The sequence below is a fragment of the Ranitomeya variabilis genome, chromosome 6, assembly GCF_051348905.1.
Source record: "Ranitomeya variabilis isolate aRanVar5 chromosome 6, aRanVar5.hap1, whole genome shotgun sequence".
NCBI lineage: Eukaryota > Metazoa > Chordata > Amphibia > Anura > Dendrobatidae > Ranitomeya > Ranitomeya variabilis.
The window spans coordinates 116,685,103-116,829,281 of NC_135237.1; positions in this window are offsets into that span (position 1 = coordinate 116,685,103).

Consider the following 144,179-nt stretch of genomic DNA (forward strand, 5'->3'; position numbering starts at 1 on the left):
TCGGCATGTCCCATGTGGTGGGTACATGTCGGCGCTGGTGTGTCCCGTGTGGCAGGTATTCATTGACCCCGTCATGTCCTGTGTGGCAGTACTTGTTGACCTCAGCGTGTCTGGTGTGGTGGGTACATGTATGCCCCTGTGTGGCGGTACTCATTGCCCCGGCGTGTCCTATGTGATGTAAACAGCATAAATAAAGGGAACCTGTCAGCAGGATTGTGCTGAGTAACCTACACACAGTGTCAGATCGGCGCCGGCAGTAGCCCCCACGCTGCAGCCTGATCGCATATGTGATGTGTAGTGTTGAGCATTCCGATACCGCAAGTATCGGGTATCGGCCGATACTTGCGGGTATCGGAATTCCGATACCGAGATCCGATACTTTTGTGGTATCGGGTATCGGTATCGAAACAACATTAATGTGTAAAATAAATAATTAAAATAAAAAATATTGCTATACTCACCTCTCCGACGCAGCCTGGACCTCACCGAGGGAACCGGCAGCGTTGTTTGCTTAAAATGTGCGCTTTTACTTCCTTCCGTGACGTCACGGCTTGTGATTGGTCGCGTGCCGCTCATGTGGCCGCGACGCGACCAATCACAGCAAGCCGTGACGTAATTTTCAGGTCCTCAATGCCTAATTCTAGGCATTCATGATTTTAAAATTACGTTCCGGCTTGTGATTGGTCGCGTCGCGGTCACATGGGCGACGCGACCAATCACAAGCCGTGACGTCACGGGAGGCAGGAGACGCGCGCATTTTTTAAATTACGTCACGGCTTGTGATTGGTTGCGTGCCGCCCATGTGACCGCGACGCGACCAATCACAGCAAGCCGTGACGTAATTTCAGGTCCTGATGCCTATTTCTGCATTCAGGACCTGAAATTACATCACGGCTTGCTGTGATTGGTCGCGTCGCGGTCACATGGGCGGCACGCAACCAATCACAAGCCGTGACGTAATTTAAAAAATGTGCGCGTCTCCTGCCTCCCGTGACGTCACGGCTTGTGATTGGTCGCGTCGCCCATGTGACCGCGACGCGACCAATCACAAGCCGGAACGTAATTTTAAAATCATGAATGCCTAGAATTAGGCATTGAGGACCTGAAAATTACGTCATGGCTTGCTGTGATTGGTTGCGTCGCGGCCACATGGGCGGCACGCGACCAATCACAAGCCGTGACGTCACGGAAGGAAGTAAAAGCGCGCATTTTAAGCAAACAACGCTGCCGGTTCCCTCGGTGAGGTCCAGGCTGCGTCGGAGAGGTGAGTATAGCAATATTTTTTATTTTAATTCTTTATTTTACACATTAATATGGATCCCAGGGCCTGAAGGAGAGTTTCCTCTCCTTCAGACCCTGGGAACCATCAGGAATACCGTCCGATACTTGAGTCCCATTGACTTGTATTGGTATCGGGTATCGGTATCGGATTAGATCCGATACTTTGCCAGTATCGGCCGATACTTTCCGATACCGATACTTTCAAGTATCGGACGGTATCGCTCAACACTAGTGATGTGTATATAATTAATTTCTTTAAGGGTATCCTGAAATTCCTACAAAAAAAATAAAAAATAAAAAACTGTTTGTTTTTTTTAATGAATTTCAGGATTACATCAAACAAATTAATTATATGCACATTATATATGTGACTATCCTGCAGCACAGGGGCTGGCATCTGACTGCAGAAGGGGATTTTTTTCCCCCAAGATATATCTACTATATAATTGTCTAAGGGTCACTTCCGTCTGTCTGTCCTTCTGTCTGTCTGTCTGTCACGGTTATTCATTCGCTGATTGGTCTCGCCAGCTGCCTGTCATGGCGACCAATCAGCGACAGGCACAGTCCGGAAGAAAATGGCCGCTCCTTCCTCCCCGCAGTCAGTGCCCACTCCGTACTCCCCTCCAGTCGGCGCTCACACAGGGTTAATGGCAGCGTTAACCGACCGCGCTATGCCACAGTCGGTTAACGCTGCTATTAACCCTGTGTGACCAACGTTTTACTATTGATGCTGCCTATGCGGCGTCAATAGTAAAAATATCTAATGTTAAAAATAATAATAAAAAAAAAAAATCGTTATATACTCACCGTCCGTCGGCCCCTCGGATCCACAACAGGCCTTCCCTGCTCGCGACGCTCCGGTAACCGGTCCATGTTGCGATCTTGCGAGATGATGACATGCGGTCTCACGAGACCACTACGTCATCATCTCGCAAGACCGTAATGCAATCTTCAGACCGGAACACGCGACGAGCATCGGTAACCGGCTGCTTCGATCCTGAGGCTCCGGAAGGTGAGTATATAACTATTTTTTATTTTAATTCTTTTTTTTTTAACAGGGATATGATGCATACTACGTGACTGGGCAGTATACTATGTGGCTGGGCACTATACTACGTGACTGGGCAGTATACTATGTGGCTGGCCAATATACTACGTGACTGGGCAGTATACTATGTAGCTGGGCACTATACTATGTGACTGGGCAGTATACTATGTGGCTGGGCAATATACTACATGGCTGGGCAATATACTACGTGACTGGGCAATATACTACGTGGCTGGGCAGTATACTATGTGGCTGGGCAATATACTATGTGGCTGTGCAATATACTACGTGGCTGGGCAGTATACTACATGGCTGGGCAGTATACTATGTGGCTGGGGAATATACTATGTGGCTGGCCAGTATACTATGTGACTGGGCAATATACTATGTGGCTGTGCTATATACTACATGGCTGGGTAATATACTACGTGGCTGGGCAATATACTACGTGGCTGGGCAATATACTACGTGGCTGGGCAATAGCATATTCTAGAATACCCGATGCGTTAGAATCGGGCCACCATCTAGTATATATATATATTCAATATTCATTATGTAAAATAGGGGGCTGTGAGGGATCAGTCACATGTCAGAAGCCATACAGATGAATATCGAATCAGATAGCCACATGAAGACCCCCCTTCAGGCCAGCAAAAGCATATCATTAACTCAAAACTGAAAATAAAAAATAAATAACAATTAGTGTTGAGCATTCCGATACCGCAAGTATCGGGTATCGGCCGATACTTGCGGTATCGGAATTCCGATACCGAGATCCGATACTTACTGCATATCAGATACCGGAATCGGAAGTTCACAGAATTCAGACAGCACGAATTCAGCCAATGAGGAATGATTACAAGTGTGGGCACATCCTGTTAAGCATGGTGGGCATGTAACTACTGGCAAGGTTGTGATTGGCTGCTGAAATGATGTCATGATGCACTATAAAAAACGCTGCCACCCTTTCTGGCTCACTCTGCTGTGAATTCAGTTAGGCATAGGACGCTGTGTTCTGACTGAGGGCCAGTTGAGATAGCGATTTGCTTCTTTGTGCTTTTCTCAGGCTAATTTAGCAACCGCTGTGTGTTCACCTTGCTTTTGCCTTGCAGTGCTGTTTTCACAGCAATCTGTAAGGTCTCTGTGTGTGTGTGTGTGAGTGCAGCCCACTCTCTAGTCTGTGTGCAGCGATAGCCGGTTGTATTCAGCTCAGGGTGGTTCACTGTCTCATACTGTTCTATCCATTCCATTGTCCTTTTTTGCAAATAGTGCAGCCCGCTGCACATTTTTTCAAATAATTCCTATTAGTGGCTTTCCACCCGTATCCAGCTAAATTGTGGAAAAACACTACATAGGATAACGTAGAGGAGGTTTTTTGGGCCTTGCAGCACCGTTTACAGCTGTCTGCACAGTCTCCGTGTGAGTGCAGCTCGCCCTGTAGTCTGTGTGCAGCCACAGCCGGCTGTATCCAGCTCAGGGTGCGTCACTGCCTCATTGTTATGATCTGGTGGCCTAGGAGCAGCATGAGACGTACTCTGGAGAAGGTGGTACCTGTACTGACCGCAGACCCTGAACCTAACACCGCAACTAGAAGTAGCCGTGGAATGTACCTAGCGCTACCTAGACATCTTGACACAGCCGGAGGACTAATTACCCCTAGAGATAGAAAAGGGAAAACTATCTTGCCTCAGAGAAAATCCCCAAAGGATAGGCAGCCCCCCACAAATATTGACTGTGAGAGGAGAGGGAAAAAACATACACAGACTGAAATGAGAATTTAGCAAAGGAGGCCACTTCTAGCTAAATAGAAAGGATAGGACAGAGTACTATGCGGTCAGTATAAAAACACTAGAAAATATCCACCACAGAAAATACAAAATCTCCACAGCTAACTAAAGATATGGAGGGTATATCTGCATCTCCAGAGATACGAGCTAGGCTAAAAAAAATCCTTATACAGACCAAGCTGGACAAGACAAAACATAGAAAAGAACTGAACTAAGACCACAGCATGTGGACAGCAAAATCAAGGCCAGAACTAATCTTTGAAGAAATGAACTGCAAAGCAGAAGAGACCAGGCAGGGATGTGAATCCTCCAGGAACAATGGACAACTGGCACTGACTAAAGGGTGAAGCAAGACTAAATAGCCCAGTCAAAATTGCACAAAATGAACACACCTGATAAATGCTGCGATTCAGAGACAGCAGCGCTACCTCTTACAACCACCGGAGGGAGCCCAAGAGCAGAATTCACAACAGTACCCCCCCTTGAGGAGGGGTCACCGAACCCTCACCAGAGCCCCCAGGCCGATCCGGACGAGCCAAATGAAAGGCACGAACCAAATCATCAGCATGAACATCAGAGGCAACAACCCAAGAATTATCCTCCTGGCCATAACCCTTCCATTTGACAAGATACTGAAGCCTCTGCCTCGAAAAACGAGAATCCAAAATCTTCTCAACCACATACTCCAACTCCCCATCAATCAACACCGGGGCAGGAGGATCAACAGAGGGAACAACAGGCACCACATATTTCCGCAACAAAGATCTATGAAAAACATTATGGATGGAAAAAGAGGCTGGAAGGACCAAACGAAAAGACACTGGATTGATAATCTCAGAAATCCTATAAGGGCCAATAAGCCGAGGCTTAAACTTAGAGGAAGAAACCTTCATAGGGACATGACGGGAAGACAACCAGACCAAATCCCCAACCCGAAGCCGGGAACCAATACACCGACGACGGTTAGCAAAACGCTGAGCCCCCTCCTGAGACAACACCAAATTGTCAACAACATGAGCCCAAATTTGCTGCAACCTGTCAACCACCGAGTCCACCCCAGAACAATCAGAAGGCTCAACCTGCCCTGAAGAAAAACGAGGATGAAAACCAGAGTTACAAAAGAAGGGTGAAACCAAGGTAGCAGAACTAGCCCGATTATTAAGGGCAAACTCGGCCAATGGCAAGAAAGCCACCCAATCATCCTGATCAGCAGACACAAAGCATCTCAAATAAGTTTCCAAAGTCTGATTAGTTCGCTCGGTTTGGCCATTTGTCTGAGGATGAAATGCGGAAGAAAAAGACAAATCAATGCCCAGCCTAGCACAAAAGGCCAGCCAAAACCTAGAAACAAACTGGGAACCTCTATCGAACACAATGTTCTCCGGAATGCCATGCAAACGAACCACATGCTGAAAAAACAACGGAACCAAATCAGAAGAGGAAGGCAACTTAGGCAAAGGTACCAAATGAACCATCTTAGAAAACCGGTCACAAACCACCCAGATAACTGACATCCTCTGGGAAACCAGAAGATCCGAAATAAAATCCATAGAAATATGCGTCCAAGGCCTCTCAGGGACCGGCAAGGGCAAAGCAACCCACTAGCGCGGGAACAGCGAGGCTTGGCCCGCGCACAAGTCCCACAGGACTGCACAAAAGAACGCACATCCCGTGACAAAGAAGGCCACCAAAAGGACCTAACAACCAAATCTCTGGTACCAAAAATCCCAGGATGACCGGCTAACACAGAACAATGAACCTCCAAAATCATTTTACTAGTCCATCTGTCAGGAACAAACAATTTCCCCACTGGCCAGCGGTCAGGTTTATCAGCCTGAAATTTCTGAAGAACCCGTCGTAAATCAGGGGAGATGGCAGAAAGAATCACCCCTTCCTTCAGAATACCGACCGGCTCAAGGACCCCAGGAGAATCAGGCAAAAAGCTCCTAGAGAGGGCATCAGCCTTAACATTCTTAGAACCCGGAAGATACGAGACCACAAAATCAAAACGGGAGAAAAACAGGGACCATCGGGCCTGTCTAGGATTCAGCCGTTTGGCAGACTCGAGATAAATCAGATTCTTATGATCAGTCAAGACCACAATACGGTGCTTGGCCCCCTCAAGCCAATGTCGCCACTCCTCAAATGCCCACTTCATAGTAGCCAACAACTCATGATTGCCGACATCATAATTGCGTTCCGCAGGCGAAAACTTTCGAGAAAAGAAGGCACACGGTTTCATCAAGGAACCATCAGAATTCCTCTGAGACAAAACGGCCCCTGCCCCAATCTCAGAAGCGTCAACCTCAACCTGAAAAGGAAGAGAAACATCCGGCTGATGCAACACAGGGGCAGAAGTAAATCGGCGTTTAAGCTCCTGAAAGGCAGAAACAGCCGCAGAGGGCCAATTCGTCACATCAGCGCCTTTCTTCGTCAAATCGGTCAGGGGTTTAACCACACTGGAGAAGTTGGCAATGAAACGGTGATAAAAATTAGCAAAGCCCAAAAATTTCTGAAGGCTCTTCACGGATGTGGGCTGGATCCAATCATGAATGGCCTGAACCTTAACCGGATCCATTTCTATAGATGAGGGAGAAAAAATGAAGCCCAAAAAAGAAATCTTCTGTACTCCAAAGAGGCACTTGGACCCCTTCACAAACAAGGCATTATCACGAAGGATCTGAAATACCATCCTGACTTGTTTCACATGAGACTCCCAATCATCTGAAAAAATCAAAATATCATCCAAATATACAATCATAAATTTATCAAGATAATTCCGAAATATATCATGCATGAAGGACTGAAACACAGATGGAGCATTAGAGAGTCCGAATGGCATCACAAGGTATTCAAAATGGCCTTCGGGTGTATTAAACGCAGTTTTCCATTCGTCACCCTGCTTAATACGAACAAGATTATCTGCCCCTCGAAGGTCAATCTTAGTAAACCAACTAGCCCCCTTAATCCTAGCAAACAGATCAGAAAGCAAAGGCAAAGGGTATTGGAATTTGACCGTGATCTTATTCAAGAGGCGATAATCAATACAGGGTCTCAAGGAGCCATTTTCTTTGGCAACAAAAAAAAAAAACCTGCTCCCAATGGTGAAGAAGATGGCCGAATATGCCCCTTCTCCAAGGACTCCTTAACATAGCTCCGCATGGCGGTATGTTCTGGCACAGACAGGTTGAAAAGTCGGCCCTTAGGGAACTTACAGCCTGGAATCAAGTCAATAGCACAATCACAGTCCCTATGCGGTGGAAGGGAACTGGACTTGGGCTCATTGAGTACATCCTGGAAATCTGACAAAAACTCAGGAATTTCAGAAGAGGGGGAGGAGACAATTGACATCACAGGAACGTCACCATGAACCCCCTGACAACCCCAACTAGTCACAGACATAGATTTCCAATCTAATACCGGATTATGCACCTCTAACCATGGGAAACCCAGCACAATAGCATCATGCAAATTATGCAACACCAGAAAACGACAATCTTCCTGATGGGCTGGCGCCATGCACATGGTCAGCTGTGTCCAAAACTGAGGTTTATTTTTAGCCAACAGTGTAGCATCAATGCCCCTCAAAGGAATAGGACTCTGCAAAGGCTGCAAGGGGAAACCACAACGTCTGGCAAATTCTAAGTCCATTAAGTTTAAAGCGGTGCCTGAATCCACAAATGCCATGACAGAAAATGACGATAATGAGCAGATCAGGGTCACAGATAACAGAAATTTAGGTTGTACGGTACTGATGGTAACAGAACTAGCGATTCTCTTGGTACGCTTAGGGCAATCAGAAATGACATGAGCAGAATCGCCGCAGTAAAAACACAACCTATTCTGACGTCTGAATCCTTGTCGTTCAGCTCTAGACACAATCCTATCACACTTCATAGGCTCAGGACTCCGCTTGGAATACAATGCCATAGTGTGCACAACTCTGCGCTCGTGCAAGCGCCGATCAATCTGAATGGCCAGAGACATAGAATCACTCAGACCAGCAGGCGTGGGGAACCCCACCATAACATATTTAACGGATTCAGAAAGACCCTTTCTGAAGATTGCCGCCAAGGCATCCTCATTCCATTTAGTCAGTACAGACCATTTTCTAAACTCCTGGCAATATGATTCTGCCGCTTCTTGACCCTGAGACAGGGCCAACAAGGTCTTCTCAGCATGATCCATTGAATTAGGTTCGTCATACAATAACCCAAGCGCCTGAAAAAAAGTTGTCTACATTAAACAACGCCGGATTCCCAGGTTCCAGGGCAAATGCGCAATCCTGGGGGTCACCACGCAGCAGAGATATAATAATTTTAACCTGCTGGATGGGATCACCAGAGGATCTGGGTTTCAGAGCAAAAAATAGTTTACAGTTATTTTTAAAGCTCAGAAATTTGGACCTATCCCCAAAAAACAAATCAGGAGTTGGAATTCTAGGCTCTAAAACTGGAGTCTGAACGATATAATCAGAAATACCCTGTACTCTAGCAGCAAGTTGATCCACACGAGAAGCCAATCCCTGAACATCCATACCAGCGCCGAACTCCTGAGCCACCCAGAGGTAAAGAGGGAAGAGAAAAAAAAACACAACAGACTACAGAAAAAAATGGCTCAGCACTTTCCTTCCCTTCTTCTGAGATGCGGTTAACTCATTGTTGGCCAGTTGTACTGTTATGATCTGGTGGCCTAGGAGCAGCATGAGATGTACTCTGGAGAAAGTGGTACCTGTACTGACCGCAGACCCTGAACCTAACACCGCAACTAGAAGTAGCCGTGGAATGTACCTAGCGCTACCTAGACATCTCGACACAGCCGGAGGACTAATTACCCCTAAAGATAGAAAAGGGAAAACTATCTTGCCTCAGAGAAAATCCCCAAAGGATAGGCAGCCCCCCATAAATATTGACCGTGAGAGGAGAGGGAAAAAACATACACAGACTGAAATGAGAATTTAGCAAAGGAGGCCACTTCTAGCTAAATAGAAAGGATAGGACAGAGTACTATGCGGTCAGTATAAAAACACTAGAAAATATCCACCACAGAAAATACAAAATCTCCACAGCTAACTAAAGATATGGAGGGTATATCTGCATCTCCAGAGATACCAGCTAGGCTAAAAAAATCCTTATACAGACCAAGCTGGACAAGACAAAACATAGAAAAGAACTGAACTAAGACCACAGCATGTGGACAGCAAAATCAAGGCCAGAACTTATCTTTGAAGAAATGAACTGCAAAGCAGAAGAGACCAGGCAGGGATGTGAATCCTCCAGGAACAATGGACAACTGGCACTGACTAAAGGGTGAAGCAAGACTAAATAGCCCAGTCAAAATTGCACAAAGTGAACACACCTGATAAATGCTGCGATTCAGAGACAGCAGCTCTACCACTTACAACCACCGGTTGGAGCCCAAGAGCAGAATTCACAACACCTCATACCGTAAAATACATTGTCCTTTTTTGCAAATAGTGCAGCCCGCTGCACATTTTTTCAAATAATTCCTATTAGTGGCTTTCCACCCGTATCCAGCTAAATTGTGGAAAAACACTACATAGGATAATGTAGAGGAGTTTTTTTGGGCCTTGCAGCGCCATTTACGGCTGTCTGCACGTTCTCCGTGTGAGTGCAGCTCGCCCTGTAGTCTGTGTGCAGCCACAGCCGGTTGTATCCAGCTCAGGGTGCGTCACTGCCTCATACCGTAAAATACATTGTCCTTTTTTGCAAATAGTGCAGCCCGCTGCACATTTTTTCAAATAATTCCTATTAGTGGCTTTCCACCCGTATCCAGCTAAATTGTGGAAAAACACTACATAGGATAACGTAGAGGAGTTTTTTTGGGCCTTGCAGCGCCGTTTACGGCTGTCTGCAGGTCTCCATGTGAGTGCAGCTCGCCCTGTAGTCTGTGTGCAGCCACAGCTGGTTGTATCCAGCTCAGGGTGCGTCACTGCCTCATACCGTAAAATACATTGTCCTTTTTTGCAAATAGTGCAGCCCGCTGCACATTTTTTCAAATAATTCCTATTAGTGGCTTTCCACCCATATCCAGCTAAATTGTGGAAAAACACTACATAGGATAACGTAGAGGAGGATTTTTGGGCCTTGCAGCGCCGTTTACGGCTGTCTGCACGGTCTCCGTGTGAGTGCAGCTCACCCTGTAGTCTGTGTGCAGCCACAGCCGGTTGTATCCAGCTCAGGGTGCGTCACTGCCTCATACCGTAAAATACAATGTCCTTTTTTGCAAATAGTGCAGCCCGCTGCACATTTTTTCAAATAATTCCTATTAGTGGCTTTCCACCCGTATCCAGCTAAATTGTGGAAAAACACTGCATAGGATAACGTAGAGGAGTTTTTTGGGCCTTGCAGCGCCATTTACGGCTGTCTGCACGGTCTCTGTGTGAGTGCAGCTCACCCTGTAGTCTGTGTGCAGCCACAGCTGGTTGTATCCAGCTCAGGGTGCGTCACTGCCTCATACCGTAAAATACATTGTCCTTTTTTGCAAATAGTGCAGCCCGCTGCACATTTTTTCAAATAATTCCTATTAGTGGCTTTCCACCCGTATCCAGCTAAATTGTGGAAAAACACTACATAGGATAACGTAGAGGAGTTTTTTGGGCCTTGCAGCGCCGTTTACGGCTGTCTGCACGGTCTCCGTGTGAGTGCAGCTTGCCCTGTAGTCAGTTCAGCCCCCAAAAAATAAATAAATAATAAAGTTCACCAAACACACCACTTTACAGTTGTGTAGGCCACATTAGGTCATATTAAAGTCTAGTCCACACTTTAGAAAATTAGTGTTTCTTATACCTGTTAGGAGCTGTTCAGGAATAAGCACACTAAGCCGTTAGTACTTTTCTGCTTATCTTTATCAGTCAACCAAGATGAAGAAGGCAGGGAGTAAGGCACGTGGGCGTGGGCGCAGAGCAGGGAGAGGACGTGGGGATTCTGTGCCTGCTGCGGGCACCGGTGACTCATCATCACTAGGGTTGAGCGACTTTCATTTTTTTAAGATCGAGTCAGGTTTTGTGAAACCCGACTTTGTCCAGAGTCGAGTCGAGTGCAGTCGGCCGATTATCGCTAAAAGTCGGGGATCGACCGAAACACGAAACCCAATGCAAGTCAATGGGGAAGCATAGTCGGCAGTGAGTGGAGGCCAGGAAAACACCTACAGTGCCCATTTTAATGCCAAAAACATCCATTCTTGTTTCTGAAGCTTTGGCATTGAACTTGGGGGTCATTTGGCAAAAGTTGTGGGGGGTAGGGCTGGTTCAAGGTTTTAGTGGGCCCAGGAAACGTGGACTACGTCACGGCGGTGGAGTAGGGAGAGGTAAGTATTTCAACGTTGCAAGTGCTGTGATCCTGAGCAAGCAGGGGGGGGCCCACTCGTTCGCATTGGCACTGGCACAGGGCCCCTCAAAGTACAGTGGTGTGTTTGCACGGCGGGGGCGCCTCCCACCAGCAGCGACACTTTTGCGTACTCTGAGGGGCCCTGTGCCAGTGACGTCGCCAACGAGTATGCCCCCCCCACCTGATGAAGGAACCTGCACTTTCATCTGCACCTTCCTCTTTGTCCCTGTGTAAGGTGGTATAACATGCGGGAAGGGGAACCTTACTTTCAGCAGGGTCAGATTCTGGCTGTGTAGAGTGCAAGGGGAATGTAGTGGTCTAGGTCAATGTACCAGCAGACTCATCTAGCAGTGGCTGGGCAATGGGCAGGATGAGGAGGAAACAGATATAGGGCCAAAGAATAAAGTAGGCTAAATGCAGTTCAAAATTGGTAACAGGACTAAACAGGCGGCATTGCTTTGTTCAGTGGAGTAGTAAACCCAGGAGCAGCAGACACTGTTTTAAGGGCCCAACCACACTAGTAGGCCAAATGCAGTTTAATATCTGCTACTGTAGGCCAAAAGCCAGAAGGTTGAAGCTCAGCTTTATTCAGTTGAGGAAAAACACCAGGGAGGGGCAGACACCGTTAGTAGGCCCTAGCCACCAATTTTTTAATAAACAGCACTTAATGAGAGCCAGAAGGTTGAAGCTCAGCTTTATTCAGTTGAGGGAAAACACCAGGGAGGGTCAGACACCGTTAGTAGGCCCTAACCACCAATTTTTTAATAAACAGCACTTAATGAGAGCCAGAAGGTTGAAGCTCAGCTTTATTCAGTTGAGGAAAAACACCAGGGAGGGGCAGACACCGTTAGTAGGCCGTAACCAAAGTTGAAGGCCAAATGCAGTTTAATATCTGATACTATAGGCCGAAAGCCAGAAGATTGAAGCTCAGCTTTATTCAGTTGAGGAAAAACACCAGGGAGGGGCAGACACCGTTAGTAGGCCCTAACCACCAATTTTTTAAAAAACAGCACTTAATGAGAGCCAGAAGGTTGAAGCTCAGCTTTATTCAGTTGAGGGAAAACACCAGGGAGGGGCAAACACTGTTAGTAGGCCCTAACCACCAATTTTTTAAAAAACAGCACTTAATGAGAGCCAGAAGGTTGAAGCTCAGCTTTATTCAGTTGAGGAATAACACCAGGGAGGGGCAGACACCGTTAGTAGGCTGTAACCAAAGTTGAAGGCCAAATGCAGTTTAATATCTGATACTATAGGCCGAAAGCCAGAAGGTTGAAGCTCAGCTTTATTCAGTTGAGGAAAAACACCAGGGAGGGGCAGACACTGTTAGTAGGCCCCAACCACCAATTTTTGGTTAAAAAAGCACTTAGTGAGAGCCTGAAGGTTGAAGCTCAGCTTTATTCAGTTGAGGGAAAACACCAGGGAGGGGCAGACACCGTTAGTAAGCCCTAACCACCAATTTTTGGTTAAAAAAGCTCTTAATGAGAGCCTGAAGGTTGAAGCTCAGATTTAGACAGTGGAGGACAATTTGAATTAGGGACTGCAGACAGACTTAGTAGGCTGTCCCCTGTGGACCATGCATCCACCACATTAACCCATTGCGCCGTAATGGACACGTAACCTTCCGTGGCCATGCCTACAGGTCCATGCGTCTGTTGTCAGGTGCACCTTTGTACTCACAGATTGCCAGAGTGCATGGACAATGCGGTCTTTTACATGCTGGTGGAGGGTTGGGATGGCTTTTCTAGAAAAGAAGTGCCGACTGGGTAGCTCGTAGCATGGTACAGCGTAGTCCATCATGGCTTTATTAATATTAAATAAAATATATAAATAGGCTCTATGAACTTTTAAATAGGTTCCAGGGGTACACGGGCAGCATTGGTGTGGTCAGTGGAGGAGTATTGCAAGGAGTGACCGCAGACAGGCTAACGAAGGCCTAAAATAACAAAAAATAGGATCATGGCATTTTTAAATAGGTTACATGGATACACGGGCAGCATTGTGGTCAGTGGAGGAGTATTGCAAGGAGGGACCGCAGACAGGCTAACGAAGGCCTAACATAACAAAAAATAGGCTCATGGCAGTTTTAAATCGGTAACATGGATACACAGGCAGCATTGTGGTCAGCGGAGGAGGATTGCAAGGAGTGACCACAGACAGGCTAACGAAAGCCTAAAATAACAAAAAATAGGATCATGGCATTTTTAAATAGGTTACATGGATACACAGGCAGCATTGTGGTCAGTGGAGGAGTATTGCAAGGAGTGAAGGCAGACAGGCTAACGAAGGCCTAAAATAACAAAAAATAGGATCATGGCATTTTTAAATAGGTTACATGGATACACAGGCAGCATTGTGGTCAGTGGAGGAGTATTGCAAGGAGGGACCGCAGACAGGCTAACGAAGGCCTAACATAACAAAAAATAGGCTCATGGCAGTTTTAAATCGGTAACATGGATACACAGGCAGCATTGTGGTCAGCGGAGGAGGATTGCAAGGAGTGACCGCAGACAGGCTTACGAAGGCCTAAAATAACAAAAAATAGGATCATGGCATTTTTAAATAGGCTACATGGATACACAGGCAGCATTGTGGTCAGCGGAGGAGTATTGCAAGGAGTGACCACAGACAGGCTAACGAACGCCTAACATAACAAAAAATAGGCTCATGGCAGTTTTAAATCGGTAACATGGATACACAGGCAGCATTGTGGTCAGCGGAGGAGGATTGCAAGGAGGGACCGCAGACAGACTTACTAGGCCTAAAATAAAAAAGCAGGCTCTATGCAGTTTTAAATAGGTTACATGGGTACACAGGCATCATTGGTGTGGTCAGCGGAGGACGATTGCAAGGAGGGACCGCAGACAGACTTACTAGGCCTAAAATAAAAAAGCAGGCTCTATGCAGTTTTAAATAGGTTACATGGGTACACAGGCAGCATTGGTGTGGTCAGCGGAGGACGATTGCAAGGAGGGACCGCAGACAGGCTTAGTAGGCCTAAAATAAATAAAAATAGGCTCAAGGCACTTAGCGTTATCTCGCTGGGGTACACAAGCAGCATTGGTGTGGTCAGCGGAGGACGATTGCAAGGAGTGTCTGACACAGTTAGTACTCACAAAAAATAAATAGATGTTAATGTCTCGCAAAACAACAACAAAAAAAAAAAAAAGGTGGCATACTTAGGTACAGGGGTGGGCTCATCTGCTGAGTTTCTGACAAAGTAATTTGGCAGTAACTTAGTATTTACTGGTGTCAATATAGGACACTGACCCAGACTACTTTAACTAGCATCATAGATGTCAACAAATTGGTATTGTCAGTGCCAGGCATTGAATGATGTCAGCGCATAGACTAAACATTGGTGGAGCTGTGAGAGATAATTTTGCACGTGGTAGAGCACAGTTTGAGCTGGGGGGGTGGGGGAACTCTCTTGTGGCCGGCGGTACCGTCCCAGGGCCCCTCATGTTACAACGGTGTGTCTGACGTTGGGTGCGCACCACCACCGCCAAAGACACTACATTGTACTATGAGGCAGTGGCAGTGGCAGTGCCGTCGACCAAAAGCGGGCAAACCCACCTCTTCAGACAAACAGCACTGTAACGGGTGCTTGCGACAAGTGGCGAGACCACGGCCCCGTGGGGGGAGTTTTCCCATTGGGGGAGGTGTAAACATGTCGTATGCTGGACAAACAGCTGCTGCAAATTAAGAGATTGGAACACTCAGTAAGACCAGTCCACAAGCAAGACCTTTTTATAGGAAAGCTAGGTGTCAGCCGGGAAAGGTGGGGCAAAATAATTTGAAATCCAGGAGTGGTTCATTTTAATGAAGGTGAGATCATCCACATTTTGGGTAGCCAGACGAGTCCTTTTTTCGGTTAATATTGAACCAGCAGCACTGAATACTCTTTCTGATAGCACACTAGCTGCTGGGCAAGCAAGCTCCTGCAATGCATATTCTGCCAATTCAGGCCAGGTGTCTAATTTGGATGCCCAGTAATCAAATGGGAATGACGGTTGAGGGAGAACATCGATAAGGGATGAAAAATAGTTAGTAACCATACTGGACAAATGTTGTCTCCTGTCACTTTGAATAGATGCTGCAGTACCTGTCCTGTCTGCGGTCATTGCGAAATCACTCCACAACCTGGTCAGAAAACCCCTCTGTCCAACGCCACTTCTGACCTGTGCACCTCTAACACCTCTGCCCTGTAGCCCCCTGCAGCTTGTGTGAGAACCATCACCGGCGCTGTGTGCTGGGAATGCCTGAATCAAACGGTCTACAAGAGTAGCTTGTTTGGTTGCTAATATTTGTTCGAGGTTCTCATGTGGCATAATATTTAGCAATTTGCCTTTATAGCGAGGGTCAAGGATGCAGGCCAACCAGTAATCGTCATCGCTCATCATTTTAATAAAGCTTGTGTCCTTTTTGAGGATACGTAAGGCATAATCCGCCATGTGGGCCAAAGCTCCAGTTGTGAAATCTGCGGTTGTGCTGGTTTGAGGGGCAATAACAGGCAAATCTACGTCACTTGTCTCCCTTAAAAAAACAGAACCCGGCCTTGCAACGCCACTAATTTCTGTTGGCCCAGGAGAAGCTTCCTCATTAAGAAAGTACTCATCATCCCCATCATCCTCCTCGTCCTCCTCCTCCTCTTCGCCCGCAACCGCGTCCTCTACATGGCCCTGAGCAGACAATGGCTGACTGTCATCAAGGCTTTCCTCTTCCTCGGCTGCAGACGCCTGCTCCTTTATGTGCGTCAAACTTTGCATCAGCAGACACATTAGGGGGATGCTCATGCTTATTATGGCGTTGTCTGCACTAACCAGCCGTGTGCATTCCTCAAAACACTGAAGGACTTGACACAGGTCTTGTAGCTTCGACCACTGCACACCTGACAACTCCATGTCTGCCATCCAACTGCCTGCCCGTGTATCCTCCCACAAATACATAACAGCACGCCTCTGTTCGCACACTCTTTGAAGCATGTGCAGTGTGGAGTTCCACCTTGTTGCAACGTCGATGATTAGGCGATGCTGAGGAAGGTTCAAAGAACGCTGATAGTTCTGCATACGGCTGGAGTGTACGGGCGAACGGCGGATATGCGAGCAAAGTCTGCGCACTTTGAGGAGCAGGTCGGGTAACCCCGGATAACTTTTCAGGAAGCACTGCACCACCAGGTTTAAGGTGTGAGCCAGGCAAGGAATGTGTTTCAGTTGGGAAAGGGCTATGGCAGCCATGAAATTCCTTCCATTATCACTCACTACGTTGCCTGCCTCAAGATGTACAGTGCCCAGCCATGACTGAGTTTCTTGGTTCAAGAACTCAGACAGAACTTCCGCGGTGTGTCTGTTGTCGCCCAAACACTTCATTGCCAATACAGCCTGCTGACGCTTGCCACTAGCTACTATGTAGGGGAGACCACGATGGAAGTTAAAGCGAGGATTTCAAAACATAAAAGTAGAGTTGAGCGACTTTCATTTTTTTAAGATCGAGTCGGGTTTTGTGAAACCCGACTTTGTCCAGAGTCGAGTCGAGTGCAGTCGGCCGATTATCGCTAAAAGTCGGGGATCGACCGAAACACGAAACCCAATGCAAGTCAATGGGGAAGCATAGTCGGCAGTGAGTGGAGGCCAGGAAAACACCTACAGTGCCCATTTTAATGCCAAAAACATCCATTCTTGTTTCTGAAGCTTGTCAATCTTAATTAACTTTATAATAATAGTAGGGCATAGGAAATTGGGGGTCATTTGGCAAAAGTTGTGGGGGGAGTAGGGCTGGCTCAAGTTTTTCGTGGGCCCAGGAAACGCGGACTACGTCACGGCGGTGGAGCAGGGAGAGGTAAGTATTTCAACGTTGCAAGTGCTGTGATCCTGAGCAAGAAGGGGGGGCCCACTAGTTCGCATTGGCACTGGCACAGGGCCCCTCAAAGTACGGCGGTGTGTTTGCATGGCGGGGGCGCCTCCCACCAGCAGCGACACTTTTGCGTACTCTGAGGGGCCCTGTGCCAGTGACGTCGCCAACGAGTATGCCCCCCCCCCACCTGATGAAGGAACCTGCACTTTCATCTGCACCTTCCTCTTTGTCCCTGTGTAAGATGGTATAACATGCGGGAAGGGGAACCTTACTTTCAGCAGGGTCAGATTCTGGCTGTGTAGAGTACAAGGGGAATGTAGTGGTCTAGGTCAATGTACCAGCAGACTCATCTAGCAGTGGCTGGGCAATGGGCAGGATGAGGAGGAAACAGATATAGGGCCAAAGAATAAAGTAGGCTAAATGCAGTTCAAAATTGGTAACAGGACTAAACAGGCGGCATTGCTTTGTTCAGTGGAGTAGCAAACCCAAGAGCAGCAGACACTGTTTCAAGGGCCTAACCACACTAGTAGGCCAAATGCAGTTTAATATCTGATAGTATAGGCCGAAAACCAGAATGTGGAAGCTCAGCTTTGTTCAGTTGAGGACAACACCAGGGAGGGGCAGACACCTTTAGTAGGCCGGAACAGCCAATTTCATTTTTAAAAATGGTAATTTGGAACAGAAGGTTGAAGCACAGCTTTATTCAGTTGAGGACAACAGCAGGCAGGGGCAGACACCTTTAGTAGGCCGGAACAGCCAATTTCATTTTTAAAAATGGTAATTTGGAACAGAAGGTTGAAGCACAGCTTTATTCAGTTGCAGCTTCTTGGCAATAATGTAAAGAAGACGCGACAGGACAACACTCGGTGGATGCCATATCTGTATTTTCAATGGAAAAAAACCTTTCAGTTAAGTACTTGTAGGAGAAAGTTTTTGTAGCTGGAGGCCAATTTTTTGTACTGTACCAGTTTGTTGTTGTATGTTTGGAACAGAAGGTTGAAGCTCAGCTTTATTCAGTTGAGGACAACACCAGGCAGGGGCAGACACCTTTAGTAGGCCGGAACAGCCAATTTCATTTTTAAAAATGGTAATTTGGAACAGAAGGTTGAAGCTCAGCTTTATTCAGTTGAGGACAACACCAGGCAGGGGCAGACACCTTTAGTAGGCCGGAACAGCCAATTTCATTTTTAAAAATGGTAATTTGGAACAGAAGGTTGAAGCTCAGCTTTATTCAGTTGAGGACAACACCAGGCAGGGGCAGACACCTTTAGTAGGCCGGAACAGCCAATTTCATTTTTAAAAATGGTAATTTGGCACAGAAGGTTGAAGCTCAGCTTTATTCAGTTGAGGACAACACCAGGCAGGGGCAGACACCTTTAGTAGGCCGGAACAGCCAATTTCATTTTTAAAAATGGTAATTTGGAACAGAAGGTTGAAGCTCAGCTTTATTCAGTTGAGGACAACACCAGGCAGGGGCAGACACCTTTAGTAGGCCGGAACAGCCAATTTCATTTTTAAAAATGGTAATTTGGCACAGAAGGTTGAAGCTCAGCTTTATTCAGTTGAGGACAACACCAGGCAGGGGCAGACACCTTTAGTAGGCCGGAACAGCCAATTTCATTTTTAAAAATGGTAATTTGGAACAGAAGGTTGAAGCTCAGCTTTATTCAGTTGCAGCTTCTTGGCAATAATGTAAAGAAGACGCGACAGGACAACACTCGGTGGATGCCATATCTGTGTTTTCAATGGAAAAAAACCTTTCAGTTAAGTACTTGTAGGAGAAAGTTTTTGTAGCTGGAGGCCAATTTTTTGTACTGTACCAGTTTGTTGTGGTATGTTTGGAACAGAAGGTTGAAGCTCAGCTTCATTCAGTTGAGGACAACACCAGGCAGGGGCAGACACCTTTAGTAGGCCGGAACAGCCAATTTCATTTTTAAAAATGGTAATTTGGAACAGAAGGTTGAAGCTCAGCTTTATTCAGTTGAGGACAACACCAGGCAGGGGCAGACACCTTTAGTAGGCCGGAACAGCCAATTTCATTTTTAAAAATGGTAATTTGGAACAGAAGGTTGAAGCTCAGCTTTATTCAGTTGAGGACAACACCAGGCAGGGGCAGACACCTTTAGTAGGCCGGAACAGCCAATTTCATTTTTAAAAATGGTAATTTGGCACAGAAGGTTGAAGCTCAGCTTTATTCAGTTGAGGACAACACCAGGCAGGGGCAGACACCTTTAGTAGGCCGGAACAGCCAATTTCATTTTTAAAAATGGTAATTTGGAACAGAAGGTTGAAGCACAGCTTTATTCAGTTGAGGACAACACCAGGCAGGGGCAGACACCTTTAGTAGGCCGGAACAGCCAATTTCATTTTTAAAAATGGTAATTTGGAACAGAAGGTTGAAGCTCAGCTTTATTCAGTTGAGGACAACACCAGGCAGGGGCAGACACCTTTAGTAGGCCGGAACAGCCAATTTCATTTTTAAAAATGGTAATTTGGAACAGAAGGTTGAAGCTCAGCTTTATTCAGTTGAGGACAACACCAGGCAGGGGCAGACACCTTTAGTAGGCCGGAACAGCCAATTTCATTTTTAAAAATGGTAATTTGGCACAGAAGGTTGAAGCTCAGCTTTATTCAGTTGAGGACAACACCAGGCAGGGGCAGACACCTTTAGTAGGCCGGAACAGCCAATTTCATTTTTAAAAATGGTAATTTGGAACAGAAGGTTGAAGCTCAGCTTTATTCAGTTGAGGACAACACCAGGCAGGGGCAGACACCTTTAGTAGGCTGGAACAGCCAATTTCATTTTTAAAAATGGTAATTTGGAACAGAAGGTTGAAGCTCAGCTTTATTCAGTTGAGGACAACACCAGGCAGGGGCAGACTCCTTTAGTAGGCCGGAACAGCCAATTTCATTTTTAAAAATGGTAATTTGGAACAGAAGGTTGAAGCTCAGCTTTATTCAGTTGAGGACAACACCAGGCAGGGGCAGACACCTTTAGTAGGCCGGAACAGCCAATTTCATTTTTAAAAATGGTAATTTGGCACAGAAGGTTGAAGCTCAGCTTTATTCAGTTGAGGACAACACCAGGCAGGGGCAGACACCTTTAGTAGGCCGGAACAGCCAATTTCATTTTTAAAAATGGTAATTTGGAACAGAAGGTTGAAGCTCAGCTTTATTCAGTTGCAGCTTCTTGGCAATAATGTAAAGAAGACGCGACAGGACAACACTCGGTGGATGCCATATCTGTGTTTTCAATGGAAAAAAACCTTTCAGTTAAGTACTTGTAGGAGAAAGTTTTTGTAGCTGGAGGCCAATTTTTTGTACTGTACCAGTTTGTTGTGGTATGTTTGGAACAGAAGGTTGAAGCTCAGCTTTATTCAGTTGAGGACAACACCAGGCAGGGGCAGACACCTTTAGTAGGCCGGAACAGCCAATTTCATTTTTAAAAATGGTAATTTGGAACAGAAGGTTGAAGCTCAGCTTTATTCAGTTGAGGACAACACCAGGCAGGGGCAGACACCTTTAGTAGGCCGGAACAGCCAATTTCATATTTAAAAATGGTAATTTGGAACAGAAGGTTGAAGCTCAGCTTTATTCAGTTGAGGACAACACCAGGCAGGGGCAGACACCTTTAGTAGGCCGGAACAGCCAATTTCATTTTTAAAAATGGTAATTTGGAACAGAAGGTTGAAGCTCAGCTTTATTCAGTTGAGGACAACACCAGGCAGGGGCAGACACCTTTAGTAGGCCGGAACAGCCAATTTCATTTTTAAAAATGGTAATTTGGCACAGAAGGTTGAAGCTCAGCTTTATTCAGTTGAGGACAACACCAGGCAGGGGCAGACACCTTTAGTAGGCCGGAACAGCCAATTTCATTTTTAAAAATGGTAATTTGGAACAGAAGGTTGAAGCACAGCTTTATTCAGTTGCAGCTTCTTGGCAATAATGTAAAGAAGACGCGACAGGACAACACTCGGTGGATGCCATATCTGTGTTTTCAATGGAAAAAAACCTTTCAGTTACAGTGCCTAAAAGTAGTATTCAACCCCCTGCAGATTTAGCAGGTTTAATAAGATGCAAATAAGTTAGAGCCTTCAATCTTCAAACAAGAGCAGGATTTATTTACAGATGCATAAATCTTACAAACCAAAAAGTTTTGTTGCTCATTTAAATTTTTATAAATTTTAAACATAAAAGTGTGGGTCAATTATTATTCAACCACTAGGTTTAATATTTTGTGGAATAACCTTTGTTTGCAATTACAGCTAATAATCGTCTTTTATAAGACCTGATCAGGCCGGCACAGGTCTCTGGAGTTATCTTGGCCCACTCCTCCATGCAGATCTTCTCCAAGTTATCTAGGTTCTTTGGGTGTCTCATGTGGACTTTAATCTTGAGCTCCTTCCACAAGTTTTCAATTGTGTTAAGGTCAGGAGACTGACTAGGCCACTGCAACACCTTGATTTTTTGCCTCTTGAACCAGGCCTTGGTTTTCTTGGCTGTGTGCTTTGGGTCGTTGTCTTGTTGGAAGATGAAATGACGACCCATCTTAAGATCCTTGATGGAGGAGCGGAGGTTCTTGGCCAAAATCTCCAGGTAGGCCGTGCTATCCATCTTCCCATGGATGTGGACCAGATGGCCAGGCCCCTTGGCTGAGAAACAGCCCACAGCATGATGCTGCCACCACCATGCTTGACTGTAGGGATGGTATTCTTGGGGTCGTATGCAATGCCATCCAGTCTCCAAACGTCACGTGTGTGGTTGGCACCAAAGATCTCGATCTTGGTCTCATCAGACCAGAGAACCTTGAACCAGTCAGTCTCAGAGTCCTCCAAGTGATCATGAGCAAACTGTAGACGAGCCTTGACATGACGCTTTGAAAGTAAAGGTACCTTACGGGCTCGTCTGGAACGGAGACCATTGCAGTGGAGTACGTTACTTATGGTATTGACTGAAACCAATGTCCCCACTGCCATGAGATCTTCCCGGAGCTCCTTCCTTGTTGTCCTTGGGTTAGCCTTGACTCTTCGGACAAGCCTGGCCTCGGCACGGGAGGAAACTTTCAAAGGCTGTGCAGGCCGTGGAAGGCTAACAGTAGTTCCATAAGCCTTCCACTTCCGGATGATGCTCCCAACAGTGGAGACAGGTAGGCCCAACTCCTTGGAAAGGGTTTTGCACCCCTTGCCAGCCTTGTGACCCTCCACGATCTTGTCTCTGATGGCCTTGGAATGCCCCTTTGTCTTTCCCATGTTGACCATGTTTGAGTGCTGTTCACAAGTTTGGGGAGGGTCTTAAATAGTCAGAAAAGGCTGGAAAAAGAGATAATTAATCCAAACATGTGAAGCTCATTGTTCTTTGTGCCTGAACTACTTTTTAATACTTTAGGGGAACCAAACAGAATTCTGGTGGGTTGAGGGGTTGAATAATAAATGACCGTCTGAAAAGACTTTTCACAATTTAAAAAATAAATAAACAAAGAAATAACATTGTTTTTTGCTGCAGTGCATTTCACACTTCCAGGCTGATCTACAGTCCAAATGTCACAATGCCAAGTTAATTCCAAATGTGTAAACCTGCTAAATCTGCAGGGGGTTGAATACTACTTGTAGGCACTGTAAGTACTTGTAGGAGAAAGTTTTTGTAGCTGGAGGCCAATTTTTTGTACTGTACCAGTTTGTTGTTGTATGTTTGGAACAGAAGGTTGAAGCTCAGCTTTATTCAGTTGAGGACAACACCAGGCAGGGGCAGACACCTTTAGTAGGCCGGAACAGCCAATTTCATTTTTAAAAATGGTAATTTGGAACAGAAGGTTGAAGCTCAGCTTTATTCAGTTGAGGACAACACCAGGCAGGGGCAGACACCTTTAGTAGGCCGGAACAGCCAATTTCATTTTTAAAAATGGTAATTTGGAACAGAAGGTTGAAGCTCAGCTTTATTCAGTTGAGGACAACACCAGGCAGGGGCAGACACCTTTAGTAGGCCGGAACAGCCAATTTCATTTTTAAAAATGATAATTTGGAACAGAAGGTTGAAGCTCAGCTTTATTCAGTTGAGGACAACACCAGGCAGGGGCAGACACCTTTAGTAGGCCGGAACAGCCAATTTCATTTTTAAAAATGGTAATTTGGCACAGAAGGTTGAAGCTCAGCTTTATTCAGTTGAGGACAACACCAGGCAGGGGCAGACACCTTTAGTAGGCCGGAACAGCCAATTTCATTTTTAAAAATGGTAATTTGGAACAGAAGGTTGAAGCTCAGCTTTATTCAGTTGAGGACAACACCAGGCAGGGGCAGACACCTTTAGTAGGCCGGAACACCCAATTTCATTTTTAAAAATGGTAATTTGGAACAGAAGGTTGAAGCTCAGCTTTATTCAGTTGCAGCTTCTTGGCAATAATGTAAAGAAGACGCGACAGGACAACACTCGGTGGATGCCATATCTGTGTTTTCAATGGAAAAAAACCTTTCAGTTAAGTACTTGTAGAAGAAAGTTTTTGTAGCTGGAGGCCAATTTTTTGTACTGTACCAGTTTGTTGTTGTATGTTTGGAACAGAAGGTTGAAGCTCAGCTTTATTCAGTTGAGGACAACACCAGGCAGGGGCAGACACCTTTAGTAGGCCGGAACAGCCAATTTCATTTTTAAAAATGGTAATTTGGAACAGAAGGTTGAAGCTCAGCTTTATTCAGTTGAGGACAACACCAGGCAGTGGCAGACACCTTTAGTAGGCCGGAACAGCCAATTTCATTTTTAAAAATGGTAATTTGGCACAGAAGGTTGAAGCTCAGCTTTATTCAGTTGAGGACAACACCAGGAAGGGGCAGACACCTTTAGTAGGCCGGAACAGCCAATTTCATTTTTAAAAATGGTAATTTGGAACAGAAGGTTGAAGCACAGCTTTATTCAGTTGAGGACAACACCAGGCAGGGGCAGACACCTTTAGTAGGCCGGAACAGCCAATTTCATTTTTAAAAATGGTAATTTGGAACAGAAGGTTGAAGCTCAGCTTTATTCAGTTGCAGCTTCTTGGCAATAATGTAAAGAAGACGCGACAGGACAACACTCGGTGGATGCCATATCTGTGTTTTCAATGGAAAAAAACCTTTCAGTTAAGTACTTGTAGGAGAAAGTTTTTGTAGCTGGAGGCCAATTTTTTGTACTGTACCAGTTTGTTGTTGTATGTTTGGAACAGAAGGTTGAAGCTCAGCTTTATTCAGTTGAGGACAACACCAGGCAGGGGCAGACACCTTTAGTAGGCCGGAACAGCCAATTTCATTTTTAAAAATGGTAATTTGGAACAGAAGGTTGAAGCTCAGCTTTATTCAGTTGAGGACAACACCAGGCAGGGGCAGACACCTTTAGTAGGCCGGAACAGCCAATTTCATTTTTAAAAATGGTAATTTGGAACAGAAGGTTGAAGCTCAGCTTTATTCAGTTGAGGACAACACCAGGCAGGGGCAGACACCTTTAGTAGGCTGGAACAGCCAATTTCATTTTTAAAAATGGTAATTTGGAACAGAAGGTTGAAGCATAGCTTTATTCAGTTGAGGACAACACCAGGCAGGGGCAGACACCTTTAGTAGGCCGGAACAGCCAATTTCATTTTTAAAAATGGTAATTTGGAACAGAAGGTTGAAGCTCAGCTTTATTCAGTTGCAGCTTCTTGGCAATAATGTAAAGAAGACGCGACAGGACAACACTCGGTGGATGCCATATCTGTGTTTTCAATGGAAAAAAACCTTTCAGTTAAGTACTTGTAGGAGAAAGTTTTTGTAGCTGGAGGCCAATTTTTTGTACTGTACCAGTTTGTTGTTGTATGTTTGGAACAGAAGGTTGAAGCTCAGCTTTATTCAGTTGAGGACAACACCAGGCAGGGGCAGACACCTTTAGTAGGCCGGAACAGCCAATTTCATTTTTAAAAATAGTAATTTGGAACAGAAGGTTGAAGCTCAGCTTTATTCAGTTGAGGACAACACCAGGCAGGGGCAGACACCTTTAGTAGGCCGGAACAGCCAATTTCATTTTTAAAAATGGTAATTTGGAACAGAAGGTTGAAGCTCAGCTTTATTCAGTTGAGGACAACACCAGGCAGGGGCAGACACCTTTAGTAGGCCGGAACAGCCAATTTCATTTTTAAAAATGGTAATTTGGAACAGAAGGTTGAAGCACAGCTTTATTCAGTTGCAGCTTCTTGGCAATAATGTAAAGAAGACGCGACAGGACAACACTCGGTGGATGCCATATCTGTGTTTTCAATGGAAAAAAACCTTTCAGTTAAGTACTTGTAGGAGAAAGTTTTTATAGCTGGAGGCCAATTTTTTGTACTGTACCAGTTTGTTGTTGTATGTTTGGAACAGAAGGTTGAAGCTCAGCTTTATTCAGTTGAGGACAACACCAGGCAGGGGCAGACACCTTTAGTAGGCCGGAACAGCCAATTTCATTTTTAAAAATGGTAATTTGGAACAGAAGGTTGAAGCTCAGCTTTATTCAGTTGAGGACAACACCAGGCAGGGGCAGACACCTTTAGTAGGCCGGAACAGCCAATTTCATATTTAAAAATGGTAATTTGGAACAGAAGGTTGAAGCTCAGCTTTATTCAGTTGAGGACAACACCAGGCAGGGGCAGACACCTTTAGTAGGCCGGAACAGCCAATTTCATTTTTAAAAATGGTAATTTGGAACAGAAGGTTGAAGCTCAGCTTTATTCAGTTGAGGACAACACCAGGCAGGGGCAGACACCTTTAGTAGGCCGGAACAGCCAATTTCATTTTTAAAAATGGTAATTTGGCACAGAAGGTTGAAGCTCAGCTTTATTCAGTTGAGGACAACACCAGGCAGGGGCAGACACCTTTAGTAGGCCGGAACAGCCAATTTCATTTTTAAAAATGGTAATTTGGAACAGAAGGTTGAAGCACAGCTTTATTCAGTTGCAGCTTCTTGGCAATAATGTAAAGAAGACGCGACAGGACAACACTCGGTGGATGCCATATCTGTGTTTTCAATGGAAAAAAACCTTTCAGTTACAGTGCCTAAAAGTAGTATTCAACCCCCTGCAGATTTAGCAGGTTTAATAAGATGCAAATAAGTTAGAGCCTTCAATCTTCAAACAAGAGCAGGATTTATTTACAGATGCATAAATCTTACAAACCAAAAAGTTTTGTTGCTCATTTAAATTTTTATAAATTTTAAACATAAAAGTGTGGGTCAATTATTATTCAACCACTAGGTTTAATATTTTGTGGAATAACCTTTGTTTGCAATTACAGCTAATAATCGTCTTTTATAAGACCTGATCAGGCCGGCACAGGTCTCTGGAGTTATCTTGGCCCACTCCTCCATGCAGATCTTCTCCAAGTTATCTAGGTTCTTTGGGTGTCTCATGTGGACTTTAATCTTGAGCTCCTTCCACAAGTTTTCAATTGTGTTAAGGTCAGGAGACTGACTAGGCCACTGCAACACCTTGATTTTTTGCCTCTTGAACCAGGCCTTGGTTTTCTTGGCTGTGTGCTTTGGGTCGTTGTCTTGTTGGAAGATGAAATGACGACCCATCTTAAGATCCTTGATGGAGGAGCGGAGGTTCTTGGCCAAAATCTCCAGGTAGGCCGTGCTATCCATCTTCCCATGGATGTGGACCAGATGGCCAGGCCCCTTGGCTGAGAAACAGCCCACAGCATGATGCTGCCACCACCATGCTTGACTGTAGGGATGGTATTCTTGGGGTCGTATGCAATGCCATCCAGTCTCCAAACGTCACGTGTGTGGTTGGCACCAAAGATCTCGATCTTGGTCTCATCAGACCAGAGAACCTTGAACCAGTCAGTCTCAGAGTCCTCCAAGTGATCATGAGCAAACTGTAGACGAGCCTTGACATGACGCTTTGAAAGTAAAGGTACCTTACGGGCTCGTCTGGAACGGAGACCATTGCAGTGGAGTACGTTACTTATGGTATTGACTGAAACCAATGTCCCCACTGCCATGAGATCTTCCCGGAGCTCCTTCCTTGTTGTCCTTGGGTTAGCCTTGACTCTTCGGACAAGCCTGGCCTCGGCACGGGAGGAAACTTTCAAAGGCTGTGCAGGCCGTGGAAGGCTAACAGTAGTTCCATAAGCCTTCCACTTCCGGATGATGCTCCCAACAGTGGAGACAGGTAGGCCCAACTCCTTGGAAAGGGTTTTGCACCCCTTGCCAGCCTTGTGACCCTCCACGATCTTGTCTCTGATGGCCTTGGAATGCCCCTTTGTCTTTCCCATGTTGACCATGTTTGAGTGCTGTTCACAAGTTTGGGGAGGGTCTTAAATAGTCAGAAAAGGCTGGAAAAAGAGATAATTAATCCAAACATGTGAAGCTCATTGTTCTTTGTGCCTGAACTACTTTTTAATACTTTAGGGGAACCAAACAGAATTCTGGTGGGTTGAGGGGTTGAATAATAAATGACCGTCTGAAAAGACTTTTCACAATTTAAAAAATAAATAAACAAAGAAATAACATTGTTTTTTGCTGCAGTGCATTTCACACTTCCAGGCTGATCTACAGTCCAAATGTCACAATGCCAAGTTAATTCCAAATGTGTAAACCTGCTAAATCTGCAGGGGGTTGAATACTACTTGTAGGCACTGTAAGTACTTGTAGGAGAAAGTTTTTGTAGCTGGAGGCCAATTTTTTGTACTGTACCAGTTTGTTGTTGTATGTTTGGAACAGAAGGTTGAAGCTCAGCTTTATTCAGTTGAGGACAACACCAGGCAGGGGCAGACACCTTTAGTAGGCCGGAACAGCCAATTTCATTTTTAAAAATGGTAATTTGGAACAGAAGGTTGAAGCTCAGCTTTATTCAGTTGAGGACAACACCAGGCAGGGGCAGACACCTTTAGTAGGCCGGAACAGCCAATTTCATTTTTAAAAATGGTAATTTGGAACAGAAGGTTGAAGCTCAGCTTTATTCAGTTGAGGACAACACCAGGCAGGGGCAGACACCTTTAGTAGGCCGGAACAGCCAATTTCATTTTTAAAAATGATAATTTGGAACAGAAGGTTGAAGCTCAGCTTTATTCAGTTGAGGACAACACCAGGCAGGGGCAGACACCTTTAGTAGGCCGGAACAGCCAATTTCATTTTTAAAAATGGTAATTTGGCACAGAAGGTTGAAGCTCAGCTTTATTCAGTTGAGGACAACACCAGGCAGGGGCAGACACCTTTAGTAGGCCGGAACAGCCAATTTCATTTTTAAAAATGGTAATTTGGAACAGAAGGTTGAAGCTCAGCTTTATTCAGTTGAGGACAACACCAGGCAGGGGCAGACACCTTTAGTAGGCCGGAACACCCAATTTCATTTTTAAAAATGGTAATTTGGAACAGAAGGTTGAAGCTCAGCTTTATTCAGTTGCAGCTTCTTGGCAATAATGTAAAGAAGACGCGACAGGACAACACTCGGTGGATGCCATATCTGTGTTTTCAATGGAAAAAAACCTTTCAGTTAAGTACTTGTAGAAGAAAGTTTTTGTAGCTGGAGGCCAATTTTTTGTACTGTACCAGTTTGTTGTTGTATGTTTGGAACAGAAGGTTGAAGCTCAGCTTTATTCAGTTGAGGACAACACCAGGCAGGGGCAGACACCTTTAGTAGGCCGGAACAGCCAATTTCATTTTTAAAAATGGTAATTTGGAACAGAAGGTTGAAGCTCAGCTTTATTCAGTTGAGGACAACACCAGGCAGTGGCAGACACCTTTAGTAGGCCGGAACAGCCAATTTCATTTTTAAAAATGGTAATTTGGCACAGAAGGTTGAAGCTCAGCTTTATTCAGTTGAGGACAACACCAGGAAGGGGCAGACACCTTTAGTAGGCCGGAACAGCCAATTTCATTTTTAAAAATGGTAATTTGGAACAGAAGGTTGAAGCACAGCTTTATTCAGTTGAGGACAACACCAGGCAGGGGCAGACACCTTTAGTAGGCCGGAACAGCCAATTTCATTTTTAAAAATGGTAATTTGGAACAGAAGGTTGAAGCTCAGCTTTATTCAGTTGCAGCTTCTTGGCAATAATGTAAAGAAGACGCGACAGGACAACACTCGGTGGATGCCATATCTGTGTTTTCAATGGAAAAAAACCTTTCAGTTAAGTACTTGTAGGAGAAAGTTTTTGTAGCTGGAGGCCAATTTTTTGTACTGTACCAGTTTGTTGTTGTATGTTTGGAACAGAAGGTTGAAGCTCAGCTTTATTCAGTTGAGGACAACACCAGGCAGGGGCAGACACCTTTAGTAGGCCGGAACAGCCAATTTCATTTTTAAAAATGGTAATTTGGAACAGAAGGTTGAAGCTCAGCTTTATTCAGTTGAGGACAACACCAGGCAGGGGCAGACACCTTTAGTAGGCCGGAACAGCCAATTTCATTTTTAAAAATGGTAATTTGGAACAGAAGGTTGAAGCTCAGCTTTATTCAGTTGAGGACAACACCAGGCAGGGGCAGACACCTTTAGTAGGCTGGAACAGCCAATTTCATTTTTAAAAATGGTAATTTGGAACAGAAGGTTGAAGCATAGCTTTATTCAGTTGAGGACAACACCAGGCAGGGGCAGACACCTTTAGTAGGCCGGAACAGCCAATTTCATTTTTAAAAATGGTAATTTGGAACAGAAGGTTGAAGCTCAGCTTTATTCAGTTGCAGCTTCTTGGCAATAATGTAAAGAAGACGCGACAGGACAACACTCGGTGGATGCCATATCTGTGTTTTCAATGGAAAAAAACCTTTCAGTTAAGTACTTGTAGGAGAAAGTTTTTGTAGCTGGAGGCCAATTTTTTGTACTGTACCAGTTTGTTGTTGTATGTTTGGAACAGAAGGTTGAAGCTCAGCTTTATTCAGTTGAGGACAACACCAGGCAGGGGCAGACACCTTTAGTAGGCCGGAACAGCCAATTTCATTTTTAAAAATAGTAATTTGGAACAGAAGGTTGAAGCTCAGCTTTATTCAGTTGAGGACAACACCAGGCAGGGGCAGACACCTTTAGTAGGCCGGAACAGCCAATTTCATTTTTAAAAATGGTAATTTGGAACAGAAGGTTGAAGCTCAGCTTTATTCAGTTGAGGACAACACCAGGCAGGGGCAGACACCTTTAGTAGGCCGGAACAGCCAATTTCATTTTTAAAAATGGTAATTTGGAACAGAAGGTTGAAGCACAGCTTTATTCAGTTGCAGCTTCTTGGCAATAATGTAAAGAAGACGCGACAGGACAACACTCGGTGGATGCCATATCTGTGTTTTCAATGGAAAAAAACCTTTCAGTTAAGTACTTGTAGGAGAAAGTTTTTATAGCTGGAGGCCAATTTTTTGTACTGTACCAGTTTGTTGTTGTATGTTTGGAACAGAAGGTTGAAGCTCAGCTTTATTCAGTTGAGGACAACACCAGGCAGGGGCAGACACCTTTAGTAGGCCGGAACAGCCAATTTCATTTTTAAAAATGGTAATTTGGAACAGAAGGTTGAAGCTCAGCTTTATTCAGTTGAGGACAACACCAGGCAGGGGCAGACACCTTTAGTAGGCCGGAACAGCCAATTTCATTTTTAAAAATGGTAATTTGGAACAGAAGGTTGAAGCTCAGCTTTATTCAGTTGCAGCTTCTTGGCAATAATGTAAAGAAGACGCGACAGGACAACACTCGGTGGATGCCATATCTGTGTTTTCAATGGAAAAAAACCTTTCAGTTACAGTGCCTAAAAGTAGTATTCAACCCCCTGCAGATTTAGCAGGTTTAATAAGATGCAAATAAGTTAGAACCTTCAATCTTCAAACAAGAGCAGGATTTATTTACAGATGCATAAATCTTACAAACCAAAAAGTTTTGTTGCTCATTTAAATTTTTATAAATTTTAACCCCTTCACCCCCAAGGGTGGTTTGCACGTTAATGACCGGGCCAATTTTTACAATTCTGACCACTGTCCCTTTATGAGGCTATAACTCTGGAACGCTTTGACGGATCTTGGCGATTCTGACATTGTTTTCTCGTGACATATTGTACTTCATGTTAGTGGTAAAATTTATTCGATATAACTTGCGTTTATTTGTGAAAAAAATGGAAATTTGGCGAAAATTTTGAAAATTTTGCAATTTTCCAACTTTGAATTTTTATGCCCTTAAATCACAGACATATGTCACGCAAAATACTTAATAAGTAACATTTCCCACATGTCTACTTTACATCAGTACAATTTTGGAACCAAAATTTTTTTTTGTGACGGAGTTATAAGGGTTAAAAGTTGACCAGCAATTTCTCATTTTTACAACACCATTTTTTTTTAGGGACCACATCTCATTTGAAGTCATTTTGAGGGGTCTATATGATAGAAAATACTCAAGTGTGACACCATTCTAAAAACTGCACCCCTCAAGGTGCTCAAAACCACATTCAAGAAGTTTATTAACCCTTCAGGTGTTTCACAGGAATTTTTGGAATGTTTAAATAAAAATGAACATTTAACTTTTTTTCACACAAAATTTATTTCAGCTCCAATTTGTTTTATTTTACCAAGGGTAACAGGAGAAAATGGACCCCCAAAGTTGTTGTACAATTTGTCCTGAGTACGCTGATACCCCATATGTGGGGGTAGACCACTGTTTGGGCGTATGGCAGAGCTCGGAAGGAAAGGAGCGCCATTTGACTTTTCAATGCAAAATTGACTGGAATTGAGATGGGACGCCATGTTGCGTTTGGAGAGCCCCTGATGTGCCTAAACACTGAAACCCCCTACAAGTGACACCATTTTGGAAAGTAGACCCCCTAAGGAACTTATCTTGATGTGTGGTGAGCACTTTGACCCACCAAGTGCTTCACAGAAGTTTATAATGCAGAGCCGTAAAAATAAAAAATCATATTTTTTCACAAAAATGATCTTTTCGCCCCCAATTTTTTATTTTCCCAAGGGTAAGAGAAGAAATTGGACCCCAAAAAATGTTGTGCAATTTGTCCTGAGTACGATGATACCCCATATGTGGGTGTAAACCATTGTTTGGGCGCATGGCAGAGCTTGGAAGGGAAGGAGCGCCATTTGACTTTTCAATGCAAAATTGACTGGAATTGAGATGGGACGCCATGTTGCGTTTGGAGAGCCCCTGATGTGCCTAAACACTGAAACCCCCTACAAGTGACACCATTTTGGAAAGTAGACCCCCTAAGGAACTTATCTTGATGTGTGGTGAGCACTTTGACCCACCAAGTGCTTCACAGAAGTTTATAATGCAGAGCCGTAAAAATAAAAAATCATATTTTTTCACAAAAATGATCTTTTCGCCCCCAATTTTTTATTTTCCCAAGGGTAAGAGAAGAAATTGGACCCCAAAAAATGTTGTGCAATTTGTCCTGAGTACGATGATACCCCATATGTGGGTGTAAACCATTGTTTGGGCGCATGGCAGAGCTTAGAAGGGAAGGAGCGCCATTTGACTTTTCAATGCAAAATTGACTGGAATTGAGATGGGACGCCATGTTGCGTTTGGAGAGCCCCTGATGTGCCTAAACACTGAAACCCCCTACAAGTGACACCATTTTGGAAAGTAGACCCCCTAAGGAACTTATCTTGATGTGTGGTGAGCACTTTGACCCACCAAGTGCTTCACAGAAGTTTATAATGCAGAGCCGTAAAAATAAAAAATCATATTTTTTCACAAAAATGATCTTTTCGCCCCCAATTTTTTATTTTCCCAAGGGTAAGAGAAGAAATTGGACCCCAAAAAATGTTGTGCAATTTGTCCTGAGTACGATGATACCCCATATGTGGGTGTAAACCATTGTTTGGGCGCATGGCAGAGCTTGGAAGGGAAGGAGCGCCATTTGACTTTTCAATGCAAAATTGACTGGAATTGAGATGGGACGCCATGTTGCGTTTGGAGAGCCCCTGATGTGCCTAAACACTGAAACCCCCTACAAGTGACACCATTTTGGAAAGTAGACCCCCTAAGGAACTTATCTTGATGTGTGGTGAGCACTTTGACCCACCAAGTGCTTCACAGAAGTTTATAATGCAGAGCCGTAAAAATAAAAAATCATATTTTTTCACAAAAATGATCTTTTCGCCCCCAATTTTTTATTTTCCCAAGGGTAAGAGAAGAAATTGGACCCCAAAAAATGTTGTGCAATTTGTCCTGAGTACGATGATACCCCATATGTGGGTGTAAACCATTGTTTGGGCGCATGGCAGAGCTTAGAAGGAAAGGAGCGCCATTTGACTTTTCAATGCAAAATTGACTGGAATTGAGATGGGACGCCATGTTGCGTTTGGAGAGCCCCTGATGTGCCTAAACACTGAAACCCCCTACAAGTGACACCATTTTGGAAAGTAGACCCCCTAAGGAACTTATCTTGATGTGTGGTGAGCACTTTGACCCACCAAGTGCTTCACAGAAGTTTATAATGCAGAGCCGTAAAAATAAAAAATCATATTTTTTCACAAAAATGATCTTTTCGCCCCCAATTTTTTATTTTCCCAAGGGTAAGAGAAGAAATTGGACCCCAAAAAATGTTGTGCAATTTGTCCTGAGTACGATGATACCCCATATGTGGGTGTAAACCATTGTTTGGGCGCATGGCAGAGCTTAGAAGGGAAGGAGCGCCATTTGACTTTTCAATGCAAAATTGACTGGAATTGAGATGGGACGCCATGTTGCGTTTGGAGAGCCCCTGATGTGCCTAAACACTGAAACCCCCTACAAGTGACACCATTTTGGAAAGTAGACCCCCTAAGGAACTTATCTTGATGTGTGGTGAGCACTTTGACCCACCAAGTGCTTCACAGAAGTTTATAATGCAGAGCCGTAAAAATAAAAAATCATATTTTTTCACAAAAATGATCTTTTCGCCCCCAATTTGTTATTTTCCCAAGGGTAAGAGAAGAAATTGGACCCAAAAAAATGTTGGCCAATTTGTCCTGAGTACGCTGATACCCCATATGTGGGTGTAAACCATTGTTTGGGCGCATGGCAGAGCTTGGAAGGGAAGGAGCGCCATTTGACTTTTCAATGCAAAATTGACTGGAATTGAGATGGGACGCCATGTTGCGTTTGGAGAGCCCCTGATGTGCCTAAACACTGAAACCCCCTACAAGTGACACCATTTTGGAAAGTAGACCCCCTAAGGAACTTATCTTGATGTGTGGTGAGCACTTTGACCCACCAAGTGCTTCACAGAAGTTTATAATGCAGAGCCGTAAAAATAAAAAATCATATTTTTTCACAAAAATGATCTTTTTGCCCCCAATTTGTTATTTTCCCAAGGGTAAGAGAAGAAATTGGACCCCAAAAAATGTTGGCCAATTTGTCCTGAGTACGCTGATACCCCATATGTGGGTGTAAACCATTGTTTGGGCGCATGGCAGAGCTTGGAAGGGAAGGAGCGCCATTTGACTTTTCAATGCAAAATTGACTGGAATTGAGATGGGACGCCATGTTGCGTTTGGAGAGCCCCTGATGTGCCTAAACATTGAAACTCCCTACAAGTGACACCATTTTGGAAAGTAGACCCCCTAAGGATCTTATCTAGATGTGTTTTGAGAGCTTTGAACCCCCAAGTGTTTCACTACAGATTATAACGCAGAGCCGTGAAAATAATTTTTATTTTTTTTCTCAAAAATGATTTTTTAGCACCCAGCTTTGTATTTTTACAAGGGTAACAGAATAAATTGGACCCCAAAATTTGTTTTCCAATTTGTCCTGAGTACGCTGATACCCCATATGTGGGGGGGATCCACTGTTTGGGCGCATGACAGAGCTCGGAAGGGAAGGAGCGCCATTTGGAATGCAGACTTAAATGGATTGGTCAGCAGCCGTCACGTTGCATTTGCAGAGCCCCTGATGTACCCAAACAGTACAAACCCCCCACAAGTGACCCCATATTGGAAACTAGACCTCCCAAGGAACTTATCTAGATGTGTTTTGAGAACTTTGAACCCCCAAGTGTTTCACTAAAGTTTATAGCGCAAAGCCGTGAAAATAAAAATTCTTTTTTTTTTTCACAAAAATGATTTTTTAGCCCCCAGTTTTGTATTTTTACAAGGGTAACAGGATAAATTAGACCCCAAAAGTTGTTGTCCAATTTGTCCTGAGTACGCTGATACCCCATATGTGGGGGGGAACCACTGTTTGGGTGCATGACAGAGCTCGGAAGGGAAGGAGCGCCATTTGGAATGCAGCCTTAAATGGATTGGTCTGCAGGCGTCACGTTGCATTTGCAGAGCCCCTGATGTACCCAAACAGTACAAACCCCCCACAAGTGACCCCATATTGGAAACTAAACCTCCCAAGGAACTTATCTAGATGTGTTGTGAGAACTTTGAACCCCCAAGTGTTTCACTACAGTTTATAACGCAGAGCCGTGAAAATAAAACATCTTTTTTTTCCCACAAAAATGATTTTTAGCCCCCCAAATTTTTATTTTCCTAAGGATAACAAGAGAACTTGGACCCCAGAAGTTGTTGTTCAATTTGTCCCGAGTACGCTGATAACACATATGTTGGGGTAAACCCCTTTTTGGGCGCACGGGAGAGCTCGGAAGGGAAGGAGCACTGTTTTACTTTTTCAACGCAGAATTGGCTGGAATTGAGATTGGACGCCATGTCGCGCTTGGAGAGCCCCTGATGTGCCTGGACAGTGGAAACTCCCCAATTCTACCTGAAACCCTAACCCAAACACACCCCTAACCCTAATCCCAACGGTAACCCTAACCACACCCCTAGCCCTGACACACCCATAATTCTAATCCCAACCCTAATCCAAACGTAAATGTAATCCAAACCCTAACCCTAACTTTACCTCCAACCCTAGCCCTAACCCTAACCCTACCCCTAACCCTAACCCTAAACGTGACTGAAATACGTGTCACTAAAATACGTGGCACTGAAATACGTGGCACTGAAATACGTGGCACTGAAATACGTGGCACTGAAATACGTGGCACTGAAATACGTGATACGTGGCACTTAAATACGTGGCACTGAAACACGTGGCACTGAAATACGTGATACGTGGCACTGAAATACGTGGCACTGAAATACGTGGCACTGAAATACGTGGCACTGAAATACGTGGCACTGAAATACGTGATACGTGGCACTTAAATACGTGGCACTGAAATACGTGATACGTGGCACTGAAATACGTGGCACTGAAATACGTGGCACTGAAATACGTGGCACTGAAATACGTGATACGTGGCACTTAAATACGTGGCACTGAAACACGTGGCACTGAAATACGTGATACGTGGCACTTAAATACGTGGCACTGAAATACGTGATACGTGGCACTGAAATACGTGGCACTGAAATACGTGGCACTGAAATACGTGATACGTGGCACTTAAATACGTGACACTGAAACATGTGGCACTGAAATACGTGATACGTGGCACTGAAATACGTGGCACTGAAATACGTGGCACTGAAATACGTGATACGTGGCACTTAAATACGTGGCACTGAAACACGTGGCACTGAAATACGTGATACGTGGCACTGAAATACGTGGCACTGAAATACGTGGCACTGAAATACGTGGCACTTAAATACGTGGCACTTAAATACGTGGCACTGAAATATGTGATACGTGGCACTGAAATACGTGGCACTGAAATACGTGGCACTGAAATACGTGGCACTGAAATACGTGGCACTGAAATACGTGGCACTGAAATACGTGGCACTGAAATATGTGGCACTGAAATACGTGATACGTGGCACTGAAATACGTGGCACTGAAACACGTGGCACTGAAATACGTGATACGTGGCACTGAAATACGTGGCACTGAAATACGTGGCACTGAAATACGTGGCACTGAAATACGTGGCACTGAAATACGTGGCACTATGACTGTCAGAAAATGTTCATTAAACGGTTAGGGATGAGTTTAGGGGTAGGGTTAGGGTTTGGATCCCTTTATCACCTTGATGGTGGTGGGTGGCTTTTCAGTGTGTTTTCTGTTTTTTTTCGATAAAAATGCATGCGTTTTTAACGCAAACAAACGCATGTGCTTAAAAACGCAAGAAAATACTGCAGGTTGTATTTCTGAAAATGAACGCATGCAGAAAAAAACCGCATGCCTTTGAAAACGCGACCAAACACGTACAAAAAAAACGCATGCGTTTTCAATGTCAAATATAGGGAAAAAACGCATGCATTTTTTTGTGCAAAAAACGCTGCAGACAAAAACGCAAGTGTGAAACCAGCGACGCTTTTTATAGCAAAAAAGTTTTTGCGTCTCCACATTTTGAGACCTATAATTTTTCCACATTTTGCTCCACAGAGTCATGTGAGGTCTTGTTTTTTGCGGGACGAGTTGACGTTTTTATTGGTAACATTTTCGGACACGTGACCATTTTTGATCGCTTTTTATTCCGATTTTTGTGAGGCAGAATGACCAAAAACCTGCTATTCATGAATTTCTTTTGGGAGAGGCGTTTATACCGTTCCGCGTTTGGTAAAATTGATAAAGCAGTTTTATTCGTCGGGTCAGTACGATTACAGCGATATCTCATTTATATCATTTTTTTATGTTTTGGCGCTTTTATACGATAAAAACTAAAATATAGAAAAAATAATTATTTTGGTATCGCTTTATTCTCAGGACTATAACTTTTTTATTTTTTTGCTGATGATGCTGTATGGCGGCTTGTTTTTTGCGGGACAAGATGACGTTTTCAGCGGTACCATGGATATTTATATCAGTCTTTTTGATCGTGTGTTATTCCACTTTTTGTTCGGCGGTATGGTAATAAAGCGTTGTTTTTTGCCTCGTTTTTTTTTTCTTTTTCTTACGGTGTTTACTGAAGGGGTTAACTAGTGGGGCAGTTTTATAGGTTGGGTCGTTATGGACGCGGCGATACTAAATATGTGTACTTTTATTGTTTTGTTTTTTTTATTTAGATAAAGAAATGTATTTATGGGAATAATATATTTTTTTTTATTATTATTTATTTAGGAATTTTTTTTTTTTTTTTTTTACACATGTGGAAAAAATTTTTTTTTACTTTTTTACTTTGTCCCAGGGGGGGACATCACAGATCATTGATCTGGCAGTGTGCACAGCACTCTGCCAGATCGACGATCTGCTGTGCAGGGCTGCAGGCTTTCCAAGTGTCTGCTCTGAGCAGGCGCTCAGTAAGCCACCTCCTTCCCTGCAGGACCCGGATGCCGCGGCCATCTTGGATCCGGGACCTGCGGCGAGGAGGGAGGTAGGAGACCCTCAGAGCAACGCGATCACATCGCGTTGCTCCGGGGGTCTCAGGGAAGCCCGCAGGGAGCCCCCTCCCTGCGCGATGCTTCCCTATACCGCCGGTACACTGCGATCATGTTTGATCGCGGTGTGCCGGGGGTTAATGTGCCGGGGGCGGTCCGTGACCGCTCCTGGCACATAGTGCCGGATGTCAGCTGCGATATGCAGCTGACACCCGGCCGCGATCGGCCGCGCTCCCCCCGTGAGCGCCGCTGATCGATGATGACGTACTATCCCGTCGGCGGTCATACGGGCCCACCCCACCTCGACGGGATAGTACGTCTGATGTCAGGAAGGGGTTAAACATAAAAGTGTGGGTCAATTATTATTCAACCACTAGGTTTAATATTTTGTGGAATAACCTTTGTTTGCAATTACAGCTAATAATCGTCTTTTATAAGACCTGATCAGGCCGGCACAGGTCTCTGGAGTTATCTTGGCCCACTCCTCCATGCAGATCTTCTCCAAGTTATCTAGGTTCTTTGGGTGTCTCATGTGGACTTTAATCTTGAGCTCCTTCCACAAGTTTTCAATTGTGTTAAGGTCAGGAGACTGACTAGGCCACTGCAACACCTTGATTTTTTGCCTCTTGAACCAGGCCTTGGTTTTCTTGGCTGTGTGCTTTGGGTCGTTGTCTTGTTGGAAGATGAAATGACGACCCATCTTAAGATCCTTGATGGAGGAGCGGAGGTTCTTGGCCAAAATCTCCAGGTAGGCCGTGCTATCCATCTTCCCATGGATGTGGACCAGATGGCCAGGCCCCTTGGCTGAGAAACAGCCCACAGCATGATGCTGCCACCACCATGCTTGACTGTAGGGATGGTATTCTTGGGGTCGTATGCAATGCCATCCAGTCTCCAAACGTCACGTGTGTGGTTGGCACCAAAGATCTCGATCTTGGTCTCATCAGACCAGAGAACCTTGAACCAGTCAGTCTCAGAGTCCTCCAAGTGATCATGAGCAAACTGTAGATGAGCCTTGACATGACGCTTTGAAAGTAAAGGTACCTTACGGGCTCGTCTGGAACGGAGACCATTGCAGTGGAGTACGTTACTTATGGTATTGACTGAAACCAATGTCCCCACTGCCATGAGATCTTCCCGGAGCTCCTTCCTTGTTGTCCTTGGGTTAGCCTTGACTCTTCGGACAAGCCTGGCCTCGGCACGGGAGGAAACTTTCAAAGGCTGTGCAGGCCGTGGAAGGCTAACAGTAGTTCCATAAGCCTTCCACTTCCGGATGATGCTCCCAACAGTGGAGACAGGTAGGCCCAACTCCTTGGAAAGGGTTTTGCACCCCTTGCCAGCCTTGTGACCCTCCACGATCTTGTCTCTGATGGCCTTGGAATGCCCCTTTGTCTTTCCCATGTTGACCATGTTTGAGTGCTGTTCACAAGTTTGGGGAGGGTCTTAAATAGTCAGAAAAGGCTGGAAAAAGAGATAATTAATCCAAACATGTGAAGCTCATTGTTCTTTGTGCCTGAACTACTTTTTAATACTTTAGGGGAACCAAACAGAATTCTGGTGGGTTGAGGGGTTGAATAATAAATGACCGTCTGAAAAGACTTTTCACAATTTAAAAAATAAATAAACAAAGAAATAACATTATTTTTTGCTGCAGTGCATTTCACACTTCCAGGCTGATCTACAGTCCAAATGTCACAATGCCAAGTTAATTCCAAATGTGTAAACCTGCTAAATCTGCAGGGGGTTGAATACTACTTGTAGGCACTGTAAGTACTTGTAGGAGAAAGTTTTTGTAGCTGGAGGCCAATTTTTTGTACTGTACCAGTTTGTTGTTGTATGTTTGGAACAGAAGGTTGAAGCTCAGCTTTATTCAGTTGAGGACAACACCAGGCAGGGGCAGACACCTTTAGTAGGCCGGAACAGCCAATTTCATTTTTAAAAATGGTAATTTGGAACAGAAGGTTGAAGCTCAGCTTTATTCAGTTGAGGACAACACCAGGCAGGGGCAGACACCTTTAGTAGGCCGGAACAGCCAATTTCATTTTTAAAAATGGTAATTTGGAACAGAAGGTTGAAGCTCAGCTTTATTCAGTTGCAGCTTCTTGGCAATAATGTAAAGAAGACGCGACAGGACAACACTCGGTGGATGCCATATCTGTGTTTTCAATGGAAAAAAACCTTTCAGTTAAGTACTTGTAGGAGAAAGTTTTTGTAGCTGGAGGCCAATTTTTTGTACTGTACCAGTTTGTTGTTGTATGTTTGGAACAGAAGGTTGAAGCTCAGCTTTATTCAGTTGAGGACAACACCAGGCAGGGGCAGACACCTTTAGTAGGCCGGAACAGCCAATTTCATTTTTAAAAATGGTAATTTGGAACAGAAGGTTGAAGCTCAGCTTTATTCAGTTGAGGACAACACCAGGCAGTGGCAGACACCTTTAGTAGGCCGGAACAGCCAATTTCATTTTTAAAAATGGTAATTTGGCACAGAAGGTTGAAGCTCAGCTTTATTCAGTTGAGGACAACACCAGGCAGGGGCAGACACCTTTAGTAGGCCGGAACAGCCAATTTCATTTTTAAAAATGGTAATTTGGAACAGAAGGTTGAAGCACAGCTTTATTCAGTTGAGGACAACACCAGGCAGGGGCAGACACCTTTAGTAGGCCGGAACAGCCGATTTCATTTTTAAAAATGGTAATTTGGAACAGAAGGTTGAAGCTCAGCTTTATTCAGTTGCAGCTTCTTGGCAATAATGTAAAGAAGACGCGACAGGACAACACTCGGTGGATGCCATATCTGTGTTTTCAATGGAAAAAAACCTTTCAGTTAAGTACTTGTAGGAGAAAGTTTTTGTAGCTGGAGGCCAATTTTTTGTACTGTACCAGTTTGTTGATGTATGTTTGGAACAGAAGGTTGAAGCTCAGCTTTATTCAGTTGAGGACAACACCAGGCAGGGGCAGACACCTTTAGTAGGCCGGAACAGCCAATTTCATTTTTAAAAATGGTAATTTGGAACAGAAGGTTGAAGCTCAGCTTTATTCAGTTGAGGACAACACCAGGCAGGGGCAGACACCTTTAGTAGGCCGGAACAGCCAATTTCATTTTTAAAAATGGTAATTTGGAACAGAAGGTTGAAGCTCAGCTTTATTCAGTTGAGGACAACACCAGGCAGGGGCAGACACCTTTAGTAGGCTGGAACAGCCAATTTCATTTTTAAAAATGGTAATTTGGAACAGAAGGTTGAAGCATAGCTTTATTCAGTTGAGGACAACACCAGGCAGGGGCAGACACCTTTAGTAGGCCGGAACAGCCAATTTCATTTTTAAAAATGGTAATTTGGAACAGAAGGTTGAAGCTCAGCTTTATTCAGTTGAGGACAACACCAGGCAGTGGCAGACACCTTTAGTAGGCCGGAACAGCCAATTTCATTTTTAAAAATGGTAATTTGGAACAGAAGGTTGAAGCTCAGCTTTATTCAGTTGCAGCTTCTTGGCAATAATGTAAAGAAGACGCGACAGGACAACACTCGGTGGATGCCATATCTGTGTTTTCAATGGAAAAAAACCTTTCAGTTAAGTACTTGTAGGAGAAAGTTTTTGTAGCTGGAGGCCAATTTTTTGTACTGTACCAGTTTGTTGATGTATGTTTGGAACAGAAGGTTGAAGCTCAGCTTTATTCAGTTGAGGACAACACCAGGCAGGGGCAGACACCTTTAGTAGGCCGGAACAGCCAATTTCATTTTTAAAAATGGTAATTTGGAACAGAAGGTTGAAGCTCAGCTTTATTCAGTTGAGGACAACACCAGGCAGGGGCAGACACCTTTAGTAGGCCGGAACAGCCAATTTCATTTTTAAAAATGGTAATTTGGAACAGAAGGTTGAAGCTCAGCTTTATTCAGTTGAGGACAACACCAGGCAGGGGCAGACACCTTTAGTAGGCTGGAACAGCCAATTTCATTTTTAAAAATGGTAATTTGGAACAGAAGGTTGAAGCATAGCTTTATTCAGTTGAGGACAACACCAGGCAGGGGCAGACACCTTTAGTAGGCCGGAACAGCCAATTTCATTTTTAAAAATGGTAATTTGGAACAGAAGGTTGAAGCTCAGCTTTATTCAGTTGAGGACAACACCAGGCAGTGGCAGACACCTTTAGTAGGCCGGAACAGCCAATTTCATTTTTAAAAATGGTAATTTGGCACAGAAGGTTGAAGCTCAGCTTTATTCAGTTGAGGACAACACCAGGCAGGGGCAGACACCTTTAGTAGGCCGGAACAGCCAATTTCATTTTTAAAAATGGTAATTTGGAACAGAAGGTTGAAGCTCAGCTTTATTCAGTTGCAGCTTCTTGGCAATAATGTAAAGAAGACGCGACAGGACAACACTCGGTGGATGCCATATCTGTGTTTTCAATGGAAAAAAACCTTTCAGTTAAGTACTTGTAGGAGAAAGTTTTTGTAGCTGGAGGCCAATTTTTTGTACTGTACCAGTTTGTTGTTGTATGTTTGGAACAGAAGGTTGAAGCTCAGCTTTATTCAGTTGAGGACAACACCAGGCAGGGGCAGACACCTTTAGTAGGCCGGAACAGCCAATTTCATTTTTAAAAATGGTAATTTGGAACAGAAGGTTGAAGCTCAGCTTTATTCAGTTGAGGACAACACCAGGCAGGGGCAGACACCTTTAGTAGGCCGGAACAGCTAATTTCATTTTTAAAAATGGTAATTTGGAACAGAAGGTTGAAGCTCAGCTTTATTCAGTTGCAGCTTCTTGGCAATAATGTAAAGAAGACGCGACAGGACAACACTCGGTGGATGCCATATCTGTGTTTTCAATGGAAAAAAACCTTTCAGTTAAGTACTTGTAGGAGAAAGTTTTTGTAGCTGGAGGCCAATTTTTTGTACTGTACCAGTTTGTTGTTGTATGTTTGGAACAGAAGGTTGAAGCTCAGCTTTATTCAGTTGAGGACAACACCAGGCAGGGGCAGACACCTTTAGTAGGCCGGAACAGCCAATTTCATTTTTAAAAATGGTAATTTGGAACAGAAGGTTGAAGCTCAGCTTTATTCAGTTGAGGACAACACCAGGCAGGGGCAGACACCTTTAGTAGGCCGGAACAGCCAATTTCATTTTTAAAAATGGTAATTTGGAACAGAAGGTTGAAGCTCAGCTTTATTCAGTTGCAGCTTCTTGGCAATAATGTAAAGAAGACGCGACAGGACAACACTCGGTGGATGCCATATCTGTGTTTTCAATGGAAAAAAACCTTTCAGTTAAGTACTTGTAGGAGAAAGTTTTTGTAGCTGGAGGCCAATTTTTTGTACTGTACCAGTTTGTTGTTGTATGTTTGGAACAGAAGGTTGAAGCTCAGCTTTATTCAGTTGAGGACAACACCAGGCAGGGGCAGACACCTTTAGTAGGCCGGAACAGCCAATTTCATTTTTAAAAATGGTAATTTGGAACAGAAGGTTGAAGCTCAGCTTTATTCAGTTGAGGACAACACCAGGCAGGGGCAGACACCTTTAGTAGGCCGGAACAGCCAATTTCATTTTTAAAAATGGTAATTTGGAACAGAAGGTTGAAGCTCAGCTTTATTCAGTTGCAGCTTCTTGGCAATAATGTAAAGAAGACGCGACAGGACAACACTCGGTGGATGCCATATCTGTGTTTTCAATGGAAAAAAACCTTTCCGTTAAGTACTTGTAGGAGAAAGTTTTTGTAGCTGGAGGCCAATTTTTTGTACTGTACCAGTTTGTTGTTGTATGTTTGGAACAGAAGGTTGAAGCTCAGCTTTATTCAGTTGAGGACAACACCAGGCAGGGGCAGACACCTTTAGTAGGCCGGAACAGCCAATTTCATTTTTAAAAATGGTAATTTGGAACAGAAGGTTGAAGCTCAGCTTTATTCAGTTGAGGACAACACCAGGCAGGGGCAGACACCTTTAGTAGGCCGGAACAGCCAATTTCATTTTTAAAAATGGTAATTTGGAACAGAAGGTTGAAGCTCAGCTTTATTCAGTTGCAGCTTCTTGGCAATAATGTAAAGAAGACGCGACAGGACAACACTCGGTGGATGCCATATCTGTGTTTTCAATGGAAAAAAACCTTTCAGTTAAGTACTTGTAGGAGAAAGTTTTTGTAGCTGGAGGCCAATTTTTTGTACTGTACCAGTTTGTTGTTGTATGTTTGGAACAGAAGGTTGAAGCTCAGCTTTATTCAGTTGAGGACAACACCAGGCAGGGGCAGACACCTTTAGTAGGCCGGAACAGCCAATTTCATTTTTAAAAATGGTAATTTGGAACAGAAGGTTGAAGCTCAGCTTTATTCAGTTGAGGACAACACCAGGCAGGGGCAGACACCTTTAGTAGGCCGGAACAGCCAATTTCATTTTTAAAAATGGTAATTTGGAACAGAAGGTTGAAGCTCAGCTTTATTCAGTTGCAGCTTCTTGGCAATAATGTAAAGAAGACGCGACAGGACAACACTCGGTGGATGCCATATCTGTGTTTTCAATGGAAAAAAACCTTTCAGTTAAGTACTTGTAGGAGAAAGTTTTTGTAGCTGGAGGCCAATTTTTTGTACTGTACCAGTTTGTTGTTGTATGTTTGGAACAGAAGGCTGAAGCTCAGCTTTATTCAGTTGAGGACAACACCAGGCAGGGGCAGACACCTTTAGTAGGCCGGAACAGCCAATTTCATTTTTAAAAATGGTAATTTGGAACAGAAGGTTGAAGCTCAGCTTTATTCAGTTGAGGACAACACCAGGCAGGGGCAGACACCTTTAGTAGGCCGGAACAGCCAATTTCATTTTTAAAAATGGTAATTTGGAACAGAAGGTTGAAGCTCAGCTTTATTCAGTTGCAGCTTCTTGGCAATAATGTAAAGAAGACGCGACAGGACAACACTCGGTGGATGCCATATCTGTGTTTTCAATGGAAAAAAACCTTTCAGTTAAGTACTTGTAGGAGAAAGTTTTTGTAGCTGGAGGCCAATTTTTTGTACTGTACCAGTTTGTTGTTGTATGTTTGGAACAGAAGGTTGAAGCTCAGCTTTATTCAGTTGAGGACAACACCAGGCAGGGGCAGACACCTTTAGTAGGCCGGAACAGCCAATTTCATTTTTAAAAATGGTAATTTGGAACAGAAGGTTGAAGCTCAGCTTTATTCAGTTGAGTACAACACCAGGCAGGGGCAGACACCTTTAGTAGGCCGGAACAGCCAATTTCATTTTTAAAAATGGTAATTTGGAACAGAAGGTTGAAGCTCAGCTTTATTCAGTTGAGGACAACACCAGGCAGGGGCAGACACCTTTAGTAGGCTGGAACAGCCAATTTCATTTTTAAAAATGGTAATTTGGAACAGAAGGTTGAAGCATAGCTTTATTCAGTTGAGGACAACACCAGGCAGGGGCAGACACCTTTAGTAGGCCGGAACAGCTAATTTCATTTTTAAAAATGGTAATTTGGAACAGAAGGTTGAAGCTCAGCTTTATTCAGTTGCAGCTTCTTGGCAATAATGTAAAGAAGACGCGACAGGACAACACTCGGTGGATGCCATATCTGTGTTTTCAATGGAAAAAAACCTTTCAGTTAAGTACTTGTAGGAGAAAGTTTTTGTAGCTGGAGGCCAATTTTTTGTACTGTACCAGTTTGTTGTTGTATGTTTGGAACAGAAGGTTGAAGCTCAGCTTTATTCAGTTGAGGACAACACCAGGCAGGGGCAGACACCTTTAGTAGGCCGGAACAGCCAATTTCATTTTTAAAAATGGTAATTTGGAACAGAAGGTTGAAGCTCAGCTTTATTCAGTTGAGGACAACACCAGGCAGGGGCAGACACCTTTAGTAGGCCGGAACAGCCAATTTCATTTTTAAAAATGGTAATTTGGAACAGAAGGTTGAAGCTCAGCTTTATTCAGTTGCAGCTTCTTGGCAATAATGTAAAGAAGACGCGACAGGACAACACTCGGTGGATGCCATATCTGTGTTTTCAATGGAAAAAAACCTTTCAGTTAAGTACTTGTAGGAGAAAGTTTTTGTAGCTGGAGGCCAATTTTTTGTACTGTACCAGTTTGTTGTTGTATGTTTGGAACAGAAGGTTGAAGCTCAGCTTTATTCAGTTGAGGACAACACCAGGCAGGGGCAGACACCTTTAGTAGGCCGGAACAGCCAATTTCATTTTTAAAAATGGTAATTTGGAACAGAAGGTTGAAGCTCAGCTTTATTCAGTTGAGGACAACACCAGGCAGGGGCAGACACCTTTAGTAGGCCGGAACAGCCAATTTCATTTTTAAAAATGATAATTTGGAACAGAAGGTTGAAGCTCAGCTTTATTCAGTTGCAGCTTCTTGGCAATAATGTAAAGAAGACGCGACAGGACAACACTCGGTGGATGCCATATCTGTGTTTTCAATGGAAAAAAACCTTTCAGTTAAGTACTTGTAGGAGAAAGTTTTTGTAGCTGGAGGCCAATTTTTTGTACTGTACCAGTTTGTTGTTGTATGTTTGGAACAGAAGGTTGAAGCTCAGCTTTATTCAGTTGAGGACAACACCAGGCAGGGGCAGACACCTTTAGTAGGCCGGAACAGCCAATTTCATTTTTAAAAATGGTAATTTGGAACAGAAGGTTGAAGCTCAGCTTTATTCAGTTGAGGACAACACCAGGCAGGGGCAGACACCTTTAGTAGGCCGGAACAGCCAATTTCATTTTTAAAAATGGTAATTTGGAACAGAAGGTTGAAGCTCAGCTTTATTCAGTTGCAGCTTCTTGGCAATAATGTAAAGAAGACGCGACAGGACAACACTCGGTGGATGCCATATCTGTGTTTTCAATGGAAAAAAACCTTTCAGTTAAGTACTTGTAGGAGAAAGTTTTTGTAGCTGGAGGCCAATTTTTTGTACTGTACCAGTTTGTTGTTGTATGTTTGGAACAGAAGGTTGAAGCTCAGCTTTATTCAGTTGAGGACAACACCAGGCAGGGGCAGACACCTTTAGTAGGCCGGAACAGCCAATTTCATTTTTAAAAATGGTAATTTGGAACAGAAGGTTGAAGCTCAGCTTTATTCAGTTGAGGACAACACCAGGCAGGGGCAGACACCTTTAGTAGGCCGGAACAGCCAATTTCATTTTTAAAAATGGTAATTTGGAACAGAAGGTTGAAGCTCAGCTTTATTCAGTTGCAGCTTCTTGGCAATAATGTAAAGAAGACGCGACAGGACAACACTCGGTGGATGCCATATCTGTGTTTTCAATGGAAAAAAACCTTTCAGTTAAGTACTTGTAGGAGAAAGTTTTTGTAGCTGGAGGCCAATTTTTTGTACTGTACCAGTTTGTTGTTGTATGTTTGGAACAGAAGGTTGAAGCTCAGCTTTATTCAGTTGAGGACAACACCAGGCAGGGGCAGACACCTTTAGTAGGCCGGAACAGCCAATTTCATTTTTAAAAATGGTAATTTGGAACAGAAGGTTGAAGCTCAGCTTTATTCAGTTGAGGACAACACCAGGCAGGGGCAGACACCTTTAGTAGGCCGGAACAGCCAATTTCATTTTTAAAAATGGTAATTTGGAACAGAAGGTTGAAGCTCAGCTTTATTCAGTTGCAGCTTCTTGGCAATAATGTAAAGAAGACGCGACAGGACAACACTCGGTGGATGCCATATCTGTGTTTTCAATGGAAAAAAACCTTTCAGTTAAGTACTTGTAGGAGAAAGTTTTTGTAGCTGGAGGCCAATTTTTTGTACTGTACCAGTTTGTTGTTGTATGTTTGGAACAGAAGGTTGAAGCTCAGCTTTATTCAGTTGAGGACAACACCAGGCAGGGGCAGACACCTTTAGTAGGCCGGAACAGCCAATTTCATTTTTAAAAATGGTAATTTGGAACAGAAGGTTGAAGCTCAGCTTTATTCAGTTGAGGACAACACCAGGCAGGGGCAGACACCTTTAGTAGGCCGGAACAGCCAATTTCATTTTTAAAAATGGTAATTTGGAACAGAAGGTTGAAGCTCAGCTTTATTCAGTTGCAGCTTCTTGGCAATAATGTAAAGAAGACGCGACAGGACAACACTCGGTGGATGCCATATCTGTGTTTTCAATGGAAAAAAACCTTTCAGTTAAGTACTTGTAGGAGAAAGTTTTTGTAGCTGGAGGCCAATTTTTTGTACTGTACCAGTTTGTTGTTGTATGTTTGGAACAGAAGGTTGAAGCTCAGCTTTATTCAGTTGAGGACAACACCAGGCAGGGGCAGACACCTTTAGTAGGCCGGAACAGCCAATTTCATTTTTAAAAATGGTAATTTGGAACAGAAGGTTGAAGCTCAGCTTTATTCAGTTGAGGACAACACCAGGCAGGGGCAGACACCTTTAGTAGGCCGGAACAGCCAATTTCATTTTTAAAAATGGTAATTTGGAACAGAAGGTTGAAGCTCAGCTTTATTCAGTTGCAGCTTCTTGGCAATAATGTAAAGAAGACGCGACAGGACAACACTCGGTGGATGCCATATCTGTGTTTTCAATGGAAAAAAACCTTTCAGTTAAGTACTTGTAGGAGAAAGTTTTTGTAGCTGGAGGCCAATTTTTTGTACTGTACCAGTTTGTTGTTGTATGTTTGGAACAGAAGGTTGAAGCTCAGCTTTATTCAGTTGAGGACAACACCAGGCAGGGGCAGACACCTTTAGTAGGCCGGAACAGCCAATTTCATTTTTAAAAATGGTAATTTGGAACAGAAGGTTGAAGCTCAGCTTTATTCAGTTGAGGACAACACCAGGCAGGGGCAGACACCTTTAGTAGGCCGGAACAGCCAATTTCATTTTTAAAAATGGTAATTTGGAACAGAAGGTTGAAGCTCAGCTTTATTCAGTTGAGGACAACACCAGGCAGGGGCAGACACCTTTAGTAGGCTGGAACAGCCAATTTCATTTTTAAAAATGGTAATTTGGAACAGAAGGTTGAAGCATAGCTTTATTCAGTTGAGGACAACACCAGGCAGGGGCAGACACCTTTAGTAGGCCGGAACAGCTAATTTCATTTTTAAAAATGGTAATTTGGAACAGAAGGTTGAAGCTCAGCTTTATTCAGTTGCAGCTTCTTGGCAATAATGTAAAGAAGACGCGACAGGACAACACTCGGTGGATGCCATATCTGTGTTTTCAATGGAAAAAAACCTTTCAGTTAAGTACTTGTAGGAGAAAGTTTTTGTAGCTGGAGGCCAATTTTTTGTACTGTACCAGTTTGTTGTTGTATGTTTGGAACAGAAGGTTGAAGCTCAGCTTTATTCAGTTGAGGACAACACCAGGCAGGGGCAGACACCTTTAGTAGGCCGGAACAGCCAATTTCATTTTTAAAAATGGTAATTTGGAACAGAAGGTTGAAGCTCAGCTTTATTCAGTTGAGGACAACACCAGGCAGGGGCAGACACCTTTAGTAGGCCGGAACAGCCAATTTCATTTTTAAAAATGGTAATTTGGAACAGAAGGTTGAAGCTCAGCTTTATTCAGTTGCAGCTTCTTGGCAATAATGTAAAGAAGACGCGACAGGACAACACTCGGTGGATGCCATATCTGTGTTTTCAATGGAAAAAAACCTTTCAGTTAAGTACTTGTAGGAGAAAGTTTTTGTAGCTGGAGGCCAATTTTTTGTACTGTACCAGTTTGTTGTTGTATGTTTGGAACAGAAGGTTGAAGCTCAGCTTTATTCAGTTGAGGACAACACCAGGCAGGGGCAGACACCTTTAGTAGGCCGGAACAGCCAATTTCATTTTTAAAAATGGTAATTTGGAACAGAAGGTTGAAGCTCAGCTTTATTCAGTTGAGGACAACACCAGGCAGGGGCAGACACCTTTAGTAGGCCGGAACAGCCAATTTCATTTTTAAAAATGGTAATTTGGAACAGAAGGTTGAAGCTCAGCTTTATTCAGTTGCAGCTTCTTGGCAATAATGTAAAGAAGACGCGACAGGACAACACTCGGTGGATGCCATATCTGTGTTTTCAATGGAAAAAAACCTTTCAGTTAAGTACTTGTAGGAGAAAGTTTTTGTAGCTGGAGGCCAATTTTTTGTACTGTACCAGTTTGTTGTTGTATGTTTGGAACAGAAGGTTGAAGCTCAGCTTTATTCAGTTGAGGACAACACCAGGCAGGGGCAGACACCTTTAGTAGGCCGGAACAGCCAATTTCATTTTTAAAAATGGTAATTTGGAACAGAAGGTTGAAGCTCAGCTTTATTCAGTTGAGGACAACACCAGGCAGGGGCAGACACCTTTAGTAGGCCGGAACAGCCAATTTCATTTTTAAAAATGGTAATTTGGAACAGAAGGTTGAAGCTCAGCTTTATTCAGTTGCAGCTTCTTGGCAATAATGTAAAGAAGACGCGACAGGACAACACTCGGTGGATGCCATATCTGTGTTTTCAATGGAAAAAAACCTTTCAGTTAAGTACTTGTAGGAGAAAGTTTTTGTAGCTGGAGGCCAATTTTTTGTACTGTACCAGTTTGTTGTTGTATGTTTGGAACAGAAGGTTGAAGCTCAGCTTTATTCAGTTGAGGACAACACCAGGCAGGGGCAGACACCTTTAGTAGGCCGGAACAGCCAATTTCATTTTTAAAAATGGTAATTTGGAACAGAAGGTTGAAGCTCAGCTTTATTCAGTTGAGGACAACACCAGGCAGGGGCAGACACCTTTAGTAGGCCGGAACAGCCAATTTCATTTTTAAAAATGGTAATTTGGAACAGAAGGTTGAAGCTCAGCTTTATTCAGTTGAGGACAACACCAGGCAGGGGCAGACACCTTTAGTAGGCCGGAACAGCCAATTTCATTTTTAAAAATGGTAATTTGGAACAGAAGGTTGAAGCACAGCTTTATTCAGTTGAGGACAACACCAGGCAGGGGCAGACACCTTTAGTAGGCCGGAACAGCCAATTTCATTTTTAAAAATGGTAATTTGGAACAGAAGGTTGAAGCTCAGCTTTATTCAGTTGCAGCTTCTTGGCAATAATGTAAAGAAGAAGTGACAGGACAACACTCGGTGGATGCCATATCTGTGTTTTCAATGGAAAAAAACCTTTCAGTTAAGTACTTGTAGGAGAAAGTTTTTGTAGCTGGAGGCCAATTTTTTGTACTGTACCAGTTTGTTGTTGTATGTTTGGAACAGAAGGTTGGAGCTCAGCTTTATTCAGTTGAGGACAACACCAGGCAGGGGCAGACACCTTTAGTAGGCCGGAACAGCCAATTTCATTTTTAAAAATGGTAATTTGGAACAGAAGGTTGAAGCTCAGCTTTATTCAGTTGAGGACAACACCAGGCAGGGGCAGACACCTTTAGTAGGCCGGAACAGCCAATTTCATTTTTAAAAATGGTAATTTGGAACAGAAGGTTGAAGCACAGCTTTATTCAGTTGAGGACAACACCAGGCAGGGGCAGACACCTTTAGTAGGCCGGAACAGCCAATTTCATTTTTAAAAATGGTAATTTGGAACAGAAGGTTGAAGCTCAGCTTTATTCAGTTGAGGACAACACCAGGCAGGGGCAGACACCTTTAGTAGGCCGGAACAGCCAATTTCATTTTTAAAAATGGTAATTTGGAACAGAAGGTTGAAGCACAGCTTTATTCAGTTGAGGACAACACCAGGCAGGGGCAGACACCTTTAGTAGGCCGGAACAGCCAATTTCATTTTTAAAAATGGTAATTTGGAACAGAAGGTTGAAGCTCAGCTTTATTCAGTTGAGGACAACACCAGGCAGGGGCAGACACCTTTAGTAGGCCGGAACAGCCAATTTCATTTTTAAAAATGGTAATTTGGAACAGAAGGTTGAAGCACAGCTTTATTCAGTTGAGGACAACACCAGGCAGGGGCAGACACCTTTAGTAGGCCGGAACAGCCAATTTCATTTTTAAAAATGGTAATTTGGAACAGAAGGTTTAAGCTCAGCTTTATTCAGTTGAGGACAACACCAGGCAGGGGCAGACACCTTTAGTAGGCTGGAACAGCTAATTTCATTTTTAAAAATGGTAATTTGGAACAGAAGGTTGAAGCATAGCTTTATTCAGTTGAGGACAACACCAGGCAGGGGCAGACACCTTTAGTAGGCCGGAACAGCTAATTTCATTTTTAAAAATGGTAATTTGGAACAGAAGGTTGAAGCTCAGCTTTATTCAGTTGCAGCTTCTTGGCAATAATGTAAAGAAGACGCGACAGGACAACACTCGGTGGATGCCATATCTGTGTTTTCAATGGAAAAAAACCTTTCAGTTAAGTACTTGTAGGAGAAAGTTTTTGTAGCTGGAGGCCAATTTTTTGTACTGTACCAGTTTGTTGTTGTATGTTTGGAACAGAAGGTTGAAGCTCAGCTTTATTCAGTTGAGGACAACACCAGGCAGGGGCAGACACCTTTAGTAGGCCGGAACAGCCAATTTCATTTTTAAAAATGGTAATTTGGAACAGAAGGTTGAAGCTCAGCTTTATTCAGTTGAGGACAACACCAGGCAGGGGCAGACACCTTTAGTAGGCCGGAACAGCCAATTTCATTTTTAAAAATGGTAATTTGGAACAGAAGGTTGAAGCACAGCTTTATTCAGTTGAGGACAACACCAGGCAGGGGCAGACACCTTTAGTAGGCCGGAACAGCCAATTTCATTTTTAAAAATGGTAATTTGGAACAGAAGGTTGAAGCTCAGCTTTATTCAGTTGCAGCTTCTTGGCAATAATGTAAAGAAGAAGTGACAGGACAACACTCGGTGGATGCCATATCTGTGTTTTCAATGGAAAAAAACCTTTCAGTTAAGTACTTGTAGGAGAAAGTTTTTGTAGCTGGAGGCCAATTTTTTGTACTGTACCAGTTTGTTGTTGTATGTTTGGAACAGAAGGTTGGAGCTCAGCTTTATTCAGTTGAGGACAACACCAGGCAGGGGCAGACACCTTTAGTAGGCCGGAACAGCCAATTTCATTTTTAAAAATGGTAATTTGGAACAGAAGGTTGAAGCATAGCTTTATTCAGTTGAGGACAACACCAGGCAGGGGCAGACACCTTTAGTAGGCCGGAACAGCTAATTTCATTTTTAAAAATGGTAATTTGGAACAGAAGGTTGAAGCTCAGCTTTATTCAGTTGCAGCTTCTTGGAAATAATGTAAAGAAGACGCGACAGGACAACACTCGGTGGATGCCATATCTGTGTTTTCAATGGAAAAAAACCTTTCAGTTAAGTACTTGTAGGAGAAAGTTTTTGTAGCTGGAGGCCAATTTTTTGTACTGTACCAGTTTGTTGTTGTATGTTTGGAACAGAAGGTTGATGCTCAGCTTTATTCAGTTGAGGACAACACCAGGCAGGGGCAGACACCTTTAGTAGGCCGGAACAGCCAATTTCATTTTTAAAAATGGTAATTTGGAACAGAAGGTTGAAGCTCAGCTTTATTCAGTTGAGGACAACACCAGGCAGGGGCAGACACCTTTAGTAGGCCGGAACAGCCAATTTCATTTTTAAAAATGGTAATTTGGAACAGAAGGTTGAAGCACAGCTTTATTCAGTTGAGGACAACACCAGGCAGGGGCAGACACCTTTAGTAGGCCGGAACAGCCAATTTCATTTTTAAAAATGGTAATTTGGAACAGAAGGTTGAAGCTCAGCTTTATTCAGTTGAGGACAACACCAGGCAGGGGCAGACACCTTTAGTAGGCCGGAACAGCCAATTTCATTTTTAAAAATGGTAATTTGGAACAGAAGGTTGAAGCACAGCTTTATTCAGTTGAGGACAACACCAGGCAGGGGCAGACACCTTTAGTAGGCCGGAACAGCCAATTTCATTTTTAAAAATGGTAATTTGGAACAGAAGGTTGAAGCTCAGCTTTATTCAGTTGAGGACAACACCAGGCAGGGGCAGACACCTTTAGTAGGCCGGAACAGCCAATTTCATTTTTAAAAATGGTAATTTGGAACAGAAGGTTGAAGCACAGCTTTATTCAGTTGAGGACAACACCAGGCAGGGGCAGCCACCTTTAGTAGGCCGGAACAGCCAATTTCATTTTTAAAAATGGTAATTTGGAACAGAAGGTTGAAGCTCAGCTTTATTCAGTTGAGGACAACACCAGGCAGGGGCAGACACCTTTAGTAGGCTGGAACAGCGAATTTCATTTTTAAAAATGGTAATTTGGAACAGAAGGTTGAAGCATAGCTTTATTCAGTTGAGGACAACACCAGGCAGGGGCAGACACCTTTAGTAGGCCGGAACAGCTAATTTCATTTTTAAAAATGGTAATTTGGAACAGAAGGTTGAAGCTCAGCTTTATTCAGTTGCAGCTTCTTGGCAATAATGTAAAGAAGACGCGACAGGACAACACTCGGTGGATGCCATATCTGTGTTTTCAATGGAAAAAAACCTTTCAGTTAAGTACTTGTAGGAGAAAGTTTTTGTAGCTGGAGGCCAATTTTTTGTACTGTACCAGTTTGTTGTTGTATGTTTGGAACAGAAGGTTGAAGCTCAGCTTTATTCAGTTGAGGACAACACCAGGCAGGGGCAGACACCTTTAGTAGGCCGGAACAGCCAATTTCATTTTTAAAAATGGTAATTTGGAACAGAAGGTTGAAGCTCAGCTTTATTCAGTTGAGGACAACACCAGGCAGGGGCAGACACCTTTAGTAGGCCGGAACAGCCAATTTCATTTTTTTAAAATGGTAATTTGGAACAGAAGGTTGAAGCACAGCTTTATTCAGTTGAGGACAACACCAGGCAGGGGCAGACACCTTTAGTAGGCCGGAACAGCCAATTTCATTTTTAAAAATGGTAATTTGGAACAGAAGGTTGAAGCTCAGCTTTATTCAGTTGCAGCTTCTTGGCAATAATGTAAAGAAGACGCCACAGGACAACACTCGGTGGATGCCATATCTGTGTTTTCAATGGAAAAAAACCTTTCAGTTAAGTACTTGTAGGAGAAAGTTTTTGTAGCTGGAGGCCAATTTTTTGTACTGTACCAGTTTGTTGTTGTATGTTTGGAACAGAAGGTTGAAGCTCAGCTTTATTCAGTTGAGGACAACACCAGGCAGGGGCAGACACCTTTAGTAGGCCGGAACAGCCAATTTCATTTTTAAAAATGGTAATTTGGAACAGAAGGTTGAAGCTCAGCTTTATTCAGTTGAGGACAACACCAGGCAGGGGCAGACACCTTTAGTAGGCCAGAACAGCCAATTTCATTTTTAAAAATGGTAATTTGGAACAGAAGGTTGAAGCTCAGCTTTATTCAGTTGAGGACAACACCAGGCAGGGGCAGACACCTTTAGTAGGCCGGAACAGCCAATTTCATTTTTAAAAATGGTAATTTGGAACAGAAGGTTGAAGCACAGCTTTATTCAGTTGAGGACAACACCAGGCAGGGGCAGACACCTTTAGTAGGCCGGAACAGCCAATTTCATTTTTAAAAATGGTAATTTGGAACAGAAGGTTGAAGCTCAGCTTTATTCAGTTGCAGCTTCTTGGCAATAATGTAAAGAAGACGCGACAGGACAACACTCGGTGGATGCCATATCTGTGTTTTCAATGGAAAAAAACCTTTCAGTTAAGTACTTGTAGGAGAAAGTTTTTGTAGCTGGAGGCCAATTTTTTGTACTGTACCAGTTTGTTGTTGTATGTTTGGAACAGAAGGTTGAAGCTCAGCTTTATTCAGTTGAGGACAACACCAGGCAGGGGCAGACACCTTTAGTAGGCCGGAACAGCCAATTTCATTTTTAAAAATGGTAATTTGGAACAGAAGGTTGAAGCTCAGCTTTATTCAGTTGAGGACAACACCAGGCAGGGGCAGACACCTTTAGTAGGCCGGAACAGCCAATTTCATTTTTAAAAATGGTAATTTGGAACAGAAGGTTGAAGCTCAGCTTTATTCAGTTGCAGCTTCTTGGCAATAATGTAAAGAAGACGCGACAGGACAACACTCGGTGGATGCCATATCTGTGTTTTCAATGGAAAAAAACCTTTCAGTTAAGTACTTGTAGGAGAAAGTTTTTGTAGCTGGAGGCCAATTTTTTGTACTGTACCAGTTTGTTGTTGTATGTTTGGAACAGAAGGTTGAAGCTCAGCTTTATTCAGTTGAGGACAACACCAGGCAGGGGCAGACACCTTTAGTAGGCCGGAACAGCCAATTTCATTTTTAAAAATGGTAATTTGGAACAGAAGGTTGAAGCTCAGCTTTATTCAGTTGAGGACAACACCAGGCAGGGGCAGACACCTTTAGTAGGCCGGAACAGCCAATTTCATTTTTAAAAATGGTAATTTGGAACAGAAGGTTGAAGCACAGCTTTATTCAGTTGAGGACAACACCAGGCAGGGGCAAACACCTTTAGTAGGCCGGAACAGCCAATTTCATTTTTAAAAATGGTAATTTGGAACAGAAGATTGAAGCACAGCTTTATTCAGTTGAGGACAACACCAGGCAGGGGCAGACACCTTTAGTAGGCCGGAACAGCCAATTTCATTTTTAAAAATGGTAATTTGGAACAGAAGGTTGAAGCTCAGCTTTATTCAGTTGCAGCTTCTTGGCAATAATGTAAAGAAGACGCGACAGGACAACACTCGGTGGATGCCATATCTGTGTTTTCAATGGAAAAAAACCTTTCAGTTAAGTACTTGTAGGAGAAAGTTTTTGTAGCTGGAGGCCAATTTTTTGTACTGTACCAGTTTGTTGTTGTATGTTTGGAACAGAAGGTTGAAGCTCAGCTTTATTCAGTTGAGGACAACACCAGGCAGGGGCAGACACCTTTAGTAGGCCGGAACAGCCAATTTCATTTTTAAAAATGGTAATTTGGAACAGAAGGTTGAAGCTCAGCTTTATTCAGTTGAGGACAACACCAGGCAGGGGCAGACACCTTTAGTAGGCCGGAACAGCCAATTTAATTTTTAAAAATGGTAATTTGGAACAGAAGGTTGAAGCACAGCTTTATTCAGTTGAGGACAACACCAGGCAGGGGCAGACACCTTTAGTAGGCCGGAACAGCCAATTTCATTTTTAAAAATGGTAATTTGGAACAGAAGATTGAAGCACAGCTTTATTCAGTTGAGGACAACACCAGGCAGGGGCAGACACCTTTAGTAGGCCGGAACAGCCAATTTCATTTTTAAAAATGGTAATTTGGAACAGAAGGTTGAAGCTCAGCTTTATTCAGTTGCAGCTTCTTGGCAATAATGTAAAGAAGACGCGACAGGACAACACTCGGTGGATGCCATATCTGTGTTTTCAATGGAAAAAAACCTTTCAGTTAAGTACTTGTAGGAGAAAGTTTTTGTAGCTGGAGGCCAATTTTTTGTACTGTACCAGTTTGTTGTTGTATGTTTGGAACAGAAGGTTGAAGCTCAGCTTTATTCAGTTGAGGACAACACCAGGCAGGGGCAGACACCTTTAGTAGGCCGGAACAGCCAATTTCATTTTTAAAAATGGTAATTTGGAACAGAAGGTTGAAGCTCAGCTTTATTCAGTTGAGGACAACACCAGGCAGGGGCAGACACCTTTAGTAGGCCGGAACAGCCAATTTCATTTTTAAAAATGGTAATTTGGAACAGAAGGTTGAAGCTCAGCTTTATTCAGTTGCAGCTTCTTGGCAATAATGTAAAGAAGACGCGACAGGACAACACTCGGTGGATGCCATATCTGTGTTTTCAATGGAAAAAAACCTTTCAGTTAAGTACTTGTAGGAGAAAGTTTTTGTAGCTGGAGGCCAATTTTTTGTACTGTACCAGTTTGTTGTTGTATGTTTGGAACAGAAGGTTGAAGCTCAGCTTGATACAGTTGAGGACAACACCAGGCAGGGGCAGACACCTTTAGTAGGCCGGAACAGCCAATTTCATTTTTAAAAATGGTAATTTGGAACAGAAGGTTGAAGCTCAGCTTTATTCAGTTGAGGACAACACCAGGCAGGGGCAGACACCTTTAGTAGGCCGGAACAGCCAATTTCATTTTTAAAAATGGTAATTTGGAACAGAAGGTTGAAGCTCAGCTTTATTCAGTTGAGGACAACACCAGGCAGGGGCAGACACCTTTAGTAGGCCGGAACAGCCAATTTCATTTTTAAAAATGGTAATTTGGAACAGAAGGTTGAAGCACAGCTTTATTCAGTTGAGGACAACACCAGGCAGGGGCAGACACCTTTAGTAGGCCGGAACAGCCAATTTCATTTTTAAAAATGGTAATTTGGAACAGAAGGTTGAAGCTCAGCTTTATTCAGTTGCAGCTTCTTGGCAATAATGTAAAGAAGACGCGACAGGACAACACTCGGTGGATGCCATATCTGTGTTTTCAATGGAAAAAAACCTTTCAGTTAAGTACTTGTAGGAGAAAGTTTTTGTAGCTGGAGGCCAATTTTTTGTACTGTACCAGTTTGTTGTTGTATGTTTGGAACAGAAGGTTGAAGCTCAGCTTTATTCAGTTGAGGACAACACCAGGCAGGGGCAGACACCTTTAGTAGGCCGGAACAGCCAATTTCATTTTTAAAAATGGTAATTTGGAACAGAAGGTTGAAGCTCAGCTTTATTCAGTTGAGGACAACACCAGGCAGGGGCAGACACCTTTAGTAGGCCGGAACAGCCAATTTCATTTTTAAAAATGGTAATTTGGAACAGAAGGTTGAAGCTCAGCTTTATTCAGTTGCAGCTTCTTGGCAATAATGTAAAGAAGACGCGACAGGACAACACTCGGTGGATGCCATATCTGTGTTTTCAATGGAAAAAAACCTTTCAGTTAAGTACTTGTAGGAGAAAGTTTTTGTAGCTGGAGGCCAATTTTTTGTACTGTACCAGTTTGTTGTTGTATGTTTGGAACAGAAGGTTGAAGCTCAGCTTTATTCAGTTGAGGACAACACCAGGCAGGTGCAGACACCTTTAGTAGGCCGGAACAGCCAATTTCATTTTTAAAAATGGTAATTTGGAACAGAAGGTTGAAGCTCAGCTTTATTCAGTTGAGGACAACACCAGGCAAGGGCAGACACCTTTAGTAGGCCGGAACAGCCAATTTCATTTTTAAAAATGGTAATTTGGAACAGAAGGTTGAAGCACAGCTTTATTCAGTTGAGGACAACACCAGGCAGGGGCAGACACCTTTAGTAGGCCGGAACAGCCAATTTCATTTTTAAAAATGGTAATTTGGAACAGAAGATTGAAGCACAGCTTTATTCAGTTGAGGACAACACCAGGCAGGGGCAGACACCTTTAGTAGGCCGGAACAGCCAATTTCATTTTTAAAAATGGTAATTTGGAACAGAAGGTTGAAGCTCAGCTTTATTCAGTTGCAGCTTCTTGGCAATAATGTAAAGAAGACGCGACAGGACAACACTCGGTGGATGCCATATCTGTGTTTTCAATGGAAAAAAACCTTTCAGTTAAGTACTTGTAGGAGAAAGTTTTTGTAGCTGGAGGCCAATTTTTTGTACTGTACCAGTTTGTTGTTGTATGTTTGGAACAGAAGGTTGAAGCTCAGCTTTATTCAGTTGAGGACAACACCAGGCAGGGGCAGACACCTTTAGTAGGCCGGAACAGCCAATTTCATTTTTAAAAATGGTAATTTGGAACAGAAGGTTGAAGCTCAGCTTTATTCAGTTGAGGACAACACCAGGCAGGGGCAGACACCTTTAGTAGGCCGGAACAGCCAATTTCATTTTTAAAAATGGTAATTTGGAACAGAAGGTTGAAGCTCAGCTTTATTCAGTTGCAGCTTCTTGGCAATAATGTAAAGAAGACGCGACAGGACAAAACTCGGTGGATGCCATATCTGTGTTTTCAATGGAAAAAAACCTTTCAGTTAAGTACTTGTAGGAGAAAGTTTTTGTAGCTGGAGGCCAATTTTTTGTACTGTACCAGTTTGTTGTTGTATGTTTGGAACAGAAGGTTGAAGCTCAGCTTTATTCAGTTGAGGACAACACCAGGCAGGGGCAGACACCTTTAGTAGGCCGGAACAGCCAATTTCATTTTTAAAAATGGTAATTTGGAACAGAAGGTTGAAGCTCAGCTTTATTCAGTTGAGGACAACACCAGGCAGGGGCAGACACCTTTAGTAGGCCGGAACAGCCAATTTCACTTTTAAAAATGGTAATTTGGAACAGAAGGTTGAAGCTCAGCTTTATTCAGTTGAGGACAACACCAGGCAGGGGCAGACACCTTTAGTAGGCCGGAACAGCCAATTTCATTTTTAAAAATGGTAATTTGGAACAGAAGGTTGAAGCACAGCTTTATTCAGTTGAGGACAACACCAGGCAGGGGCAGACACCTTTAGTAGGCCGGAACAGCCAATTTCATTTTTAAAAATGGTAATTTGGAACAGAAGGTTGAAGCTCAGCTTTATTCAGTTGCAGCTTCTTGGCAATAATGTAAAGAAGACGCGACAGGACAACACTCGGTGGATGCCATATCTGTGTTTTCAATGGAAAAAAACCTTTCAGTTAAGTACTTGTAGGAGAAAGTTTTTGTAGCTGGAGGCCAATTTTTTGTACTGTACCAGTTTGTTGTTGTATGTTTGGAACAGAAGGTTGAAGCTCAGCTTTATTCAGTTGAGGACAACACCAGGCAGGGGCAGACACCTTTAGTAGGCCGGAACAGCCAATTTCATTTTTAAAAATGGTAATTTGGAACAGAAGGTTGAAGCTCAGCTTTATTCAGTTGAGGACAACACCAGGCAGGGGCAGACACCTTTAGTAGGCCGGAACAGCCAATTTCATTTTTAAAAATGGTAATTTGGAACAGAAGGTTGAAGCTCAGCTTTATTCAGTTGCAGCTTCTTGGCAATAATGTAAAGAAGACGCGACAGGACAACACTCGGTGGATGCCATATCTGTGTTTTCAATGGAAAAAAACCTTTCAGTTAAGTACTTGTAGGAGAAAGTTTTTGTAGCTGGAGGCCAATTTTTTGTACTGTACCAGTTTGTTGTTGTATGTTTGGAACAGAAGGTTGAAGCTCAGCTTTATTCAGTTGAGGACAACACCAGGCAGGGGCAGACACCTTTAGTAGGCCGGAACAGCCAATTTCATTTTTAAAAATGGTAATTTGGAACAGAAGGTTGAAGCTCAGCTTTATTCAGTTGAGGACAACACCAGGCAAGGGCAGACACCTTTAGTAGGCCGGAACAGCCAATTTCATTTTTAAAAATGGTAATTTGGAACAGAAGGTTGAAGCACAGCTTTATTCAGTTGAGGACATCACCAGGCAGGGGCAGACACCTTTAGTAGGCCGGAACAGCCAATTTCATTTTTAAAAATGGTAATTTGGAACAGAAGATTGAAGCACAGCTTTATTCAGTTGAGGACAACACCAGGCAGGGGCAGACACCTTTAGTAGGCCGGAACAGCCAATTTCATTTTTAAAAATGGTAATTTGGAACAGAAGGTTGAAGCTCAGCTTTATTCAGTTGCAGCTTCTTGGCAATAATGTAAAGAAGACGCGACAGGACAACACTCGGTGGATGCCATATCTGTGTTTTCAATGGAAAAAAACCTTTCAGTTAAGTACTTGTAGGAGAAAGTTTTTGTAGCTGGAGGCCAATTTTTTGTACTGTACCAGTTTGTTGTTGTATGTTTGGAACAGAAGGTTGAAGCTCAGCTTTATTCAGTTGAGGACAACACCAGGCAGGGGCAGACACCTTTAGTAGGCCGGAACAGCCAATTTCATTTTTAAAAATGGTAATTTGGAACAGAAGGTTGAAGCTCAGCTTTATTCAGTTGAGGACAACACCAGGCAGGGGCAGACACCTTTAGTAGGCCGGAACAGCCAATTTCATTTTTAAAAATGGTAATTTGGAACAGAAGGTTGAAGCTCAGCTTTATTCAGTTGCAGCTTCTTGGCAATAATGTAAAGAAGACGCGACAGGACAACACTCGGTGGATGCCATATCTGTGTTTTCAATGGAAAAAAACCTTTCAGTTAAGTACTTGTAGGAGAAAGTTTTTGTAGCTGGAGGCCAATTTTTTGTACTGTATCAGTTTGTTGTTGTATGTTTGGAACAGAAGGTTGAAGCTCAGCTTTATTCAGTTGAGGACAACACCAGGCAGGGGCAGACACCTTTAGTAGGCCGGAACAGCCAATTTCATTTTTAAAAATGGTAATTTGGAACAGAAGGTTGAAGCTCAGCTTTATTCAGTTGAGGACAACACCAGGCAGGGGCAGACACCTTTAGTAGGCCGGAACAGCCAATTTCATTTTTAAAAATGGTAATTTGGAACAGAAGGTTGAAGCTCAGCTTTATTCAGTTGAGGACAACACCAGGCAGGGGCAGACACCTTTAGTAGGCCGGAACAGCCAATTTCATTTTTAAAAATGGTAATTTGGAACAGAAGGTTGAAGCTCAGCTTTATTCAGTTGAGGACAACACCAGGCAGGGGCAGACACCTTTAGTAGGCCGGAACAGCCAATTTCATTTTTAAAAATGGTAATTTGGAACAGAAGGTTGAAGCTCAGCTTTATTCAGTTGAGGACAACACCAGGCAGGGGCAGACACCTTTAGTAGGCCGGAACAGCCAATTTCATTTTTAAAAATGGTAATTTGGCACAGAAGGTTGAAGCTCAGCTTTATTCAGTTGAGGACAACACCAGGCAGGGGCAGACACCTTTAGTAGGCCGGAACAGCCAATTTCATTTTTAAAAATGGTAATTTGGAACAGAAGGTTGAAGCACAGCTTTATTCAGTTGAGGACAACACCAGGCAGGGGCAGACACCTTTAGTAGGCCGGAACAGCCAATTTCATTTTTAAAAATGGTAATTTGGAACAGAAGATTGAAGCTCAGCTTTATTCAGTTGAGGACAACACCAGGCAGGGGCAGACACCTTTAGTAGGCCGGAACAGCCAATTTCATTTTTAAAAATGGTAATTTGGAACAGAAGATTGAAGCTCAGCTTTATTCATTTGTGGACAACTTGAATTAGGGACTGCAGACAGACTTAGCAGGCTGTCCCCTGTGTGGACCATGCATCCAATACATTAACCCATTGAGCCACAAAGGACACGTAACCTTCCGTGGCCATGCCTACAGGTCCATGTGTCTGTTGTCAGGTGTACCTTTGGACTCACAGATTGACAGAATGCAAGGACAATGCGGTCTTTAACATGCTGGTGGAGGGATGGGATGGCTTTTCTCCCAAAAGAATTCTCAACTGGGTAGCTCATAGCTTGGTACAGCGTAGTCCATCATGGCTTTATTAATATAAAAAAAAAAAAATAGGCTCTATGCACTGTAAATTAGGTTCCAGGGGTACAGGGCAGCAGTGGTCTGGTCATTGGAGGCCTAGTGGAAGGAGGGACCACAGACAGGCTTCGAAGGCCTAACATTATTAAATGGGCTGGCTGTAGGCACTTTATAATTGGTTCCAGGGGTACAGGGCAGCAGTGGTCTGGTCAGTGGAGGCCTAGTGGAAGGAGGGACCGCAGACAGGCTTCGAAGGCCTAACATTATTAAATGGGCTGGCTGTAGGCACTTTATAATTGGTTCCAGGGGTACACGGGCAGCAGTGGTCTGGTCAGTGGAGGCCTAGTGGAAGGAGGGACCGCAGACAGGCTTCGAAGGCCTAACATTATCAAATGGGCTGGCTGTAGGCACTTTATAATTGGTTCCAGGGGTACAGGGCAGCAGTGGTCTGGTCAGTGGAGGCCTAGTGGAAGGAGGGACCGCAGACAGGCTTCGAAGGGCTAACATTATTAAATGGGCTGGCTGTAGGCACTTTATAATTGGTTCCAGGGGTACACGGGCAGCAGTGGTCTGGTCAGTGGAGGCCTAGTGGAAGGAGGGACCGCAGACAGGCTTCGAAGGCCTAACATTATTAAATGGGCTGGCTGTAGGCACTTTATAATTGGTTCCAGGGGTACACGGGCAGCAGTGGTCTGGTCAGTGGAGGCCTAGTGGAAGGAGGGACCGCAGACAGGCTTCGAAGGCCTAACATTATTAAATGGGCTGGCTGTAGGCACTTTATAATTGTTTCCAGGGGTACAGGGCAGCAGTGGTCTGGTCAGTGGAGGCCTAGTGGAAGGAGGGACCGCAGACAGGCTTCGAAGGGCTAACATTATAAAATGGGCTGGCTGTAGGCACTTTATAATTGGTTCCAGGGGTACACGGGCAGCAGTGGTCTGGTCAACGGAGGCCGATTGTAATGAGTGTCTGCCAGTTAGTAGTCCAAAACATCAAATAAATGTGAATGTCTCGCATTAAAACAAAACAAAAACACTAAAGGGTGCAATCATTAGGTTCATGGGTGGGATCCTCTGCGTTGTTTCAGACCTACTAATTTAGCGCAAAGTATTTACTGTGGTAAATAGAGGACACTGCCCCTGACTATGTTAAGTACCATCATACATGTCAACACAATGGTATTGTCAGTGGCAGGTATGGAAGGATGTCAGCGCATAGACTAAACATTGGTGGAAGTGTGAGAGATAACTGTGGAAGTGGTAGAGCAATGTTTGACCTGGGGGTGGGTGAACTCTCTTGTGGCCGGCGGTACAGGCCCAGGGCCCCTCATGTTACAACAGTGTGTCTGACGTTGGGTGCGCACCACCACCGCCAGAGACACTTTATTGTACTATGAGGGACCCAGTAGCAATGCCGTCGACCAAAAGCGAGCACACCCACCTCTTCAGACAAACAGCAGTCTCACGGGTGCTTGCGCCAAGTCGCGATACCACGGCCCCGTGTGGGGAGTTTTGCCATTTAGGGAGGTGTAAACATGTCGTATGCTGGACAATCAGCTGCAGAAAATTAGACATTAGAAAAATAATTCACAGTAGTCCACAGGCAAGAGCTTTTCATAGGAAAGCTAAGTGTCGGCCGGGCACGGTGGGGCAAAAGATTTCGAAATCCAGTTGTGGTTCATTTTAATGAATGTTAGATCGTCAACATTTTGGGTAGCCAGACGAGTCCTTTTTTCAGTTAATATTGAACCTGCAGCACTGAATACTCTTTCTGATAGGACACTTGCTGCCGGGCAAGCAAGCTCCTGCAATGCATATTCTGCCAATTCTGGCCAGGTGTCTAATTTTGATGCCCAGTAATCAAATGGGAATGACGGTTGAGGGAGAACATCGATAAGGGATGAAAAATAGTTAGTAACCATACTGGACAAATGTTGTCTCCTGTCACTTTCAATTGATGCAGCAGTACCTGTCCTGTCTGCGGTCATAGCAAAATCACTCCACAACCTGGTCAGAAAACCCCTCTGTCCAACGCCACTTCTGATGTGTGCACCCCTAACACTCCTAGTCTGCTGCCCCCTGGAGCTCGTGTGAGAACGATCACGTGCGCTGTGTGCTGGGAATGCCTGAAGCAAACGGTCAACAAGAGTTGATTGTTTGGTTGCTAATATTAGTTCCAAGTTCTCATGTGGCATAATATTTTGCAATTTGCCTTTATAGCGTGGATCAAGGAGGCAGGCCAACCAGTAATCGTCATCGTTCATCATTTTCGTAATGCGTGTGTCCCTTTTTAGGATACGTAAGGCATAATCCGCCATGTGGGCCAAAGTTCCAGTTGTCAAATCTCCGGTTGTGATTGGTTGAGGGGCAGTTTCAGGCAAATCTACGTCACTTGTGTCCCTCAAAAAACCAGAACCCGGCCTTGCCACGCAACCAATTTCCAGTGCCCCCGGGAAATCTTCCGCATTAAAAATATACTCATCCCCATCATCCTCCTCGTCCTCCACCTCCTCTTCGCCCGCTACCTCGTCCTGTACACTGCCCTGACCAGACAATGGCTGACTGTCATCCAGGCTTTCCTCTTCCTCTGGTGCAGATGTAGGGGACAGTGACCTGGTGAGCTGTGCAGACGGGTGGAACCATTGTTGCCGGGAGTCGGGGTTCCGGGGGACGGATTTGAGGGGTGCATGGGAAGCCAGGCTCATGTGACAGGAGGAAGAGTGACGCAGGGAGAGGAGAGGATAAAAAGCAAAACGCGCGAAAGCAGGGGCAGAGAAGCGCGGGAAATCTCTGAGGAGAGGAAACTGCAGCGCAGTTGTTGTGAGTGTGCAGGCCGCAGTGAGACTTGCTGGAAGCAGGGGGAAAACATGCAACAGACACTGCGGGCAACTACCAGAGCCCCCAAAAAGAGGCGCATTCGTCGTCAGCGACCCCCCAGGCAGAGGGGTAGTGCTGACCAGCTCAGGGACAGTATTACCGCGCTCCCTGAGAGCACCTTGCCAGAGAGTGCTACGGACTCGCATGGTTTCGTCTCAGCTGTGACTGATACTGATTATTCTCCTAATCCTCCTCAAAAAGACTCTTCTCTGGACTGGGAGGCTGTTACCTCGGATCAACGTCCGCCTGCAGGAGGGAACGCAGCACCGCAAAAGACATTCTGGACTCGACTCTACGCCTGGGCCCGTCGCCAGAAGACACCTCCTTCCTCCGCCATCAGGACTACGGCGTTGTCGGAGCCTCACCGTCAGGACTACATCGCTGAACCAGCACTGATAAGTGACCGTTGTTGACTTTATCTTAGTAGGGAGTCACTAGTGAGGCGCTGCCGCGTTCTACGGGTATAGTTCAGGGCGGTCATATAGTAATTAGGATTTACTGCGAGATTGTGTTCTTGTATATAAGTTCCCTGCGTGGAAAAACGTTTGTCATCTTTTTGGTTGAAAGTTAAAAAGAAAGTTAAAAACGCTATTTGCTTTCTGGCTCCTATTTGTCCCTGCATCCTTCTTTACCTGCGGTCCCTACATTTGGCGTAGTCGGCAGGATGCAGGATCCAAAGAAGGAGCCAGAAGATACGGAGGATGGGGCTGGGCCTAGAGCTTCTCTCTCATTGGGGGCCATGTTAAACAATTTGCCCAAGTTTAATGGGAGCAACATGTTGTTGTGGAGCTGGACTGAAAGGATGAGGGGGCTGTTGAGAATGCATCCTATGACCCCAGCCCTGGAAGCAGAGGTGGCCATTATGGCCTTAGACGGAGAGGCTCGGGATTCAGTGATGTTGAGACCCCCCACAGAGCGGAATACTTTTACTGGGGTGTTACATGTGTTAGAGGGGACGCACGGGGATCCCACCGACGTGGGAGAGCTGCGGGCCCGGTTGTTTGGACGGCGACAAAAAGAGGGCGAGACTGTCACTCAGTACATGAATGCTCTGCAAGAGCTAAACATTGCAATCGTGCGGAAAGATGGTATGGGGATGGGACATGTTGACGTGACCCTGCGTGACCAACTGGTGACGGGACTGCGGGATGAGTTGACCAAACAGGCTCTACGTGAACGAGTGCGGGTCGACCCGCGCCTGACTTTCTCCGACATAGGCAATGAGGCCCGCACCCGGGAGCAAGAGAGGGGGGTGACGGTCCTGACAGGAGAGGCTCGGGTTATCCAGACCGCTGCACCAGGAGGGGGTGAGCCGTCGTGGGTTCAGGAGATGCGGCAGGAGCTCAAACAAATCCGAGAGGAACTGGCCGAAGTTAAAAAAAATGCGCGAAGCCCAAGGGAGCTACCCCGGGGGCAAGGGTCTGGGAGTCCAGCTCGTGGCGCTCGTTCAGGATATTATCCGGTCCCCGGTGCTTGCTATGGTTGCGGGGAGGCAGGACATTTCGCACGGGAGTGCCCCCGGAGAGGGAGGGCCTCGTCACGGCGGCCGTTAAACTAGAGGACTCCGAGCTAAGGGGACGACGCTCGGAGTCAGAATCCCCGCGGATGGGTGGTGAAAGTCCCGAAAATTTGGTTGCCAGCTGCCCCCTGGTTTGGGCAGAGTTTGAAGGGCGGGCTGTACGTTGTCTGGTGGACACCGGATCTCAAGTCACGACGATGCCCGAGGCCTATTTTAGAAAACACTTCCCTGTGTCAGTCAGACCCCAATGGGGCCCCGTAATCCGGTTGCAGGCCGCCAATCAGCTGCCCATCTCAGTCGAAGGGGTCACCTGGATGCAAATATCTTTATGTGGGAAAGACCTGGGCCGCCGGGGGGTTGTGTTGACGCGGGGGGATCCCAGCCCACAACATATCGTGACTTTGGGGATGAATGTATTGAAGGACTTTGGCAGTTTGCTGTTAGGGGAGACCACACAAGAGACACTCAATCAGTGGGGGACCAGTACACCTCAAGGCTCCGTGTTCAGACAGTTAGTGAGGGAAGTCCGTGTGCAAGAGACCTTTCAGGAGGGAGACATACTAGGGAAAGTAATCACCTCCCCGACAGCAGAAGTGACGTTTCCCCCAGGACAGACTGTTATATCCCTGCCCATCCGAGCTCGCATCCCTCTGGAAGGAGTGCAAGTGCAGGTTGAGCCCACCTTTACGTCCCCTTTGCCCACAGGACTGCTGGTGGCCCGATCTCTGGCTACTGTTAAAAATGGGGCCGTACCAGTGCGATGTGTGAATGTGGACGAACACGATGTCGTGCTACGGGTCCGAAGTGAGATGGCCAAAGTGTTACGACCGTTAGAAGTGATGCCTCCTCCAGATACTTTACAGTTAAAGGTGGATTCCCCTGATCCCTGGATGGTCAGTGTCCGGTCTACACAGGATCCTGAGCTGATAGCGTTCCGAAAAGGTCAAACTATTCTGGAACATATGCGAGCAGAATTACCGGGTCTGGATCCATCACAAGTCTCGCGAGTGCAGCGGCTCCTTGGACACTATGCTGAAGTGTTTGCGCAACATGAAGATGATTTTGGCTGTACCACGGCCATCGAACATGGAATTCCGACCGGAGATACAGTGCCCATCAGGGAGCGGTACAGACAGATTCCCCCACAGATGTACCAGGAAGTAAAGACGTTGTTAGGCCAGATGCTACAAAAGGGAGTGATCCGCGAGAGTCAGAGCCCGTGGGCTGCCCCGATCGTGCTGGTGCGGAAAAAGGACGGCACGCTCCGGTTCTGTGTGGACTATCGTAAGCTAAATGCATGCACCGTCCGAGACTCTTATCCACTTCCCCGTATCGAGGAGTCTCTCTCCGTGCTGGGTCGGGCCAAATATTTTTCCACCTTAGACCTAGCCAGCGGATACTGGCAGGTCCCGATGACAGAAGCAGATCGTCCTAAGACAGCGTTCATCCTTCCCATGGGACTATTTGAGTTCAATCGAATGCCGTTTGGGCTGGCCAATGCTCCAGGCACCTTCCAACGATTAATGGAGCGGTGTCTGGGGGATTTGAACTTCGAGGCCACTCTCATTTATCTGGATGACATCATCATCTACGCCCCAACATTCGAGGAACATCTGTGCCGACTGGAACAGGTACTAGACCGGTTGCTGAAATACGGGCTTAAGGTGAAGCCCCAGAAGTGTCACTTGTTCCGGGAACAGATCGAGTACCTGGGGCATGTGGTGTCCGCCGAAGGAGTCCGGCCATCGCAGGAGAAGATTGCTGCAATCCAGGAGTGGCCCACACCGGAGACTGCTAAGGATGTACGGGCGTTCTTGGGCCTCGCTGGGTACTACCGGCGCTTCGTGAAGAATTTTGCTCGCCGTTCTCACAATCTACAAGTCCTGCTGAAAGGAAGCTCCCCCAAGGAACGGGGAAAGAAGATACAATGGCAGGAGTCACAAGAAGCAGCGTTCCGGGACTTGAAGACAGCTCTCATGGAGCCGCCGGTGTTGGCTTATGCGGACTTTTCGCAACCGTTCATCCTACACACCGACGGCAGCTCTCAGGGATTGGGGGCTGTGTTGTCTCAGGTTCAGGATGGGCGGGAGAGAGTGATCGCCTATGCGAGTCGGTCTCTTCATGACTCTGAGTTGAACCCAGACAATTACAGTTCTTTCAAGGTGGAGCTGCTGGCCGTGGTGTGGGCTATGACAGAGCGGTTCGCTGAGTACCTGGCCGGTTCCGAGGTGCTGATACGCACGGATAACAACCCATTGGCACATCTGGAAAATGCAAAATTGGGTGCCCTAGAACAGCGCTGGGTAGCCCGGATGGCCAAGTACAGATACCGTATCCTTTACAAGCGAGGAGCGGAGAATGTTCATGCTGACGCATTATCTCGTCTGCGGAAGAATCCCCCAAGGACTAACCGAGATGAGGAGCTGGAGGGAGAAGAAATCCCCTACGCCATCGGGGGCGCTACTCGGACGGCTGTGAGCCGGGAACAGACCGGGAACGGAATGGCTACAGGACTGTTGGTTCAGAGTCGGGACGAATGGATACGGCTGTAACAGGAAGACCAGGAACTAGCTCCATTGCGACAGTGGATAACGAATGGTCTATTGCCCGTGAGAAGCCCTGGACAAACTCTCCCGTCAGACCTGAACCTTCTTCTGCGGCAGTGGGAGCGCCTAACTCTTCAGGACGGGCTCTTATGCCACTTAACCATGGCTCAGGCAGATTCCGAGCCGACCTGGCAGATGGTCTTACCAGGGCCCGTGGTGGCCGCAGTTGCTAAAGAAGCTCATGAGTCCGGGGCACACTTCGGAGTGAAGAGGACGTTTAAGTGGCTGCAAACTCGGTTCTATCATCCTCGGCTGCTTGCGGAAGTACAAACTGCCTGTAGACAATGTCGACAATGTGAGCTAACCAAGTCACCGGAGGAAAGGGCGCCTGTGCAGAGCATCACGACGTCTGCCCCTTTTGAAGTATTAATGATAGACTACATTACCATTGGAGCAGCGCATCAAGGCTACGAACACTGCCTCGTTATGGTAGATCATTTTTCAAAATTCGCGGTAGTCACCCCTACCCGTGATCAGACAGCTGAGTCGGCGGCGAGCGCTATCTGTAAGAACTTTATTCAAGTTTACGGCTGTCCGAGGCGAATACATTCGGATCAAGGCGCCTATTTTTTGGGCAAAGTCATGGAAGAGCTGCATCGCCTCTACGGCATTGATAAGTCACGCACCACACCGTATCATCCCCAGGGAAATGGGGCTTGTGAGCGGTTTAACCGGACTTTGCTTCAAATGCTGCGTGCGCAAGAACAAGATCAGAAGGCCCGCTGGCCGGAGTATGTGTCGGACCTAGTGTGGGTCTACAACAATAGAGTTCATCAAGTCACAGGACGCACCCCGTATGAAGTGGTCTTTGGGCGCCCAGGAAAAGGCATGACAGATCTGGAACTGTCTTCGGAGGAAGAAGGCCCCCGAACAGGGATGGCTTCGTGGGTGCGTGATCATCGGCATCGGCTGCAGACCTTACACCGACTGGTACACACTCGAATTCGGGAAGTGGAGCATCGGAGCACCCCTACAGCAAAACCCCCAGAGTTCCGGCCAGGTGATCGAGTACTCGTTCGAGAGCAAAGACCGCAAAACAAGTTAGACCATCGTTGGGAAAAAACACCCTATCGGGTGCTTCGCCGTATAGACCCGCATGGACCTGTATATGAAGTGCAGTCTGAGGCCCTCGGAAGTACAGGTACTCGCATTCTTCATCGCAACATGCTCCGGTTGTGTCGCTCTGTTGACTCAGACACCCCGGAATCCGCAATCAGGGAAGAGCCACCTGCGACTGAATCCCCCAACAACCATTGGTGGGATGAAGAAGATGATGAAGAAGAAGAACGGCGTCAAAATACTCCCCCTATCTCGACTACTACACTACCCCTGACCAGTCACTCTTCCGCTGACGACATTTCCCCAACACCCCCTATACAAGGACCCGAGCCACGACGTTCTGAACGTTCTACTGCCGGTAGACCCCCAACTCGCTACAGTCCTGACTTACACACCAGACAGACCCAAGTGTGGAACAATCCGTCAGGTGGGCGACCTGTCAGTGCGAAGGCCTCGCCCAGGGACTGGCGAGCATACAGGGTGGGGGAATGTAGGGGACAGGGACCTGGTGAGCTGTGCAGACGGGTGGAACCATTGTTGCCGGGAGTCGGGGTTCCGGGGGATGGATTTGAGGGGTGCATGGGAAGCCAGGCTCATGTGACAGGAGGAAGAGTGACGCAGGGAGAGGAGAGGATAAAAAGCAAAACGCGCGAAAGCAGGGGCAGAGAAGCGCGGGAAATCTCTGAGGAGAGGAAACTGCAGCGCAGTTGTTGTGAGTGTGCAGGCCGCAGTGAGACTTGCTGGAAGCAGGGGGAAAACGTGCAACAGACACTGCAGGCAACTACCAGAGCCCCCAAAAAGAGGCGCATTCGTCGTCAGCGACCCCCCAGGCAGAGGGGTAGTGCTGACCAGCTCAGGGACAGTATTACCGCGCTCCCTGAGAGCACCTTGCCAGAGAGTGCTACGGACTCGCATGGTTTCGTCTCAGCTGTGACTGATACTGATTATTCTCCTAATCCTCCTCAAAAAGACTCTTCTCTGGACTGGGAGGCTGTTACCTCGGATCAACGTCCGCCTGCAGGAGGGAACGCAGCACCGCAAAAGACATTCTGGACTCGACTCTACGCCTGGGCCCGTCGCCAGAAGACACCTCCTTCCTCCGCCATCAGGACTACGGCGTTGTCGGAGCCTCACCGTCAGGACTACATCTCTGAACCAGCACTGATAAGTGACCGTTGTTGACTTTATCTTAGTAGGGAGTCACTAGTGAGGCGCTGCCGCGTTCTACGGGTATAGTTCAGGGCGGTCATATAGTAATTAGGATTTACTGCGAGATTGTGTTCTTGTATATAAGTTCCCTGCATGGAAAAACGTTTGTCATCTTTTTGGTTGAAAGTTAAAAAGAAAGTTAAAAACGCTATTTGCTTTCTGGCTCCTATTTGTCCCTGCATCCTTCTTTACCTGCGGTCCCTACACAGACGCCTGCTCCTTTATGTGCGTCAAACTTTGCATCGGCAGACGCATTAGGGGGATGCTCATGCTTATTACGGCGTTGTCTGCACTAACCAGCCGTGTGCATTCCTCAAAACACTGAAGGACTTGACACATGTCTTGTATCTTGGACCACTGCACACCTGACAACTCCATGTCTGCCATCCTACTGCCTGCCCGTGTATGTGTATCCTCCCACAAAAACATAACAGCCCACCTCTGTTGGCACAGTCTCTGAAGCATGTGCAGTGTTGAGTTCCACCTTGTTGCAACGTCTATGATTAGGCGATGCTGGGGAAGGTTCAAAGACCGCTGATAGGTCTGCATACGGCTGGCGTGTAGAGGCGAACGTCGGATATGTGAGCAAAGTCCACGCACTTTGAGGAGCAGGTCGGAGAACCCAGGATAAGTTTTCAATAAGCACTGCACCACCAGGTTTAAGGTGTGAGCCAGGCAAGGAATGTGTTTCAGTTGGGAAAGGGAGATGGCAGCCATGAAATTCCTTCCGTTATCACTCACTACCTTGCCTGCCTCAAGATCTACTGTGCCCAGCCACGACTGCGTTTCTTGTTGCAAGAACTCGGACAGAACTTCCGCGGTGTGTCTGTTGTCGCCCAAACACTTCATAGCCAATACAGCCTGCTGACGCTTGCCAGTAGCTGGCCCATAATGGGACAACTGGTGTGCAACAGTGTCATCTGCAGATGGAGTGTTTGGCCGACTGCGGTCTGTGGAAGAGCTGTAGCTTCTGCAGGAGGACGAGGAGGAGGAGGAGGAGGGGGTGCAAACGCCTACAGCCAACTGTTTCCTAGACCGTGAGCTAGGCACAACTGTCCCGAAATTGATGTCCCCTGTGGACCCTGCATCCACCACATTCACCCAGTGTGCCGTGATGGACACATAACGTCCCTGGCCATGCCTACTGGTCCATGCATCTGTAGTCAGGTGCACCTTTGTACTCACAGATTGCCTGAGTGCATGGATGATGCGCTGTTTAACATGCTGGTGCAGGGCTGGGATGGCTTTTCTGGAAAAAAAGTGTCGACTGGGTAGCTCGTATCGTGGTTCAGCGTACTCCATCAGGGCTTTGAAAGCTTCGCTTTCAACTAACCGGTAGGGCATCATCTCTAACGAGATTAGTCTAGCTATGTGGGCGTTAAAACCCTGTGTACGCAGATGCGAGGATAAGTACTTCCTTTTTCTAACCAGAGTCTCATGTAGTGTGAGCTGAACTGGAGAGATGGAGATCGTGGAACTTGCGGGTGTGCCGGTGGACATGGCAGATTGAGAGACGGTTGGAGACGGTATTGTTTCCGCCGGTGCCCTAGATGCAATATTTCCTCCTACAAAACTGGTGATTCCCTGACCCTGACTGCTTTTGGCTGGCAAAGAAACCTGCACAGATACTGCCGGTGGTGCGGAAAATGGTGGCCTTACAGTGACGGAAGGGATGTTGCGTTGCTGACTAGCTTCATTGGCCGAGGGTGCTACAACCTTAAGGGACGGTTGGTAGTTAGTCCATGCTTGAAAATGCATGGTGGTTAAGTGTCTATGCATGCAACTAGTATTGAGACTTTTCAGATTCTGACCTCTGCTTAAGCTAGTTGAACATTTTTGACAGATGACTTTGCGCTGATCAATTGGATGTTGTTTAAAAAAATGCCAGACTGCACTCTTCCTAGCATCGGATCCCTTTTCAGGGATTGCAGACTGAGCTTTAACCGGATGGCCACGCTGTCCTCCAACAGGTTTTGACTTTGACACGCGTTTTGGGCCAGATAGGGGCCCGGCAGATGGAACCTGTTGCGATGTTGATGCCTGCTGCGGCCCCTCCTCCACCCCCGCTTCTGAACTACTGCCGCCTGCACCCTGTTCCCCCAATGGCTGCCAATCTGGGTCAACAACCGGGTCATCTATTACCTCCTCTTCGAGCTCGTGTGCAACTTCGTCTGTGTCACTGTGTCGGTCGGTGGTATAGCGTTCGTGGCGGGGCAACATAGTCTCATCAGGGTCTGATTGTGGATCAGTACCTTGAGAGGGCAATGTGGTGGTCTGAGTCAAAGGAGCAGCATAGTACTCTGGCTGTGGCTGTGCATCAGTGCACTCCATGTCAGAATCTACTTGTAATGGGCATGGCCTGTTAAGTGTTTCACTTTCTAAGCCAGGGACGGTATGTGTAAAGAGCTCCATGGAGTGACCCGTTGTGTCGCCTGCTGCATCCTTCTCTCTTGTTGTAGTTTTTGCTGAGGAGGACAAGGAAGCGACTTGTCCCTGACCGTGAACATCCACAAGCGACGCGCTGCTTTTACATTTACCAGTTTCAGAAGAGGAGGCAAAAGAGCTAGAGGCTGAGTCTGCAATGTAAGCCAAAACTTGCTGTTGCTGCTCCGGCTTTAAAAGCGGATTTCCTACTCCCAGAAAAGAAAGCTTTCGAGGCCTTGTGTTGCCAGACGACGAAACTGGCTCCACAGCTCCAGACTTAGGTGGAATATTTTTATCCCCACGACCACCTGATGCTCCACTACCACTACCATGATTACCAGCTGACAATGAACGCCCACGGCCACGACCTCTTGCACCAGACTTCCTCATTGTTTTAAAAACTTAACCAAAGTAACTTTATTTGTTGCTGTCAAACAACTTACACGGTGAGCTATAACTTCAGTATGATTTCAATATCCCTTAACAGGTTGGTGAGACCACAAGGAAAATCAGGCACAATGTTACACACTCTGTTTTCTGTGGCACCAAATCACAGAGATGACACACACGCAGGACTGTCACTCAAGCACAAATGTCAATATTAATCTCCCACCTATTTTTTTTTTTTTTTCTCAGGGAGACTTTAGAAACCAAATAAGATAAAATGTTTTTTTCAGGGAGACTTTAGAAACCAAATAATAATAAAAAATAAAAAAAAGGCTTTCTATGGCCCACTGAATGAGAGATGGCACACACAGGAGTGGCACACAAGCCCTGACTGAGGCCAATATTTTTCTCCCACTGATTGATGTAGTGTTTTTTTGTTGAGGTAGCTTTTAGAACACAAATCAAGGAAAAAAATAAATAGGCTTTCTATGGCCCACAATTTGAGAGAGAGAGGTGGCACACCCAGGAGTCAAGACTGGCACACAAGCTGAAAGGGCAATATTACTCTCCCACTGTTTTTTTATGTATTTTTTTTTGTTTCAGGGAGACTTTAGAAACCAAATAATAATAATAAAAAAAGGCTTTCTATGGCCCACTGAATGAGAGATGGCACACACAGGAGTGGCACACAAGCCCTGACTGAGGCCAATATTTTTCTCCCACTGATTGATGTAGTGTTTTTTTGTTGAGGTAGATTTGGGAACACAAATCAAGGAAAAAAATAAATAGGCTTTCTATGGCCCACTCAGTGAGAGAGAGAGGTGGCACACCCAGGAGTCAAGACTGGCACACAAGCTGAAAGGGCAATATTACTCTCCCACTGTTTTTTTATGTATTTTTTTGTTTCAGGGAGACTTTAGAAACCAAATAATAATAATAATAAAAAAAGGCTTTCTATGGCCCACTGAATGAGAGATGGCACACACAGGAGTGGCACACAAGCCCTGACTGAGGCCAATATTTTTCTCCCACTGATTGATGTAGTGTTTTTTTGTTGAGGTAGATTTGGGAACACAAATCAAGGAAAAAAATAAATAGGCTTTCTATGGCCCACTCAGTGAGAGAGAGAGGTGGCACACCCAGGAGTCAAGACTGGCACACAAGCTGAAAGGGCAATATTACTCTCCCACTGTTTTTTTATGTATTTTTTTTTGTTTCAGGGAGACTTTAGAAACCAAATAATAATAATAAAAAAAAAAGGCTTTCTATGGCCCACTGAATGAGAGATGGCACACACAGGAGTGGCACACAAGCCCTGACTGAGGCCAATATTTTTCTCCCACTGATTGATGTAGTGTTTTTTTGTTGAGGTAGCTTTTAGAACACAAATCAAGGAAAAAAATAAATAGACTTTCTATGGCCCACAATTTGAGAGAGAGAGGTGGCACACCCAGGAGTCAAGACTGGCACACAAGCTGAAAGGGCAATATTACTCTCCCACTGTTTTTTTATGTATTTTTTTTTGTTTCAGGGAGACTTTAGAAACCAAATAATAATAATAATAATAATAATAATAATAATAAAAAAAGGCTTTCTATGGCCCACTGAATGAGAGATGGCACACACAGGAGTGGCACACAAGCCCTGACTGAGGCCAATATTTTTCTCCCACTGATTGATGTAGTGTTTTTTTGTTGAGGTAGATTTGGGAACACAAATCAAGGAAAAAAATAAATAGGCTTTCTATGGCCCACTCAGTGAGAGAGAGAGGTGGCACACCCAGGAGTCAAGACTGGCACACAAACTGAAAGGGCAATATTACTCTCCCACTGTTTTTTTATGTATTTTTTTTGTTTCAGGGAGACTTTAGAAACCAAATAATAATAATAATAATAATAATAAAAAAAAGGCTTTCTATGGCCCACTGAATGAGAGATGGCACACACAGGAGTGGCACACAAGCCCTGACTGAGGCCAATATTTTTCTCCCACTGATTGATGTAGTGTTTTTTTGTTGAGGTAGATTTGGGAACACAAATCAAGGAAAAAAATAAATAGGCTTTCTATGGCCCACTCAGTGAGAGAGAGAGGTGGCACACCCAGGAGTCAAGACTGGCACACAAGCTGAAAGGGCAATATTACTCTCCCACTGTTTTTTTATGTATTTTTTTTTGTTTCAGGGAGACTTTAGAAACCAAATAATAATAATAAAAAAAAGGCTTTCTATGGCCCACTGAATGAGAGATGGCACACACAGGAGTGGCACACAAGCCCTGACTGAGGCCAATATTTTTCTCCCACTGATTGATGTAGTGTTTTTTTGTTGAGGTAGATTTGGGAACACAAATCAAGGAAAAAAATAAATAGGCTTTCTATGGCCCACTCAGTGAGAGAGAGAGGTGGCAGACCCAGGAGTCAAGACTGGCACACAAGCTGAAAGGGCAATATTACTCTCCCACTGTTTTTTTATGTATTTTTTTTTGTTTCAGGGAGACTTTAGAAACCAAATAATAATAATAATAAAAAAAAGGCTTTCTATGGCCCACTGAATGAGAGATGGCACACACAGGAGTGGCACACAAGCCCTGACTGAGGCCAATATTTTTCTCCCACTGATTGATGTAGTGTTTTTTTGTTGAGGTAGATTTGGGAACACAAATCAAGGAAAAAAATAAATAGGCTTTCTATGGCCCACTCAGTGAGAGAGAGAGGTGGCACACCCAGGAGTCAGGACTGGCACACAAGCTGAAAGGGCAATATTACTCTCCCACTGTTTTTTTATGTATTTTTTTTTGTTTCAGGGAGACTTTAGAAACCAAATAATAATAATAATAAAAAGAAAAAGGCTTTCTATGGCCCACTGAATGAGAGATGGCACACACAGGAGTGGCACACAAGCCCTGACTGAGGCAAATATTTTTCTCCCACTGATTGATGTAGTGTTTTTTTGTTGAGGTAGCTTTTAGAACACAAATCAAGGAAAAAAATAAATAGGCTTTCTATGGCCCACAATTTGAGAGAGAGAGGTGGCACACCCAGGAGTCAAGACTGGCACACAAGCTGAAAGGGCAATATTACTCTCCCACTGTTTTTTTATGTATTTTTTTTTGTTTCAGGGAGACTTTAGAAACCAAATAATAATAATAATAAAAAAAAGGCTTTCTATGGCCCACTGAATGAGAGATGGCACACACAGGAGTGGCACACAAGCCCTGACTGAGGCAAATATTTTTCTCACACTGATTGATGTAGTGTTTTTTTGTTGAGGTAGATTTGGGAACACAAATCAAGGAAAAAAATAAATAGGTTTCTATGGCCCACTCAGTGAGAGATGGCACAAACAGGGATGGCACTCTAGCAGAAATGCCAATCTTAATCTCCCACAAAAAGAAAAAAAAAAAAAAAAAAAAACTGTCCTACAATTACTATCTCCCCTGCAGTAATCTCAGCCAGGTATGGCAGGCAGCAATAGGAGTGGACTGATGCACAAATTAAATAAAAAGTGTGGACAAACAAAAAAGATAGCTGTGCAGAAAGGAAGGAACAAGAGCATATGTGCTTTGAAAAAAGCAGTTGGTTTCCACAGTGGCGTACACACAGCAATACAGCTATCACGGAGCCTTCTAGGGCAGCCCAATGAGCTACAGCGCTGAGATTAAAAAAAAAAAAAAATTTAGCTTCCACTGTTCCTGCACACCGAAGGTGGTGTTGGACAGTGGAAATCGCTACAGCACAAGCGGTTTGGTGGTTAGTGGACCCTGCCTAACGCTATCCCTGCTTCTGACGAAGCGGCAGCAAGCTCTCCCTAAGCTCAGATCAGCAGCAGTGAGATGGCGGTCGGCGGGAACGCCCCTTTATAGCCCCTGTGACGCCGCAGACAGCAAGCCAATCACTGCAATGCCCTTCTCTAAGATGGTGGGGACCAGGACCTATGTCATCACGCTGCCCACACTCTGCGTTCACCTTCATTGGCTGAGAAATGGCGCTTTTCGCGTCATTGAAACGCGACTTTGGCGCAAAAGTCGCGTACCGCATGGCCGACAAGCACAGGGGTCGGATCGGGTTTCATGAGATGCCGACTTAGCCAAAAGTCGGCGACTTTTGAAAATGAACGACCCGTTTCGCTCAACCCTACATAAAAGTACTATAAGAACAAAGCTCGTTGACCTTCCAGTTCCTAGGCATTTTCATGAAATGGGACATTCGGTCACTCAACTCAGATATCGCGTTATTGATGATGTACCTATATTAAGACGGGGTGGTGATCGTGTCTCTTTCCTTAAGAAAAAAGAGCTAAAATGGATATATGAGCTCGACACCCTTTATCCCAGGGGTCTAAATATTGATTATCCACAAAGTTGTCTCTTGTAGCAGTATATAGTTCACTGTAGTTCCTCATTGGTTTAATTTTGTTTTTAACCTTTTATGTACCATCTTATGTTGCTATTGCAATAAGGGTGGTAGTAATAACAGTCCTCTTTATTTGGATGGTGTATACATAAATGTACAAGAATTATCTCTAAAAAAATTTTTTTGTGATAGCCATAAGTAGAGTATGCTGCTACTATGTTTTGCTACTGTTGGTATAAGTGTGTCCCTGATCCTTCTATATATACCGTCCCTTCCATGAATATGGACATTGTTATAATGGTAATATTTCAGGATGGTTGTTTCCTTTTCATCTGCTGTCTTTTATTTCAGGTCCATGTTGGTGAGCCTGAATTTGTTATATGTGTGCAGGAGTTGATTAACTCTCATGGCCACTCTAAGCTGAATGTGCCTGCCCTCGTCAGATCGCAGAATGCTAAGCAGCTTGAGGCTGGGAAAATACCAGCATGGGAGACTGGCTGGGAATTAATACCCGATTGGTTTTGCTGCACAATATGGACCTGGAATGAAAGAATACAATTGGGAGCTTTTTATTTATATGGTCAGACTGCTCTTTGCGCACCAATGTGACTTGGAGAGAAGGAATGCTGAGAGAGCGCTCCTGTCATGCACACCTATGGCAGATTTGTTTTCTTTGTGCTACTGTTATATCGGATCTGCGACATGCGCACAAGACTCCTGCAAACCGATGATGTCATGGACATGTGTGCGGCGATGAACATTCCTGTCCTGCGCACCTTTGATCCTGGTGTGGTGTTGTAATTTCGGATCTGTGACATGTGCATAAGACTCCTGTAAGCCGATGATGTGCGCACAGTGATGGACATGAGTGGGCGTACTCATTGGAGATGACACGTCGGGAAATCACTCCTTGGATTGGTGGACTGCTGAACATTGCATGCTGGGGAGGTGGCGGTCACATGATGCGAGAGCTGGAGAATTGATTGGACTGTTACCGCTATGAACACTCCCATGCTGCCATGGCAATCACTGATGCTATGCTCTGATTGGTGCGATTGGTGTTGTTTACACCATGGACTTTGGGGATGTTTATGTGGATTTATGGGCGCAATTCAATAGTAGAGAATGATCAGAGTAGGTTGAACTATGTTAGTAGTTAGTATATACAGAGGGCTGGTTATATTGGTTATTGTTTTTTACTGTGTATATGTCTGTTATATTTAATGTCGTTTTTTCTAATTGCACATGGCTACCCCATTGGTTACTAGTTAATTGATGGGTTGGGTCAGATGGTATATAATGGTGGTTATATGGTCTTTTCACTATGCTTGATAAAGGTCTCAGGACCGAAACGTTGCAGATGGCAGAATAAACACGTAAGCTGTTCTGTCACAATTGCTGTGGTGCTGTACGTTTCTTCTTTTGTGCTTGCCACTAGCTGTCCCATAATGGCACACCTAGTGTGCAACAGTGGCAGCTGCGGATGGAGTGGATGTGCGACTGCGGTCTGTGGACGAGCTCTCGCTTCTGCAGGAGGAGGAGGAAGAGGAGGAGGGGGGGCGAACGCCTACAGCCAACTCTTTCCTTGACCGTGGGCTAGGCAGAACTGTCCCAATATTGCTGTCCCCTGTGGACCCTGCATCCACCACATTCACCCAGTGTGCCGTGATGGACACGTAACGTCCCTGGCCATGCCTACTGGTCCATGCATCTGTTGTCAGGTGCACCTTTGCAGTCACAGACTGCCTGAGTGCATGGACGATGCGGTCTTTAACATGCTGTTGGAGGGCTGGGATGGCTTTTCTAGAAAAGAAGTGCCGACTGGGTAGCTCGTAGCGTGGTACAGCGTAGTCCATCAGCGCTTTGAAAGCTTCGCTTTCAACTAACCGGTAGGGCATCATCTCTAATGAGATTAGTCTAGCAATGTGGGCGTTCAAACCCTGTGTACGCGGATGCGCGGATGAGTACTTCCTCTTCCTAACAAGAGTCTCATGTAGGGTGAGCTGGACTGGAGAGCTGGAGATCGTGGAACTAGCGGTGGTGCCGGTGGACATGGGTGAGTGACAGAGGGTTGGAGATGTTATTCTTGCCGGTGCCCTACATGCAGTGTTTCCTACTGCAAACCTGGTGATTCCCTGAATGCTTTGGCCTGGCGATGAAAGCTGCACACATACTGCAGGTGGTGCGGGAAATGGTGGGTTTACAGTGAGGGAAGGGATGTAGCGTTGCTGACTAGCTTCATTGGCCGAGGGTGCTGCAACCTTTAGGGATGTTTGGTAGTTAGTCCAGGCTTGCAAATGCATGGTGGATAAATGTCTATGCATGCAACTTGTATTTAGACTTTTAAGATTCTGACCTCTGCTTAAGGTAGTTGAACATTTTTGACAGATGACTTTGCGCTGATCATTTGGATGTTGTTTAAAAAAATGCCAGACTGCACTCTTTCTACTATCGGATACCTTTTCAGGCATTGCAGACTGAGCTTCTTTAACCGGATGGCCACGCTGTCCTCCAACAGGTTTTGGTTTTGCCACGTGTTTTTGGCCAGATACGGGCCCGGTAGATGGAACCTGTTGTGATGTTGATGCCTGCTGCGGCTCCTCCTCCTCCGCTTCAGAACTACTGCCGCCTGCACCCTGTTCCCCCAATGGCTGCCAATTGGGGTCAACAACTGGGTCATCTATGACCTCCTCTTCTATGTCGTGTGCAACTTCGTCTGTGTCACCGTGTAAGCCGGTGGTATAGCGTTCGTGACGGGGCACAATAGTCTCCGCTGGGTTTGATTCTGCCTCAGTACACTGCGAGGGCAATGTTCTGGTCTGAGTCAAAGGAACAGCATAGTAATCTGGCTGTGGCTGTGCATCTGTGCACTCCATGTCCGATTCAACTTCTAATGGGCATGGCCTGTTAACTGTTTCACTGTCTAATCCAGGAACGGTATGTGTAAAGAGCTCCATGGAGCAACCTGTTGTGTCGACTGACGCATCCTTTACTGTTGTTCTGGGTGAAGGACACAAGGAAGCGACTTGTTCCTGACCGTGAGCATCCACTGACGATGTACTGCTCTGACATTTGGCACTTTCCGAGGAGGAGGCGAAAGAGTTAGAGGCAGAGTCAGCAATGAAAGCCAATACTTGTTCCTCCTGCTCCGGCTTCAAAAGTGGTTTTCCTACTCCCAGAAAAGAGAGCGTTCGAGGCCTTGTGTAGGCAGACGACGTTTTTGGCTCAACAACTCGAGACTTAGGTGCTGTACTGCTTTTACCACGACCACCTGATGCTCCACCACCACTACCATTATTACCAGCTGACAATGACTGCCCACGGCCACGACCTCTTCCACTAGACTTCCTCATTGCTTGCAAAACGTAACCAAAGTAACACTATTTGTTACTGTAAAACAACTTATAAGGTGAACTCAAACTTCTGTAGGATTTATATATACCTTTATAGGTGCCTGACACTGAAAGGAAAATCAGGCCCAATGTTACACACTAGGTTTTCTGTGGCCCAATAATTTGAGACAGATGGCACACACAGGCCCAGCACTCAAGCAGAAATGCCAATCTTAATCTCCCACTATTTTTTTTTTTCTGGGAGAATTTACTTCCCCCCCCCAAAAAAAAGGCCCAGTATTACACAGTGTTTTCGGTGCCACACAATGAGAGAGAGATGCCACACACAGCAATGGCACGGAGGCAGACTTGACAATATTTATCTCCCACTGATTTTTTTTTTGGAAAAGGGAGAATTTAGAAAAAAAAAAAAAAAGGCCAAGTATTACACAGTGTTTTCGGTGGCACACAATGAGAGACAGATGCCACACACAGGACTGGCACAGAGGCAGACTTGCCAATCTCTATCTCCCACTAATATTTTTTTTTTCAGGGAGAATTTAGAAAAAAAAAAAAATGGCCAAGTATTACACAGTGGTTTTCGGTGGCACACAATGAGAGACAGATGCCACACACAGCAATGGCACAGAGGCAGACCTCCAAATATTTATCTCCCACTAATTATTTTTTTTTTGAAACGGGAGAATTTACCTTCCCCCCCAAAAAATGGCCAAGTATTACACAGTGGTTTTCGGTGGCACACAATGAGAGACAGATGCCACACACAGCAATGGCACAGAGGCAGACTTGCCAATATTTATCTCCCACTAATTATTTTTTTTTGAAAAGGGAGAATTTACCCCCCCCCAAAAAAATGGCCAAGTATTACACAGTGGTTTTCGGTGGCACACAATGAGAGACAGATGCCACACACAGCAATGGCACAGAGGCAGACTTGCCAATATTTATCTCCCACTAATTATTTTTTTTTGAAAAGGGAGAATTTACCCCCCCCCCAAAAAAATGGCCAAGTATTACACAGTGGTTTTCGGTGGCACACAATGAGAGACAGATGCCACACACAGCAATGGCACAGAGGCAGACTTGCCAATATTTATCTCCCACTAATTATTTTTTTTTGAAAAGGGAGAATTTACCCCCCCAAAAAAAATTGGCCAAGTATTACACAGTGGTTTTCGGTGGCACACAATGAGAGACAGATGCCACACACAGCAATGGCACAGAGGCAGACTTGCCAATATTTATCTCCCACTAATTATTTTTTTTTTGAAAAGGGAGAATTTACCCCCCCCCAAAAAAATGGCCAAGTATTACACAGTGGTTTTTGGTGGCACACAATGAGAGACAGATGCCACACACAGCAATGGAACAGAGGCAGACTTGCGAATATTTATCTCCCACTAATTATTTTTTTTTGAAAAGGGAGAATTTACCCCCCCCAAAAAAATGGCCAAGTATTACACAGTGGTTTAAGGTGGCACACAATGAGAGACAGATGCCACACACAGCAATGGCACAGAGGCAGACTTGCCAATATTTATCTCCCACTAATTATTTTTTTTTGAAAAGGGAGAATTTACCCCCCAAAAAAAATTGGCCAAGTATTACACAGTGGTTTTCGGTGGCACACAATGAGAGACAGATGCCACACACAGCAATGGCACAGAGGCAGACTTGCCAATATTTATCTCTCACTAATTATTTTTTTTTTGAAAAGGGAGAATTTACCCCCCCCCCCAAAAAAATGGCCAAGTATTACACAGTGGTTTTTGGTGGCACACAATGAGAGACAGATGCCACACACAGCAATGGAACAGAGGCAGACTTGCCAATATTTATCTCCCACTAATTATTTTTTTTTGAAAAGCGAGAATTTACCCCCCCCAAAAAAAATTGGCCATGTATTACACAGTGGTTTTCGGTGGCACACAATGAGAGACAGATGCCACACACAGCAATGGCACAGAGGCAGACTTTCCAATATTTATCTCCCACTAATTATTTTTTTTTGAAAAGGGAGAATTTGTAAAAAAAAATAAATGGCCAAGTATTACACAGTGGTTTTCGGTGGCACACAATGAGAGACAGATGCCACACACAGCAATGGCACAGAGGCAGACTTGCCAATATTTATCTCCCACTAATTATTTTTTTTTGAAAAGGGAGAATTTACCCCCCCAAAAAAAATGGCCAAGTATTACACAGTGGTTTTCGGTGGCACACAATGAGAGACAGATGCCACACACAGCAATGGCACAGAGGCAGACTTGCCAATATTTATCTCCCACTAATTTTTTTTTTTTGAAAAGGGAGAATTTACCCCCCCCAAAAAAATGGCCAAGTATTACACAGTGGTTTTCGGTGGCACACAATGAGAGACAGATGCCACACACAGCAATGGCACAGAGGCAGACTTGCCAATATTTATCTCCCACTAATTATTTTTTTTTGAAAAGGGAGAATTTACCCCCCCGAAAAAAAATTGGCCAAGTATTACACAGTGGTTTTCGGTGGCACACAATGAGAGACAGATGCCACACACAGCAATGGCACAGAGGCAGACTTGCCAATATTTATCTCCCACTAATTATTTTTTTTTGAAAAGGGAGAATTTACCCCCCCGAAAAAAAATTGGCCAAGTATTACACAGTGGTTTTCGGTGGCACACAATGAGAGACAGATGCCACACACAGCAATGGCACAGAGGCAGACTTGCCAATATTTATCTCCCACTAATTATTTTTTTTTTGAAAAGGGAGAATTTGTAAAAAAAAAAAAAATGGCCAAGTATTACACAGTGGTTTTCGGTGGCACACAATGAGAGACAGATGCCACACACAGCAATGGCACAGAGGCAGACTTGCCAATATTTATCTCCCACTAATTATTTTTTTTGAAAAGGGAGAATTTACCCCCCAAAAAAAAATTGGCCAAGTATTACACAATGGTTTTTGGTGGCACACAATGAGAGACAGATGCCACACACAGCAATGGCACAGAGGCAGACTTGCCAATATTTATCTCCCACTAATTATTTTTTTTTGAAAAGGGAGAATTTGTAAAAAAAAAAAATGGCCAAGTATTACACAGTGGTTTTCGGTGGCACACAATGAGAGACAGATGCCACACACAGCAATGGCACAGAGGCAGACTTGCCAATATTTATCTCCCACTAATTATTTTTTTTTGAAAAGGGAGAATTTACCCACTCCCAAAAAAAATGGCCAAGTATTACACAGTGGTTTTCGGTGGCACACAATGAGAGACAGATGCCACACACAGCAATGGCACAGAGGCAGACTTGCCAATATTTATCTCCCACTAATTTTTTTTTTTTTGAAAAGGGAGAATTTACCCCCCCCCAAAAAAAATGGCCAAGTATTACACAGTGGTCTTCGGTGGCACACAATGAGAGACAGATGCCACACACAGCAATGGCACAGAGGCAGACTTGCCAATATTTATCTCCCACTAATTATTTTTTTTTTGAAAAGGGAGAATTTACCCCCCCGAAAAAAAATTGGCCAAGTATTACACAGTGGTCTTCGGTGGCACACAATGAGAGACAGATGCCACACACAGCAATGGCACAGAGGCAGACTTGCCAATATTTATCTCCCACTAATTATTTTTTTTTGAAAAGGGAGAATTTACCCCCCCGAAAAAAAATTGGCCAAGTATTACACAGTGGTTTTCGGTGGCACACGAGAGACAGATGCCACACACAGCAATGGCACAGAGGTAGACTTGCCAATATTTATCTCCCACTAATTATTTTTTTTTTTGAAAAGGGAGAATTTGTGAAAAAAAAAATGGCCAAGTATTACAGTGTTTTTTGGTGGCACACAATGAGAGACAGATGCCACACACAGCAATGGCACAGAGACAGACTTGCCAATATTTATCTCCCACTAATTATTTTTTTTGGAAAAGGGAGAATTTACCCCCCAAAAAAAAATTGCCCAAGTATTACACAGTGGTTTTTGGTGGCACACAATGAGAGACAGATGCCACACACAGCAATGGCACAGAGGCAGACTTGCCAATATTTATCTCCCACTAATTATTTTTTTTGAAAAGGGAGAATTTGTAAAAAAAAAAAAAATGGCCAAGTATTACACAGTGGTTTTCGGTGGCACACAATGAGAGACAGATGCCACACACAGCAATGGCACAGAGGCAGACTTGCCAATATTTATCTCCCACTATTTATTTTTTTTGGAAAAGGGAGAATTTACCCCCCCCCAAAAAAATTGGCCAAGTATTACACAGTGGTTTTCGGTGGCACACAATGAGAGACAGATGCCACACACAGCAATGGCACAGAGGCAGACTTACCAATATTTATCTCCCACTAATTATTTTTTTTTGAAAAGGGAGAATTTACCCCCCCAAAAAAATGGCCAAGTATTACACAGTGGTTTTCGGTGGCACACAATGAGAGACAGATGCCACACACAGCAATGGCACAGAGGCAGACTTGCCAATATTTATCTCCCTGCAGTAATGTCAGAAAAGTATGGCAGGCAGCTATAAAAAGGACTGCTGCACACAAAAGTGTGGACAAACACACAAGATAGCTGTGCAGAAAGGAAAAACAGGATTTGTGCTTTGAAAAAAGCAGTTGGTTTGCACAGCGGCGTACACACAAAGCAACGCAGCTATCAGGGAGCCTTCTAGGGCAGCCCAATGAGCTACAGCGCTGAGGAAAAAAAATGTAGCTTCCACTGTCCCTGCAAACAAAAGGTAGTGTTGGACAGTGGAAATCGCTACAGCACAAGCAGTTTGTGGCTTTATGTACCCTGTCTATCACTATCCCTGCTTCTGAAGAAGCGGCAGCAACCTCTCCCTATGCTCAGATCAGCAGCAGTAAGATGGCGGTTGGCGGGAACGCCCCTTTATAGCCCCTGTGACGCCGCAGAAAGCAAGCCAATCACTGCAATGCCCTTCTCTAAGATGATGGGGACTGAGATCTATGTCATCACGCTGCCCACACTCTGCGTCCACCTTCATTGGCTGAGAAATGGCACTTTTAGCGTCATTGAAACGCGACTTTGGCGCGAAAGTCACGTACCGCATGGCAGACCCCACACAGGGATCGGCTCGGTTTCATGAGACGCCGACTTTGCCAAAAGTCGGCGACTTATGAAAATGAACGATCCGTTTTGCTCAACCCTAATCATCACCCAGTTTCAGCAGGGAACAGTCCTTCATGCGCAGCTTTGTCGGACAGCGCAGTACACCTCTGCTGCGTGAAGACCAAATTGAAGCCGTTGTCGGATGGATGACAGCTAACTCATCAACTTCAATTAGTGCCACATCCTCTCAGGCACAGAGCACTGGAGAGCACCCATCTGTCTCTTCACCACCTGCCAAATTGCCCAGGCAGTCAGAGAGCCCAGGACAGGAGCCGTCTCTATTTCTGTTCTCTGAAACTCTTGGCTTGGAAACAGGGGGCCAGCCAAGCAGCATTGGAGAAATGGAAGAAGAGGTAGTGTGCAGTGATGCCCAACAGCTTTTTCTCTCTGAGTCTCGTGGGTGGGCCAGTGCCTCCGGTCACCACACCGCAGTACGCATCCGCTGATGACACTCAGGTGCAACTTTCTGGTGCGTGCTGTGCTGCTGAGACTACCCAGGAGGAGCAGTTGGTGGCAGAGGGTAGTGTAGATGATGAGGTCCTTGACCCATCGTGGCGTGAGGGACAGGAAGGTGGTGGGAGCAGCTCTGAGGACGAGATTCCCCGAATGGGCCAAAGAGGGAGAGTGAGGGGGAAGACTGTGGAGCCTGTAGCCTCCACTTCGGCACCCGTTAGGAGCATGCCTCTTCCAACTGCCAAAAAGGGCGCTCCCAAGACTTGCAGTACCTGGGCCTTTTTTGACACAGTTGCAGATGACATTTGCTTTGTCAAATGCAAGGTGTGTCATCAGAAAATCAAAAGAGGGAGAAATGTCAGCAGCCTCAATACCTCAAATATGTGGAAACATGTGCGGACCAGGCACGCGGCGGAGTTACAAAAACACACTGAAGAGCTAGGCCAACCAACAGCGGCAGCTACCACCTCTTCAGCTCGTGTTGCCTCTTCCTCCAGCTCACACACAGCTGGTTCGGCTTCCTCCCAGGATCGCCATGGAAGAAACTCTGGCACTGTTGTCCAGAGACCCACTGTAATTCCACCCGCAGCACCACGTTCCCAGTCATCCTCACACTCCCAGCCCAGTCTACAGCCATCGGTAGTACAGGCATGGGAGAAAAGGCAGCCATTCTCGTCAAACCACCCACGAGCACAGGCTCTGAATGCAGGCATTGCTGTTGTGAATTTGGATTCTGGGCTCCCCCGGTGGCTACTGGTGGAATTGAACTGGTGTCTTCATCTTCTCTGTTCACCTGTTCCCATCAAGATGTGGGAGTCGCTATATAACCTTGCTGCTCTGTTAGTTGCTTGCCGGTCAACAATGTTATCAGAAGCCTCTCTGTGCTTGTTCCTGCTCCTAGACAACTACTAGATAAGTTGGACTCTTGTCCATGTTTGTTTTTGCATTTTTGTTCCAGTTCACAGCTGTAGTTTCGTTACTGTGTCTGGAAAGCTCTTGTGAACAGGAATTGCCACTCTGGTGTTATGAGTTAATGCCAGAGTTTTAAAGTAATTTCTGGATGGTGTTTTGATAGGGTTTTCAGCTGACCATGAAAGTGTCCTTTCTGTCTTCTGCTATGTAGTAAGTGGACCTCAAATTTGCTAAACCTATTTTCATACTACGTTTGTTATTTCATCTTAATTCACCGCCAATACATGTGGGGGGCCTCTGTCTCCTTTCGGGGTATTTCTCTAGAGGTGAGCTAGGACTAATATTTTCCTCTGCTAGCATTATTTAGTCCTCCGGCTGGTGCTGGGCATCTAGAATCAACGTAGGCATGCTACCCGGCCACTGCTAGTTGTGCGTTAGGTTTAGTTCATGGTCAGCTCAGTTCCCATCTTCCAAGAGCTAGTTCCTATATATGCTGATGCTATGTTCTCTTGCCATTGAGAACATGACAGTTTGACCGGACCACTAAAGGGTTAAAATCCTTGGCTGAGAAAGGAGAGAAATAAGAAGTCTGCTGAGATTTTTTTTTTTTTTTTTTCTCCTAATCTTTGAATGGCTCTGTGTCCACCTGTTTGTAATGGATCTTCAGAGTGTAACTGCAGGTTTGAATAATCTCGCCACGAAGGTACAAAATTTGCAAGACTTTGTTTGTCATGCACCTGTATCTGAGCCGAGAATTCCTTTGCCGGAATTTTTCTCGGGGAATAGATCTGGGTTTCAGAATTTTCGAAATAATTGCAAATTATTTTTGTCCCTGAAATTTCGCTCTGCCGGAGACCCTGCACAGCAGGTCAGGATTGTGATTTCCTTGCTCCGGGGCGACCCTCAAGACTGGGCTTTTTCATTGACACCAGGGGATCCTGCGTTGCTCAATGTGGATGCGTTTTTTCTGGCCTTGGGGTTGCTTTATGACGAACCTCATTTGGAGCTTCAGGCAGAAAAAACTTTGATGTCCCTATCTCAGGGGCAAGATGAAGCGGAAATTTACTGCCAAAGATTCCGTAAATGGTCTGTGCTTACTCAGTGGAATGAGTGCGCCCTGGCGGCGACTTTCAGAGAGGGTCTCTCTGATGCCATTAAGGATGTTATGGTGGGGTTCCCTGTGCCTGCGGGTCTGAATGAGTCCATGACAATGGCTATTCAGATCGATAGGCGTTTGCGGGAGCGCAAACCAGTGCACCATCTGGCGGTGTCCACTGAGAAGTCGCCAGAGAGTATGCAGTGTGACAGAATTCTGTCCCGAAGCGAGCGGCAGAATTTTAGACGGAAAAATGGGTTGTGTTTCTATTGTGGTGATTCTACTCATGTTATATCAGCATGCTCTAAGCGCACTAAAAAGCTTGATAAATCTGTTTCCATTTGCACCTTACCGTCTAAGTTTATTCTATCTGTGACCCTGATTTGCTCTTTGTCATCTATTACCACGGACGCCTATGTCGACTCTGGCGCCGCTTTGAGTCTTATGGATTGGTCCTTTGCCAAACGCTGTGGGTATGATTTAGAGCCTTTGGAGACTCCTATTCCTCTGAAGGGGATTGACTCCACCCCATTGGCTAATAATAAACCACAATACTGGACACAAGTAACTATGCGTATTAATCCGGATCACCAGGAGATTATTCGCTTTCTGGTGCTGTATAATCTACATGATGATTTGGTGCTAGGATTGCCTTGGCTGCAATCTCACAACCCAGTCCTCGACTGGAGAGCTATGTCTGTGTTGAGCTGGGGATGTAAGGGGGCTCATGGGGATGTACCTGTGGTTTCCATTTCATCATCTATTCCCTCTGAAATTCCTGAGTTCCTGTCTGACTATCGTGACGTCTTTGAAGAATCCAAGCTTGGTTCGTTACCTCCGCACCGAGAGTGCGATTGTGCCTTCTTTTCCCGTAAATTTTCGCCCGCTGAGCGGAATTATGAGGTTGGGAATCGGGAGCTTTTGGCCATGAAGTGGGCTTTTGAGGAGTGGCGCCATTGGCTTGAGGGGGCCAGACATCAGGTGGTGGTATTGACTGACCACAAAAATTTGATTTATCTTGAGACCGCCAGGCGCCTGAATCCTAGACAGGCGCGCTGGTCATTATTTTTCTCTCGGTTTAATTTTGTGGTGTCATACCTAGGGTTGAGCGACTTTCATTTTTTTAAGATCGAGTAGGGTTTTGGGAAACCCGATTTTGTCCAGAGTCGAGTCGAGTGCAGTCGGCCGATTATCGCTAAAAGTCGGGGATCGACCGAAACACGAAACCCAATGCAAGTCAATGGGGAAGCATAGTCGGCAGTGAGTGGAGGCCAGGAAAACACCTACAGTGCCCATTTTAATGCCAAAAACATCCATTCTTGTTTCTGAAGCTTGTCAATCTTAATTAACTTTATAATAATAGTTGGGCATAGGGAATTGGGGGTCATTTGGCAAAAGTTGTGGGGGGAGTAGGGCCGGCTCAAGTTTTTCGTGGGCCCAGGAAATGCGGACTACGTCACGGCGGTGTTGCAGGGAAAGGTAATTATTTAAAAGTTGCAAGTGCTGTGATCCTGAGCAAGCAGGGGGGGGGCCCACTCGTTCGCATTGCCACTGGCACAGGGCCCCTCAAAGTACGGCGGTGTGTTTGCATGGCGGGGGCGCCTCCCACCAGCAGCGACACTTTTGCGTACTCTGAGGGGCCCTGTGCCAGTGACGTCGCCAACGAGTATGCCCCCCCACCTGATGAAGGAACCTGCACTTTCATCTGCACCTTCCTCTTTGTCCCTGTGTAAGGTGGTATAACATGCGGGAAGGGGAACCTTACTTTCAGCAGGGACAGATTCTGGCTGTGTAGAGTACAAGGGGAATGTAGTGGTCTCGGTCAATGTACCAGCAGACTCATTTAGCAGTGGCTGGGCAATGGGCAGGATGAGGAGGAAACAGATATAGGGCCAAAGAATAAAGTAGGCTACATGCAGTTCAAAATTGGTAACAGGACTAAACAGGCGGCATTGCTTTGTTCAGTGGAGTAGCAAACCCAAGAGCAGCAGACACTGTTTCAAGGGCCTAACCACACTAGTAGGCCAAATGCAGTTTAATATCTGATAGTATAGGGCGAAAGCCAGAATGTGGAAGCTCAGCTTTGTTCAGTTGAGGACAACACCAGGGAGGGGCAGACACCTTTAGTAGGCCGGAAAAGCCTATTGCATTTTTTAAAATGGTAATTTGGAGCAGAAGGTTGAAGCTCAGCTTTATTTAGTTGAGGGCAACACCAGGGAGGGGCAGAAGCCGTTAGTAGGCCCTAACCACCATTTTTTTTTAAAAACCACTTAATGAGAGCCGGAAGGTTGAAGCTCAGCTTTATTTAGTTGAGGACAACACCAGGGAGGGGCAGAAGCCGTTAGTAGGCCCTAACCACCATTTTTTTTTTTTAAAACCACATAATGAGAGCCGGAAGGTTGAAGCTCAGCTTTATTTAGTTGAGGACAACACCAGGGAGGGGCAGAAGCCGTTAGTAGGCCCTAACCACCTTTTTTTTTTTAAAACCACATAATGAGAGCCGGAAGGTTGAAGCTCAGCTTTATTTAGTTGAGGACAACACCAGGGAGGGGCAGAAGCCGTTAGTAGGCCCTAACCACCTTTTTTTTTTTTAAAACCACATAATGAGAGCCGGAAGGTTGAAGCTCAGCTTTATTTAGTTGAGGACAACACCAGGGAGGGGCAGAAGCCGTTAGTAGGCCCTAACCACCATTTTTTTTTTTAAAACCACATAATGAGAGCCGGAAGGTTGAAGCTCAGCTTTATTTAGTTGAGGACAACACCAGGGAGGGGCAGAAGCCGTTAGTAGGCCCTAACCACCTTTTTTTTTTTTAAAACCACATAATGAGAGCCGGAAGGTTGAAGCTCAGCTTTATTTAGTTGAGGACAACACCAGGGAGGGGCAGAAGCCGTTAGTAGGCCCTAACCACCTTTTTTTTTTTTAAAACCACATAATGAGAGCCGGAAGGTTGAAGCTCAGCTTTATTTAGTTGAGGACAACACCAGGGAGGGGCAGAAGCCGTTAGTAGGCCCTAACCACCATTTTTTTTTTTAAAACCACATAATGAGAGCCGGAAGGTTGAAGCTCAGCTTTATTTAGTTGAGGACAACACCAGGGAGGGGCAGAAGCCGTTAGTAGGCCCTAACCACCATTTTTTTTTTTAAAACCACATAATGAGAGCCGGAAGGTTGAAGCTCAGCTTTATTTAGTTGAGGACAACACCAGGGAGGGGCAGAAGCCGTTAGTAGGCCCTAACCACCTTTTTTTTTTTTAAAACCACATAATGAGAGCCGGAAGGTTGAAGCTCAGCTTTATTTAGTTGAGGACAACACCAGGGAGGGGCAGAAGCCGTTAGTAGGCCCTAACCACCATTTTTTTTTTTAAAACCACATAATGAGAGCCGGAAGGTTGAAGCTCAGCTTTATTTAGTTGAGGACAACACCAGGGAGGGGCAGAAGCCGTTAGTAGGCCCTAACCACCTTTTTTTTTTTTAAAACCACATAATGAGAGCCGGAAGGTTGAAGCTCAGCTTTATTTAGTTGAGGACAACACCAGGGAGGGGCAGAAGCCGTTAGTAGGCCCTAACCACCTTTTTTTTTTTTAAAACCACATAATGAGAGCCGGAAGGTTGAAGCTCAGCTTTATTTAGTTGAGGACAACACCAGGGAGGGGCAGAAGCCGTTAGTAGGCCCTAACCACCTTTTTTTTTTTTAAAACCACATAATGAGAGCCGGAAGGTTGAAGCTCAGCTTTATTTAGTTGAGGACAACACCAGGGAGGGGCAGAAGCCGTTAGTAGGCCCTAACCACCTTTTTTTTTTTTAAAACCACATAATGAGAGCCGGAAGGTTGAAGCTCAGCTTTATTTAGTTGAGGACAACACCAGGGAGGGGCAGAAGCCGTTAGTAGGCCCTAACCACCTTTTTTTTTTTTAAAACCACATAATGAGAGCCGGAAGGTTGAAGCTCAGCTTTATTTAGTTGAGGACAACACCAGGGAGGGGCAGAAGCCGTTAGTAGGCCCTAACCACCATTTTTTTTTTTAAAACCACATAATGAGAGCCGGAAGGTTGAAGCTCAGCTTTATTTAGTTGAGGACAACACCAGGGAGGGGCAGAAGCCGTTAGTAGGCCCTAACCACCTTTTTTTTTTTTAAAACCACATAATGAGAGCCGGAAGGTTGAAGCTCAGCTTTATTTAGTTGAGGACAACACCAGGGAGGGGCAGAAGCCGTTAGTAGGCCCTAACCACCTTTTTTTTTTTTAAAACCACATAATGAGAGCCGGAAGGTTGAAGCTCAGCTTTATTTAGTTGAGGACAACACCAGGGAGGGGCACACAGACAGACTCCTTTAGTAGGCCTGAAAAGCCTATTGCATTTTTCAAAATGGTAATTTGGAGCAGAAGGTTGAAGCTCAGCTTTATTTAGTTGAGGGCAACACCAGGGAGGGGCAGAAGCCGTTAGTAGGCCCTAACCAAAGTTGAAGGCCAAATGCAGTTTAATTTCTGATACTATAGGCCGAAAGCCAGAAGGTGGAAGTTCCGATTTAGACAGTGGAGCACAATTTGAATTAGGGACTGCAGACAGACTTAGTAGGCTGTCCCCTGTGGACCATGCATCCACCACATTAACCCATTGCGCCGTAATGGACACGTAATCTTCCGTGGCCATGCCTACAGGTCCATGCGTCTGTTGTCAGGTGCACCTTTGTACTCACAGATTGCCAGAGTGCATGGACAATGCGGTCTTCTACATGCTGGTGGAGGGTTGGGATGGCTTTTCTCGCAAAAGAAGTGTCGACTGGTTAGCTTGTAGCGTGGTACAGCGTAGTCCATCATGGCCTTATTAATAGTAAATAAAATATATAACTAGGCTCTATGAACTTTTAAATAGGTTCCAGGGGTACACGGGCAGCATTGGTGTGGTCAGTGGAGGAGTATTGCAAGTAGGGGCTGCAGACAGGCTATCAAAGGCCTAAAATAACAAACAGTAGGCAGTCATGGCAGTTTTACATCGGTTACATGGATACACAGGCAGGCACTCCAGGCAGCATTGTGGTCAGTGGAGGAGTATTGCAAGTAGGGGCCGCAGACAGGCTATCAAAGGCCTAAAATAACAAACAATAGGCTCATTGCAGTTTTACAGCGGTTACATGGATAGACGGGCAGGCAGCTTGGTGGTGGTGAGTGGAGGAGTATTTAAAGTAGGGACCGCAGACAGGCTTCAAAGGCCTAACATAAGAAAATGGGCTGGCTGTAGGCACTTTATAATTGGTTCCAGGGGTACACGGGCAGCAGTGGTCTGGTCAGTGGAGGAGTATTTAAAGTAGGGACCGCAGACAGGCTTCAAAGGCCTAACATAAGAAAATGGGCTGGCTGTAGGCACTTTATAATTGGTTCCAGGGGTACACGGGCAGCAGTGGTCTGGTCAGTGGAGGAGTATTTAAAGTAGGGACCGCAGACAGGCTTCAAAGGCCTAACATAAGAAAATGGGCTGGCTGTAGGCACTTTATAATTGGTTCCAGGGGTACACGGGCAGCAGTGGTCTGGTCAGTGGAGGAGTATTTAAAGTAGGGACCGCACACAGGCTATCAAAGGCCTAAAATAACAAACAATAGGCTCATGGCAGTTTCACAGCGGTTACATGGATACACGGGCAGGCAGCTTGGTGGTGAGTGGAGGAGTATTTAAAGTAGGGACCGCACACAGGCTATCAAAGGCCTAAAATAACAAACAATAGGCTCATGGCAGTTTCACAGCGGTTACATGGATACACGGGCAGGCAGCTTGGTGGTGGTGAGTGGAGGAGTATTTAAAGTAGGGACCGCAGACAGGCTTCAAAGGCCTAACATAAGAAAATGGGCTGGCTGTAGGCACTTTATAATTGGTTCCAGGGGTACACGGGCAGCAGTGGTCTGGTCAGTGGAGGAGTATTTAAAGTAGGGACCGCAGACAGGCTTCAAAGGCCTAACATAAGAAAATGGGCTGGCTGTAGGCACTTTATAATTGGTTCCAGGGGTACACGGGCAGCAGTGGTCTGGTCAGTGGAGGAGTATTTAAAGTAGGGACCGCAGACAGGCTATCAAAGGCCTAACATAACAAACAATAGGCTCATGGCAGTTTCACAGCGGTTACATGGATACACGGGCAGGCAGCTTGGTGGTGAGTGGAGGAGTATTTAAAGTAGGGACCGCACACAGGCTATCAAAGGCCTAAAATAACAAACAATAGGCTCATGGCAGTTTCACAGCGGTTACATGGATACACGGGCAGGCAGCTTGGTGGTGAGTGGAGGAGTATTTAAAGTAGGGACCGCACACAGGCTATCAAAGGCCTAAAATAACAAACAATAGGCTCATGGCAGTTTCACAGCGGTTACATGGATACACGGGCAGGCAGCTTGGTGGTGGTGAGTGGAGGAGTATTTAAAGTAGGGACCGCAGACAGGCTTCAAAGGCCTAACATAAGAAAATGGGCTGGCTGTAGGCACTTTATAATTGGTTCCAGGGGTACACGGGCAGCAGTGGTCTGGTCAGTGGAGGAGTATTTAAAGTAGGGACCGCAGACAGGCTATCAAAGGCCTAAAATAACAAACAATAGGCTCATGGCAGTTTTACAGCGGTTACATGGATACACAGGCAGCTTGGTGGTGAGTGGAGGAGTATTTAAAGTAGGGACCGCAGACAGGCTATCAAAGGCCTAAAATAACAAACAATAGGCTCATGGCAGTTTCACAGCGGTTACATGGATACACAGGCAGCTTGGTGGTGAGTGGAGGAGTATTTAAAGTAGGGACCGCAGACAGGCTATCAAAGGCCTAACATAACAAACAATAGGCTCATGGCAGTTTCACAGCGGTTACATGGATACACGGGCAGGCAGCTTGGTGGTGGTGAGTGGAGGAGTATTTAAAGTAGGGACCGCAGACAGGCTTCAAAGGCCTAACATAAGAAAATGGGCTGGCTGTAGGCACTTTATAATTGGTTCCAGGGGTACACGGGCAGCAGTGGTCTGGTCAGTGGAGGAGTATTTAAAGTAGGGACCGCAGACAGGCTATCAAAGGCCTAACATAACAAACAATAGGCTCATGATGGCAGTTTCACAGCGGTTACATGGATACACGGGCAGGCAGCTTGGTGGTGAGTGGAGGAGTATTTAAAGTAGGGACCGCAGACAGGCTATCAAAGGCCTAACATAAGAAAATGGGCTGGCTGTAGGCACTTTATAATTGGTTCCAGGGGTACACGGGCAGCAGTGGTCTGGTCAGTGGAGGAGTATTTAAAGTAGGGACCGCAGACAGGCTATCAAAGGCCTAACATAACAAACAATAGGCTCATGATGGCAGTTTCACAGCGGTTACATGGATACACGGGCAGGCAGCTTGGTGGTGAGTGGAGGAGTATTTAAAGTAGGGACCGCAGACAGGCTATCAAAGGCCTAAAATAACAAACAATAGGCTCATGGCAGTTTCACAGCGGTTACATGGATACACGGGCAGGCAGCTTGGTGGTGGTGAGTGGAGGAGTATTTAAAGTAGGGACCGCAGACAGGCTTCAAAGGCCTAACATAAGAAAATGGGCTGGCTGTAGGCACTTTATAATTGGTTCCAGGGGTACACGGGCAGCAGTGGTCTGGTCAGTGGAGGAGTATTTAAAGTAGGGACCGCAGACAGGCTATCAAAGGCCTAAAATAACAAACAATAGGCTCATGGCAGTTTTACAGCGGTTACATGGATACACAGGCAGCTTGGTGGTGAGTGGAGGAGTATTTAAAGTAGGGACCGCAGACAGGCTATCAAAGGCCTAAAATAACAAACAATAGGCTCATGGCAGTTTCACAGCGGTTACATGGATACACGGGCAGGCAGCTTGGTGGTGGTGAGTGGAGGAGTATTTAAAGTAGGGACCGCAGAAAGGCTTCAAAGGCCTAACATAAGAAAATGGGCTGGCTGTAGGCACTTTATAATTGGTTCCAGGGGTACACGGGCAGCAGTGGTCTGGTCAGTGGAGGAGTATTTAAAGTAGGGACCGCAGACAGGCTTCAAAGGCCTAACATAAGAAAATGGGCTGGCTGTAGGCACTTTATAATTGGTTCCAGGGGTACACGGGCAGCAGTGGTCTGGTCAGTGGAGGAGTATTTAAAGTAGGGACCGCAGACAGGCTATCAAAGGCCTAACATAACAAACAATAGGCTCATGGCAGTTTCACAGCGGTTACATGGATACACGGGCAGGCAGCTTGGTGGTCAGTGGAGGAGTATTTAAAGTAGGGACCGCAGACAGGCTATCAAAGGCCTAAAATAACAAACAATAGGCTCATGGCAGTTTTACAGCGGTTACATGGATACACAGGCAGCTTGGTGGTGAGTGGAGGAGTAGTGCAAGGAGTGTCTGTCCCAGTACTCCCAAAATATAAATAGATGTTAATGTCTCGCAAAACAACCAAAACAAAAAAAAAAGGTGGCATACTTAGGTACAGGGGTGGGCTCATCTACTGAGTTTCTGACATTGTAATTTGGCAGTAACTATTTAATGGTGCCAATATAGGACACAGACACAGACTACTTTAAGTTGCATCATAGATGTCTACAAATTTGTATTGTCAGTGCCAGACATTGAATGATGTCAGCGAATAGACTAAAGATTGGTGGAGCTGTGCGACATAATTTTGCACGTGGTAGAGCACATTTTGAGCTGGGGTAGGGGGGAACTCTCTTGAGGCCGGCGGGACCGCCCCAGGGCCCCTCATGTTACAACGGTGTGTCTGACGTTGGGTGCGCACCACCACCGCCAGAGACACTACATTGTACTATGAGGGACCCAGTAGCAATGCCGTCAACCAAAAGCGAGCACACCCACCTCTTCAGACAAACAGCAGTCTCACGGGTGCTTGCGCCAAGTCGCGATACCACGGCCCCGTGTGGGGAGTTTTGCCATTTAGGGAGGTGTAAACATGTCGTATGCTGTACAATCAGCTGCAGCAAATTAGACATTAGAAAAGTAATTCACAGGCAAGAGCTTTTCATAGGAAAGCTAGGTGTCGGCCGGGCAAGGTGGGGCAAAAGATTTCGAAATCCAGTTGTGGTTCATTTTAATGAATGTTAGATCGTCAACATTTTGGGTAGCCAGACGAGTCCTTTTTTCGGTTAATATTGAACCTGCAGCACTGAATACTCTTTCTGATAGGACACTTGCTGCCGGGCAAGCAAGCTCCTGCAATGCATATTCTGCCAATTCTGGCCAGGTGTCTAATTTGGAGGCCCAGTAATCAAATGGGAATGACGGTTGAGGGAGAACATCGATAAGGGATGAAAAATAGTTAGTAACCATACTGGACAAATGTTGTCTCCTGTCACTTTCAATTGATGCAGCAGTACCTGTCCTGTCTGCGGTCATAGCAAAATCACTCCACAACCTGGTCAGAAAACCCCTCTGTCCAACGCCACTTCTGATGTGTGCACCCCTAACACTCCTAGTCTGCTGCCCCCTGGAGCTTGTGTGAGAACGATCACGTGCGCTGTGTGCTGGGAATGCCTGAAGCAAACGGTCAACAAGAGTTGATTGTTTGGTTGCTAATATTAGTTCCAAGTTCTCATGTGGCATAATATTTTGCAATTTGCCTTTATAGCGTGGATCAAGGAGGCAGGCCAACCAGTAATCGTCATCGTTCATCATTTTCGTAATGCGTGTGTCCCTTTTTAGGATACGTAAGGCATAATCCGCCATGTGGGCCAAAGTTCCAGTTGTCAAATCTCCGGTTGTGATTGGTTGAGGGGCAGTTGCAGGCAAATCTACGTCACTTGTGTCCCTCAAAAAACCAGAACCCGGCCGTGACACGCAACCAATTTCCTGTGCCCCCGTGAAAGTTTCCGCATTAAAAATATACTCATCCCCATCATCCTCCTCGTCCTCCACCTCCTCTTCGCCCGCTACCTCGTCCTGTACACTGCCCTGACCAGACAATGGCTGACTGTCATCAAGGCTTCCCTCTTCCTCTGGTGCAGACGCCTGCTCCTTTATGTGCGTCAAACTTTGCATCAGCAGACGCATTAGGGGGATGCTCATGCTTATTACGGCGTTGTCTGCACTAACCAGCCGTGTGCATTCCTCAAAACACTGAAGGACTTGACACATGTCTTGTATCTTCGACCACTGCACACCTGACAACTCCATGTCTGCCATCCTACTGCCTGCCCGTGTATCCTCCCACAAATAAATAACAGCACGCCTCTGTTCGCACAGTCTCTGAAGCATGTGCAGTGTTGAGTTCCACCTTGTTGCAACGTCTATGATTAGGCGATGCTGGGGAAGGTTCAAAGACCGCTGATAGGTCTGCATACGGCTGGCGTGTACAGGCGAACGTCGGATATGTGAGCAAAGTGCACGCACTTTGAGGAGCAGGTCGGAGAACCCAGGATAAGTTTTCAATAAGCACTGCACCACCAGGTTTAAGGTGTGAGCCAGGCAAGGAATGTGTTTCAGTTGGGAAAGGGAGATGGCAGCCATGAAATTCCTTCCGTTATCACTCACTACCTTGCCTGCCTCAAGATCTACTGTGCCCAGCCACGACTGCGTTTCTTGTTGCAAGAACTCGGACAGAACTTCCGCGGTGTGTCTGTTGTCGCCCAAACACTTCATAGCCAATACAGCCTGCTGACGCTTGGCAGTAGCTGGCCCATAATGGGACAACTGGTGTGCAACAGTGTCATCTGCCGATGGAGTGGTTGGCCGACTGCGTTCTGTGGAAGAGCTGTAGCTTCTGCAGGAGGACGAGGAGGAGGAGGAGGGGGTGCGAACGCCTACAGCCAACTGTTTCCTAGACCGTGGGCTAGGCACAACTGTCCCTAAATTGATGTCGCCTGTGGACCCTGCATCCACCACATTCACCCAGTGTGCCGTGATGGACACATAACGTCCCTGGCCATGCCTACTGGTCCATGCATCTGTAGTCAGGTGCACCTTTGTACTCACAGATTGCCTAAGTGCATGGACGATGCGCTGTTTAACATGCTGGTGCAGGGCTGGGATGGCTTTTCTGGAAAAAAAGTGTCGACTAGGTAGCTCGTATCGTGGTTCAGCGTACTCCATCAGGGCTTTAAAAGCTTCGCTTTCAACTAAACGGTAGGGCATCATCTCTAACGAGATTAGTCTAGCTATGTGGGCGTTAAAACCCTGTGTACGCGGATGCGAGGATAAGTACTTCCTTTTTCTAACCAGAGTCTCATGTAGGGTGAGCTGGACTGGAGAGCAGGAGATCGTGGAACTTTCGGGTGTGCCGGTGTACATGGCAGACTGAGAGACGGTTGGAGACGGTATTGTTTCCGCCGGTGCCCTAGATGCAATATTTCCTCCTACTAAACTGGTGATTCCCTGACCCTGACTGCTTTTGGCTGGCAAAGAAACCTGCACAGATACTGCCGGTGGTGCGGAAAATGGTGGCCTTACAGTGACGGAAGGGATGTTGCGTTGCTGACTAGCTTCATTGGCCGAGGGTGCTACAACCTTAAGGGACGTTTGGTAGTTAGTCCAGGCTTGAAAATGCATGGTGGTTAAGTGTCTATGCATGCAACTAGTATTTAGACTTTTCAGATTCTGACCTCTGCTTAAGCTAGTTGAACATTTTTGACAGATGACTTTGCGCTGATCAGTTGGATGTTGTTTAAAAAAATGCCAGACTGCACTCTTCCTAGACTCGGATCCCTTTTCAGGGATTGCAGACTGAGCTTTAACCGGATGGCCACGCTGTCCTCCAACAGGTTTTGGCTTTGACACGCGTTTTGGGCCAGATACGGGCCCGGCAGATGGAACCTGTTGCGATGTTGATGCCTGCTGCGGCCCCTCCTCCACCTCCGCTTCTGAACTACTGCCGCCTGCACCCTGTTCCCCCAATGGCTGCCAATCGGGGTCAATAACTGGGTCATCTATTACCTCCTCTTCGAGCTCGTGTGCAACTTCGTCTGTGTCACTGTGTCGGTCGGTGGTATAGCGTTCGTGGCGGGGCAACATAGTCTCATCAGGGTCTGATTGTGGATCTGTACCCTGAGAGGGCAATGTGGTGGTCTGAGTCAAAGGAGCAGCATAGTACTCTGGCTGTGGCTGTGCATCAGTGCACTCCATGTCAGAATCTACTTGTAATGGGCATGGCCTGTTAAATGTTTCACTTTCTAAGCCAGGGACGGTATGTGTAAAGAGCTCCATGGAGTGACCCGTTGTGTCGCCTGCTGCATCCTTCTCTCTTGTTGTAGTTTTTGCTGAGGAGGACAAGGAAGCGACTTGTCCCTGACCGTGAACATCCACAAGCGACGCGCTGCTTTTACATTTACCAGTTTCGGAAGAGGAGGCAAAAGAGCTAGAGGCTGAGTCTGCAATGTAAGCCAAAACTTGCTGTTGCTGCTCAGCCTTTAAAAGCGGTTTTCCTACTCCCAGAAAAGAGAGCGTTCGAGGCCTTGTGTAGCCTGACGACGAAACTGGCTCCACAGCTCCAGACTTAGGTGGAATATTTTTATCCCCACGACCACCTGATGCTCCACTACCACTACCATCATTACCAGCTGACAATGAACGCCCACGACGACCTCTTGCACCAGACTTCCTCATTGTTTAAAAATCGTAACCAAACTAACTTTATTTGTTGCTGTCAAACAACTTACACGGTGAGCTATAACTTCAGTATGATTTCAATATCCCTTAACAGGTTGGTGAGACCACAAGGAAAATCAGGCACAATGTTACACACTCTGTTTTCTGTGACACCAAATCACAGAGATGACACACACGCAGGACTGTCACTCAAGCACTAATGTCAATATTAATCTCCCACCTAATTTATTTTTTTTTTTTTCTCTGTGAGACTTTAGAAACCAAATAATATTTAAAAAAAAAACAAAAAAACAAGGCTTTCTATGGCCCACTGAATGAGAGATGGCACGCACAGGAGTGGCACACAAGCCCTGACTGAGGCCAATATTTTTCTCCCACTGATTGATGTAGTGTTTTTGTGTTGAGGTTGATTTTAAAACACAAATGAAGGAAAAAAATAAAAAGGCTTTCTATGGCCCACAATTAGAGAGAGAGGTGGCACACCCAGGAGTCAAGACTGGCACACAAGCTGAAATGGCAATATTACTCTCCCACTGTTTTTTTATGTATTTTTTTTTTATTTTCAGGGAGACTTTAGAAACCAAATAATATTTAAAAAAAAAAAAAAAAACAAGGCTTTCTATGGCCCACTGAATGAGAGGGACAGAGGTGGCACACCCAGGAGTCAAGACTGGCACACAAGCTGAAATGGCAATATTACTCTCCCACTGTTTTTTTATGTATTTTTTTTTTTTATTTTCAGGGAGACTTTAGAAACCAAATAATATTAAAAAAACCAAAAAATAAATAGGCTTTCTATGGCCCACTGAATGAAAGGGAGAGAGGTGGCACACCCAGGAGTCAAGACTGGCACACAAGCTGAAAGGGCAATATTACTCTCCCACTGTTTTTTTATGTATTTTTTTTTTTTATTTTCAGGGAGACTTTAGAAACCAAATAATATTAAAAAAACCAAAAAATAAATAGGCTTTCTATGGCCCACAATTAGAGAGAGAGGTGGCACACCCAGGAGTCAAGACTGGCACACAAGCTGAAATGGCAATATTACTCTCCCACTGTTTTTTTATGTTTTTTTTTTTTATTTTCAGGGAGACTTTAGAAACCAAATAATATTTAAAAAAAAACAAAAAAACAAGGCTTTCTATGGCCCACTGAATGAGAGGGAGAGAGGTGGCACACCCAGGAGTCAAGACTGGCACACAAGCTGAAATGGCAATATTACTCTCCCACTGTTTTTTTATGTATTTTTTTTTTTTATTTTCAGGGAGACTTTAGAAACCAAATAATATTAAAAAAACCAAAAAATAAATAGGCTTTCTATGGCCCACTGAATGAAAGGGAGAGAGGTGGCACACCCAGGAGTCAAGACTGGCACACAAGCTGAAAGGGCAATATTACTCTCCCACTGTTTTTTTATGTATTTTTTTTTTTTATTTTCAGGGAGACTTTAGAAACCAAATAATATTAAAAAAACCAAAAAATAAATAGGCTTTCTATGGCCCACAATTAGAGAGAGAGGTGGCACACCCAGGAGTCAAGACTGGCACACAAGCTGAAATGGCAATATTACTCTCCCACTGTTTTTTTATGTATTTTTTTTTTTTATTTTCAGGGAGACTTTAGAAACCAAATAATATTAAAAAAACCAAAAAATAAATAGGCTTTCTATGGCCCACTGAATGAAAGGGAGAGAGGTGGCACACCCAGGAGTCAAGACTGGCACACAAGCTGAAAGGGCAATATTACTCTCCCACTGTTTTTTTATGTATTTTTTTTTTTTATTTTCAGGGAGACTTTAGAAACCAAATAATATTAAAAAAACCAAAAAATAAATAGGCTTTCTATGGCCCACAATTAGAGAGAGAGGTGGCACACCCAGGAGTCAAGACTGGCACACAAGCTGAAATGGCAATATTACTCTCCCACTGTTTTTTTATGTTTTTTTTTTTTATTTTCAGGGAGACTTTAGAAACCAAATAATATTAAAAAAAAAACAAAAAAACAAGGCTTTCTATGGCCCACTGAATGAGAGGGAGAGAGGTGGCACACCCAGGAGTCAAGACTGGCACACAAGCTGAAATGGCAATATTACTCTCCCACTGTTTTTTTATGTATTTTTTTTTTTTATTTTCAGGGAGACTTTAGAAACCAAATAATATTAAAAAAACCAAAAAATAAATAGGCTTTCTATGGCCCACTGAATGAAAGGGAGAGAGGTGGCACACCCAGGAGTCAAGACTGGCACACAAGCTGAAAGGGCAATATTACTCTCCCACTGTTTTTTTATGTTTTTTTTTTTTTTTCAGGGAGACTTTAGAAACCAAATAATATTAAAAAAAATAAAAAAAAATAAAATAGGCTTGCTATAGCCCACTGAATGAGAGATAGCACACACAGCAGTGGCACACAAGCCCTGACTGAGGCCAATATTTTTCTCCCACTGATTGATGTAGTGTTTTTGTGTTGAGGTAGATTTTAGAACACAAATCACGGAAAAAATAAATAGGCTTTCTATGGCCCACTGAATGAAAGGGAGAGAGGTGGCACACCCAGGAGTCAAGACTGGCACACAAGCTGAAAGGGCAATATTACTCTCCCACTGTTTTTTTATGTATTTTTTGTTTTTTCAGGGAGACTTTAGAAACCCAATAATATTTAAAAAAAAAAATAAATAGGCTTTCTATGGCCCACTGAATGAGAGGGAGAGAGGTGGCACACCCAGGAGTCAAGACTGGCACACAAGCTGAAAGGGCAATATTATTCTCCCACTGTTTTTTTAGGTTTTTTTTTTTTTTTTCAGGGAGAATTAGAAACCAAATAATATTAAAAAAAAAAAAAAAAAATAGGCTTGCTATAGCCCACTGAATGAGAGATAGCACACACAGCAGTGGCACACAAGCCCTGACTGAGGCCAATATTTTTCTCCCACTGATTGATGTACTGTTTTTGTGTTGAGGTAGATTTTAGAACACAAATCACGGAAAAAATAAATAGGCTTTCTATGGCCCACTCAGTGAGAGATGGCACACACAGGGATGGCACTGTAGCAGAAATGCCAATCTTAATCTCCCACAAAAAAAAAAAACAAAAAAAAAAAAAAAACTGTCCTACAATTACTATCTCCCTGCAGTAATGTAAGCCAGGTATGGCAGGCAGCAATAGGAGTGGACTGATGCACAAATTAAATAAAAAGTGTGGAAAAACAGAAAAGATAGCTGTGCAGAAAGGAAGGAACAAGAGGATATGTGCTTTGAAAAAAGCAGTTGGTTTCCACAGTGGCGTACACACAGCAATACAGCTATCACGGAGCCTTCTAGGGCAGCCCAATGAGCTACAGCGCTGAGGGGAAAAAAAAAAAAAAATAGCTTCCACAGTCCCTGCACACCGAAGGTGGTGTTGGACAGTGGAAATCGCTGCAGCACAAGCGGTTTGGTGGTTAGTGGACCCTGCCTAACGCTCTCCCTGCTTCTGATGAAGCGGCAGCAACCTGTCCCTAAGCTCAGATCAGCAGCAGTAAGATGGCGGTCGGCGGGAACGCCCCTTTATAGCCCCTGTGACGCCGCAGACAGCAAGCCAATCACTGCAATGCCCTTCTCTAAGATGGTGGGGACCAGGATCTATGTCATCACGCTGCCCACACTCTGCGTTCACCTTCATTGGCTGAGAAATGGCGCTTTTCGCGTCATTGAAACGCGACTTTGGCGCGAAAGTCGCGTACCGCATGGCCGACAAGCACAGGGGTCGGATCGGGTTTCATGAGACGCCGACTTAGCCAAAAGTCGGCGACTTTTGAAAATGATCGACCCGTTTCGCTCAACCCTAGTCATACCTACCGGGTTCTAAGAATGTTAAGGCGGATGCCCTTTCTAGGAGTTTTGAGCCTGACTCGCCTGGTAACTCTGAGCCCACAGGTATCCTTAAGGATGGAGTGGTATTGTCAGCCGTTTCTCCAGACCTGCGGCGGGCCTTGCAGGAGTTTCAGGCGGATAGACCGGATCGTTGCCCACCTGATAAACTGTTTGTTCCTGATGATTGGACCAGTAGAGTCATCTCTGAGGTTCATTCTTCTGCGTTGGCAGGTCATCCTGGCATTTTTGGTACCAGGGATTTGGTGGCAAGGTCCTTCTGGTGGCCTTCCCTGTCACGAGATGTGCGAGGCTTTGTGCAGTCTTGTGACGTTTGTGCTCGGGCCAAGCCTTGTTGTTCTCGGGCTAGTGGATTATTGTTGCCCTTGCCTATTCCTAAGAGGCCTTGGACGCACATCTCGATGGATTTTATTTCAGATCTGCCTGTTTCTCAGAAGATGTCTGTCATCTGGGTGGTGTGTGACCGTTTCTCTAAGATGGTCCATTTGGTTCCTCTGCCCAAGTTGCCTTCTTCTTCCGAGTTGGTTCCTCTGTTTTTTCAAAATGTTGTTCGTTTGCATGGTATTCCTGAGAATATCATTTCTGACAGAGGGACCCAATTCGTGTCTAGATTTTGGCGGGCATTCTGTGCTAGGATGGGCATAGATTTATCTTTTTCGTCCGCTTTCCATCCTCAGACGAATGGCCAGACCGAGCGGACTAATCAGACCCTGGAGACATATCTGAGGTGTTTTGTGTCTGCTGACCAGGATGATTGGGTTGCTTTTTTGCCATTGGCAGAGTTCGCTCTCAATAATCGGGCCAGCTCTGCCACTTTGGTGTCCCCGTTTTTCTGTAATTCGGGGTTTCATCCTCGATTTTCCTCTGGTCAGGTGGAATCTTCGGATTGTCCTGGAGTGGATGCTGTGGTGGAGAGATTGCATCAGATCTGGGGGCAGGTGGTGGACAATTTGAGGTTGTCCCAGGAGAAGACTCAGCTTTTTGCCAACCGCCACCGTCGTGTTGGTCCTCGGCTTTGTGTTGGGGATTTGGTGTGGTTGTCTTCTCGTTTTGTCCCTATGAGGGTCTCTTCTCCTAAGTTTAAGCCTCGGTTCATCGGCCCGTATAAGATATTGGAGATTCTTAACCCTGTTTCCTTCCGTTTGGACCTCCCTGCATCCTTTTCTATTCATAACGTTTTTCATCGGTCATTATTGCGCAGGTATGAGGTACCGGTTGTGCCTTCTGTTGAGCCTCCTGCTCCGGTGTTGGTTGAGGGTGAGTTGGAGTACGTTGTGGAGAAAATCTTAGACTCTCGTGTTTCCAGACGGAGACTCCAGTATCTGGTCAAGTGGAAGGGATACGGCCAGGAGGATAATTCTTGGGTGAATGCATCTGATGTTCATGCCTCTGATTTGGTTCGTGCCTTTCATAGGGCCCATCCTGATCGCCCTGGTGGTTCTGGTGAGGGTTCGGTGCCCCCTCCTTGAGGGGGGGGTACTGTTGTGAATTTGGATTCTGGGCTCCCCCGGTGGCTACTGGTGGAATTGAACTGGTGTCTTCATCTTCTCTGTTCACCTGTTCCCATCAAGATGTGGGAGTCGCTATATAACCTTGCTGCTCTGTTAGTTGCTTGCCGGTCAACAATGTTATCAGAAGCCTCTCTGTGCTTGTTCCTGCTCCTAGACAACTACTAGATAAGTTGGACTCTTGTCCATGTTTGTTTTTGCATTTTTGTTCCAGTTCACAGCTGTAGTTTCGTTACTGTGTCTGGAAAGCTCTTGTGAACAGGAATTGCCACTCTGGTGTTATGAGTTAATGCCAGAGTTTTAAAGTAATTTCTGGATGGTGTTTTGATAGGGTTTTCAGCTGACCATGAAAGTGTCCTTTCTGTCTTCTGCTATGTAGTAAGTGGACCTCAAATTTGCTAAACCTATTTTCATACTACGTTTGTTATTTCATCTTAATTCACCGCCAATACATGTGGGGGGCCTCTGTCTCCTTTCGGGGTATTTCTCTAGAGGTGAGCTAGGACTAATATTTTCCTCTGCTAGCATTATTTAGTCCTCCGGCTGGTGCTGGGCATCTAGAATCAACGTAGGCATGCTACCCGGCCACTGCTAGTTGTGCGTTAGGTTTAGTTCATGGTCAGCTCAGTTCCCATCTTCCAAGAGCTAGTTCCTATATATGCTGATGCTATGTTCTCTTGCCATTGAGAACATGACACATTGCCAAACTTCTGTCACTGGAAATGCTGTCATTCAGGCTGGTGGAGACTGACAGCTTCCGTGACTTGATGGCATTGGCAGTCCCACAGTACAATGTGCCCAGCCGCTTTTATTTCAGCAGGCAAGCCATCTCTGCCCTGCACAAGCATGTGGAGGGACACATAAAACACGCGTTACTGAACGCCGTCAGTAGCAAGGTCCACCTCACCACCGATGCGTGGACCAGTCACCATGGACAGGGGCAATACCTTTCCCTCACTGCCCATTGGGTTAATGTTGTTGAACCGGGTACAGATCGTGCGAGTGGCGCAGGACGTGTCCTGCCCACTCCAAGGATTGCAGGAATCCAGTCTGTATGCATTGACTCCTCCTCATACACAAGTTCCTCAGAAACATTGCTGCAGGAGCCGTCACAGTCCACCTCCACATGGACCCGTGAACGTTTACCTGTTACGACCGACATGAGCACAGCCGTGGCCAAACGTCAACAGGCCGTCTTGAAATTAATTTCTTTGGGGAATCGAAGCCACACAGCGCAGGAGCCTTGGAATGCCATCAAGCAGAAGAGCGATGTGTGGTTTGTGCCAGCGAATCTCCAGCCAGGCATGGTAGTGTGTGACAATGGCCGAAATCTGGTGGCAGCTCTGGGCCTCGGCAACCTCACTCACATCCCATGTGCTCAACTTGGTCGTGCAGAGTTTTTTGAGGGACTATCCGGATCTTGATGCACTGCTGCACAAGGTCCGCCTAGAGTGTGCTCACTTGCGGCGTTCCAGCATGGCAAGATCGCGCATTGCAGCTCTGCAGCACCGATTCCGCCTTCAGGAACATCGCATCATATGTGACCTACCTACCAGGTGGAATTCCACGTTACATATGTTGCAGCGGTTGTGTGAGCAGCAGCAAGCAGTAATGGAGTACCAGCTGCATCAGGCGCAAAGAAGTCGCACTCCGCGCCATTCAGACTTCACAACCACAGAGTGGGCTACTATGAAGGACTTCTGCCAGGTTTTGCGTCCCTTGGATTATTCCACATGGATGGCGAGTGCAGATGATGCACTAGTCAGCATGACTGTCCCCCTTATCTGCCTGCTTCAACAAACACTGCAAGTGCTAAGGGATGATGTTGTGGAAGAGGTGTAGGATGAGGACTCACCATTTCCATCAGCTTCTGGACAGTCAGCGCCACGTGGTTCCTCACAAACGCGTAGGCAGGGGACACTTTGTGAGGAGGATGAGGAGGAGTCAATGGAGGAGGAAGACATCCGTCCAGAGGAGGGAGTTACACAATTGTCCAGTAGTCAATGTGTACAGCGAGGGTGGGGTGATGAAGAGCGGGCAGAGCTCACGCCTCAAGCAGGGGACAGCGTTTCTTGGCCAGTTGGCAGTATGCAGCACATGGTTGATTACATGCTGCAGTGCCTGAGAAACGACCGGCGCATCGCCCACATTCTCAACATGGCTGATTATTGGGTGTACACCCTCCTCGATCCTCGCTACCGGGACAACGTACAAAGCCTCATCACACCGTTGAACCGGGATCGTAAAATGCGGGAGTACCAAGACACACTGGTGAATTCCATCATCTTCTCCAGTCCAACTGAGAGAAGTGCTGCTAGTGCTTTACAAAGCAGCTCAGTGCATCCAGGCAGTGGAGGAGGCTCTGCACAAAGAGGGAGCAGAAGCAGTGCCTCTGCCCAAGGCAAGACCAGTATGGCCCAACTGTGGCACAGTTTTGTGTGCCCGCCACAAATGTCTACACCATCACAGGCGCCTCCAGTCAGCAGGAGGCAACGGTTCTGTCAGATGGTGACAGACTACATGTCTTGCCCTCTTACTGTACTCCCAGACGGCTCTTCCCCTTTCAAGTTTTGGGTCTCTAAGCTGGATACATGGCCAGAGCTAAGCCAGTATGCATTGGAGGTGCTGGCTTGCCCTGCGGCTAGTGTATTATCAGAACGCGTCTTTAGTGCTGCAGGTGGTGTATTAACAGACCGTCGCATGCGACTATCCTCCAATAACGTTGACCAGCTTACTTTCCTGAAAATGAACCAGGCCTGGATCTCGCAGGAATTTGCCACTCCTCTTCCTGATTAAATAATTGGGTGACTGTCTACAGTATCCAGGTCTCCTGTTGTGTTTATCTTTCTACCACCTGAACTGTAATTCCTGGGCTCCAACAATGCCAGTTGAGGCTCAGAAGTGCAGGCTGCACAGTGAAAACATACGACCCAGTGTTATTGGGTTTCAGTAACGTCAGCTGATCCCCAGCTGTGTAGCCGGCAATGTGTCCTGCGACCGCCACGCTGACACAACAACTGAAATTGAAGGGAACCAGTCCCCCCCAGGTGTTTGTTACTGAAAGAGCCACCTTGTGCAGCAGTAATGCTGCACAAAGAAAAGGTGCCTATTTTCTTTTTAGCTATTTTAGTTTAGCTCCTTGCACACACAGAACTTAACACTTATAAAATGTGTCCATGGATACCGTAAAACCGTCCCGGAGGTGGGACTTTCCTTCGTAATGTGACACAGCACAGCCGTCATTCCTACCCCCTTGGTGCCGTGCGCCGCCTCCTCAGCGTTGTTTGATTCTGTCCCGGAGCCTGCGCTGTTATGTTATCCCTTGGCCAGGCACACTTAGCGCTGCCCATCTTCTGACATCATTTGGTGTCAGGCTGACTGCGCCTGTGCGGCCGCGCTGGCCGAGATCCCGCCTCGCAGTGTCTTCTGATTTAATCACACTGCGGGCCTGGGATCCATGGGCATGCGCAGTGCATATCTTCACCTCAGGCTCTCACTCATCTCCCTCCGCCTTCTTCAGACTGTGCGCCGTCAGCTGATCCCTAATAGCATGCCACGGCCGTGACGCTGCACAGTCTGAAGAAGCCGTAGGGAGGGGAGTGAGAGGCGAGGATATGCACTGCGCATGCCCATGGATCCCAGGCCCCCAGTGGGATTACATTAGATGACACTGCGAGGCGGGATCTCGGGCAGCGCGGCCGCACAGGCGCAGCCAGCCTGACACCAAAGATGTCAGAAGACGGGCAGCGCTAAGTGCGCCTGGCCAAGGGATAACATAACAGCGCAGGCTCCAGGACAGAATCAAACAACGCTGAGGAGGCGGCGCACGGCACCAAGGGGGTAGGAATGATGGCTGTGCTGCGTCCCATTACAAAGGAAAGTCCCACCTCCGTGACGGTCTCACGGTATCAGGGGACACATTTTATAAGTGTTTAGTTCTGTGTTTGCAAGGAGCATAATTAAAAGAGCCACCTTTTCCTTTTGCATCCTTAGTGCTCCACAAGATGGCTCTTTCAGCTACAAACGCCTTGGGGGAGGTTAAATGTTCCCTTTCGACTTGCTCCAATCAGGCTTCGGCCTACACTGTGTTCCTCTGCTCCTCCTGCTGACCCTGGGCTCCAACACCGCCAGTTGGTGCCTGTAAGTGCTGTCCGCACAGTCAACAGTCGCTCCTCTGTTATTGGGGTTCAGTAACGTCAGCTGTTCCCCAGCTGTGTGTGCGGCAATACCTCCATTCTGCTCCTCCTGCTGTCCCTGGGCTCCAACACCACCAGTTGGTGCCTGGAAGTGCTGTCCGCACAGTCAACAGTCGCTCCTCTGTTATTGGGGTTCAGTAACGTCAGCTGTTCCCCAGCTGTGTGTGCGGCAATACCTCCAATCTGCTTCTCCTGCTGTCCCTGGGCTCTAACACCGCCAGTGTTATGGAAATATTTGGGTTGGATAAATATATCCCTGTGTGTGCTGTGGCCGCTCCCAATAAGACTGAGTATTTTGAGCGCTCAAGGAATGAGACAAGCACAAGCATTGTTGTGTCAATAACATTCCATCAATACTGAAACTTTATTGTACATACATAGTTTTATATTTTCACATAGAAAGGAGTGGTTAGGGGTTGTCAGGGGTGGTTAGTTAATTACCATATTGTCTAGCTCCTCTGTCATTGGTTATCTAAACATATATGGAATATTGTGATTAATGCTCATATGACAGCAGATTAAGCAACTAAACTTGAGCTCTGTATCTAGGACAAAGTGGAGACATCTGATCAGGAGTTAAAACATCTGACACTGTTCCGCTTTTTTGGGATGGAAAACCCCATATGATCTGTCTGGGTTATATCAGTTCGTGTCAGCCATTTTAAACCATTTATTATAATGTATATATTAGCTGTGAGCATATGAGTATATATGATTATAGAGGGGTATACATGCAAGTGAGATCTACATGATATACATATTTCTATCACAAGCCCCCCTTAGATATCACTTGCCCTAATCCTAGCCTCCTGTCCCAAAGCGCTGCAACTCTTTTGTGCTGTCGGTGAACTGACACAAGCCTAACGCCTGTGCCCCACTCCGTACAGACTTTTCGCAAATGGGCGGTCAGGAGATCTGTCCCTAACCGGGGTTCGTTGCAATCAGTCTCTTAGTCAATAGCATGTGTAGTCAGCGATGTGTAGTCATTATCAGGTAGGTCATCTGTTCGGTCAGGCAGGGCATCCACAACATCATTCTGGCTTGGGTGTCATCTTCTGGTAGGGGAGCTTTCTTGCAATGTGATGAGTGGATCCAAGTGGGTCTTCCCTCCAGTTTCACAGAGTTTGGTGTCATCAGCAGCACTTGAACAGGACCATCAAATCTGGGATCGAGTGGTGTTCTCCTTACAAACTTTTTCACCAACATCCAGTCTCCTGGCTTCAAGGAGTGCATACCGGACACTGTATCTGGATCTGGCAATGAAGAAAAAAACTCAAGAATGGATGTTAGGAAGTTGCTTCATTAGTTCAATTACATAAGCAGACAAAGTATCATATTGCATAATCAGCTGCTGAGGGAAAGGATACCCCTAACCTGGGACTAGACACAAACAAAATTTCATATGGTAACAGCTTTTCTGGGCCTCTGGGAGTGTGCCTAACACTGAGTTGTGTAATTGGGAGTGTGTAGGCCTAAGTCAGACCCTACTGCTGACTAGATCTCTCGTGTGAGATTTGCTGTGAATGCGGGTCCCTGGTCACTCTCTATCACTTCTGGGACCCCATAGCTGCATATCTCGTCTCTGAGAGTAGCTTCTTTGCAGTAGTCTTTGCTAACTGGTTCCTCACTGGGAAAGCTTCTGGCCATCCTGAGAACATGTCCATGACCACAAGGGCATATTTGAAACCTCCACTTGGCGGAATTTGGATGTGTCTATCTGGATCCTCTGGAAGGGGTACAGTGGTCTGGCAAGATGATGTGTGGGAACTTTCTCCATTCTTTCAGGGTTGCATTTGCCACAGGTCAGACAGCTGCTAGTGAACTTGGCTGTTAGGGTGGGGATCCCTGGAGCGAACCAGTAAGCACCAATCGGATCATTCATCTGTGTCTTTAATCTGTGTGTGGGCCCATGTGCCCACTGGACCACCATAGGGTACATGCTTCGGGGTAAACAGGGTTTGTAGTCCATTGAGTATACCCTTCCTTCTTCATGTGTTGCTCTCTTCTGCATCCAGCATTCCTTCTTGTCCTTTGGGGCTTGCTCTTGCAGCTTTTTTGAGCAGATTCCAGGATGTCATCTTGTCAGGTTTCCTGTCTTCAGCCGTCCTGTAGTAGCCGTCCGGCTCTACGACCTCTTCCACTTTTCCATATTGTCTTCCCTTGACTGCTTCTTTGGCTGCCATGTCCGCCATGTTGTTGCCTCGTGCCCCTACTGTGTTCAGTTTTCCATGCGCTTTGACTTTTAGTACTGCCACCACTTTTGGAAGTTGAAGTGTGTTCAGCAGGTCCTTAATGGCTCCATGATGCTTCACGGTTGTTCCGCTTGCTGTGATGAAGTCCCTTGCAGCCCAGATGGGTCCGAAGTCGTGTGCTATGCCATGCGAGTACCTTGAATCGGTATACATTTTCTCAGTCTTGTCTTCTGCCATCAGGTAGGCCTTCATCAGCGCTATCAGTTCTGCTTCCTGGGCTGACAGACTGGGCAGCAGACTTCTGGACCACAGGATCTCTTGATTGCTGGTCACTGCACATCCCGTGTGTAATCTTCCTTCATCATCTGCAAATCTGGAGCCATCCACATAGAGGATCAACTCTGGGTTGGTCATTGGCTCTTCTGCCACCTTGGGTAGTCCTGCTGTTTCCTGTGGCATGATGCTGAAGCATTCATGGTCATCCGTCCGGAGCAAATTCAGATCCCATGCAGACTTTTTATCTGAGGGTCCATATCTGTATCCCCCCTTGGGAGTGGGAGTAGAGTGGACGGGTTGAGGACTGTGCATCTGGAGATGGTGACATTGTTGGGCAGGAGTAGAGAGCACTGGAGGCGAAGATGCCTGGCGGTGGAGAGATGTTTTAGCTGGGTTTGGTTGAGGATTGCCGAGATGTCATGCAGAGCTAGGATTTCCAATGATTTTTCCACTGATGTCAGTACTCCTGTCCAGGAGGGTGTGTGCTGCAACTGCTGCTCTCATGCGGGAGGAAGAGGCTCCCCTTGCAACTGGATCCAGGCAAGCTGAAAAGTAGTCCAAAAGTCTCCGCTTTCCCCCCTGAAGCTGCGTCAGGACTCCAGTAGCAAGGCCTTCTTTTCTCATCAAGTAGAGACGGAATGGCTTCTCGTAGTCGGATAGGCCTAGTGCTGGCAGAGACTACAGAGCCTTTTAACTTCTTGAACGAACTGAAGTCCACATCTGTCTGGAGGAACGGGGTCACGCTGACGTATTCACACAGAGGCTGCATTAGGACAGAAGCATCAGGGATCCAGGCTCTGCAATTACGAAACTAGACCAAAGAAGGCCTGTAGCACCTTTTGAGTTGTTGGAGGAACCATCTTCTCTACTGTGGTCTTCCGGTCATCTGTCAGGTATTTCACCTGGTGAGCAATACAGTGTCTCTGGAACGTAACTCGCTTCAGACACCACTGGACTGTTCTTTGAGATCTTTCAGTGCTGCTCCTCCAGGTAGAGTAGAAGATACAAGGAATGGACTTTACACATGTCAAAGTCAATTGCACAAAGGAGTAGATCGTCCACGTATTGTAGCAGGGTTACTTCTGCATGTTCTGCGACCCAGTTGGTGAGGACTGTGGACATGGCTTTGGTGAACTGTGGAGGGCTGTTCTGGGCCCACTGTGGCATCACTGTCCATGTGTGGTATCCCCCCTGGTGCATTAAGGCAAACAGGAACTGGTCTTCCGGATGAAGGGGAACACTGGAGAAAACATTAGCCAGGTTGTTCACTGTGAACACTTTTGCTGTGGCAGGCACATTTGAGAGCAGAGTGTGCGGATTCGGCATAATTTCAGTTTCAAACACCGTGGCGTCATTCACAGCTCTCAGGTCATATACCATTCTGAACTTGGCTGGCTCTCCTTTTACATTCTTTTTCTTGATGGGGAAAAGCGGGGTATTGCAAGGCGATGTGCAAGGAACAATGATTCCTATTTCCAGGTAGACCTTCAGTTGGTCAGAGGCAGCTTGACTCTAGGCCTGGCCTGGGCCTTACGAGGGTACGGGGTACCTGGCTTGAGTGACACCCGTACTGGGGCAACTTGAGGTTTTCTCATGTGCTGGGGTCCCTTAGACCATAGACTTTCTGGTACTACATCCAGTACCTCCTTGGGTAGGCCTCATCGATTGTTTAATGTTCTTGTAGGGCCGCCAGCATGACTCTTCTCGGGTCAGGGATGATGAAAGTGTCACTGTCCCATCTTCCTGGAACACTGTGGTTGCCTTCAGCTTCTGCAGTAGGTTCGCTCCCAGCAGGTTGAGTGGCAGGTCCTTTACACCACAAACTGGGACAGGATAGAGTGTCCTGGCTGAGTGCACACGCTCAGTGGCTTTGTAAGCTGAGAATGTCTGACTTGACCATCAATGCCCATGCGAGACACAGAGGATTCTGATAGGCAGGTGGGATCAGCGAGTTCCACAGGTGTCATCACACTTCTGGCTGCACCACTTTGGATCTGACAACGCCATCCACTTTAAGGGTAATTTGAGGTATTGGTCCTGCAGATGAAGTTTTACATGTCAGGAGCGTAGTGTCTTGCGAACCTGGCTTGCTTGCCCCTGTCCATTGGATGGAGTACTTCACTGCTTTCTGCACTTCTTCCTTGACCTGTTTCTCTGGACCAACTCTTGGGTTGCATGGGTCCAGTTTCTTCGGGGGCGTGGGTGCTTTTGCACTGGTTCTGGTAATGGACAAACTTGCCACAGATGTAACACTTGACACTTCTTCTGTCTTTGTAGGGTGGTTGCACTTCCAGGTTAGTAGTCACCATGAGAGGGGCCGTCCTCTGCAATCCTGGTTGGGACTCGGTCCCTTTGGCTACTGTGGACAATGGCATGATGGGCACTGTAGCGGCAGCGGGGTCCGGCCTGCTGATTGAAGCTGCGGTGGTAAGATGGGGCCTGCAGGTGCATTCGTGGCGAGGCCCGGGGGTGCCATGAGACCGGCGGCTGCATCCAACCCAAGGTCTTGGGGCATTACAGGGGCTGTGGCTGCATCTGCCATCACTTCTTCCCCCTGCTCGAACATAGCTTCTCCCCTTTGCTAACCTTATTGAGGTCGGTGTCTCCTCTCTGGAGTCTGCAGCGGTTCTTCCGGTGTGTTGATCGGCACTTTGCAGCGTCTTCACCTCTGGCTCCCCTTCCGGCGTTCTCAGCAGCACGGCACCCATTTCCTTCTTCGCGCTCTTTGTGGTGCTATAATAGCGTCAGTTTTGGTGACAATCGGCAATAAACAGTCTCCTAGGCGCACATAAACCATTTTGCTGGCTCAGTCCACTGCTATTGACCTGTTCTCAGGCCTAGCCCCTATCAGTGGTTTCCTGTGTATCTGGTCATGAATGGTGAGGCCCAAGTCTTGGAATACTTGCATTACTCCATTACTCTGCAATGAAACTTCTTCACAGACTTTGTCCTTTCCTGACTCATGTCATGTAAGCTGAGGGCCTGTCCGGCCAGCCTGCCTTTGGCCCACTCTCTGAGTTGTTCAATTAGCTGTGGCCCTGACTCCCAAGCATGTACATCTAATTCTGCTGGAAATTTGAATTGTTCCTTCATGATTGGCCAGAGTGCATCACCTGCTTTTATTTCCATTTATGGCCCAGAGATCATTCCAGGTGGCTGCATATGTTCGCTGGTTCTGTTACATTCTTCGGCAAAATGGCATGGGATGCATCCCTGGGACTTGAAGTGCAGTGCACATAGTGTAATGGTGGTGCCTCTATCTGCCCCTGCATTCTTGGTGCCTGTGGGTTTCTTTTCTAGTACTGGACAGCATGTATGATGTTCCCTCTTCATCTTCATCAGAGGAATAGTTGTGATAGCTTGTACTGGGGTCATACACTGACTGATTTTGGACTTAGAAGTTGATTTTTATGTGAGGATGTCTCCCCCCTTGCTGAAGCTGTGATGGATTAGGCTTATAGTTCTATGTTGGTGTGAATGTAGGCAGCTCTGACTGGTGCTGAAGTTGTACATTATCAGTACATGGTGATATCATTCCTCCCCCCTCTGCACCCAGGGCTGAGCTGTCTGCTACCTGATGTGTCTGGGGGCTGCCCACTGCATTGTGTGTAGTGGGATTTTCACTGGCAATGGCTGGACTATGCCAGGGACATGGAAGGGGAACCTTGTGCTGTAAGCACCATATTGTTTGAATTGGGCGTTGGCCCAGCCGGCAACGAAGAGGAAAAAAAGAGGAAGAAGAAGGAGGAGGGGTTGATGAGTGAGACAAAGGAAGAGAGAGAGGAGAAGAGAGGAGTGGAGACGGGTGTGGAGAAGGAGGAGATCAGGTGTGGTGGGGGTATGGAGAAGGAGGAGGAGAGAGAGAGAGAAGAGGGAGGAGAAAAGGTGTGGAGAAGAGAGATAGAGAGGAGAATAGAGGAGTGGAGAGAGAGAAAAGTGTGGAGAAAGAGGAGAGAGGGGGTGAGGAGAAGAGGGAGGAGAAGATGGAAGGTGTGAAGGAGAGAGATAGAGAGGGGGAGAGAGAGAAGAGAAAAGTGTGGAGGAAGAGGAGAGGAAAAGAGAGTGAGAGAGAAGAACGCGGAGAGAAAAGACTGACAACAGAATGAGAATAGAGTGGAGCAAATGATGCCTTCTCCCTGTAGGGAGAGACGGGGCGCGCCACATACTGTGCAAAAATAACTACCTATACCATGGATTCTGCTAAAAGCAGACTGCGCAGATCCAATATTTCCCGTCTTATACATACAAAAATCACTTCCTGGTTTGCTCACATAACTTTCTGTACCACCTAAACGATGTAAGCTCTGCTGCTACTTCATACCATGTATTAGCATTCAGCAGTCTAACATCAGCTAACTTCCCTTATTTTCTTTTCTACGTCATGCCATTCCGCAGCTTGAAATCTGCCATTCTTATGAATTTCACATACTTTATACCTTCCAAAATTCTTCACATACTTAACACCTTCGTGTGCTGCCACTATCTAGGGGCTGTTTGCTCATCAGGAAATAAAAGACTCTCCTGTTGCTTGGCCACTTTATTCCCCATGGCAAAAATAAAAATAAAAAAAACAACAATAAAGGAAAAAGAAAATAACACCAAAAAACTTCTAAAAATGAGTATTTAAAAACTCAAAAAAAAAACCAAAACAATAAAACCGTCAAAAACTCAGTTCACAACCAAAAACTCAAAATTATGATACAAAAGGAAAGAATAAAAAACTTTTTCCCCCCAAAAAAGTAAAAAGGTAAAGAGATTGAAGATTGAGGAAAACTTAAATTAAAAAACTTTAAAATGCCGCAAAAAGAAAAAGACCCTTTAAGAGAGTAAAAAAAATTAAAAATTAAAACGGCTTTTCTCTTCTCCTTTTTTCTTTTAGAATCTCTGCGCTCAAATACAGTCAGAGACACACTTCCTCTTTTTATATGCTGCTGTATCCGATGTCACTAAAATCTAAAATCACGTATCTGAAAACACGTATGTCGCACCAAAAATGATAGATACAATCACTTCTTCACAAATAGCTACACATAGCTAGCATTTGCAGAAACAGCCAAAAAAAAAAAAAAAAAACAGATGTGACAGTGTGATTTACAATGCATATCTGCTTCAGCAGCTGAAAAAGAGGAAGTTCAAGACAGAAGGAAAAAAAACAAAAAAACTTTCTTTTACTATTTCATGCTTCTTAAAGAAGCAACACTTGACAGACAGAAACAGATAGACAATCCGAGAGATGCCCTTTTAAATTCTGTGACACGTGCAGGTTGCGCTGGGAACAGACAACTATCAATCGCACTGGCACGCATATGCCGGGACCGCCTGAGTGAGGAGCACAACAAGCGGGAAATCTACCACCCTCCGGTCCGGTCATCCTGACTGGCCGCCGGCTACGGGAATCTGTGGCAGCCCTCTAAACCATCACCATCCGAGCCTGGAACATGGGACTGCCTGTCCCGAGACCTCATGTCTCTCCTATTGCACGGGAATCTGTGATAGCTTATTCAGCGATTTGACCTCCTGCTGTCTGTTACCCAGCCACCACAAACAAAAGTCACTTTTCCTTCCTTCTCCCGGATCTTACACAAACACAGAACACATACACGGCACACAGCAGACACCTCCCAGGGTTAGGATTCAGGCTTCTGACTTTTTACACTACCTGGGAATTGGTGACCACACCTGACCGGCAAGAGGTATAGACTCGGACTGGGCACAGGGGACTTTCAGGTAAGATGATAACATTTTCTTACCTTACTTATGGAGCTGCGCAGTCTCCATCCCGTGAACCAAGGCCGTGGCAACACCTCCATCTCTCCGGTCAGTAGTGGGTCCCTGCGTGCATTTCATCTGTGCCTCGCTGTTGGGCGCCATTATGTTATGGAAATATTTGGGTTGGATAAATATATCCCTGTGTGTGCTGTGGCCGCTCCCAATAAGACTGAGTATTTTGAGTGCTCAAGGAATGAGACAAGCACAAGCATTGTTGTGTCAATAACATTCCATCAATACTGAAACTTTATTGTACATACATAGTTTTATATTTTCACATAGAAAGGAGTGGTTAAAGGTTGTCAGGGGTGGTTAGTTAATTACCATATTGTCTAGCTCCTCTGTCATTGGTTATCTAAACATATATGGAATATTGTGATTACTGCTCATATGACAGCAGATTAAGCAACTAAACTTGAGCTCTGTATCTAGGACAAAGTGGAGACATCTGATCAGGAGTTAAAACATCTGACACTGTTCCGCTTTATTGGGATGGAAAACCCCATATGATCTGTCTGGGTTATATCAGTTCGTGTCAGCCATTTTAAACCATTTATTATAATGTATATATTAGCTGTGAGCATATGAGTATATATGATTATAGAGGGGTATACATGCAAGTGAGATCTACATGATATACATATTTCTATCACACCAGTTGGTGCCTGGAAGTGCTGTCCGCACAGTCAACAGTCGCTCCTCTGTTATTGGGGTTCAGTAACGTCAGCTGTTCCCCAGCTGTGTGTGCGGCAATACCTCCAATCTGCTCCTCCTGCTGTCCCTGGGCTCTAACGCCGCTAGTTGGTGCCTGGAAGTGCTGGATGCACAGTTAACACTTGCTGCCGTGTTATTGGGGTTCAGTAACGTCAGCTGCTCCCCTGCTGTGTATCCGGCAACGTGTCATGCGACCGCCACGCTGGCACACTAACAGACATTTACATGCCTCCAGTAGAGGCTTCGGCCTACACTCTGCTCCTCCTGTTGTCCCTGGGCTCCAACACTGCTGGTTGCTGCCAGGAAGTGCTGTTTGCACAGAGCCAAACACCTCGCCAATGTGTTAGTGGGGTTCAGTAACGCCTGCTGCTCCCCTGCTGTGTATCCGGCAACGTGTCATGCGACCGCCACGCTGGCACAACTGAAATTTAAGGGAACCTTCCCCCCCCCCGGCGTTTGTTACTGAAAGAGCCACCTTGTGCAGCAGTAATGCTGCACAAGGAAAATGTGCCAATTTTCATTGTGCTCCTTGCACACGCTGAACCTGACACTTATGAAATGTGTCTCCTCACACCGTTTAACCGTCCCGGAGGTGGGACTTTCCTTTGTAATGTGACGCAGCACAGCCGTCATACCTACCCCCTTGGCGCCGTGCGCCGCCTCCTCAGCGTTGTTTGATTCTGTCCCGGAGCCTGCGCTGTTATGTTATCCCTTGGCCAGGCACACTTACTGCTGCCCGTCTTCTGACATCATTTGGTGTCAGGCTGGCTGCGCCTGTGCGGCCGCGCTGGCAGAGATCACGCCTCGCCGTGTCTTCTGATTTAATCACACTGCGGGCCTGGGATCCATGGGCATGCGCAAATGTGTCCCCTGAGACCATTAAACCGTCCCAGAGGTGTGACTTTCCTTTGTAATGACACGCTGCAACCCCCTTGGTAGCGCTGCCCGTCTTCTGATATCATTGGTTGGCTGGCTGCGCTTCTGTGGCCGCCCTGGCTGACACAACGCCCCTCGGTGTCTTATTTATTTTGACTGCGAGGGTGTGATTGATGGGCATGAGCAGTGCATATCTTTGCCTGTCACTCATGTCCTTCCGCCTTCTTCAGACTGTACGGCTTCATGGCCATGGCATGCGATAAGGGATCAGCTGACTCCGCACAGTCTGAAGCAGGTGTAAGGACACGAGTGAGAGGCGAACATATTGACTGCGCAAGGCCATGAATCCCAGCCCCGCAGTGTGAATTAATGAAAAGACACTGCGGGGCTGGTATTCATGGGCATCGCGAACCGCACCGGCCGACATGAAATGATGTCAGAAGACGGGCAGCGCTAGCAGCGCAGGGCCAAGGGATAACACGACAGTGCAGACTCCTGTACAGCAAAATGCGATGCTCAGGAGGCCGCGCCCAGCACCAAGGTGGTTTTTTTGACAGCTGTGCTGCGTCTCATTACAAAGGGAACTCCCGCCTCCAAGACAGTTTGACTGTATAAGGGGCTAAATGTTATACCTGTTTCATTCAGTGTGTGCAAGGAACAAAATTAAAAGAGCAACCTTTGACTTGTGCAGCACTACAGCTGCCCAAGGTGTGGCTCTTCTAGTTTGTAACACCTGAGGGGGGGTTAAAGGTTACCTTTAAAATTGGTTCAATTAGGCTTCGGCCTACACTCTGCTCCTCCTGCAGACCCTGGGCTCTAACACCGCCAGTTGGTGCCCGGAAGTGCTGGCTGCACAGAGAAAAACACCCGCCAATGTGTCAGTGGAGCAACGCCAGCTGTTCCCCTGCTGTGTAGCCGGCATCGTGTCCTGCAACAGCCACGCAGACACAACAGACATACAAATGCCTCCAGTGCAGGCTTCGGCCTACACTCTGCTCCCCCTGCTGACCCTTTGCTCCAACACCACTAGTTGGGGCTCTAGGAAGACAAGCTTGAATAGGTCCCCATCCTGGTTCCAGCACCGTCAGCTGGTTCCGGGCAGAGCCTTTGGCTTAGGTGCCTCCCTCTGGGTATCTGAGTTCCACCAACGTCAGGTGGTCCTTGGTAGTGCTTTCAGGCACGGGTACCTCCTGCTTAGTAACCGGGTTCCAGTAACGTCAGCTGGTCCTCGGTAGTTCCATTGGCTCTTGGACCTTCGGCTACCCATCCAGGTTCCAGTACCGTCAGCTGGTTCTCGGCAGTGTCTTTTGCTCTTGTACCTTCTGCTCCCCATCCTGGTTCTAGTACCGTCAGCTGGTTCCGGGCAGAGCCTTTGGCTTAGGTGCCTCCCTCTGGGTATCTGAGTTCCACCAACGTCAGGTGGTCCTTGGTAGTGCTTTCAGCACGGGTACCTCCTGCTTAGTAACCGGGTTCCAGTAACATTAGCTGGTCCTCGGTAGTTCCATTGGCTCTTGGACCTTCGGCTACCCATCCAGGTTCCAGTACCGTCAGCTGGTTCTCGGCAGTGTCTTTTGCTCTTGTACCTTCTGCTCCCCATCCTGGTTCCAGTACCGTCAGCTGGTTCCGGGCAGAGCCTTTGGCTTAGGTGCCTCCCTCTGGGTATCCGAGTTCCACCAACGTCAGGTGGTCCTTGGTAGTGCTTTCAGGCACGGGTACCTCCTGCTTAGTAACCGGGTTCCAGTAACGTCAGCTGGTCCTCGGTAGTTCCATTGGCTCTTGGACCTTCGGGTAGCCATCCGAGTTCCAGTTCCATCAGCTGGTTCTCGCCATTTTCTCAGCCTTCTTGTACCTTCTGCTACATTTCCAAGTTCAAGACCCTAAAGACGACGACACCAGAGATGACAACCACTGAGATGACGACGACCCTGGAAACAATGACCCTGAAGACCACCCCGATGACGACGATGACGACCCCGGAGACGACGACCCTGAAGACGACGACCCTGGAGACGACGACATGGAAGACCGAGAAGCAGAAGAACAAGAGGCTGCAGAACAAAGAGCAGAAGAACATTAAGCATAACACTAAATATCAGAGCAAAAGATATTATCTAAATTATAAGCAGAAGAAGACTAAGCAGTGTATGGGGGTGAGTCCGTTCCTCCTCGTGGTGCCCCTGGATAAAGCCTGGTGCTGCAGGCCAAACTGAACGCGGACAAATGTAACTCTTTTGTGACAGGCAGAACGGAAGGTGTAATCTTCAATCTTTTATAGATAACAACTACAGGAATGCCTGTCACAAATAAGAATATGATGAAGAAGTAGAATATGAAGAAGAATAATAGTTGAATAAAAAAAATATGAAGAATGTAACAAAAAAATAATAGGTAGAAGATGAAGAAGAAGATGAATAAGGTGAAGAAGAAGTTGATGTCAAAGATGCTGATGATGATGAAGAAGAAAGTGTGGGAGAAGTAAAAAAAAAGGTGAAGGCGTGGAAGTAGTGAAACATCAATATCTGACAAAATAAAAAAATTCTTAACATAGTCAATATCTTTGTAACTCCGAACATCTTAAAAAAAATAAAATTCCTGCTATTCTATTTGATTGGGGTAAACCTCTATGCCTTTAATGTCTCCGCCACCACCCCAATACATCCTAAATTATTCTTAGTTGTTTTCCTTCATGTAGAATGAACCTACAAGGAAAGAAAGGGTTTATTTTAATTCCGATATTTTCGTCCCATTGACTTGCATTGGTATCGGGTATCGGTATCGGTGAGATCCGATATTTTGCCGGTATCAGACGATACTTTCCGATACCGATACTTTCCGATATCGGAAGGTATCGCTCAACACTAATAACAATCACAAAATGGATTTCTTCACCACAGGTATCAGTAATCAGTATAATGGCACCGACCTGACAGTGTGTGTAGGTTACTGTGCAAAATCCTGCGGACAGGTTTCCTTTAAGTATATAGCGAGGACTTCTGTATATAGCATATAGTAAGGTGCTGCGTATAATTACAGTTTAGCTACATGTATATAATATGGTCCTGTGTGTATTACATGATCAGGACTCTATACCATATACACAATCACATCTCTACACTATATAATATAAACACCACCCCATACCATGCTTTATAACACAGCACATAGTGTGGAGCTCTGTATATAGTGTGACTCCCCATTACAAAATATATACACAGGTGCAGCGCCCACTAAATAGCTATATCAGAGTGCCACGGTACATACTACAATATAGTCCACGTATTAGTACAGTACACAAGTAGTAAATAGTGTGGCACCACTATACACCCACACACATACACACTCTGCACAGTGCCATTTCTCATGTTCTGAATACTGGGACAGAGTGCAATGCGAGAAACTCGCATCAATACTGGGCACTGGCGCCAACACTCAGGACCGTTCAGCTGCATGTATTTCTGTGTAGCTGAACGCTCCAGTCCCAGTGCCGGGTATTGAGGTGCGAGACTCGTGCAAGTTTCTTGCAAGTGTGACCCCGTGCCAACGCAGATTTTGTGTGTGTGTGTCTTTATTTAATTCTTTATGTACCATTTTTGTATGTTTATTACTAAACATGGGGCTTGGTATTATCTATCTATCCATCTATCTATCTATTTATCTAGCTATCTATCTATCTAGAAAAGACAGACAAGAGCACAAACTTGAGCAGATTTTGGGTGCAATACTTCCTGAATCATGCAGTTGTCCGACCCAAAATATAAATAGAAACAGGCAGCAATCCAGTTCAAGGAAAAATTGTGGACTTTAATATAGCAACAAGGGGTGCAACGTTTCGACCTCAAAACATGTTCTTTGTCAAGCACCAAAGGTGCTGCCTGATTTTTTTCTATCTATCTATCTATCTATCTATCTATCTATCTATCTATCTATCTATCTATCTATCTATCTATCTATTATCTCTATCTATCTATCTATCTATCTATCTATCTATCTATCTATCTATCTATCTATCATCTATCTATCTATATTTATCTATCTCTCTGTGTGTAAACATTATTCTTCAATGGAGTATGTAAATGAAGAGGTTGGACAAGAAATGACATCACCATTCTTTTTTTTGTTTTGTTCAATAATAGATCTTTATTTAGCTTTCAAAAAGGCATACAAATCTACATGAAAAAAACACATGAAAATCTGCATAAAAAATGCACAGATTTTTACCTGCATTTTCTGCCAAGAGAGGAAGAAACTGCACAGAAAATTCCACAGGCAAATCTGCAACGTGTGCACATACCTTAATGGTTTTTAGGGTTGATGTCAGCTGCTTAATGTCAGCTGCCATCAATCCCTGGGGAAAGTAATGGAGAGGTGTCTATCAGACACCCCCACTACTAACCCAGACGTGGCGAGACCCAGCAACTCTGAAGAGCAGTGACGGTAGTAACAGTATCGCTCTTCACAGTCGCCAAGCGCAGCACAAGACCTGGAATATCTGAAGAGTGGTGACGTTACTGAGATACTGATGTCACCGCTCTTCAGAGTCACCAGGTCTCGTGCTGCACAGCGGAACCAAAAGTGGCTGTAAGCAAAGTTTATGGAGCATCAGAATGAGGTTCCATAGCCTTTGGTCATCTCAATCCCTTCATTATCTACGAGATCCAGTTATTATTATTATTATTATTATTCATTTTTATAGCGCCATTTATTCCATGGCGCTTTACATGTGAAATACGGGGCAAATATAGACAAATACATTAGACATGAGCAAAAAAAACAAGGCACACGGGTACATAAGGAGGGAGGACCCTGCCCGCGAGGGCTCACAATCTGCAGGGGATGGGTGATGATACACTAGGAGAGGGCAGAGCTGGTTGTGCGGCGGTTCAGTAGGTTCAGGATCACTGCAGGCTGTAGGCTTGTCGGAAGAGGTGAGTCTTCAGGTTCTTTTTGAAAATTTCTATGGTAGGCGAGAGTCTGATGTGCTGGGGTAGAGAGTTCCAGAGTATGGGGGAAGCACGGGAGAAGTCTTGGATGCGGTTGTGGGAAGAAGAGATGAGAGGGGAGTAGAGAAGGAGGTCTTGAGAGGATCGGAGGTTGCGTGTTGGTAGGTACCGGGAGATCATGTCACAGATGTATGGAGGAGATAGGTTGTGGATGGCTTTGCAATAGGAAGCCAGTGAAGGGCTTGGCATAGGGGAGAAGCTGGGGAATAGCGGGGAGACAGGTAGATTAGTCGAGCAGCAGAGTGTAGGATGGATTGGAGTGGTGCCAGAGTGCTAGAGGGGAGTCCAGAGAGTAGGAGGTTGCAGTAGTCGAGGCGGGAGATGATAAGGGCATGCACTAGTGTTTTTGTGGTGTCACGGTCAAGGAATGCGCGGATCCGGGAAATGTTTTTGAGTTTGAGGCGGCAGGAGGAGGCAAGGGCTTGGATATGTGGCTTGAAAGAGAGGGCAGAGTTGAGGATCACCCCGAGGCACCGGGTGTGTGGGACTGGGGAAAGTGAGCAGCCATTGACATTGATGGATAGGTCTGGTGGAGGGGTAGAGTGAGATGGGGGAAAGATGATGAATTCTGTTTTGTCCATGTTCAGTTGTAGAAAGCGAGCAGAAAAGAAGGCTGAAATAGCAGACAGACAGTGCGGGATTTTGGTAAGTAAGGAGGTGAGGTCAGGTCCGGATAGGTAGATCTGCGTGTCATCAGCATAGAGATGGTACTGCATACCGTGGGATTCTATGAGCTGTCCCAGACCGAAGGTGTAGATGGAGAAGAGTAGGGGTCCTAGAACAGAGCCTTGAGGAACACCGACTGACAAGGGGCGAGGTGAGGAGGTGGTGTGGCGGAGGGAGACACTGAATGTCCGATCTGTCAGATATGATGAGATCCAGGAAAGGGCCAAGTCTGTGATGCCAAGAGATGAGAGGATTTGTAGCAGAAGGGAGTGGTCCACAGTGTCAAAGGCAGAAGACAGGTCCAGGAGAAGGAGGACAGAGTAGTGTCGCTTGTTCCTGGCAGTTAGTAGGTCATTGGTGACTTTAGTTAGGGCAGTTTCAGTTGAGTGATGGGAACGGAAGCCAGATTGTAATCGATCAAAGAGGGAGCAGGAGGAGAGGTGAGAGGACAGTTCAAGATGGATGTGTTGCTCCAGCAATTTGGAGGCATAAGGAAGAAGAGATATCGGGCGATAGCTAGACACAGAGGATGGGTCGAGGGAGGGCTTTTTGAGGATGGGTGTGATCTTGGCATGTTTGAAGGATGAGGGGAAGACACCTGTTGTGAGTGAGAGGTTGAAGAGGTGCGTGTTATGGTTCTCAATGGCAAGAGAACATAGCCCAGCAAACATAGAACTAGCTCTTGGAAGGATGGAAACTAAACTGACCATGAACTAAACCTGCCGCACAACTAACAGTAGCCGGGTAGCGTAGCCTGCGTTTTATCCCTAGACGCCCAGCGCCGGCCGGAGGGCTAACTAATCCTGGCAGAGGAAAATATAGTCCTGGCTCACCTCTAGAGAAAATTCCCCAAAAGGCAGACAGAGGCCCCCACAAATATTGGCGGTGATTTTAGATGAAATGACAAACGTAGTATGAAAATAGGTTTAGCAAAATTGAGGTCCACTTACTAAATAGCAGGAAGACAGAAAGGACACTTTCATGGTCAGCTAAAAACACTATCAAAACACCATCCTGAAATTACTTTAAGACTCTAGTATTAACTCATAACATCAGAGTGGCAATTTCAGATCACAAGAGCTTTCCAGACACAGAAACGAAACTACAGCTGTGAACTGGAACAAAATGCAAAAACAAACAAGGACTAAAGTCCAACTTAGCTGGGAGTTGTCTAGCAGCAGGAACATGCACAGAAAGGCTTCTGATTACAATGTTGACCGGCATGGAAGTGACAGAGGAGCAAGGCTAAATAGCGACTCCCACATCCTGATGGAAACAGGTGAACAGAGAGGATGATGCACACCAGTACAATTCCACCAGTGGCCACCGGGGGAGCCCAAAATCCAATTTCACAACAGTACCCCCCCCTCAAGGAGGGGGCACCGAACCCTCACCAGAACCACCAGGGCGACCAGGACGAGCCCTATGAAAGGCACGGACCAGATCGGAGGCATGAACATCAGAGGCAGTCACCCAAGAATTATCCTCCTGACCGTATCCCTTCCATTTGACCAGATACTGGAGTTTCCGTCTGGAAACACGGGAGTCCAAGATTTTTTCCACAACATACTCCAACTCGCCCTCAACCAACACCGGAGCAGGAGGCTCAACGGAAGGCACAACCGGTACCTCATACCTGCGCAATAATGACCGATGAAAAACATTATGAATAGAAAAAGATGCAGGGAGGTCCAAACGGAAGGACACAGGGTTAAGAATCTCCAATATCTTGTACGGGCCGATGAACCGAGGCTTAAACTTGGGAGAAGAAACCCTCATAGGGACAAAACGAGAAGACAACCACACCAAGTCCCCAACACAAAGCCGAGGACCAACCCGACGCCGGCGGTTGGCAAAAAGCTGAGTCTTTTCCTGGGACAACTTCAAATTGTCCACTACCTGCCCCCAAATCTGATGCAACCTCTCCACCACAGCATCCACTCCAGGACAATCCGAAGATTCCACCTGACCAGAAGAAAATCGAGGATGAAACCCCGAATTACAGAAAAAGGGAGACACCAAGGTGGCAGAGCTGGCCCGATTATTGAGGGCAAACTCCGCTAAAGGCAAAAAAGCAACCCAATCATCCTGATCTGCAGACACAAAACACCTCAAATATGTCTCCAAGGTCTGATTCGTCCGCTCGGTCTGGCCATTAGTCTGAGGATGGAAAGCAGACGAGAAAGACAAATCTATGCCCATCCTAGCACAGAATGCTCGCCAAAATCTAGACACGAATTGGGTACCTCTGTCAGAAACGATATTCTCCGGAATACCATGCAAACGGACCACATTTTGAAAAAACAGAGGAACCAACTCGGAAGAAGAAGGCAACTTAGGCAGGGGAACCAAATGGACCATCTTAGAGAAACGATCACACACCACCCAGATGACAGACATCTTTTGGGAAACAGGAAGATCCGAAATAAAATCCATCGAGATGTGCGTCCAGGGCCTCTTCGGGATAGGCAAGGGCAACAACAATCCACTAGCCCGAGAACAACAAGGCTTGGCCCGAGCACAAACGTCACAAGACTGCACGAAGCCTCGCACATCTCGAGACAGGGAAGGCCACCAGAAGGACCTTGCCACCAAATCCCTGGTACCAAAGATTCCAGGATGACCTGCCAACGCAGAAGAATGAACCTCAGAAATGACTTTACTGGTCCAATCATCAGGAACAAACAGTCTACCAGGTGGGCAACGATCAGGTCTATCCGCCTGAAACTCCTGCAAGGCCCGCCGCAGGTCTGGAGAAACGGCAGACAATATCACTCCATCCTTAAGGATACCTGTAGGTTCAGAATTACCAGGGGAGTCAGGCTCAAAACTCCTAGAAAGGGCATCCGCCTTAACATTCTTAGAACCCGGCAGGTAGGATACCACAAAATTAAACCGAGAGAAAAACAACGACCAGCGCGCCTGTCTAGGATTCAGGCGTCTGGCGGACTCAAGATAAATTAGATTTTTGTGGTCAGTCAATACCACCACCTGATGTCTAGCCCCCTCAAGCCAATGACGCCACTCCTCAAAAGCCCACTTCATGGCCAAAAGCTCCCGATTCCCAACATCATAATTCCGCTCGGCGGGCGAAAATTTACGTGAGAAAAAAGCACAAGGTCTCATCACGGAGCAATCGGAACTTCTCTGCGACAAAACCGCCCCAGCTCCGATTTCAGAAGCGTCGACCTCAACCTGAAAAGGAAGAGCAACATCAGGCTGACGCAGCACAGGGGCGGAAGAAAAGCGGCGCTTAAGCTCCCGAAAGGCCTCCACAGCAGCAGGGGACCAATCAGCAACATCAGCACCCTTCTTAGTCAAATCAGTCAATGGTCTAACAACATCAGAAAAACCAGCAATAAATCGACGATAAAAGTTAGCAAAGCCCAAAAATTTCTGAAGACTCTTAAGAGAAGAGGGTTGCGTCCAATCACAAATAGCCTGAACCTTGACAGGATCCATCTCGATGGAAGAGGGGGAAAAAATATATCCCAAAAAGGAAATCTTTTGAACCCCAAAAACGCACTTAGAACCCTTCACACACAAGGAATTAGACCGCAAAACCTGAAAAACCCTCCTGACCTGCTGGACATGAGAGTCCCAGTCATCCGAAAAAATCAAAATATCATCCAGATAGGGCATCCGCCTTCACATTTTTAGAACCCGGTAGGTAAGAAACCACAAAATTAAACCGAGAGAAAAATAACGACCAGCGCGCCTGTCTAGGATTCAGGCGCCTGGCAGACTCAAGATAAATCAAATTCTTGTGGTCGGTCAATACCACCACCTGATGTCTAGCCCCCTCAAGCCAATGACACCACTCCTCAAAAGCCCACTTCATAGCCAAGAGCTCCCGATTACCAATATCATAATTTCGCTCAGCGGGCGAAAATTTACGAGAAAAGAACGGTCTCATCACGGAGCAGTCGGAACTTTTCTGCGACAAAACCGCCCCAGCTCCGATTTCAGAAGCGTCGACCTCAACCTGAAATGGAAGAGTAACATCAGGCTGACGCAATACAGGGGCGGAAGAAAAGCGGCGCTTAAGCTCCCGAAAGGCCTCCACAGCAGCAGGGGACCAATCAGCAACATCAGCACCCTTCTTAGTCAAATCAGTCAACGGCTTAGCAACATCAGAAAAACCAGTTATAAATCGACGATAAAAATTAGCAAAGCCCAAAAACTTCTGAAGGCTCTTAAGAGAAGAGGGTTGCGTCCAATCACAAATAGCCTGAACCTTGACAGGATCCATCTCGATGGAAGAGGGGGAAAAAATATATCCCAAAAAGGAAATCTTTTGAACCCCAAAAACGCACTTAGAACCCTTCACACACAAGGAATTAGACCGCAAAACCTGAAAAACCCTCCTGACCTGCTGGACATGAGAGTCCCAGTCATCCGAAAAAATCAAAATATCATCCAGATACACAATCATAAATTTATCCAAATAATCACGGAAAATGTCATGCATAAAGGACTGAAAGACTGAAGGGGCATTTGAAAGACCAAAAGGCATCACCAAATACTCAAAGTGGCCCTCGGGCGTATTAAATGCGGTTTTCCACTCATCCCCCTGCTTAATTCGCACCAAATTATACGCCCCACGGAGATCTATCTTAGAGAACCACTTGGCCCCCTTTATGCGAGCAAACAAATCAGTCAGCAGTGGCAACGGATATTGATATTTAACCGTGATCTTATTCAAAAGCCGATAATCAATGCACGGCCTCAAAGAGCCATCTTTCTTAGCCACAAAGAAAAAACCAGCTCCTAAGGGAGATGACGAAGGACGAATATGTCCCTTTTCCAAGGACTCCTTTATATATTCTCGCATAGCAGCATGTTCAGGCACAGACAGATTAAATAAACGACCCTTAGGGTATTTACTACCCGGAATCAAATCTATGGCACAATCGCACTCCCGGTGCGGAGGTAATGAACCAAGCTTAGGTTCTTCAAAAACGTCACGATATTCAGTCAAGAATTCAGGAATCTCAGAGGGAATAGATGATGAAATGGAAACCACAGGTACGTCCCCATGCGTCCCCTTACATCCCCAGCTTAACACAGACATAGCTTTCCAGTCAAGGACTGGGTTATGAGATTGCAGCCATGGCAATCCAAGCACCAACACATCATGTAGGTTATACAGCACAAGAAAGCGAATAATCTCCTGGTGATCCGGATTAATCCGCATAGTTACTTGTGTCCAGTATTGTGGTTTATTGCTAGCCAATGGGGTGGAGTCAATCCCCTTCAGGGGTATAGGAGTTTCAAGAGGCTCCAAATCATACCCACAGCGTTTGGCAAAGGACCAATCCATAAGACTCAAAGCGGCGCCAGAGTCGACATAGGCATCCGCGGTAATAGATGATAAAGAACAAATCAGGGTCACAGATAGAATAAACTTAGACTGTAAAGTGCCAATTGAAACAGACTTATCAAGCTTCTTAGTACGCTTAGAGCATGCTGATATAACATGAGTTGAATCACCGCAATAGAAGCACAACCCATTTTTTCGTCTAAAATTCTGCCGTTCACTTCTGGACAGAATTCTATCACATTGCATATTCTCTGGCGTCTTCTCAGTAGACACCGCCAAATGGTGCACAGGTTTGCGCTCCCGCAGACGCCTATCGATCTGGATAGCCATTGTCATGGACTCATTCAGACCCGCAGGCACAGGGAACCCCACCATAACATCCTTAATGGCATCAGAGAGACCCTCTCTGAAATTCGCCGCCAGGGCGCACTCATTCCACTGAGTAAGCACAGCCCATTTACGGAATTTCTGGCAGTATATTTCAGCTTTGTCTTGCCCCTGAGATAGGGACAACAAGGCCTTTTCCGCCTGAAGTTCTAACTGAGGTTCCTCATAAAGCAACCCTAAGGCCAGAAAAAACGCATCCACATTGAGCAACGCAGGATCCCCTGGAGCCAATGCAAAAGCCCAATCCTGAGGGTCGCCCCGGAGCAAGGAAATCACAATCCTGACCTGCTGAGCAGGATCTCCAGCAGAGCGAGATTTCAGGGACAAAAACAACTTGCAATTATTTTTGAAATTTTGAAAGCAAGATCTATTCCCCGAGAAAAATTCAGGCAAAGGAATTCTAGGTTCAGATATAGGAACATGAACAACAAAATCTTGTAAATTTTGAACTTTCGTGGTAAGATTATTCAAACCTGCAGCTAAACTCTGAATATCCATTTTACACAGGTGAACACAGAGCCATTCCAGGATTAGAAGGAGAGAGAGAGAGAAAAGCTGCAACATAGGCAGACTTGCAAGAGATTCAATTACAAGCACACTCAGAACTGAAGGAAAAAAAAAAAAAAAAAAAATCTTCAGCAGACTTCTCTTATCTCTCCTTTCTCTGTCAATTAATTTAACCCTTTTTGGCCGGTCAAACTGTTATGGTTCTCAATGGCAAGAGAACATAGCCCAGCAAACATAGAACTAGCTCTTGGAAGGATGGAAACTAAACTGACCATGAACTAAACCTGCCGCACAACTAACAGTAGCCGGGTAGCGTAGCCTGCGTTTTATCCCTAGACGCCCAGCGCCGGCCGGAGGGCTAACTAATCCTGGCAGAGGAAAATATAGTCCTGGCTCACCTCTAGAGAAAATTCCCCAAAAGGCAGACAGAGGCCCCCACAAATATTGGCGGTGATTTTAGATGAAATGACAAACGTAGTATGAAAATAGGTTTAGCAAAATTGAGGTCCACTTACTAAATAGCAGGAAGACAGAAAGGACACTTTCATGGTCAGCTAAAAACACTATCAAAACACCATCCTGAAATTACTTTAAGACTCTAGTATTAACTCATAACATCAGAGTGGCAATTTCAGATCACAAGAGCTTTCCAGACACAGAAACGAAACTACAGCTGTGAACTGGAACAAAATGCAAAAACAAACAAGGACTAAAGTCCAACTTAGCTGGGAGTTGTCTAGCAGCAGGAACATGCACAGAAAGGCTTCTGATTACAATGTTGACCGGCATGGAAGTGACAGAGGAGCAAGGCTAAATAGCGACTCCCACATCCTGATGGAAACAGGTGAACAGAGAGGATGATGCACACCAGTACAATTCCACCAGTGGCCACCGGGGGAGCCCAAAATCCAATTTCACAACAGGTGCGTTAGGGTTGGGATGAAGACCGTGGAAAGGTTAGGGATGAGGTGAGATGGGAGCGGGTCGAGCGTGCAGGTGGTGAGGTGTGATCTCGACAGGAGGGTGGAGAGCTGATCTTCTGTCATGGTGGAGAAGCTGGTTTTGGAGGAGCAGGGGTGAGCAGCTAAGAGGGGCAGTGGGTGCTGTGGGCCAAAGCTTTCTCTGATCGTATCGATCTTCTGTTTAAAGAAAGAGGCAAAGTCTTCAGCAGAAATGAGAGGGGAGGGAGGGGGTGCAGGGGGACAGAGTAGAGAATTGAAAGTGTTGAAAAGCTGTTTAGGGTTGTGAGACAGGGAGGATATGAGAGATGAGAAGTAAGTTTGTTTTGCGGCAGTGAGCGCGGACTTGAAGCTGGCGAGGGACTGCTTGTATGCGGTGAAGTGGTCAGCAGAGCGGGATCGTTCCATCTTCGCTCAGCGATCCTGGAAGCCCGTCTCAGTTCTTTAGTCAGGCTGGTCAGCCAGGGCTGCCTGTTGACTGTACGAGTTTTGCTATGCATGAGCGGGGCGGCCGAATTGAGTGTTGCTGTTATTGTGGCGTTATAAAAAGCAGCAGCAGCATTTGTGTCATGAAGGGAGGCTATGTCAGTTATGTAGGTAAAGTAGCGGATTTATTGGTACTGCAACTAAAAGCAATAAATAGGACCGAGTTGTAATGCTGGATACAGCTGTGATTATATGTTATATAGTCGTATTACACTCCCTTCACTTCTTGTAACCTACAAGTGTACAAAGATATTATACAGTCACCATGTGACAAGTGGGACTGTGTAACTTCAAATGCCAGGGCTGAATTTTAGTCCCAGTCCAGCCCTGAAAGGAATGACAGACCAGACAGATCTGTGGCTCTTGCTGCTTAACCTACAACCAGGCATGGTTATGTGTAATAATGGCCACAGCCTGGTGCTGGCTATGAACCTTGGCAAGGTCACACACGTACCATCCTTGGACCATGTGCTCAACTAGATAGTTCAGCAGATTCTGCCTCTCTGGCAGTGCTGCAGCAGTGCATGCCAGCTTACCGACTGCTGTGCGATGTTACCACGTGCTGGAATTCCACACTGCACATGCTGGCAAGGCTTTGTGAGCAGCAGAGGACAGATGTTGAATACTAGCTTCAACATGCCCATTGATATTCTGGTCAGCCTCCACACATATTAACTGAAGAGTGGGCATTTGCTCGGTTCTCCAAGACTTTGATGACTCCGCAAAGATGGTGAGTGGCGATGATGCCATAATTAGCGCAACAATCCTTCTTCTGTGCCTACTTAAACAGTTGATGCTCACAATTAGACATGAAGCTTTGCATGCAGTCCAGGTGGATATGTAGAAAGTTATAAGACAGGGAGACACTATCATGTCCAGCCCCATTTTATTTGCTCAGCGCTGATTGGTTAACAATGACGAGGTGGAGGCTGAGGAGGGGGTGGAACAGGAGCTTGTTGCTAGTGCAACAAAGGCTAGTACCCACACAAACTTCGTCCTGTCTCACCTACATGGATGGACTGAGGAGGGAATGAGGAAGGAGAGAGGGAGGAGGATGAGGAGGAGGAGAAGGAGAGTTGTCATCATGTTGGAAACAGAGAAATATTGGCTGTAGGGATCTTGGCATATATTGCCGACTTTATGTACCGCTGGCTTTCCCGTGACCCTCGCGTCATATTTATCTTGGCCAAAAAGAGTACTGGTTGTTGACCCCGCTGGACCCACACTACAAGGAGAACCTTGCATCTCTTCTTCCTGAGGTGGAAAGGTCTTCTAAAATGGTGCTATACCAGAAGGACATTGTGGAAAATATGTTGAAAAAATTCCCATCAGACAACTCTAGCAGCAGGGGGCAAGCTTCCTAGCCCAACCAATGGGCCTGGGCCATTTTCATGACACCCTCCCAGCATCCAGGCCCTGATGACTGGGTATTTTTGACTAGGAGGGAAAAGGTTTTAAAGATGGTCAAGCAATACCTGGCAGACCAAACCAGCATACTCCCTAATTCCTCTGCACCCTTCAACTATCGGCTCTCAAAGCTGGACAGCTGGCATGAGCTGCAATTCTAGTGGCACCAAGGGGTGGTCATAACAGACAGGTGCTTTCACCTGTCAACAGAAAATGTTTTGCACTATATGTGAATGTTTTTTAAGTGTAGGAGTACCACAACTACACTTTGTTCACAATATTTGAATGAGGTACCCATCTTGTAATTTTTTACAGGCTTTTACAATAGCGCATAGCCTTTATGAGTCTAGGAGTACCACTACGTGACAATTTGAACAGAACTCATATAAAGCCCTCTTCCAGAGTGTATCCGAGTTCCTCTTCCACCTAATTTTTTGCAGTTCTTGCTTCATTCATAAATTACACTGAATTTTCCACTTTTGTAATTAAAATTTCAATTTTAGTCTACTTAAATTATTATTTTGAATAAATCCAATCCTTTTTCATTTTTGCCTTATATACCAGTCATTATATAGGAAAGAATATTTATTCATTTTTTTCCTGTAAACTCCAATTTCTCGTCCATTTTGAATGTTTTTTGGTCAGTCCTTAAAGTGGAGCAAAAGTGTGACACCATTGTTCTCAGCAGTGATATGGGAGTTGGAGATGATTCTATGGGTCTTCCCCATGCTGCTCTCCTTCCATTCAGCAATTTTTCCATCCATTTTAACATTTTCACTTCACCACAGACCTCTTTGTGGGGTCTGCCACAAAAATGCTTATATTTCTCATTGACTTTCATTATACTCATTACTAGAAATAAGCATCCAAGCATTAGGAATTGCTTGGTTCGAGTAATGAGCATCCGAGCATTTTAGTGCTCGCTTATCACTAGTGTCTTACTGTTCCCAGCACTTGTTAGAACTGTGGACTTTTTGGGTACCCATTCCAGTCATTTATACACACAGGGATTTTTGCCAAATAATGTAGACAAACCTTGTGTAACCTTGCATATTTTATGCGCCATTTATAGTTTTCCAGCCATCTTGATTCTATCCCCCTGTATGATGTGCAATAACAAATTGTATTGTGGTACCGTGTTAGCCAGAAAAATCGATGTGAATACTTTTCTGCCCAATGATGACAGAAGTATTCTAGGAGTGATACCTTTTTTGGCTAACCAGAAAATAATATGTTTGCAAGCTTTCAGAGCACAGTATGATTTAGTTCCTGCACTACCCATAATGCCTTTGGCTTTGTAAATCTGGCAGAATCTCATCACATTGTTTTTGCTCTTATATAATGGCCAATGATCAGAGACATAGAAATGCTGTTCCCTGCTGAACTACAGAGTTTCATTTCAATGTATCCCATGTGATGCATTTTCCCCCCACACATGCTAGTGATAAGATTCATCCTAAAGAAACAGTCACTCAAAGAACCAATATATAATGTGAAAATGCTTTTTTATTATATAAATCAATCGCAAACATACTATGTTCACCAGATCTTCATCCAGTTCTACAAGTAGTGCAGTCAAATAGTCTGTTATAGTCTACATGGATGATGGTGGATTAAGTGAACTTGAATACCATGTGATGGTTTGGGGGATTTTTCCATAAATATTGGGAGGTAAGAGACCTATAGGCATGCAGACTTATACTGTGTGCACAATTATTATGCAATTTGTATTTTTGATGAATCATTTAGTAAACCTGAATATTTCTGAAAGTAAAAAGTGAGGTTTTGTCTTTCTTAGGAGAATATTTACATGTGCAGAATTATTGGCCAACTATTAGTGTGCAGAATTATATTGCAACTAGTTTATTTTCATCTGTTAGAATGAGGATAATAACCAAACAACTCAAAATGTACAGCAATATGTTTCTAACATTTAAAAATAATATATCTGTGACCAATATAGCCCCCCTTGTTTTCAATAACAGCCTTAAGCCTTCCATCCATTGAATCTGTCCGGTTCGAACTCTGTTGACAACTTTTTGGGTGGCACCAACCAACGCTTCCCTGACACTGCTAAGAGAGCTGTACTGTTTTCTTTCAAGTTGAATCTCCCATTTAAGAAGGAATCACAAGTATTCTCAAAAGGGTTTAGGTCAGGTGAGGAAGGGACTGTAGGAGGGAAGTGCCCCAAAATGTGCGTCTTTATATAAAGATGTGTATAGTTGTGTATATCTCCCGGAAGCCCCCTCCTCCAGCTTGCTGTAAAACAAAGCTGCCATGTGCTGGAAAAACAAATTTAATTTAGGACTGAGGGGATGTATCTTAGTGGACAATATACCGTGACATCACCCCACACACCTGGGGCTGGACACACTTCGTTTTAGCTGGTCACATAAAAGGGACAACACCATGTGGCTCTCTCTCTTGCCTTGCTGGTTTCCTGGGACAAGGATGGACTTACATGGTGGCTAAGTATACTCTGTATCACCTTTTCTTACTATGCCCTGTACTCCTCATTAGGGATAGTAAGGTATACATGGGAGGGCTGATATTGAATGTGTGATTTGGGCAATTTGGGTAATTCGGGCAGTTAATTGTGTCTTTTTACTGTGTCATATCTTAATTGTGGGTTTTTACTGTGTGATATTGTTGTGATATTACTGTGTACTGTAGTGATATTACTGTATTAGAGTTGTAATATCCATATATTTATATATATATATATATATATATATATATATATATATATATATATATATATTTATAGTCACCAGCTTGAGTATAAATATACTGTATATGTATGTTATAGACTGCCGACTTGTGTGTGTGTGTAATAAATATCCTTTATTGTTATACTGTTTTGTCTCAGTTAGTATATAGTATAAGGAAAAGATAACGTTGAGGCATTATTAAGTGGATATTAATTATTAATAGTCAAGTTTGGTAATAATAGTTAATATCAGACCTCATTAGAGGTGTAAGGAGAGTTCCTCCTTTGGTAACGACATGTGCAGACACCTCAAAATGGCTGATTACAACCAGGGAGGCTAGTGAGGCCTTGATGTAAACTCAGTTTATGAGAGTTTCGGTCTGGCCTCTAGTCTTTCTGATTGTTTGTTTCGTTTTATTAGGTTTTCTTTCTCTCTTCTATTTACTAGGTTTGCTATTTTGTAATTAAAATATGTATTGTTAGACCAGTGAGGTTCAGACAGGAGGCAGAAAGGCCTTATCTGAGGTGCAATGTGAATGCAATTACAACAGGATCGATTTGTTATTATGTTGGTTGTTTTCTGACTTCTATCAGACCCCCTGTGAAGTAAATGAGGTTTATTTACTGGTACTTTCATTTTTAGCTCCAGTTTTCCATAGAATTTATAATGATAAGGGTAACACATATCGCAGGATAAGAGCCACATCCATGTATGCGGTGGTTTTGTTGGGCTAAGATAGGTAGAGAGGTGTGTGGTCACCTAGGCCTTGAACTTCAGAGGTTAATTGTTTGTTTTTTTGTTTATTAGTTTTCTTTTACATCTTAGATTTGATAAAGGTTGTTGTTAAGTGAACTAAGACAGGCAGAGAAGCATGGACAGATAACGGACGTACACGATGGAGTGTCGTGTTATACTGTGTGCTTAGACCTTGAAGTTTGGACAGATATCATGGTTTTGTTTTGGATAAAGGTTGTTTTTAAGTGAACTAAGGCAGGCGGAGAAGCATGGACAGATAATGGTCATACACGATGGAGTGTCATGTTACACTGTGTGCTTAGACCTTTGGACTGATAACATGGTTTTGTTTAAGACCTGATGCAGAATACAACTAATGCAGGCATACCTTAGTTTTATGTTTAGTTTTCCTAGGGTAATAAGTTGCTGCAAGGGTTGTATGTTACTCTTTTGAATTGTGAAAAACTGGAAGGGGTGTCTGTATAGAAAACAGAAGCAATTGACTAGGATATTACTAACGGAAAATTGCATTCATTTTTCAGGGCTCAGGAGAGTTGAGGCATTAGCTAATTACTGGGCAGCTCAAGAAAGGATAACAGGGGGAGGTCACCCTGAAGTAAAAGCATGAAGAATGAGTGAGTTTGGTGGAACAGGGAAGCATAAAATAAGTATGTGTATTAACTGCACTGGGAGATCTCCAAGAGTGTATTGTTCCCTTTGTCCCATTTTAGGTATCAATGTAGAAGAGCACCTATCACTTCAGAGAAGAAGACTTGACCTTTGCCCAGATGCCCCTGAAAGACTCCAGAACACTCCTCTTATGTTTGGTGCCGTGCTGAAACATCTCATCTCAGATTTCAGCCATGAGGAGGAGACTGTAATAAAACCCAACACTACTTCTTCCTGTCATTTTCCTCCTGGTCATTATTTATATATATTGGACTGTTTATTATTTACAAGAGGACCGAAAGACTGGACACCCAACTACACGGAAGTCAGGCTGAGCACCATTAACTCAGTCGGAGAAGGGGGTTAAGGACATAAGAAAAATCCAGTCCTTTACCCCGAATCTAATATATATATATATTGTATATAAGTAATGATTTTATATTCATTGTTGTTTTACTGTGTAGTAAATTCCATGTACAGTGCTTGCAAAAGTATTCGGCCCCCTGGAACTTTTCAACCTTTTCCCACATATCATGCTTCAAACATAAAGATACCAAATGTACATTTTTGGTGAAGAATCTACAACAAGTGGAACACAATCGTGAAGTTGAACGAAATTTATTGGTTATTTTAAATTTTTGTGGAAATTCAAAAACTGAAAAGTGGGGCGTGCAATATTATTTGGCCCCTTTAACTTAGTACTTTGTTGCACCACCTTTTGCTGCGCTTACAGCTGCAAGTCGCTTGGGGTATGTCTATATCAGTTTTGTACATGGAGAGACTGAAATTCTTGCCCATTCTTCCTTGGCAAACCGCTCAAGCTCAGTGAGGTTTGATGGAGATCGTTTGGGAACAGCAGTTTTCAGCTCTTTCCACAGATTCTAGATTGGATTGAGGTCTGGACTTTGACTTGCTCATTCTAACACCTGGATACGTTTAATTGTGAACCATTCCATTGTAGATTTTGCTTTATGTTTGGGATCATTGTTTTGATGGAAGACAAATCTCCGTCCCAGTCTCAGGTCTTTTGCAGACTCCAACAGGTTTTCTTCAAGAATGGTCCTGTATTTGGCTCCATCCATCTTGCCATCAATTTTAACCATCTTCCCAGTCCCTGCTGAAGAAAAGCAGGCCCAAACCATGATGCTGCCACCACCATGTTTGACAGTGGGGATGGTGTGTTCAGAGTGTTGAGCTGTGTTGCCTTTACCCCAAACATATCGTTTGGCATTCTTGCCAAAAAGTTTGATTTTGGTTTCATCTGACCAGAGCACCTTCTTCCATATGTTTGGTGTGTCTCCCAGGTGACTTGTTGCAAACTTTAAACTACACTTTTTACGGGCAGCATGGTGGCGCAGTGGTTAGCACTGCAGCCTTGCAGCGCTGGGGTCCAGGGTTCTAATCCCACCCAGGACAACATCTGCATAGAGTTTGTATGTTCTCTCCGTGTTTGTGTGGGTTTCCTCCGGGTTCTCTGGTTTCCTCCCACATTCCAAAGACATACTGATAGGGAATCTAGATTGTGAGCCCCATCGGGGACAGCGATGATGATCTGTGCAAACTGTAAAGCGCTGCGGAATATGTTAGCGCTATATAAAAATAAAGATTATTATTAAAAAATAAATAAATAAAGATTATTAAATGCAGGACTACCTGTACATGGACATATACTCAGTAAGTGTGTTCATGTGAAAGTGTTCATGCATTTACAGCCAGCAGATAACTCCAACTGTACATGGATCAATGATCTGCATGTGCATTATGGATCATTAGCAGCGATGCTATTTTAGCTTAAGTCTCTCTATGTAATATGGAATTGTAATGTGTTTTTGTGTGAATGGGGAAAAAGAGTAAGGTTCTCTATTCACAGGTCCCCTCAGCTTCTAAGTTATTTGCCACTTTAACCCTAGCAATAGTGAAGTTAGTAAGGGATGGATTAAAAGTCGGTTAGAATTAGTCGGTGTTCTTTCCCATAGTCAACTTAGGTATTGTGACATCACTCCCTACTTAAGAAATTCAGACCTGCCTAGTAAAGATCTGCATATCTATCCATGGAGGAACCTCATCAACGATCTTCGATCAAGACTACAGAAGAAGTGCCTGATGGAAGTCATGTTTGATGCATGTCTGCTGAAAGTCACTTCCAGTGCCTGAGTCCAGTCGTTTGAAGTGCCGGAGTCTGCAAGACTACCCCCCCAAAAAAAACCTGTGACATCCAGCAGTCTCATCTTCCAGACATACTCAAAATCCTGCTGAATTAAGCTATAGGAGAGTAACGAGAAGTCTGGCAGGGTGACGGGGGTACACAGGATGATGTTGACTGACCTATGGACTGTAAGGGTGAA